Source organism: Drosophila persimilis, unplaced genomic scaffold (genome assembly GCF_003286085.1).
Source record: "Drosophila persimilis strain 14011-0111.01,24,50 unplaced genomic scaffold, DperRS2 tig00000653-arrow-arrow-pilon, whole genome shotgun sequence".
Lineage (NCBI taxonomy): Eukaryota > Metazoa > Arthropoda > Insecta > Diptera > Drosophilidae > Drosophila > Drosophila persimilis.
The window spans coordinates 1,465,849-1,588,300 of record NW_020825330.1 but is presented as its reverse complement, the minus strand read 5'-3'; the positions used below and the strand labels follow the sequence as shown (position 1 = coordinate 1,588,300).

The following is a 122,452-nucleotide window of genomic DNA, read 5'->3' as shown; positions in this document are numbered from 1 at the left end:
CGTAGCTGAAACCGCAGGTAAAATTCATACCTGCATTCTTGCAAAAAGAGAGTTTCACTTATTATTGCTCCCAAATTTCAGCAATGAAGACCACACCGCAGTGAGCCTCGAAGGCCAGGAGCGCTCACTGAGGATCTGCTCCGCATACATGGGGCATGAACAACCAGGGAAGCACTGACACAAACGAAAGGGGTACCTTTTCAGTTACTTACTGACCACTCAGATGGTCTTATTAAACCGGGGTAGTGATCCCACCTTTATTGCCTCTCATGAGATACAGCGTGACATTGTATCCTGGAGGGTCCTGAAAGAGCACTCCTTCTCGGACCACAGGTACGTGGAAACTGTCTTCTCCTTCTCAGTACCGAAGCCAGTCCGATTCCGGAACATCAGGCGGACAAACTGGACTCGGTACTCTGATTACCTCTGTCGTGTTCTCCCTGAGCCCCCATCTGAGGAGGAGTTCTCCACGGAGGCCACGACTCGTCTTCTTAAGATCTTTACCGACGCCTGCAATAAGGCGCTCGACAAAGCATGCCCCTCTGGCAAGAACAGAGGCCGGAAGAAACCTGAATGGTGGAATCCGAAACTGGGTGAACTCCGGAAAGCCTCCCGGAGACTCTTCAATAAAGCTAAGGCTGAAAACGAATACAAGGCCAGTCTGTCAACCTACAACAAAGAACTTAGAAAAGCCAAACGCGCCTCCTGGCGTAAGTTCTGCAGCGAAATCGAGAGTAACTCAGAAGCCTCACGCTTACGCAGAGTTTTCTCGAAGGCAACACCCACCCTGGCCTACTTGAAGAACACCGACCAGTCGTGGACTACGTCCAGCGATGAGTCGCTAAATCTTCTCCTAAATACCCACTTCCCTGGCTGCGATGAAAACAGACCCAACTACCTCGCGCCTCCTTCTGTCGCCTCAAATGCCATCCTGAGACTGCTAAGCCAGGAGAACATTTCCTGGGCGATCAGAAGCTTTAAACCCTACAAGTCCGCGGGGCCAGACGGCATTTTCCCTGCCCAACTGATTCACGCGGGACATAAAGCCATTAACTGGCTCAAAATAATTTACGAGGGAATCTTCTCCCACGGGTGCATTCCTGACACCTGGCTTCAGACCAAAGTCGTATTCATACCCAAGGCAGGCAAGCCCTCGCACACTGCCCCAAAAGATTTCAGACCCATAAGTCTATCGTCTTTTCTTCTAAAGGCGATGGAGCGGCTCCTGGGGCTGCATCTCACGGCGTGCATTCCGTCCAGTCTGATCTCAGACTCCCAGCATGCCTATCGGAAGGGAAGATCCACTGAAACGGCCCTACACTCGATCACATCGATCATCGAAGCGTCGCTTAACTTTAAGGAGTACACCCTAGTAGCCTTCCTCGACATAGAAGGCGCCTTTAACAACATCCTTCCGACCGCCATCACGGGCGCACTGACGGATCAGGGCGTTGACTCCAGGACGGTGAGCCTGATCGATCAGATGCTACAATGCAGGACGGAGTCCTCTCGCCCCTCTTATGGAACGTGTCAGTAAACACACTGCTGCGGGAGATAGAGGGGGGTGGCTGCCGTGTGGTGGTGTCGAAATGGGCAGACAAATGCGGGTTAGGCGTCAACCCGTCTAAAACGGAACTGGTGCTTTTCACTAGGAAGTACAAAGTTCCGGTACTGATTCCCCCAAGACTATGTGGGGAAACGCTAGTCTTCAGCAACAACGCCAAGTATCTTGGCCTAATCCTCGATAGAAAGCTCGATTGGAAATTGAGCATAGAGGATAGAGTAAAGAAGGCCACAGTGGCCCTCTATACTTGCAGGAAAGCCATCGGACTAAAATGGGGAATGACCCCCCCCCAAGTGATCTCCTCTCGACGCCCTTCCAGGTATCAATCCCACCTAGGGAGGACTGGGAGATGGGCGAACCAGGACCTGCAAATGCGGTCCACTTCTACACTGATGGCTCAAAGCTAGACGGCCGCGTGTGAGGCGGAGTCTACTGCTGCGAGCTGAACATCAGTCATTGCTTCAGGCTCCCGGATCACTTTAGTGTGTTCCAAGAGGAGGTTGAAGCCATCAAGGAGGCCATTTCGATCGTCTCCAAACTACTTCTAGATACGCACTTAGTGTGCGTCTTTTCGGACAGCCAAGCAGCTATCAAAGCTCTAGGCTCAATATCGTCGAACTCAGCGGCTGTAAATGACTGCCGCAGGTCTCTGCACGAGATCGCAGAGCAGTTAGATCTCTTCCTTATATGGGTCCCCGGCCACAGGGACATCGAGCTAGCCAGGTAGGGTACTACGATTCCTCTCCTATCGGAGAGGGAGCAAGTAGCGATGCCCTTGGCTACGTGCAGGCTCCTAACGCACGAATTGTTCGAGCAAAATGCCAATAGGAGATGGCAGCAAACCGCTTCCTGTAAAGTCTCAAGATTGATATGGCCATATCGATCGAAGAAGCGCTCAGCAGAGCTGTATAAACTCAGCAGAGCACAGTGCTCTGCAGTTACTAGAGCCATTACGGGACACTGGCAGATCGGCACTCATGCCTCTAGACTGTCAATCCCTCATAACGACTTCTGCAGGAGTTGTCGCGACGAGGAGGAGGAGGAATCGGTCCCCCACTTCTTCTGCCACTGCCCAGCCCTTGGAAATCGTCGTCTTCGTTTTCTCGGGGCCGCTTTCCTCACGGACATTTCGGACCCGTCCGAAATCAAACCAGGGACCTTTTATCAAATACATCCAAGCCACCGCAACGGACCTTTTATAGGTCCAAGTGAGCTTGGGGGCGGGAGGCTCTTATCTCCCCCCTCCCGGTTACCGCCTTAACCTAACCTAACCTAGTCTCGCCAAAGGCCTTCGGTGGCAAGGGCAAAGGCCTTTGGCGAGACTAAGATGATGTGGCCGGATTAATCATGGCGCTGTGCCTGCCTTCAGAGATTTTCGGTAGGCGGAAAACTCAGCGGGCACGTAAATATCCCCTGTCAAGGCCTTGGTAAAATAATTGAATCATCTTCGGACGAGGCAGAGATGTACTGCATCACTCCTAGACTACACACAAGATGCCCTTGCCACCGAAGGACTTTGGCGAGACTAACATGGGAAAATTATATATTGATAACTAGAATTGGTTATCCGTCCGCAATGATGAAGATGAAAAATTGGACCACGATCCGGTTATTGTCTACACGACCCGAGAGCTAATGCCGGCGGTAAAGTCTTGCTTCCGTTACCTGGCATCCGAGGCCGAAATCGACGAAGATAACCGAAAGAGTATGGTGTATGACATCTACCATTTGTTCTCCACCTTGAAGAAGAGTGTTTTAGATGTGGATGGGGTTACGAACGATCGGATCAACTTCCATATGACAAACAACTTTTTTGTCAAAGACTTTTTTGAATTTACTGAAGGGATTGCGTGCGACTACCATGAGAAAATCGATTACTTGTTTTGATGTATACGACTAAAATTCTTTTGAATGCCAAATGTTGCCACAACCACCAATCACCGGGAAATATTTAAATTCAACACGTTCCAGCGATAAATATACCGATTCGAGTAATAGCAAGTTAGATGAAATAATAAATAATAATAAAATAAGAAATCTATATATCTATTTGTAGCTTGTTCTAGCTTGAATTTTTGTAAAATATTGCATATTTTGACGCTCAGAATCTGGAATCACTGGCCCAGAGACCACAGTGTTCCGGAGGGGCCCTTAATAACGATTCAGAACTCAGCAGCCTGGGGGGCAACCGCCGCAACCACCGCCGCCTAGACTCCTAGACTACACACAAGATGCGCTTGCCACCGAAGGACTTTGGCGAGACTAACATGGGAAAATTATATATTGATAACTAGAATTGGTTATCCGTCCGCAATGATGAAGATGAAAAATTGGACCACGATCCGGTTATTGTCTACACGACCCGAGAGCTAATGCCGGCGGTAAAGTCTTGCTTCCGTTACCTGGCATCCGAGGCCGAAATCGACGAAGATAACCGAAAGAGTATGGTGTATGACATCTACCATTTGTTCTCCACCTTGAAGAAGAGTGTTTTAGATGTGGATGGGGTTACGAACGATCGGATCAACTTCCATATGACAAACAACTTTTTTGTCAAAGACTTTTTTGAATTTACTGAAGGGATTGCGTGCGACTACCATGAGAAAATCGATTACTTGTTTTGATGTATACGACTAAAATTCTTTTGAATGCCAAATGTTGCCACAACCACCAATCACCGGGAAATATTTAAATTCAACACGTTCCAGCGATAAATATACCGATTCGAGTAATAGCAAGTTAGATGAAATAATAAATAATAATAAAATAAGAAATCTATATATCTATTTGTAGCTTGTTCTAGCTTGAATTTTTGTAAAATATTGCATATTTTGACGCTCAGAATCTGGAATCACTGGCCCAGAGACCACAGTGTTCCGGAGGGGCCATTAATAACGATTCAGAACTCAGCAGCCTGGGGGGCAACCGCCGCAACCACCGCCGCCAAATAATTTTATTTCAATTTAAAGAAATACTTCCGACATGGCCTTAGCTTTCTGCTAAAGAATGCCATGTTTTTTGGTGTCGGTGTGACCCATCAATCGGCCGATCAGCGTGAATTTTGATATGATAGGTGTGTGGGAGCGCGCCAAGATTGTCAGCCAACGCGCGGACAATGTACGAAAGACTATCGAGATAGATCTCATCGATACGGGCGTAGTCCATACCGTTTACAAAAAGGACGTGAAATTTCTAATGGAACGACAAATGCCTCCCTTGAAAAATACTTATTCTCCTACTCATACTTAATCAAAAACGTACAACGGGCAAACTGAAGAAGATTCAGTTTAGTCAATAGAAATAAGAATAAGTATTAGAAAAATAACAATAAGTAAGATGAAAAGGAAGAACCGCCGCAACCGCCGCCGGAACCGCCGCCGCCGCCGGAACCGCCGCAACCGCCGCCGCCGGAACCGCCGCAACCGCAATTAGTCAATAGAAATAAGAACCAGTATTAGGAAAATAACAATAAGTAAGAGCAAAAAGAAGTGGTCCGAGCAGGTCAAAAATATGGATATAATGGACCGAGAGCGCTTGGTGCCGGCCTTTTTATAGGAAAAGCAGCAGTCGGCGACGCAGCCGCGTCAAAATGGCGGAGACTCTGCTTTGCCGTAATGTATGTATATGTGCGTGTATGGGAATGGGCTATGGGCAACACACATACATATATATGTACTAGAGATGGGCAAGGACTGAAATAGTTTGGCACGACTCATCGTGGCACTAAGTAAAAAGTTCCAGCACGCACTACCCCGCACCGTTAAAAATATTAAAAACACGGTTCAACACGTTTTTCATGATTTATTTGTACATATGTATTTACATATGTATGTCCCCTCATTATATTCATATATATGTTTTATTAAACAAAATAAGCATATGTATAAAGGATCTACAAATAAGAGAGCAGATGCTGTGATGACACCACCGTATTAGTACATTCACCATGACATCACCTTATTACTAATTTCTACACGGTCGCGACTGCGCTGTTGTCATTCCGCATTTTTCGTGGCTTCGAAAAGCACACACACATACATATGTATGTATGCATGAAAACCCACCCTTTACTGCTACGTAGAAAAGTGAGAGAGAGAGAGGGAGAGAGAAGTTGTAGCATCTACACCATGATGGAATAATACAAGCTGGTCTCGTCGGAAAAGGGCCATGCCTTAACGTATGTTAGCTATAAATGCGAGTGAAAGGCGCATAGTAGTGAGTGTGAGTGAGATGGCATATGTTGATTAACCCTTAACAGACCCGTGGTGTTTAAAATTTTAAAATAAAATGATGTTATTATATATTCATATTTAAATTTTTTGCAGGCATTAATACTTTTTCGTCAACATTTTTAGTTATATTAAAATGTATCTTTTACATAATATATAAATATTGCTTCTTATTCTATGTTATTTTTTTTATATGCTATATATACATACATATATACATATAATATACATATATATAATATAATTTGCAATATCTAATTTTGTTGTTTTCGGGACACAAGGGTTAAGGGTTAACAAAATTCGTCCATGAACAACCTTCCGCATCAACAAGCATGCATGCACTGACGATAAAGGACCACACGAAATTCTATGGAGTTGGAGAATGAGGAATTTGTGTTTGTGGGGATATCTATGTGACCGCTGAGGATCCGCGGTGGTTCCGCGCGCAACGGACCAAGTGAATGGCGATGCGACTGCGCATAATGACCAACTCTCTTGTCCTTTCCACAAGAGCTATTACAGCTTTTTCAAGGGGTCTTGTTTGATGCATACGACTAAAATTCTTTTGAAATTTAACGAATATGGATTGCGCCGTCATGCCAAATGTTGCCACAACCACCAATCACCGGGAAATATTTAAATTCAACACGTTCCAGCGATAAATATACCGATTCGAGTAATAGCGAGTTAGATGAAATAATAACACAATTAGAAATCTATATATCTATTTGTAGCTTGTTCTAGCTTGAATTTTTGTAAAATATTGCATATTTTGACGCTCAGAATCTGGAATCAGTGGCCCAGAGACCACAGTGTTCCGGAGGGGCCCTTAATAACGATGCAGAACTCAGCAGCCTGGGGGGCGGCTGCCACCGCCGCCGCAACCGCCGCAACCACCGCCGCCAAATAATTTTATTTCAATTTAAACAAATACTTCCGACATGGCCGTAGCTTTGGGATTCTGTGATGTCACTGCTACAAGTATACTTCAAAGCTTAGCCCCGCCCACTTCCGCCCCCACAAAGGACGAAGATCTGTGGCATGCACAATATTAAAGATTCGAGAAAACAAAAACGCACAAATTTGCTGTTAAAAGTGCAGCGGACCTTCTTGGATCGCGCAACGGACCAAGTGAATGGCCATGCGACTTCTTAATAGCACTATCCATAAATTATACTAATTGGTTAGTGCTAATAGTCAAATGTACAAATGGTCGTTTGTATTACACTTTATTATCTAAACTGAACAAAACTAGAACTATATCTCTATTCTGTATATGCGAACATGGGATGTTTCGGTCGTACAGTCGGTATGCCAGTTCATCCCAGTAGAATTTACAATGAAATGTAGAACGGCATGTAGATAATGGTAGACTTGCCGAATTCGCCGCCGGGTGTCGCCACCGAAGCATTTAGCGGGGCCGAAAATATTTTCTTGCTATACCCGATACCCATAAAGAGTTTAGAGGTATATTAGATTTGTGGGGAAATTGGGCTTGTAACACCCAGAAGGTTGCGTTTCCGACCGCAAAAAGTATATGTACATATATATTCTTGATCACCATCAATAGCCGAGTCGATGTAGCCATGTCTGTCGGTCCCTCGCGAGGAGCGCCGAGATCGCAGAGACTATAAGAGCTCAAGCAACCAAATTTTGTATACAGACTCCTGTGATGTCACAAGATATTACAAGTTTTTTTCCAAATTTCCCCCCGCCCCCAGAAAGGACGAAAATGTATGGCAGCGACAATCTTGAAATTGACTGTATATTGTCTAATATACAATACGGTTTTAGAGAAATTTAAACGACCATTCATACTTTTGCACGACTTTTTGTCAGTGTCGTTTTTGAAAGTGGACGCAGGCGCTCCAAAATTTTGTTTTTTAAAGCAACAAAACAGCGCTTGGAACCTGAGGCTGAGCTTTGCCTGCTTGCATGGGCTTTTTATGCCCGCGTTATTGAAAATTTATGGTCGTTACTCAGCTTACAGCTTATTACATTGTCTTTGCTGGAACCGCGAATCTTTTGCTCAGGAGAGAATTTTCTACATTGAAAAGATCGCAGACCATTGTCTGTTGGGCCTTTGTAGTTTAAATTTTAATGATACCATTGGAGATTGCTCGAAAATAAAAAATGCGAATAAATGTATATATATTTTTTTTTGACTATTTTTAATACATTTTCTTTGTTTTTTGCATGCATAAATATGTAACTCGTATAATATTGTTGTTGTTAATACACAGAGAAAGCAATTGATGTTCCGTCTTGCTGATAATTATGCCATCTATATACGTATACGATGTATACAATACAATATTTGTTGTGTAGATATTTAGGTAAATATATTTCGCGTATACGCGTATATTGATGTAGATGTTTTACTATGCATGTAAGGGAGGGTGCGTTAACGCGTTAACGCACATATGTATGTGTGTGTGATATCAAAAAAGTTACATAATTTCATTATGCTTGACTTACATACATATATCCAAAAGATATCCACCGAAAAAAAAACCAAAAAATATAATTGATTAAACGGATACATTTCGATTCGATTCGACCCTCGTTTGTTTTGTGGTTTTTCGCTTTTTGTTGTTATTTTTCTTTTTATCAGATGAATATGTTTTTATTAAACACTCATGTATATTTTTCATATAAGTATTGTATATATATATGTAAATCGTATATAAGTATTGTATATGTGTTGTATATATTTAAGATATTCCTCCTTCTGTTTTCCGTCTTCTGTTTCAGTTGTATATTATTACCAAGTGCCTTAGTTGAAAAAAATCATTTGTTTTACTTGTTTAATTTGTTTGTTGTAAACGTTTACAAATATTCGTGGACACATAGAGTTCTATAAATTGTTGCCGTTTCCGTGGTTCGTGTGCACATCCAATGCATATAAGAGTATGTGCCCCATAACCCCATAATGGTGGGGGGACAAAGATTCGACTAATTTCGTTATGAAATCGTATGAGGAAATGCCTCCGAATGTGTATGTATATTCAATTCAACAAAATTACGACACTGACGACAAGAGGACAAAAGCACGGTACACTGCGCTACACAACAATATAGAGTATTTAGTATGTGATCTAAAAAATTAACTCTTTCTGAGGCATATAAATACAAATGTATGTTTGATCCTCCTGCCAGTTCAATAATAATCAGTTCAACAAACACTTTCATCCATATATCTTATAGCACTGTTCTCTCGTTCACACAATCCGGCCAGTCCCTACTCATATGTGTCGCATATGTATATTGTATAGAAACTCTCTTCTCATTCACGCTTCCTATTTATCATTTATCATTTACTTTTTCGGTTTCATTCTGTTTCAGCTACTACCTTAACAACAAATGGTTTGTACAGACAACATTTCTCATTTCCTTTAGCTTTGTTGGCTTTGCCGCTCCCTTTTCTTAGCCTAGATCTGTAGATTATAGATATATCCATATCAATATCAATATATATATATATAGATATAAATGTATATGTATCTGTATATGTATTTGTATATTCCTTAGCACTCTATATAGTTGATATATAACATGTAGATCTTAAACGACTATCGACAAAAAAAAACACGCGTGTATATTTGGATATTCAGTTATTTACTAAATATATAAAAACTAAAAAAAAAACACATTTTCGTATGGCTACTTTAGATATTAAAAAATAAGAATAAGCGAGAAGGAAACAAATGGATAATGTAGATAATGCAGATAGTGCAGATAATGGAGTTAATGCATAATGGATCGAGTGTGGGATGGGGCTGGGATGCTGTTTTGTTCAGAACGATTCGCTATATATTGTAATAAATATATTCGATATTTTGGGGAATCCCAAAGCTTTATGGGGAAACCCTTCAAAAACTACTACACAAGTAATATGTGGCCGCGGACTTTGTGCCTTAAATATTGGCCTAAATTGTACACCAAAAGCGGTTATGTTTATCGGTTATGTTTATGGTTGTGGTTGTGGTTGTGGTTGTGGTAGTGGTTGCAGGACTCTGTCCCGTTCCATTCCATCCTGCCATTTTAAAACTCCTTCAAGCTGCCGCCCCGCTTTAGCTTCGTGAGCCGCTTCAAGCTGGAGCTCAGTATCCCTCCGGATCCACCGCCGGTGCTGGTGCTGGGAAGAAGGGCCCCGCCCTCGTTGCCGGCGCTGCGATCGCGCTGCATAAACGATCCGCGGAAGCGGACACGTGCGCGTCCCCGCCGCTGCTGCTGCAGCTGCTGTTGCTGCTGCTCTCCCATGCGGCGCCACAGCTCCGTGAGGGGCGGATGGTGCTGGTGGGGTTGCTGCTGAAGGGTGCAGCAGCACACCAACTCCTGATTTTATAATTTCTTCTCCCACACCACTATGTGCGCATCATTGGAGTTGGCCGTCAGTGACGGACTCGACGGCGAGGATCCCCCACTGCCGCCAGCATTCCCCGAGCCGCTCGGTCCGCAGCCGGAGCCAGAGGCCTCGTTTTTGCCACCACTGCCACCCTTGTGGCTGGGCGATGAGTTTGGGCTTTGCCACAAGTGGCGCCAGTAGCCGCGTCCCCCCATCAGGGTGATCACGGTGCGCGGCCCGTCGGCGCTCTGCTGCTGCTGCTGCTTGGTGTTCTGCTTCTGCTTGCGCTTCAGTGTGGCCACGGCAGCCGCTGGCTTGTCCGCCGACTGTCCAGCAGCTCCTGCACCTCCTGCTGCTGCTGCTGCTGAGGTTCCTGCTCCCAAGGTGTTCTCCGTTTTATTGGGAGTGCTGTGCTGGGTCTGGGTCTGGGTCTGCTGCTGATGATGATGGATGTCGGCGGTGGTCATGAGGCCGTTCTCGGAGATGTTGCCCAGGTCGCTGCCAGTGCCGGATGTCTTGTGGCTGGCGCTGCTGCTGTTGCGGGAGACCGATCGGCCGCCAAAGAGACGGATGCCCATGCTCTCCTCGCTGCCCGACGACGTGTATAGGCTGGAGGACTTGGAGTCCACGGACCAATTGGAGAGATCGAGGGAGCGCGGCCTAGAGGCCTTCATGCGCAGGCGCCGATCCAGGGTGCACACCTTGCCGGGTATTGCCGCCAGTTCGGGATCGGATCGACGCATTCCCTCGTACATCATGTCCATGAGATTGCCCTGCGTCCCCTCCTCGGCATCGTAGTCCTCCTTCACGAAGATCAGCTTGCCATAGAGTCCGTACACATCGCAGTAGCCCTGCTCACTGCCATGCTGGGAGCCCGAGCCTGAACCCCCTCCAGCGCTCCCAGAAGCGCCTGATGCGCCGCCTCCAGCCGCTCCACCCGTCGAGCCGTGTCCCCGTGGTAGAGTTTTGGACATTCTGGCATCCTGGGCTGCGCCCAGATCGCGGAACCGCTTGCGATGGAACGCCGGCGAATTGGCCAGCGAAGCCCGGATCTTGGCCGTGAAACTCTGGTCCAGCGATCCCTGCTTGTCCAGCTTGGAGCTGCGCGGCGAGGAAGCGGCCGAGGGAACGGCCGAGTCACCGCTGGCGGCTGGGGCCTCCGTGCTGAGGTCTCGGATCATGACGGAGCCAGAGGGAATCGAGGAGCTATCCGCCGACTTGTTTAGATCGCGGCGCAAAACAACAGAGCAATCGTCGATCTCCAGCTTTGGATCGGCGTCGATGGCCGGCAGCTGGAGGTCGTCGCCCATACTGGGTACTGTCGGTACAGTAAGCCCGGTCAGCGGCGGCTTGTAGGTGGGATAGACCTTCGGGATGAGTGGTAGCAAGAAGGTGATCGGCCCGAAGTGTGCGTGACACGACATGTTGATGCCGCCGCTGATTATGGGCACCCCCTCGAGGCGGGGCAGCGGAATGGTGACAGCGATGCCCACATTGGTGCCCACCCAGAGGAGGCCCTTGCAGGCCATCAGGGCGGTCACATAGACAGAGGTGTTGTTGAGCGGCTGCTCCTTTCGGCCATCGTGGCGCAACACGCTGGACGCAATATTGATATCCTGCAGGTGCTTGAACGTCTCTGTGTGGTAGAGACAGAGCACCGTGGAGTTCTTCAGCGAGATCCACAGGCCGATGCCCGAGTGGGCCATCAGGTTCACCTCCTGGGTGGCCCCGTGCTGCACCTCGAAGCTCCGCTGGATCTCCCCGTTGAGGGCGTTCAGCACGTACACCCGGTTCGAGCACGAGGCATAGATATTCATGTTGATCGGCAGCAGACTGGGCACGGGGAAACCCGTTTCGCCCAGCGCAATCAGCTGCGGATCGCGCATCTGCCAGACCCCGTCGAAGGCCCGCCGATAGATCAGGACGCTGGCATTCGAGAGGGCCACGTAGATGGCATCAAAATGGTAGAGGATCCGCTTCACGGCACCCGGCACAGCGTAGCTGCCGAGCTGCTCCTCCTGCTCCGGATTGCGGGCCGAAAAGATCAACAGCTTGCGGCTGTCGGTGCCCATCCAAATGAGATCGCCCAGCAGGCTCGCTGCCGGCTCCTCGCGCTGGATCTTCCACTGATCCAGTCCCTTGATAAACTCCAGTGCCGACACCTGTGTCTCCTGCAGATCGAAGCCGCCGGCCTCCCTCAAATTGCCCGCCTGCTGCGGATGCTGGGCAAAGATTGCGACGTGCGAGGAGGTACCATCGCTGCTGCACATCCACAAGTAGTTCAGCTGCTTGTGCCGCCGTCGCGCATTGCCGCTCTGCTTCGTGTCGTTGGCAATGCTGTAATAGCATCCACAGCGCACCTGCAATCAAACAAAACAAAGGATATAAGATGGGTAAAAGCAAGCTATGAGCATTCCAAGTGCATTCTTTGGGGTCTTCCGGAAATGCTTCAAAGCACCTGACCAATAGAATCTTTAAAGATGTTCTAACGAAAGGGATTGGATTGCATTGGATTGGTTTGTTATCGTTGTATCGTGTGAAGTAGTACTCATTTGAAGACTCATTTGAATTCATTTTGCTATGACGTGTGCCGCAGCAAAGACGCATCTCTGAGAGAGATACTACGAGTATGTCCATCGGCCTCTCTGCAGATCATTCAAGAAGCCCGTTGTTCGTGTTCTACAATCGTTGATGACTCACTCGTATATTGGGGTATAAATCAGGCTCATTTATTGATGCCTCAAAGAGATGGACACAAGATTAGCTTATTCTTTGAAAAAAGGAGGGACGGAGGGAGAGTGGAGAGTGGAGAGAGGACGAGTGTGCTGCCATTCTGCCTGAAAAGTCTTCCATTTCCCCACGACCCCCTTAGTGGCTCCCCGCTGGTGGCTCGTGATTCCACGAGATGTACGCACCTCGGATTGATGCTGTGACTTGAAGATGGGCATTGCCTTGACAAAGAGCGGCATCTTGCGCGACTGCTTCTGCTGTATAGCCTCCTGGAGCTGCAACTGCTCGGGTGTGTGATGCGGCACCTGGCGATCGGCGGACTGCATGGCCGGGTGGCCCGGCTGGGAGCCACTACGCTCCCAGGCGGGAGAGTTGTTCGGATCGAGGGCCAGCTGGGCCAGGCGCAGCTCCGTGATCCACTCCTTCTTCACGTGCGGACTCTGCGTCTGGAATGTGAAGGTCTCCTCCTTGCCGGACTTGTGGCGGCCGACCACCTGCAGACAGCACGAGTCCACCCAGGCCATTTCCTCGTCCTTGCGCTGAATAGAGCCCTGTATGGCATTCAGGACGGTGCGCGTCGTGTTGGCATTCAGATCCTTGTAGCTGCCCTTGAGGCTCCCCACCAGATCGTGGATGCGCGAGATCACCTCGTAGTCGTACATCAGAGTGCTCATCTCGCTGCACAGGTTGTCGGCACCGCTTGTCAAAGCCGCGGCCGGAGAGCTGCTGTCCGCTCCGCCATGGCCAGGAAGAGTGCCGTGGGCGTAGGGGCTGCCGGTGGCGTGGCCAGTGCTGCCGTTGGACTTGAGACTGCCGCCGCGATTGAGACCTGCGAGACGATGCAAGATGCAAGAGTTGAGGATTAAGGACTTCGAAAATATATATTCGATGTACGATGTATTCACCTGCTGTGAGGATTCGCGACAGCGTCGCCGATGTGCTGTTGTCCACAATCTCGACATCGTTGACGGGGAACATCCACTTGAAGGTGAGCTTCTCGGTGGCCCCAAAGTCGTGCGACTGCTTGGGAGCCACGGACACGCAGATGACCTTGTCGTTGAGCAGCAGCAGCCGTCGCTGCTTGCACTTCACCATGAGCCCGGCCTGGTTAAACTCCATGTGGGTGACATTGTCCTCGCGCAGAAGGTACCGGGGACGCGGACCGCTGCCGTCGGCGCTGACGCTGACGCTGCTGAGGGCGCGCGTGTTGAAGGTGCCCGAGATGTGGCCGAGCATCTCCTTGAAGGCCTGATACTGCTCCGCCTCGCGCTTGCTCTCGTTGAGCAGTTCGGCGAGCAGCTCCAGCTGCGAGAGGGCCAGCTGCAGGGACATGCGGTCGTGGTGGCCCTGGGGCGTGTACTTGAGCAGGTCCTGCAGGAACAGTATGAACTGGGGAAAGCGCTGCACGGGCTTCACCATCAGCCCGAAGAACGACAGACGGTCGTGGGCGCTGATCTGCTTCACCTTGAAGAAGTCAGCCAGCGCGGACTTGCGCTTCTCCTCCATCTTGGCCAACTCCATGGCCGCCGAGAAGTTGTTGATGAAGCCCGAGTAGATCTCCAGCAGCTGCGGCTTCCCAAAGGCGCTCACGAAACAGTCGCCGATCTTCTCGTCCCTGTCCCAATTGCGCACGCACTCAGCCAGCGAGATGCGGAACAGCTTGTGCGAGTGCAGGATGTCCGGCAGGCAATGGAACAGGGTGGCGATCTTCACTGGATTCAGAACGGGTGGGTTGCACTCCTCCAGGGGTTTCTTGTAATCCTAAACAGATCCAAAGGACAAAGAACAAAGAAAAAAGAACAAAGAACAGAAGAGAGATTCTCATTAGTTGCGTGTTGGGTTCCCCTTCGAGGTTCGACATTCGAGATGATGTGTTGGTTTACCAAAACAGCTACCTCCTTGGGGATTGTATCTGTTCAAGGACCTGCTCTTGGCTTGTGCTTTGATTTTCGGTTCGATTTTGTGTGTGGTATTCGGGTTATTGTCTTTTGTTTGGTTCTAATTTTGCAACTACTTTGCGTGTACGAGTACGAGTGTAGATACAGATACAGATACAGATTCAATGTGTGTGTGTGCACGTGTTGGTTAGTGTTAGGTGTTTAGTGTTTAGATTAGGATTACGATTAGTTATGAAGATTCAGCATATGGCATATGGCATATGGCATATGGCATATTTAATGCATGGGAACAGGATGGATGGCATGTAAAGAGATCAAATGATTTGACATGAGATTAATGGTTAATGGTTAATGGTTAATCACAGGCGGTTTACACTACAGGTGCTACAGAGGTTACGATAGTTACGATATATCGGTGGGGGTAGCTATGAGTAATACGGGGAAGGAGGGGGTGTCATGCATTCATGGATCTGGATCTAGAGTCTCGTTTAGCGGTGGGCAGGCCTTTGAAGCCATTCTCTTTGCCAGCATTCGCCTGTGTGTCCCGAGTCCGAGCATCAATATGCCGCGTCAAGGACATGCCCACCGCTTCCTTCCCGTAGGTCTAGGGTCTTGGAAGGCCCCTCTTAATTCGTTGAACAAGTACTCGTAAGGGCCCATAAGAGACCTGACTTTTCCCTACTTTGATTTACACTTCATTTGATACTTGATATTTCCACAACGAGTCAGATCAAGTCTGGAGTAATCAGAGCCTTACAATCAATCTCATTCTATCCCCACAACCCAAACGGATCTAAACTACATACAAGAATTGATTTGTAGATTCATTTATCATGGCTGATGTACTGGAGGAGGGTCAAGAGTCGGGCAGTTCGCTGGCAGAATCGACCCTGCCGAAAACAGAGGAGCAACTGATGGCCGAAGCCTTCGGCCAGGTCAAGGTGCTGGTGGAGGCTGGACAGAAAGAGGGGTATCTGCAGCTGCAGCCCGCGGAGGTGCACAAGTTCGTGGTGGCCAGCTACTACGATGACCTAGTCGAGGAGTTCGCTGAAGCCGACCAGCAGGAGGTCGGCAGGTGGGCCACAGCCACACCCTTGGGCCCGCTGATCAATCGGATCGAGCCGCAGGACGAGCAGCAGTTGGGGAAAATCCAAATGGATCCGATCACGGGCGAGCGCTACATGCTGGTGCCCATTGAAATCAATCTTCTTATCGACAGCGACAAAATATGCGACATGTTTGATGTGGAATTGGATGGCATGCTGCATCAGGACGTCCACAAGATTGTCAAGGAGGAGATGCTCGAGAGGGAGACAATTGTGCTCGAGGTGCTTCAGAGTGGGGATCAGCAGGAGGTTGTGGATCTGTCAGTAACCTTCAAAGCCTCTTTACAGACAACAGGGGAGAATGTAGCGGATCAGGAGGATCCCCCAATGGAGGAACCTCGAGGAGAAACACAGGAGCGGCAGCCTCAAGAAAACATCCAGAAGGAGGATCCACAAGCGAAGATCCAAAAGGAAGATCTTCAAGAGGAGAGCCAGAAGGAGGAGCACCCTCAGGTGAAGGTTCAGCAGCAGGAGCACCAAGAGAACAGCCAAAAGCAGCATCCACAGGGCGCGGTACAGAAGAAGGGCCAGAAGAATAAGCGTCGAAAGAAGAGCCAGAAAGAGAAGCCTCAAGCGAAGAGCCAGAAGGAGGAGCCCCAAGAAGAGGGCCAGAAGGAGAAGCCTCAAGAGGAGAACCAGAAGGAGGATCCTCAGGAGGAAAGCCAGAAGCATAAACCTCAAAACAAGAACCAGAAGGCGAAGTCTCAAGCGAAGACCCAGAAGGAGGAGCCCCAAGAAGAGGGCCAGAAGGAGAAGCCTCAAGAGAAGAACCAGAAGGAGGATCCTCAGGAGGAAAGCCAGAAGTATAAACCTCAAAACAAGAACCAGAAGGCGAAGCCTCAAAAGAAGAGCCAGAAGGAGGAGCCCCAAGAAGAGGGCCAGAAGGAGAAGCCTGAAGAGAAGAACCAGAAGGAGGATCCTCAGGAGGAAAGCCAGAAGCATAAACCTCAAAACAAGAACCAGAAGGCGAAGTCTCAAGCGAAGACCCAGAAGGAGGAGCCCCAAGAAGAGGGCCAGAAGGAGATGCCTGAAGAGAAGAACCAGAAGGAGGATCCTCAGGAGGAAAGCCAGAAGCATAAACCTCAAAACAAGAACCAGAAGGCGAAGCCTCAAGCGAAGAGCCAGAAGGAGGAGTCCCAAGAAGAGGGCCAGAAGGAGAAGCCTCAAGAGGAGAACCAGAAGGAGGATCCTCAGGAGGAAAGCCAGAAGTACAAACCTCAAAACAAGAACCAGAAGGCGAAGCCTCAAGCGAAGACCCAGAAGGAGGAGCCCCAAGAAGCGGGCCAGAAGGAGAAGCCTGAAGAGAAGAACCAGAAGGAGGATCCTCAGGAGGAAAGCCAGAAGCATAAACCTCAAAACAAGAACCAGAAGGCGAAGTCTCAAGCGAAGAGCCAGAAGGAGGAGTCCCAAGAAGAGGGCCAGAAGGAGAAGCCTCAAGAGAAGAACCAGAAGGAGGATCCTCAGGAGGAAAGCCAGAAGTACAAACCTCAAAACAAGAACCAGAAGGCGAAGTCTCAAGCGAAGACCCAGAAGGAGGAGCCCCAAGAAGAGGGCCAGAAGGAGAAGCCTGAAGAGAAGAACCAGAAGGAGGATCCTCAGGAGGAAAGCCAGAAGCATAAACCTCAAAACAAGAACCAGAAGGCGAAGCCTCAAGCGAAGACCCAGAAGGAGGAGCCCCAAGAAGAGGGCCAGAAGGAGAAGCCTGAAGAGAAGAACCAGAAGGAGGATCCTCAGGAGGAAAGCCAGAAGTACAAACCTCAAAACAAGAACCAGAAGGCGAAGTCTCAAGCGAAGACCCAGAAGGAGGAGCCCCAAGAAGAGGGCCAGAAGGAGAAGCCTCAAGAGAAGAACCAGAAGGAGGATCCTCAGGAGGAAAGCCAGAAGTACAAACCTCAAAACAAGAACCAGAAGGCGAAGCCTCAAGCGAAGACCCAGAAGGAGGAGCCCCAAGAAGAGGGCCAGAAGGAGAAGCCTGAAGAGAAGAACCAGAAGGAGGATCCTCAGGAGGAAAGCCAGAAGCATAAACCTCAAAACAAGAACCAGAAGGCGAAGCCTCAAGCGAAGACCCAGAAGGAGGAGCCCCAAGAAGAGGGCCAGAAGGAGAAGCCTGAAGAGAAGAACCAGAAGGAGGATCCTCAGGAGGAAAGCCAGAAGTACAAACCTCAAAACAAGAACCAGAAGGCGAAGCCTCAAGCGAAGACCCAGAAGGAGGAGCCCCAAGAAGAGGGCCAGAAGGAGAAGCCTGAAGAGAAGAACCAGAAGGAGGATCCTCAGGAGGAAAGCCAGAAGTACAAACCTCAAAACAAGAACCAGAAGGCGAAGTCTCAAGCGAAGACCCAGAAGGAGGAGCCCCAAGAAGAGGGCCAGAAGGAGAAGCCTGAAGAGAAGAACCAGAAGGAGGATCCTCAGGAGGAAAGCCAGAAGCATAAACCTCAAAACAAGAACCAGAAGGCGAAGCCTCAAAAGAAGAGCCAGAAGGAGGAGCCCCAAGAAGAGGGCCAGAAGGGGAAGCCTCAAGAGGAGAACCAAAAGGAGGATCCTCAGGAGGGAAGCCAGAAGTACAAACCTCAAAACAAGAACCAGAAGGCGAAGCCTCAAGCGAAGACCCAGAAGGAGGAGCCCCAAGAAGCGGGCCAGAAGGAGAAGCCTCAAGAGGAGAACCAAAAGGAGGATCCTCAGGAGGAAAGCCAGAAGTACAAACCTCAAAACAAGAACCAGAAGGCGAAGTCTCAAGCGAAGACCCAGAAGGAGGAGCCCCAAGAAGAGGGCCAGAAGGAGAAGCCTCAAGAGAAGAACCAGAAGGAGGATCCTCAGGAGGAAAGCCAGAAGTACAAACCTCAAAACAAGAACCAGAAGGCGAAGTCTCAAGCGAAGACCCAGAAGGAGGAGCCCCAAGAAGAGGGCCAGAAGGAGAAGCCTGAAGAGAAGAACCAGAAGGAGGATCCTCAGGAGGAAAGCCAGAAGCATAAACCTCAAAACAAGAACCAGAAGGCGAAGCCTCAAAAGAAGAGCCAGAAGGAGGAGCCCCAAGAAGAGGGCCAACAGGGGAAGCCTCAAGAGGAGAACCAAAAGGAGGATCCTCAGGAGGGAAGCCAGAAGTACAAACCTCAAAACAAGAACCAGAAGGCGAAGCCTCAAGCGAAGACCCAGAAGAAGGAGCCCCAAGAAGCGGGCCAGAAGGAGAAGCCTCAAGAGGAGAACCAAAAGGAGGATCCTCAGGAGGGAAGCCAGAAGTACAAACCTCAAAACAAGAACCAGAAGGCGAAGCCTCAAGCGAAGACTCAGAAGGAGGAGCCCCAAGAAGAGGGCCAGAAGGAGAAGCCTGAAGAGAAGAACCAGAAGGAGGATCCTCAGGAGGAAAGCCAGAAGCATAAACCTCAAAACAAGAACCAGAAGGCGAAGCCTCAAAAGAAGAGCCAGAAGGAGGAGCCCCAAGAAGAGGGCCAGAAGGGGAAGCCTCAAGAGGAGAACCAAAAGGAGGATCCTCAGGAGGGAAGCCAGAAGTACAAACCTCAAAACAAGAACCAGAAGGCGAAGCCTCAAGCGAAGACCCAGAAGGAGGAGCCCCAAGAAGCGGGCCAGAAGGAGAAGCCTCAAGAGGAGAACCAAAAGGAGGATCCTCAGGAGGGAAGCCAGAAGTACAAACCTCAAAACAAGAACCAGAAGGCGAAGCCTCAAGCGAAGACCCAGAAGGAGGAGCCCCAAGAAGCGGGCCAGAAGAAGATGCCTCAAGAAGAGAACCAGAAGGAGGATCCTCAAGGGAAGAGCCAGAAAGAGAAGCCTCAAAAGAAGACTCTAAATGAGCCTCCAAACTTCATGGAGGCGATGATCATTGTGCCCCCGATAACCTTCTCGCTCAAAGAGCGCTTCGTCCAAGGGCCACACCAGAATGCGCGGACAGCACCTTCTTCCGAGGTGTAGCAGCAGCAGCAGCCACAGGAAGAAGGATGGAAGGGTAGTCGGACGAGAGAGGACTCCGCACCACCCACTCTCAATAATTTCGGAGCCTCAACAGAAGCCAGAGGAGAGCAGAATGACCTAGAGATCGGAGCAGGACTGAGTGGAGCTCTAAGCCATTTTGTTGTCCTCTGACTTTCAACTAAAAATTACGAGTACACAGTGTTTACAGATCTTTGCTTTTTCTAAATATAAATTAGGCGATCGTTCTATCGTTATATTTGGCTGTGTCTGTGGCTGTAGCTGTAGCTGCAGCTTCCTTCCAGGGGATTCCCTTCCACATCCGTCCCCTACGGTTCCACCAGCATCATCGGACATTGCCTGGTACTCACATTGACTAGACGCTGGAGGGTAGCCACATACGAGTTCTCGCTGTGCACGATGGCTGCCACAATGTGGCGCCGCTTGAGCTGCTGCTGCGAGAGCCCGGCCGGTGCCGGGGGCAGCATCGGCACGATCAGACGTCCGTGGGCCGTTCGGGTACTCCCATTGGCGGCTCCACGACTGCCTCCCGGTGTCAGCATCATGTCCATGTCGAAGCGACTGCCGGCCACTGCAGCTGCCGCTGATGCCTCGTCATCTTCGTTCTGAAAGAGGGACAAGGCAAGGGACTCATTTAGGTGCTTTCCTTCGGATTGGGGGGACTACTTACCTCCGGTACTCCGGGCATCATCTTGCTGGCGCCCAATGTGCAGAGCTTACCGGGCGAGGCGCTGTCCTGCGCGGTTCCTGCCCCTAATTTTGACGAGGCGGTACCAGCCGCCGATGCCGATGCGGATGCCGCTGCAGCCGCATCTGGGGTGTCGAAACTGGCATTCGTCGACTGGCGGACATCGTACTGGTGCGTGGAGCCGCGACGTATCGAGAACCAGCGCGAGAGCCGTCCGCCTGGGGACTCGCCGGGTGTCGTGAGGTCCTCGCGCTGTGAGCCTGTGCCCCCACCGCCGCCAGAGGCGGGCAGAGTGCAGGCGCTAGCCCTGCGCATAATCATGCTGCTGCTGCTATCTGTGACTGCCGTTTGTCCAGAGCTATTGGAAGTGCCGGTTGCTGATGCTGCTGTGCCTGAACCGGAACCGGAAGCGGGTCCTGTGCCTGTGCCGGTGCCGGTGCCGGCCGTGCGCCATTTGTCAAAGGACAAATGCTGCTTGGCCTTGTTGAAGGTGGAACGCAATTGCGAATTGCGTTGATTGTTGGCGCTTAAAGAACTCACGCTGCTGCTGGTCTGCTCCTCTTCGGTTAATACCTCCTCGTCGGAGTGGCACGCAGTGGGGGGTGCTTCCCGTTCCCGTTCCCGTTCCCTCTCCCTCTCCCGTTCACTCTCACGACTCGGCGACTTGTTGTCCCGCTCACTGCTGGTGCTGCTGCAGGCGCCGCTGCTGCCTACGACTGCCCCAACGCCAACGCCAACACCAACGGCAGCCTGGCCACCGTTGGCGCTGAAGCTTCCGCCGGCAATTGTGGGGGCGCCGATGTCCTGGCTGGCGCTAGGACTGGCCTTCAGACAGAGATTGTTAAGGGACCTCTGCTGCTGCTGCTGCTGCTGCTGCTGCTCTCGCTGCTCCCGCTGCTCGGCAATGCGTCGACTGAAGGCGCTATGCAGCTGCGCTGTTGTGATGCTGGCGTTGTGCCCCGGATTGATCGACGACGGCGAGTGGATGAACGAGGACGTCTGCTGCTGCTGCTGCTGCTGCTGTTGCTGATCGTCCAAGGTGTCCTCCCATGAGCCGGAGTTTATTCGATGCTCATCTGAAAGATGCAAAAGAACGGCCGGAAAGAGTGTTACTTCGATGATTGATTGGAAAACGGTGTGTGGAATTGGTGTGAATGTGGATCCACACGTACCATGTATAGAGCCATTCTAGAGCCATTCAATGGCCAATTACTGTGCGCTTTGCAAGTGAGTTAATTGTGGGCAAACACACACATTGTGGCCCATATGCAGGTCTAGTTGGCCAACATTTGACCGAAAACAGGATTTGGCCATGGCCATGTCTGGTTGTGGCAGCAGTGGCTTGCCGCTTGATGCTTGCGGCGTGGGATTCGCGCTGATCAAAGTGCCAAAGCCGCCGCCGCCGCCGCCGCCAAAGTTCTGGCCAACACTCAAGCACTCACACTCATGCCAGTGCGAATGCGAATGCGATTGCGAATACGAGTGAGTGCCTGGTCTGTGCTGCTCTGGAGAGTGTGGGCCAACTGTCAAGTGGTGGCCATGGTGGCCATGGTGGCCATGGGGCAACCTCCCACACACAGACACACAACTCCGCCCGACCAGCAGCAGCAGCAGCAGCAGCAGCATTAGAATTCGAATTAGAGGCAGCTATGGGCAGAATATATTTGAATACCCTTCACCTTTCAGGAGGCAATAGCGGCACTGCGACTCGTCACGCGTTCGTTGTGCGTATTTTTTTTTGCACTCTCGGGCATTGCCTTTGTGGCGTCCTCGCTTGTGTGCCTCACGGCAATGGACCTGGACAGCCGTCTCGGTCTTCGGGCTTTGCTTTCTCTGTCCCGAAATCTGCACTGGAGGGGGGATGGGACCCTCCCCCCATCCCCCACTTAATCCATTCTCAAATATTGTGGGTTTGTGTCCCCAAAAAGAGGGAGAAAAATTGTATAAATATTTTGCGCAAGTTGTGAAAACATCTTCAGACTACGACCGAAGGGAGAGAAGGGGGATGAAATTCGCTTTTACAAAATTGAGTTTGTGTAACTTTTAGGCAGGCAAAAGCCCTGAAAGTCCTCAAAGTCCTGGGCCCCACACTTTTCACATATTGAAAAGAGCAATGGATGAGGGGAATGGGGCTCGTTCTGGTGCTGGGGCTGGTGCTGGGGCTGGTGCTGGGCATCGTTTAAGTTGATTGCCGGCAAAAACATACATCTTTTTGTGCATACACTCTGATTAACATAATCTCCAAATACACACGCGACTGCTGTGGATGGGAGTGGAGGGGAGTGGATGGGAGTGGAGGGGAGGGGGCGTCTTTATAATTAATCTTAAATAACTTTCGATGGGAGAATGAGAAAAGGCAATATGCCGATGCCAGACAGCCCCATCCTTGGCGGAGACCTTCAATTCATACACTGACCGAAAAAAATGTATCCTTTGAACTTTCTCCGTGGATTTGCGTTTAATACAAATTTTCAAGCATTTTTCATTGCCTCGTGCTGCACAAGAAATCCCTGAATGCAGCATCACGAAGAGTGATCGAACAGGTTGGGCAATGAAGACACACTCGGGGCGCCGGGGATGTTTGAACACCTGGTCAAAGGCCAGCCCTCGTATTTACTGATAGAGCAGCGAGTCCTTAAGCGGCGGATCAAGTTCCAATATAGTTCCAACTCCTTGACTTCCTTTAAGAGATATTCACTTGAAGTGAGGCTGGAATTATTATCGAACACTTCGATCTGACGCTAGATATATCTATTCCAGACATCGATCCGTCTTATAGCTAGTTACTTGCTATTTTTATGCCCAAGAAGTTCTGTGATACGATAGATAGATACGCATCAACAGACGAAGGAAGCATCCTTCGCTTTCCAAACATCTGTGGATGCTTTCCATAGGGAGATTGCCTTCTGTAGCCCTGTAGGCCCACTGGGGGGGTACTGCATATGCGGGTACACCCACGCGAGAGATTCTTTTGAGTGTTACCCCAAATACCGATCCCACTCTACGAAAACGAATGGATATCCTCTCTCTGCATAGACTTTGGTTTTCGCTTTTTGGATTATGTAACGAAACATCACGTATACGCACTGCACTGCACTGCCCTGCGTTTGTGTTTCGTGAATCGTTTTGCTCATTAATTATCATCATGGATATGGATATGGATATGGATATGGATATGTGTGTGTGCGCGTGCAACAGTTAGCGGAAACCACATGGCACGCAAAGATATCCACCGCTCCTCCGCTCCGCCACTCCTTTTTTGCATAATGGAAAATGATTTTGCGAGTCAAAAATTAATCATACGCCATACGCGAGGCAGCAGCCCGCGGGGGAGTCGCCGTCGCCGTCGCCGTCGCCATCTTCCATCTTCCATCTCTCGCGAGATTCTCTCTCATGCAATAGTTTTCGTGAGCTTTTTTGCATAACATTTGCTTTGCTGCCTATTGGTCCATCAGTCAGTCAGTCATCTAGTCATTCGGTTAGTCATTCAGTCAATCATTCACTCCATTCGATGCCATTTCAGCTGGTCTCTGCGTTTCTGCCAATTGCTGCGAGTGATTAATGAGCCACTCATTAATGCCGAATGCCGAATGCCGAATGCAGAACAACAGGCGAGAGATCTCTGCGAATGCGAATGCTAATGCTAATGCTCCCCCCTCTCTCCCCGTCTCCCCGTCTCCCTTCCCTCCTTCCTTTCCAGCGCACTTTAAATTATACAAATTATATACGAGTACTCGGTACATACGTTCTTTATTGTTTTGCCAACTCATTTCACGCCCACAGGTCGAGCAGCAAGCAGCTAAAACACACAGAGCCAAAGCCATAGACAGATCCAAAGCCGCCGCCAGAGACAAAGGCAAAGACAAAGAGAGCCACGGATCGCGGGTCTCGGGTCTCGGTTCTCGGTTCTCGGGTCCATTGCTAATTGAAATGACAAATGCAAAAAAAACCAAACGAAAAGCCATGGAGGAGGTTGAGCCCACAGACAGGCAGATTATGGAATACCCTTTTGGCTGTACGAGCATTACGCTACGCTACCCTCAAGATCTATTCGAAGTAGATCTAGCTCTTCGCGCGCGGCGGAGGAGTAGCTGTAGGTCTCAAAGGTCAGAGGTAAGATTCATTCTGAATTCCTAATCGTTCGACAGCTCTGACTTTGAACAAAAATATTTCACTCGAAAAGGCCCGCCGAATGCAGGCCAGAAGCTGGAGCTGGAGCTGGAGCTGGAGCTGGAACTAGTGGAACGACAAGTTCTTCTGGGAAATCATTCTCAATCGAGAGACAAGGTGCTGCCGCACCGCCACCTCATTTGGTACACCTTCAGCACAAACCGAGCCAGAGATTCCTTCTTCGAGGCACAGGCCCTGTTTGGGATTGGGGTTGTCCCTGTCTCTGGTGCTATCTTTGAAGCCTGAAACCCTCCCGCACTCCGCCTCCACTTGCCACATCTCTCACACGTGTGTCTGTCTCTGTAATAAGTGTGGAAATTGCTTTCCATTTGCAATTTTGATGCCGCACATCCCTACCGCCGAGTAGGTGCCAGGTGGCAGGTGCCAGGAGCCAAGAGCTGTGCTGGAGTCAAAGTCAAAGTCTAGCGCGTGCCTTTTGTCATAAACTAATTATTATAATGTAAATCACACACATGGCAGCAGCAGCAACAGCAGTAGATTCCTGAAGGGAAAAGCTAATGGCATTCCTGCTGCATATTCATGAATGCCACACCAGCAGATTGACAGGAGTCAAGTGACTGGAGGCAATCAAATCGAGAGGCACTTTGCAATGAGTTTTACTTATTCACAGAGATTCCCAGGATGTGTTCATCTAACGCTATTCGCATCGCTATTCGCGCTCATTTGAGGTGCAATAAGTATCTCAAGCAAAGGAGGACACTTTGACACCTCTTTGGGCCTCAAACTGAGTGGCAAATGGCTCACAGATGCTCACAGATGCATTCAAGCAAGCAGGAATGACACTCCATGGGGAAGGGGCTTCTTCTGATTCCCGAGAGTGAATTCTCATGACAAATGGATGCCTTTTCTCGATTCGATTGGGGATCGATCTCATCGAATATCGATCTTGCACTTGTTCGATTCTTATCGATTGCCAATCGATTGGCTGGAATCGATCGATCAACTGGCGATCCATCGTTTCTTGGCGACTGTCTGTGCTGGAAAGAAGGGAAAACAAGCCTGCGATTGAGAGACAAAGCAGGAGATCAATCCATTCCATTTCTCTCTCCCTCTCTCCCTCGCTCCATGTCCGTGAGAGTGGCTCTGAATTTTCCTACTCCCATTGCATTGCGTGTCGGAGTGAAAAAAACTGTGCCAAAAACCATGGAGAAAACCAAATTGGGGGAATGGGAATGGGAGTCTCGGCGAGATTCCGAGTCAAAATTAATGACATCGAAAATTAGGCAGAGCAAGAAAGAGAGTGGGGCACGAGAAACTCTCTCTCTCTCTCTCTCTCCCTCTCTCAAGAGTGAGAGCCTGCCTCTGTCTCTGCCTCTGTTGCAGCTGCAGTGATAAACTTTTGCAACTTTACGACTTCATTAATAAAATTGAAAACTGTTCGGCCTGTTAACGGTGATCATCGTTGGCCCCATAGAAAGAGATAGAGAGAGAGTCAGCGAGTGGGGTGCTGGGGTGCTGGGGAGCTGGGGTGCTGGGGCGGTGGTGGGGGCCAAGCAATTAAATTCTGTTCAATTTGCCAGAGAGCCAGGAAAAAAACGCCAAACAAAAATTGGGTTAAAATGCCGCAGAGTCGGTCTGTCCGTCCCGGTCGGGGCTCTCGACCGATCGGCCAAATGTTCGTTTTTGGCTAAATGATTTTTCGTTTGTTGACTCAATCAATGAGTCAATGGGGGGCTGGGTGGGGGGAGAGGTGAGTGGTTGTGCCACAGCGAACAGCAGCAGCTGCCACAGACAGTCAATTTGCCCAGAGATTTGCACTTAATTATGCCCGAAACCACCTCAAAGACAGACACACTCTCAGGGGCCAATATTCGTGTATTTCTCCGTGTATTTTGTGGTGCGAAAAGTCCGTGTTTTGTTCTTGTTTCGAATTCGATTTCGGTCTCGTGTTCTATTTATTGCGCCTTCGGGCTAGCGGGCTGGCGGGCTCCACGAGCAAATTGCTTTTTAAGTTCTCCTCCAACGAACATCGAACATCGCAAACGGCAGAAGAGATCAAACCAAAGACACATTTATATCCGAAATAAAATGGAAAACCTCGCAACTGCGGGAAAGGTGTTAATGTGAGGAAAAGCAGGAGGGTCAGAGGTGGATACACGGATGGAGGGATGGATGGGAGGGAGGGACTCTTTGCGAATGGTTTCCATGAAAACTTGACTGACTCAAAAGCGCCAGGGAAACTGTGCGAGAGGCGAGTGGCGAGTGGCGAGAGGCGAGAGGCGAGAGGCGAGGGCTCTCCGATGACCTGGAAAACACGAGCCGCAAAGAAGCTTGCAGCCAAAAAGCGGCTTACGGCGCACCAGCCTTCGGAGCAGGGGAAATAAAAAGGGGAATTAGTGAATTTTACATGGAAGCAGCTTTGCCCGTGTTCTGGGAGTTTACTCCCTTCTTGTGGCAGTACTTTGAATGGCGTTCAAGGAACTGCGCCTGAAGCTGCTGCTGTGCCACTAATGCCCTGCATCTTGAGCCATCTTTCGCTGGAATTCTGCACAAGAGGCTAACAAATCTGCGATATTTCAATGCCATGCCGTCGAGAGCTTTAAAAGGGGTTCGAAGGCCAGGTCTTCAAGCATCCAAATGGGAGGCCTTACCGAATAGATCTGGGGTTGCACTTCTGCCTTCTGGTTCCATTTGAGGAGATCCGAACCGAACCGAACCGAACCGAACCAGACGGGGAACAGGCGAACGACTGCCTGGGCCATTGGCCATTGGCTGGTGTGGAGGCAATCGGCCAAAGGGCCTTCCGCCTTCCGCCTTCCGCCTGGCGGCCCCGTTCTGTCCGTCTCCGTTCATCAATAGTTAAGGCATTTGGATTATAGATATTCGATTGCCAATTGCCCCCGGGATGACCTTGTTAATGTCAAGCGGCACGCCTCCCACATAATCCATCCGCCATTCCGATTCTGCAATCGACACTCTCCCGCTCTCCCGCTCTCCCTCTCTCTCCGTGTGTCCCCGTCTCTGTTTGTCGGTCGGGAACTAGTTTTCCCCATTTTCCAATAGCCGTAGGTGGCAGGAGAGCCGCCACAAAGTTAGTCAGTCAGCGGTACAGATATTCATTGTCCCACATGAATTATTTAAGCGGTGCAGCGCTGATTGGATACCTCGGCGTACTCGCGCCCATGTGAAAAGCGCCAGATCCAAATTAAACACAGCGCCGCAAAGTGCCACAGAGCGCCGCAAAGAGCGCCGCAAAGAGCGCGTGGCATATAATTTTTCCTCCGCCCGTGCACCCGTCCGTCCGTCCGTCCACCCGTGCACTTTTCGTTGTTCTCTCGTTTTTCTTTCTTTCAATTGCAACTTTGGCTTCGAGTGGGTCTGCGCTTTTGAGGTATGTCAGAGGAGGCATGCGGCATGCGGCATGCGGCATGGGGCACGGTGCACTGCTGTGGGCTCTCCTTCTCCTACTCGGTGCTATTCATGTGAATGAACAGCCAACCCAACCCAACCATCCAAAACCCGGGAGACGAGATGGCTCCCAGCCATGCCACGCCACGCGACGACATGGACTCGACTCCAAGTCAACTCGAAGTCAACTCGAACTCAATTGCTTGGGCCACTTGGGGCAGGGCGCTGCTGCTGGTGCTGCTGCTGCTGCTGCTGCTGCTGCTGCTGCTGCTGGTGCTCTGTGCACTTGACGGTTCTGCACTCCCTGGTCTCCCGGCTGTCCTTCGCCTTCGGGATGCCATCGTCCATGCAAAATATTCCCAGTCTCTGTCCCAGTCCCAGTCCCGTTCCCGTTCCCGTTCCCCGTGTGTGTGTGCAGCAGTCTTCACTCTTTTGTTGCCTATTTTAAGGCATTTCCTTGCAGGCCGCTTTGAAAAAGGAAACCCGTCTCGTCTCGTCTCGTCATTGTGTGATGGCTTTTTATTTTTCTCCCTCCCCCCAACCCTCCGAAAGGCACATCCCATTACTCGGTTTTTTGGGCATATCAGTGCGCAGGCAGATCTGTGTCTGATCCGAGATTGAGAGACAAGCGATACTCTTTCGCAGCATCGAGCATCAGAGTTTCGCGCCGAACAGCTGGGAGGAAGGACGAGCCCACCGCTGTCTTGGATGATTCGAGTTATTTCCCTCGATTGCTCCACTTTATTCCTCCAATCCAATTGTATCACGCGCCCTGCAGCAGCGCCTATCGGTCTTTTCACTGGGTATCCGGCGGGTTGTTTCTGTGCTTCCTGATGCACAAAACTTTCCCTCCTTAAACATAGAACGCGAGAAGAAGAGACGTTGGGGAAACATAGCCACAGATGCCGATGTCGATGCCTCGATGTGGCTGCTTGCCTGCCGTTTGCCGATGCAGATGGAGGGCACATGCCTTCGACTATTTTTAGCGGGCGCTGAGCTGAAAACAATGCTGATGCTGCTGGCGACCGACTTCAAGTGGCCCACACCCCAGTGGCACCATGAAAATGTTCTCCCAGTGGCAACAGCAACAGCATCATCATCATCATCATCATCAGGTCCCTGGCAGTGTCACTGCCAGGTCCAGGTTCCAGGTTCCAGGTTCCTGCCGCCCAGAAGAGCCGATTGCCCTTAGAGTTTAAGCCCGATTTAGTGTGTTGTCTGGCAGTCGTGGCTTAATTGCATTGGCCAATAACTGTGGGCCTCCGGAGTGCACAGAGTGTCAATGCCCAACGCCGAATCCACACGGATATTGCCCCGAACAGGAGGCAGGATCCTTTGTTGCGGCATTTGAAAAGCCCCGAGAGCGCACTCGGAAATTAAATTCTCACCCATGGATTGAACGATGGCTGTGCCAACCCGTGCGAGAGACTGTGTGGCGGAGACTGATGTGATTGTGCGGTTGCAAAGGAAACCCGATGCCCTGCCACGCGCTGCAGTTTTCTTCGTTAGTGAACTCCATGCAGCAGCTCGACAAAAAGCGAAAAACAATACAACACCCACAAATGTCGAAGAGCATGCCCCATCAGGGACATTGATTCGCTTAGTTTTGTCACTCGATTGAAGGCTCGGGGGATTGTGCCAAAATGGGTGACCCCGAATTGTGCCAAATGGTGACCCCCTCTTAACATCTTAACATGTTTCCCTTTTCTTCTTTTATTTTCTCGTTCTTCCTTCATGGTGTTCGGCATTCCTAGGCATTCGGTTCTTTCGCTTCTCATTTTGGTCAAATCCCAATGTACTTTTACCAAAGGAAACTGTTTTGGATTCTGAAGCTCGTTGACAAAGAGTAGAAACTTATCGCCATGAAGGGGATGTCTGCTCGAAGATGGATCCGATTTGGAATCGAAAGAGTAATCTCCTTTGCTTTTCCTATTTCCCTCCTCCTTTCTCTCTCTTCTTCATTCGATGCAATATTCAATGTTTTCGCTTTTCCCGCTTTTCTCGCTTTTCGTCCAATTAAATTCTGTTATAATCTCAAATTTCACAAGGATTTTTCATGCAAATTTTTTTGCTAGTTGCTACCCTTCAAACTCCGAGTCACCAGCGAATGTCGGAAGGATGTCCACGCACGATAATTAGTGGCCTCTTAATTAGTGGAACATAAAGAGGGAAGTATCCAGTGTCGTCCTTCAATTAACGGCGCAAAGGAATGGCCTCTGCCCCTCAACTTTCCCATTTATATTCTTCTTTAGAGTTAAAGAAATATGCACACAGCGCATGGGCATTTTGTGCATGGCGTTTTCCTGCGAATAGTGGATGGAACTGGAAGTCTCACCTGTCCGATTGTTAGATGTTTTGCTGTTTGCTGTCTTCTGTCTGCTGTCCGCTGTTAACTGCCAATTGTTTCTTCCTTTCATTAGAGGTCGAATACAAAATTTTAGTTAATTTCCTAAGAAATTATCCAATCATTTCGCTTAAGTTCTGCACTTGGACTGCATCAGATTCAAATTGTGTTTTCCTTCCACCTTCACCCTGTCCCTCCGCTTTCCACAGGTTTTCCTTGAATCCACGCTTTTCCTCTTCTGGAAAATTCTATTTAATTTCGTGCTGACTTCGGGGAAATTGTTGGCTCATTTTTTTGCCTGTTCTGTTCGGGAAAATTCCTGCTAACATTATTCCCATTTCCCATTGCTCTCCTGGAAGATTGTGCTTTATATTTCCATCTAAACACAGGACTCCCGGGAGGCTTGGCCATGGCCTTGGCCTTGGCCTTCGCCTTCTTGGTGTTAAATTAATTAGCTCGACTAAAAGATTTGTTGGGCTTCTCCTGCCCCCCGCACAAATGTTGCAACATCATGGCGAAATGCTAGCGAGCGCCACAGGTAAATACAGTTTCGGCTACAGTTTTTCCTCAATTTCGTTCGGTGTTTTGCCCCTTTTTCCGCTTTTATGGCGGCACTACATTTGGGACTGCTTTTATTTATTTATGATATTTACAAACGGCAAATACTACAACCAATCGTCGCCCCCTCTCCCTCCTTCCCGCTCTCTTTCAGTGGCGGCTTATCTGTATCTTTGTATCTTGTGTGTGTGACATGGTTTCACTTTCATAGGGGGGAGGGGGCCCGGGCATGAGACCCCCTTCTCTTATCAGTGGAACAAGTTTCGTGTTCCACTGGCGGCATTCGTCTGTTCGCCGACAAAGTCGCGTAAACGCAGTGGTCCCCAATCGCATGGATATATTTTTTTGGAATTTTGGTGTTGGTGCAGTCTTCAGCATTGACTCGCTCCTCGCTCCTCGCACCTCGCTCCTCGTACCTCGCTCCTCGCACCTCGCACCGCTCTCCGGCTGGCTGTGGCACCCAGTTTTCGGGATTCAGGATTCGGCAATTGCAATTTGCATAAATTGTTGTCGTTCAGCGGTCGCTTGGCAACTGTCGTCACATGCGTTCCAGGCGCCAATTTGTGGACAATTTTTGATTCGAAATATAAACATTTTGTGCACCAACACCAACGCAAGAAAACATGAAAGCAAAAAGGTGAAAGGCTAGTCGTAGGAGAGCCGAATCTTTTGATACCGTTCCAAATAGCGTTCGATACATTTCGATACTTTTCCATATGCTTGCAGAATCATTGCATACCTTCCTTGGGCTACAGTTTGTAATAGTATTTATCACCCACACCATCGATACCGTTCGATACCTTTCGATACTTTTCGATACTTTTCGATACTATTTTTAAAAGTTGCAGATTCATTGTACATCTGCCGCACTCTAATGAATCTCTAAATAAAACTTAAAAGAAATTACACGATTTTCTTGCCCCCTAGAAGCTCAAACTAATATTTGGGGCAATTGCCATGGCGTCTAGGCACACTTGTGAGATTCTTCAAAGAAATGCTGTGTTTGGATGGCAGCAAACCTCTCGACAACAGCACAATATCCACTCCATTCCAAAGTAAGGGCACAGTGCAGGTACACTGCAGTACAGATTGTAACCGTGGCTTCCATGGCTTCCATGGCTTCCATGGCGCTATAATTGCGAGTATGACCGGCGCAACAACATAATTTGGCCGATGGCAGCTGATGAGCAAACCAGACCAGAAAAATACCGAGCCAAAAGCCGAAAACACCAAAAACGCCAAACCAATATATGGCTTTAATAAAATAATAAGCAATATCGATAATTGATCGTAAACGTTGGTCCGCCGTGTGTCGCTTTGCCACAAGGAATGCCACAAGTGGCAGCTGAAAGTTGAATGCATCACATCCACATCCACATCGACATCCACGGGGCCGTCATCAATTTGCAGATGGCCATTGGCCAAGAATGCGCCACAAGTTCAGAGTGAAAGTCGTGTGGCATATACAGGTGGCCGCCATCCCCCATCAACACTCTCTCAAAAGCCACAGAAAGCGCACAAAGAAGGGCACGACCACTGGTGCTGCATAAACATTAATCTGGGATCTGTGACTCACTTCTAAGGCAATCTTCTCGCCAGCGAAAGTCACGAAAACCCGAAAGAGACCTCTAAATGGGAATGCCCTATGGTGGCACCCGTGAATGAATCCCCCTCCAAGAGCACTCGAGTATCCACACATGTAATTCTTGCATCTCATCGTCTCGTATACTTTCGTATACGTTTCCAATTGACTCGATAGACGGCAGACCTTGGGGTTCTAGCACCTCGGCTTCCACGCTGCTCGCGGCTGTACAAATGTCCCCTAAGCGAGCGGCTTAGGCGGTTCTAGATCCGCTTAGGTGCATGTTGGACTGCTTCTGTAAGCGTTTCGAATGATGTCATCGACATCCATCGCTCCACAATGCCACAAATATTACTTCCTTCATCGTTAGATTTGCATTTTGCATCTCTCTCTCTCTGTCTCTGCCTCTGATGGATTATTATGATTATTTTTATACGATTTGTTTGTTTGTTTTGTTCGCTCGTTGTCGTTGTCGTTGTCGCTGTCGCTGGTTCGGTTCAATTCAATTTGAACATCCAGCTTTGTAAGCGGACACCCATCGGAAGTTGGCTCTTTGATCTATCTTTATCTGTGTCTGTATCTGTGTCTGTATCTGTATCTGTATCTTTATTTTAGCTCTGCATTTTCTTTGGTTTTCCTTCTTTTTTTTGCACGGCGAGTGCGTGAGGGCGTCGCCTGCGACTTCCCCGTTGCTTGATTACATAATGAAACAACAAACGGATCATAAAAGCAAGGCATCATCGACGACACGATGCACACATTTCCATATCCATTGAATTTCCCTCCCATCCAGCCCATCGAAGGTGGGGTTGCTCCTCTGCGGTTAGTGCCGTCCCCTCGCCGCCACCGCGGTGGAGATCCGATGCGAGAGACACGCAGTCTGTTTGTAGCCAATGCCCTTTACCCATGGGCTTCATCGGGGCACGGTCCTCCTTGTCCTCCTTGTCCTCCTTGTCCTCCTTTCTTTTGGCCATGTCTTGCGCTTTTGACTGTTTGTTTGATTTCTGGCTAGTGGCAGAGGCAGAGACAGTGGCAGTGGCAGTGGCAGAGGCAGTGCCACTGCCAGTGCCAGTGCCAGTGCTCCCTCCGGCTCCCTTCCAGCCTGATATCATATTTCATATGCCAGCCCATGTCTTTCTGCCATCTCTGCCTCGACTTTGGCTTGAACGAACATTAGCTTAAGCTTCAACTTTGGCTTTCATTCACTTCCAATTCCCCCATTCCCCTTCCCCATTCCCTGACATTTCCATATTTACTCGTATTTCTCGCGCACTATAATTTTCTGCATTGATTTGAATTTCAATTTCCTAGCTCGAAAAGTGCGTTCCCCTCTTCCTTTTATACTCACTCGTATCTCGTATCTTGTATCTTGTATCTTGTATCTCGTATTGTTTTAATCACCAGCGACCAGCGCAGCGTAACAGCAGCTGTTTCGATCGATGCGATCAGAGGCTATGGCTGGGGCTGGGGCTGGGGCTGGGGCTTTGGCTATGGACTGCCACCTCGTTTCTCTTAATTAGCAAATCGTCGTTCTCCCTCTCTTCTGGCAGCACATTTCCGCCTCAGGGGGCGGCAGACATGACCGGGCACAAATGTCAGGCACAGAAATCTGAATCGAATACAAGCTCCACAATCGTATCGCATCGCATCGCATCGGAGCGGACGGGGGGACAGGGGACAGGGGACGGGGCTACGAATGAATGCCATAAATATTGTTCTTCCATTTATTTAATATTTATTCTTGTTATTTTTGTTTGCTTGTGTGTATTTTGGCAACAGGTTAAGCCGCAAACCCGTTTACGATCTATTAAAAGATGTCGAGTAACTGCCAAAAGAGTGAACGAACAGCCACAAAAAAAGCTATTGCTAATATTCATTAATGGCTTTGGGGGGACGGAGGGGGAGGCGACACAGTGCGACACATTTCAGATTGTCGTTAATGTTCCGCCGATGGATGGATTGTCGTACGGGGTCGACTAGGCAGAGTCCCTCACAAAAGTCGCTTGGAATTAGACAAAGAAACCCGAGGATCGTCGTTGGTATCTTTTTTAACATCTTCACAGATCTATGTCGAGAATACGCGCGGGAGAAGATGTTGGCCAGGCAGAAACGCTTAAAACCCGACCGAGGGGCACTGCCGTACGACGCGTGGCACGTGTAATTCTTAAGAATTTTGCCTCTGTCTAAATGTCACAAGCAAAGACTCCCTGGAGACCATTATCCCCTCCATCACTCCATCTAATATTCTGCGTTACAGGGTACTCCTGGAGCCCGTTCGTTTTTCTCTCCCACTGAATCCCATCTTACAGCATTTTCTGCGACATTTCCGTTTAATGACTGTGCGCGCAGAAGCTGACTTTGAAAAAAATAGAAGGAACAAGCAGCACTAAAAACAAAGTTAAATTTTTATGATTGATTCTTTGTATCTCGGGGTTTGGGGCATGTGGCGACGGCGACGGCGATGACGGCGACGGCGACATGTGGCTGCCTTTTTGCCGGCGGCGGCGACAATCAAAAGATTGCAACACGCACAAAAACCAGCTACAGATACAGATACAAATACAGGCTATGGACTACAGCGACGACGATGGTGATGGTGATGATGATGATGACTTTGTCTTTGACGATGGCACGCACAGGCGACAAACTTGACCTTAATTCGCCTATCGCCGCCCCATCGCCGCCCCATCGCCGCCCCAAGAGCAAAGAGATGCAAAGAAAGGCCACGATAGTCGAAGAAATAGAGCCGTTCGCTTATGCTAACATTCTCCCAGACCTCAGACCCAGATCTTCCACTCAAATACTGAATCCAAGGAGGTATGAAATATCTGATCCTCTCTGCAGTTTGAAGACATTGAGGGAATTGCCACATTAGTGGGCCACTCAACCTTTATGGCCTCTGCAGCGGCAACAGCAACAGACACCTGTGTGCCTCCTCCTTCGCAGGCTCCGGCTGCTTGAACTGTCAGCAAACGTCAACGCTTTTTGTCTAGAGAGACTGTTTGGCCAAAAAGACGTGTGTGTGTGTGTGTGTATGTGGGGCTGAGGAGGAGGCGGCAAGCGGACGGTGTGGGCCTAGGCACAGCGTGTGGTCAGCACTGGGGGCTGGGCCAAGAAAATGTGTAACAGCAGACAGCAGGCAGCAGACAGCAGACAGCACAACCTTGGGCGCTTTTACAGGGTGTAAAGAGACTCTTGCATAACTCTTGCAGAAGCGGTAAAGCGGGTGGGAAAGGGGCGTGGGGGTGGGGTCTCTGTCTGTGATTTATAATTTTGTAACAAGAATTTCATTTGGCGATAAAAGCATAAACAAATAGACACAAAAGCCAAGCGAGTGGCGCCACAGAAAACACACGAAAAGTGAACGAAATGAAACGCAAAATAGAGTAGGAATTCGAGTAGGGAATGAGCAACAACAATGGTATCCACGTACGGGCACAGTAGCATGTATCTAGATACATATATGTAGTGCTACATACATACATCTACAGGTGTGCGGATGGGAGAATGCTATGCTCATGGGAAAAGTACTTCTATGAAAAGGCGCAATGGGGCTGCACCTTCATTCGCTAAATATCGATCCAGCGATCCATGACCAAACAAGAAATTAATATAACAACAATTTAATGATAATTAAACACTAAATTTAGGCAAATCAAAACTAGTTCTCGACCAATCAATTGTTCAAAGAAGTCTCTCCCAGATTGCCATCTATGTATCCATCTTTTTATCCATATAGTATGCCATTCCATATGTATTGTGGGAAACAGCATGTGCACCATTCGGAGGCAGTGCCGTTCAAAAGCTCTCTTTCAAAACCCAATCAATTATGGTGTGTGGAATCACGTCTTTAAACGGTGCTTGGCTACGCACTGAACTCGTACAAAGAGGAAAAAAACAAAAAAAAATAAATAAAAAAGCCATGCGATGATCCCCAAATGTGGAGCTCGGGGACCTAGGCGATTATCCCCGGCTGCCACTGCCGCTGCCGCCGCCGGGGAGGGCAAACAACAATTCAATGCAATTACTTAACATTCATAAGCCAACTCTCTACCAAAAACCAGAGACGGTGGGAAGCGGAGAGGGAGGGAGGGGGCCACAACTAGTTGCAGCAGCAGCAGCAGCAGCAGCAACCGTTTACTTTTCTCATTTCAATCTGGTTGTTGACTTTGAAAGTTGCCGCCACTCGGGAGACGGTGGATGGGAGACCCGAGAGGTGCAGGTGAAGGTGGAGGTGCACGTTCGGGGCAAGCCATTTCACCAAACATGTCAAATGCAACAATGCAGCAGCAGCAGCATCAGAAGCAGCAGCAGCAGCAGCAGCAACAAATCGATTAACATTAATCGACTACGACTCTGCTGTCGCCGCAGGTGCGTGAGTTGATTGAACAATAAAAATCCAATTGACATTGATCACAAGTCGAATCGCATCAAATTGAATCGAATCGAATGGAGTCGAGTGAGTGAGTGAATGACTGAATGGAGTGCCTCTCCTTTCAACATCAATGGGCAGGGCAAATAGTAAATCAAGTCCCTCGGTGGTTACTCGTGTTCTCTTCGCGACGAGAGGTTGGACCGCTGCAAACGGGGGCTCAAGACTTGCCAAATGGAACGGCGAAATGTGTGAAATGTGCTCGAGGAAAACTGGAACTGGCGGGCTGTTCGAAATCCGTTTTACAGAGTGCTCCGGGCTTTTATCTTTGCTTTTCTACAAGAAATAAAGCCCCTAAAAATTCGTAGTCGTGGGACATTAGATCATACCTTCTACGAGTACTTCTCAAATGAGTATTCTTCCAGCGAGTATTCTTGAAGCGAGTGTATAGAATGCGAGTACTACACTAGCGGGAATACTCGCTCCCAACGCGTATTCTTCCAACGAGAACTATTTTGACAAGTATATCTTACACGAGTATTCTTCCAGCGAGTATTCTTCCAGCGAGTATTCTTCCAGCGAGTATTCTTCCAACGAGTACTCTTCCACCGATTACTCCTTCAATGAATATCAATCCTTCAAAGAGTATCTTTACTGCGTGAATGCCTTTGACGAGTACTCTTCATTGGAGTATTCCTTTAGCGAGTATTCTTCCAATGAGTCTACTTTCTGCCTGTATTTGCGAGTTGTCTCTTCTATTTTCCTTTCTCCCAGTGTACCTACACCCGTTTCTCCACCCTTTTGCCATCGGGGCTAATTGATTCGGCAAACGTTCGAGACTCCGCTTCGGGTCGCCGCTCCAACGGGTCTCTCTCACACACTCAGACAAGATGTTTAGCATAATTTTCCAACTTTTCTCGCAATTGGCTCGAACCACACAATCCAGGTCCGAAAAAACTTGTTGAATCGATGCGCTAAATGAGCAAACAAACTGTTTTAACGGCGGGGGGTATGGGTCGCATCTGGGGTTTCACGGGTTCCTCGGGTTTCTCGGGTTTCTCGTGGGGTCATCTGTATAGTGTGTGTGGGGGAATAGCTTCATTAGCTACTCGCATGGATCGCATGAATCGCCCGGCCGCCGCATTTGTAGGTAGGGGTTCATGAAATATGCAAATGCGACATTTTCCACATCATATCCGATCCTCCTCCTCCTCCGACGACGACCTCTATGTTTGGAAGCGATCTGCTTACATAAAAATATCATGACATAATTAACCAGAGACAGAGAAGTGCGCGTAGGAGGGGCTCCGAGTCCATTCGAACGGGGTGTGGCACGACGAGGGGCAGGCTCAACTTCAACAAGTTGTAATCATGTCAATTTCATGGCCTAAATATGTTGCTACTTCTCCCTCCCTGTGGGGGGCGCCGCCCCAGAAAATTAACATAAAATATGTAAAAGTGAGCGCATATCTCCAGAGGTTAAAGCCATGTTCCAGGTTCCAATCTTTCGACCAAAATCGAAAACAGAGCAAAACAAAAACTAAATGTTGAGCAACGGAGAACGGAGAACGGAGAGTCTCTTGAATGTCAGTGGAATGCCTTCGGACTACTTTAAGAGATGGTCGCCTAAAAATACCACCAAAAAATAAAACTAATTAGATTGGAGCCCTCAGCCACAGGCACAGGCACGGGCATGGGCGTAGCCTTTATCTTGTGCGAGGACCTTTATCCTGGGGGCCAAAGCAGTCCATAAGGACGTGGTGGAGGGACCCGTGATAGTCGATGTCAGTCAGCGTCAAAAGCAGAGCTACAGCAGGCCCAGCCCCAGCCCCAGCCCCATCCACATCCACAGGAGTCCTCCTAGCCTGCTTAGCCATGTAAATGGTATAAATATTTGAGTTCGAGTTTGAGTTTGGGACCAGGCGAGCGACTGGGATTGACACCGGTACCCACAGCCAGGCCCAGGACTAGGACCTGGACCAGGACCAGGACCAGGATTGACACCGAGAGAGACCCCCAACAGCCAGTCGTTTGACAGTCGACAAACAGCCACACGACAGCCGAAGGACGGAAGGAATCAGTAACAGATTCAGATTCAGCTTCAACTTCAGAGATTTTGGACAGGTTATGTGTCAGCGTCGGCGTCGGCGTCAGCGAATGGAATATTCTAAAAACAAAACAGACGCTTAAAGAGCGAAACGAAATGAACAACATAGATGCCGTGTGCATGACGGGAATTCGATTGCTGCACGAACGATTCCATGATGCCTCTCGCCTCCACTCCTTCTGTGAACCGATTGCCCAGTGGAGTGGCGAACCCGTTGGTCTAATTAGCCTCATTATAAGTCAATTTCTAAGCGACTTAACCCAAACTAATTTCCACTCGGGCCCGAGACAGAGACTTCCAGGGCACAGACACACGGCGATGGGGGGAGCAGGGACTGGCAGATGAAGGGGGCTCCTGCAGCCCGTAAAATGTAAAATAATTTCAAATTATGCTTAATATAGAAATCGTATCTATTTCCCCCTCCCGCCAAAAAAAAAAACAGCGAAGCAGAGGAGGCTGTTTGTAATTTTAGAAAATGTTGTTGCCGCCGCCCCCCCACCGCACACATCCCTAGGGAAAACACACACACAAAAATGTAAGAGGAAATTATTGCAGCCCAAAGGAAAAAACTCTGGCGCTAACAGGGAATCCCGTAAGCTTGGGAGGAGTTAAGTTAACCCTCCGGCCTGGCATGGGCGGAAAGGTAAATTTAGCTGCGAAATTGGATCCTCCGCCGCCCCTGCCCCTCTGGAGTCCGCGACGTCCACAACTGTCGGGCAATCAGCCCAGGTTTCTGGTAGGTTCTCTCTTGATTCTCCTCTGTTCTCTGTGTGTGTTCTCTCCTGTTGTGTCAGGCGTGGCTCGTAATTGAATTTGCCTCCTCCCTCGCAAACACATTCCTCCGCATTCCGTGCCCCATGCCCCATGCCCCATGCCACACTCCACACTCCACTCGTGACTAGCGAGCGGGGACAAGCAGCAATTAAAACATTGCGCCAAACGCACCCACCGAAAAATGTTATTCTTGGAAAATGTTCCCTCTCTCTCTCTCTCTCTCTCCCACCGACTCTGCAAGTGGACAGAGAAACACTGAAATGAACGGTAATGGAACACGGCACGTACTTTGGGAATATGGGAAAAGCCACTGGCTTCAGCCACAGATCCACTGAAATGAATGGGAAAGGAACACGGTAATGGGAATGTGGAACAGGGAGAACCACTGAAATGTGGACTGGCACTACGGATAAAAGGCAAGAGTTGACAGCTTAAGCTCGGGAGCATCCTTCTCTAAAGGATACATACCTGTAGCTGTCTCGCACTCATTTACACTCGTATATTATATCCGAACTAGTACAGCCTTTCGTCAATTTGAAGCTCAATCTTTAGAGGAATTCCGAGTTGCAAACAAAACAAAACAAAACGAACCCAAAAGCCAAATAGACCATGACAATGTTGTCTCAATGTTATAAAGGAGAAACAAGCGTTCTTTTTGCCTTCTGTTGTTGTTGTTGTTGTTGTTGCTTTTGGGTGTGTTTCATTCTATTCGAAAGCCAAAGCCAAAGCCAAAGCCAAACCGAACCCAACCCCAAGCAGAACCGAACCGAACCCCATCCCCCAGAACCAGCTCCCTACACGGATGGACAGACAGACAGACAGAAGGAAACACACACGACTTTGGGTTATAGTTAACTAAAGACCTATCCATGACTCCCGTCCCGTCCCGCACCCCTTCCCCCCATGTAAATGCGTGTAAAAAGCAGAGAGAGAGAGAGAGACAGGGGTTCTGCAGACGAAGAAGGTCTTTAATGTGTGTCACAGAGCGCGCAGAGAATGTCTGTCATGGCAACGAGCGCCAGCAGTCAGCAGAGAGGCCAGGGGTATGGGCTTCGGCTTGGGCTTCAGGTTCTTTTCGGCGACGGGGGAAATATCAGTTTTCAAATGCGCAAACATTTAAACGTGCCAAACGACAAACGAAACGTGGCCTAATGGGCGGAGGCCCATAGAAGAGACGAGACGAGACGAGTACGAGTACGGAGTGGATGGGGCAGGTGCGTGTTGCATATCTTTTTGGGGCTTGGTTGCAACAAGTGACAAGATGGACAGACAGACAGACAGACAGACAGACAGGCAGACAGGCAGGCAGACAGACTTGTTGACACACGTTGCAGTTTGGCTTAATTAAGATAACCCTCGTGTTTGCCCAACAACAATCCAATCCATTGGATTAGCGTGTGGCTGGCTGCGTGTGGCGCCAACTGTGTGGCAACTGTGGCAACGTTTGCTTAGCCGGGGATCCACGGCAATCGGGGTCCCTCAAATATTTAGCCAAGCAGAGACCAAACGGGGAAAGCGGTGGGGATGGAGAGAGAGAGGGACAGAAAGAAACAAATGAGAAGGGAACATTACAGAACAGACGCTTCAGAGGTTGGAAAAAAATGGGAATGAAACAGAGGGATCATTTCCGATCGATGATTAATCGACTAACAGATTTATATCGATCGATAACAATATTCTTACAGCTATTCCATGCACCGGCAAGTGTCCGCGAAGTGTCCTTTGTAATGGGTTCATTTTTGGAGTGTTTACTGTGTGTGTGTGTGTGTCGTAGGCCCAGCTAAAGACTATGACACTACAATAGGTACAAAGCGAGAAGGACAGGAGGACACAGACTGTGATCTACGTATTCTGCACTTGCCACACTCAAAAATGACATCCATCGTGACACTCGAGCATTTCGACCTCCTCTTCATCAACGAAGGAAGAGCAGCCCTTAGTCCAAGCTCGGGCTATCGACTAGACTGGACTGGACTGGACACGACTCGACTCACCTGCGAAAGAGAACAAAAAGAAGAGAGTAAGATTTTAATTAGTTTTACAGCGCATTCAAGATCATGTGAAAGGTTAAGCACTCGATTATCCTTCGCCCCCAAAGACGGGCAGACAGACAGACAGACTGAACCTGCCAATTATGGCTGGTGCCCCAACAGCCCAAACTGATTCGACGGCCGCCCACTGATTGATGCTGAAATCAATGAAAAGATGAAACGAAAAAACACGAAGCGAAGCGAAGCGAAACAAAACACCAAAAACTAAATGAAATGAAAGCGAAATTTGTGTCTTCTTTTGTTCGGTTTTTAGTTAATAAGATTAATTTGCAGTCGTCATCGGAGTCGAAGTCCGAGTCGTTGCCAAAGGCGCTTAAAGCTTAAATATCTTACGCTTTTCCTCAGCTCTCAGCTCTCAGGCCCAGGCCTAGGCCCAAGCGGAGGCCCCCGGAGACAGAGCAGAGACACTCGGAGACGTGGGCGACATGCAAATTGAATGAATGAATGAATGGCAAAGACGTGGATGGTCTGACGTTGTTGTGGGTCTCGAAACATATGTCATATGTCCAGATGTTTAAACAATTTTCGGGGGGATACTTTGCATATGTAGTACAGTGCGTTTCGCAATCGAAATACTCACGAATGTCTACACTCGGAGAAACAAAAGGCGCCCCTCCATCAGGGCTCTTCTCTCCGAGTGTCCCCTGCTATGACACGCACTGTACAGGGCACCCACTGAACGTCGGGTTAACACTAGGCCAGGCTATAAATAAACCATCGCCCGGCCACTAACCGGCCAAAAATTAATCACTTCTCAGCCGTGCAGCGTTGACAAATTGCATTTCGGATTGGACTTTAGTTTCGTTTTCGAACAACACTTTTTACAACTCCACTCCACTCCAGCGCCACTCCAGCGCCACTCCAGCGCCATTCGATTGTTGTTAAAAAAGCAATAATAGCAATGAATAAATAAATATTTTATTTATTTGCCGAGAGACAGACTCCCACGGATGTGAGAGGGAGTCCGAGCGTCTCAAGAACGCCGGAGACGCCCCCGACATTGACATTGAGAGTTTTTTGCTGTCATAAAATACAGATACACAGATACGAGTACAGCAGATACAGAATTAATTGCGAAACATACGGGTTAAATGATTGTAAACTTGACATTCAATGAGCAAAAGCTACTGCGATACATATCGATTGGGCCTGTTTCCCGAGCTGCAATTGAGCTCAATTTCGATGTTGATTGATCGCCGATCGGCGCTCAGTTGAGGAAATGCCTTGGCACGGCAGTGAAGTCTGGCTGTCTTTCGATCGCTCTAGATACTTTCCAGATAGAACCTCTGGGACAAGCATCTGACAGTCGTTGGGGATACCATTAGCATCTCCTCAGAGGTGATGACCAGATGTAACTGGGAGTATCTGTATCTGTACTGCAGTGTCTATGCATTTCCATATCTTTCCGGTTTCCGTACTCAAAGATGGGAACGTACCGATAAGAGGATGCAAAAAATAGTACCACCTGTCGGTGTCGTATCTCAGGAAACATCTACCCCTCGGTGGGAGATTGCTTGCTAAATAAGTATCTCATAAATGGTGGCTATTCCATTCTTTGGCGTCTATCTTTTTGTATCTTTTTCAAAGCATCTGTCGCTACAGATACACGCCTAGCTCCCTCGCAGATACAGATGCACAGATACACAGATACAGCCAGAAGTTCGGAGCATTTACAACAATTACACAACGATTCCGCGGGCCCGGGCCGCAGGGGCGTGCCAGTGCCAGTGCCAGTGCCAGACTTAACGATGCCAAAGACAATATTCAAATTAAATTCTAATTTAGTAGCTACTAAAGGTCGCCGCAGCAGCCGGGGAGGAGGAGCACCGGAGGAAGCCCCAAAGTTGAAAGTGAATTTTAAGCGTTTACGGTTTATTTCACACAGACGACAGGACAGACAGCCAAAGTCCGATGCTAGCAGCGACTACGACAGCCAATTAAACGCTCATTAGCATATTCAAAGTCAGAGAACGACGGACGGACGGATAGACGGATAGACGGATGGATGGAAGCGAAGGAGAGCCGCCGCACGCACGTATCCACAGGAAGAGGAACAAGGACGAAGGAAAAGGTGAGGGCGCGTATTTCTGGGAATAAATCTCTTTGTAGAACGAATACCCCTGCTACCAAAAGCTCCCATAAGTGAATGGACTCTTAGACCTATACATCGATATTTTATATCGGAATCGATGAAGTGCTTCTTCCACCTTACAGAAACGCATCTTGCGGGCACGCGGCACGCGGCAGAAGAAGAGGAGAGGAGAGGAGAGGAGAGGAGAGGAGAGGAGAGGAGAGGAGGGGGATTTAGGCAGGAAGTCTGTTCCGTTGACGAGGCAGAGAGGGAGAAGCAGAAGAACGAGACAAGAGAGAAGGAGTCTAGGTTGACGAGAACAAAGCATCGAAAAGCCGTTGCCGAATCCTAGCGTGCAAGCGAGATGAAGGGGGGTTTGTGGCGGTCTCGGAGGGTGGGTACAGGCGGCAAAATAAATTTAATTTGCTCCACTCTCTCTGCTCCCCAGAGTTCCTGCCGTTCCTTATGGAATCTCTCTCTCTCTCTCGACGGGATGGGCTCGAAGACAGGATGAACGGTGGAGTAGAGTACAGTAGAGCAGAGGAGGAGAACACTCTCCCTCCCCCCTCCCTCCCGCCAACTTCCACTCCAACTCCGGGTCGAGTGCTTTGCGGGCCCCATTGCGTGTCATTCAATTTACATTAATTTAGTTGATGTTACACTCGCGGCCAGCTTAAGAGGAGCGTTTGGGAGGGGGCTTTGTGGTGGGCCACAGGCTCGGGCGAGTGGGTGTGGCTGTGGCTGTGGCTGTGGAGCCTGTGGGGGATGCCAGATTGCGTCACAAGCAATTTGATTAGCCAAAGCAGGCAGACTGGCAGCTCCTCCACAGAGGGACAGAAAGACAGTTTGTCCAAAGGACAAGAGAGGCTAACACGAGCACTTGTCTCCCTTCTTTAGCTTCCTTTCATCCAATCCCAGGCCCCAGGAGCGATGGCTGAATGATCGCTTCCCCGGCGCAGCGGCAGCACCCTTTCTGCGCAGCCGAGGGTCAATGGCTGTGACCCCTGCCCCTCCCTCTCATGCTCCGTTCTTCTTCCATTATATCAGAATCAGCAAAATAAATAAATGAAAACAAAATTCTGCGAAAGCGAAAAAACGAAGGGAGAAATAACAGAACAGAACAGAAGAGAACAGGGGAATCCATAATACAAAGCGGGAGGGCCGGGGATGGTGGGGGGGGAGGTGGTGATTCGACAGAACTCCACGACTTAGTTCCACAGAATTCTGCTGGGACGAGATCGTTCGGATCGGATGGGATGGAATCCCGCGTTGATTTCGTCAATGAAATGAGTCACAGGGCAACTAACGGTTAAGCGAACGAAGAAACGAAAGTGTGGGAGAATGGAAAGAGAATGAACGACAACAGAAGAGAAGCAAGAAAGAGGAGAATTAAACAAATGGCAAATGATAACAGAAGAACGGAGAAGACTCAGAGGCAGAGAAAAACTGATTACTTTAATCACAAGATCTTCAAGTGGATCTCTGATAGATCCCCTGTCCGGCCACCGTGCCAGCATTGAATTTCGATGTTGTACCCCCTTATAGGCACGAATGGAATTGAAAAGGAGGGAAGAGAGATTGCACTGCTGGATTGGTATACTGCCTCTCTGTGGAGCCCCTGTGGGGAGTGTTCCATTCCTAGGGTTCCCAAGTGGTGGCTGCTCCCAAGGTTCCATTCTTAGTGTTCCTAAATGGGACACTTGGGCTCAGAGGCTGGCGCTAGTGGTACAGTCATACAACATGGAAACAGTAGGAATAAACCATTTAAATCCGTGACGGAAATAACCAAATCTCCTCTTATTCGAACGAATGCCACTTAAGGAGTGTAAAGTCCTACCTATGAGGGGGGAGGGTTTCCTCTACAACCAGCACCCCATCTTAAATAGTAGAACAGACTTGAACCAACTTTTCGCGAGTGTTTTCCGCACCTCGAACATCACTTGCCTCCACAGTTGCCTTTTGGTTTCTGTTTTCTGTTTTTGTTTTTGTTTTTGTTTGTTGTTAATGTTAATTTTGTTGTTTGTTGTCGTATGTTGTATTTCTTTGTCGCTTGAGAGAGCCCCGCGAATATTGTATATTTGAGTCAAGGACGTGACTTTTATAGCAAGTTTGCCCTTCGGCGGCTCGGCGACTCAGCGGCTCATGCACGCAGTTGGGGTTCAATCCGAAACAAACTTTGGCGATGGCGATGGCGATGACGATGATGATGTTGCAGATGTTTGCTTACTAAAGAGATACTCTTACGCACTTGCAGGTCCAATAATTGACACAACCGCTGGCTGGCGCGCTCTCCACCACAGATCCGATCCATTCAAGTTCAAGTCAAAGAAGAAGCCTGAAGCCAAAACTGAAATTGAAACCGAAACACCGAAACACCGTAGCCCAAAAGCGAAGCGAAACTCCAATCCATTGTCACAGTTTGTGCACCTGTGTGTGGCATGGAGTGGAGTGGAGTGGACTCCCCGTCGAGTTTCGAGATCTATTGGGGTTCGTTGATTGCAAATCAAATTTTTGTCCAAATTTTTGTTCGGGGGTTCAGTCTTCAATTGTTTTGGCGGCAAAATGCAATTTATTTCACATTCCGGACCTTTTGAGGGCAAATCTGTATGGGTGCAGCAGCCATTCATATTGGGGGCAAGGGAGTCGGTCGATTGTTTCCAAAGGGAGGGATGTGGGGTGTGGGCTGTGCTGTGTGCTGTGTGCTGTGTGGGTGAAGGTTGTGGAACGGAACTCCGCTTCAAAGGATGTTCTGGGAGCACTAACCAAGCGTGTCCACCACTCGACCCCCACCCCCACCCCCACTCTCCAGTCTCCACCCTCCACCCTCCACGCTGTACCTTTCCCCATTCGTGACCAATTATATGCAGATTTTTGCGCGCTTCGAGCCAGAAGCATTCTCAATTACACGAAACCCCAGTCCCAGGAAGCCCTTGCAGGCCCCCCAGCCAGAGAGAAAACGAGAGAGAACAGAGAGTATTTACTAATGGAAAATGTCGAGAGCAGAACTCCTCGGAGAATAAATTGAATATTCGCATCCAAAAACTGCCGCGGATCTCTCTGCCTGCCTCGGCCTGCCGGCCATTAGAGAGATACAGTTTTCCTCCTGCCGCAAGTTGTGCAACTCCGCTCTCTATCTGTGGCAGACACTAATTAGCAGAGATCTTTTGAAATGCCTCGCTCCATTCAGAAAGTCGATCAATCATTGCAGTCGAGTCGGGGGCAAAGAGAAAAGAAAAAGGCAAAAGTTTCCCAGTTGCGTTGGCCGCGGTAGAGAGTGATTTGTTAGTAGATCTAATTAAGATCTCTGGGCCATAAATATAGATGAGTTATCTAACCAAACACGGAGAAAGGGCCAGACTCCAGGCAAAAGACTCCAGAAACACTCCACGAAAAGGCTGGGCGCAACCGCAAACGCAACCAACTTCAAGCCGTACAGAAATCTGAAAAGGTGGCAGCGCCAAAGGACGCCCTCCTGGAAGGCAGGGCGGCCAAAAGATCCTCCATGTGCAGAGTCATTTAGTTACCCTGAGATTATTATGGTTTATTATTGAAAGGATCGTCACGCCTTCAGTCAACATTTAAACACTCCGCTGACCAGTACATACTCGTTTATTCAATCCAAAATATTCCCTTCATGGACATTCGAAGGTCAAGCCTCACGGCGATGATCGTTAATGGCCTTCAAGATCAACATGCCGCCAATGACTGGCCAAGGAACAAGGCACCATGGATATGCCTATTTGTGCGTTTGGGCCAAATTTTATTTGGAATTCTGGGAGATAAATCTTCGACAGACTGTGGCCCACATCGTTTCCTCATCGTAGATGCCCACCTGGAGGGATGGACCTCCTGGATCTCGTCACTTATCGATACAAAATAAGACACATATTGGATTATTTTTTAATGTGATTTTAAGGCATGCCATTCCAAATAAATAATTACAAAATAGATTCCTCTGACGAATTCGCACTGACAGAAACAGAGAGACAGTGCGAGCGAGAGAGAGAGAGAAACACATTAAATGCATACATATATTCTCTCGATGCTGATAAGACAAAACAATACCGAGTTCTGTTTCAAGTGTCGTATGCCTATAGACGCCCATAGGAAACCCACTTTTCCACATGGAATCAACAGCAATGCGGAAACAAAGGGGAACACACATGTCTGATGCGATTTTTGGGAACAATCGGTGCTTCCTTCTGTCCCAAGAGACCTTCAAGCCCGCACCTCCGATTCCTATTCCGATTGCGATTCGGAAACATTAGCCAGAGCACTCTGTCCGGCGATGAGAAAGGCCGCCGCGACATTAGGCCCTGACCAGAACGACAGACAGCCTCCTGCGTTCCCAAGAACAAAACGAAAAAGACAAATAATACGAGTAATAATGAGAAAATGTGAGCAAAAAAACACCAAATGAACGAAAGAGAAGGAAGGCAAGGCAAGAACTTAATACGCTTTAAATGAGTCGCAAAACTGTCATAAAGTCGAGTGTCAAATGGGTTATCTTCCGACCGTCGATGTGTCGATGTGTCGATGTGCCTGGGGGCGAGAGGGATCGAGCGAGAGGGAGAGCGAGAGCGAGAACGAGAACGAGAACGAGAGTTGGCGCAGGCCAACGCAGAGTTCACAGAGAGATCCCCACAGACCGGAGACCGGAGACCGGAGACCAGAGACCACAGATCGCTTCCGAGGTGCCTAGTCACCCAGCAAGAACTTAAAAAGGGAAACACACACACACACACACAGATGCACAGATACACAGATAAACAGATACGTAGATACATTTACGCGTATGTATCGCTCTGCTCTGCTCTGCTCAACGTTCAAGGTTAATTGTGCAATAATTTATGAAATTTTATGAAATGGCAAAATGCGACAAAACAAAGGGAGAGGCAGAAGCAGAGACAGAGCAGAGCCAGAGCCAGACCCAGAGACAGAGTCAGAAAAGTGAAGCAAATTAACATACAGCTGGAGCGCTTGTCCATACATAGAAGCGATTCAGAGACAGATACAGATACAGATACACATACAAATACGCAGATGTGCAGATGCAAAGATACACATCTGTAGATGATGGAAGAAATCATAGATGAAAAAGTATAAACGAGTAATTCTTGAGCATTTCGTATGGGCAACAATTTAGTCAACAGCAGAGGCAGAGCCTCTGCACAGAGCAATCGTTATTCCGACAATTTACTGCATAAAACACTTTGCCGAGTCGCACACGAGCACGCACGTACGACGGCCGTAAAAATATTACGAGCAGTGTACAGTGCGTACCAGGGGGTGTAAGGCTACCAGCTATTACACGAATGAAATGCCTACCCTTTGGAAAGCGTCACTCTCTGGGGTTCCTTAACTCTTATCGATAGTTCAATCAGTTATTGATCATTGATCATTAACGCCTGTAATCGAATCGACATCCGTTTGATGCTCTTGAAATCGAAAAATGTTACAAAAATCGATGGATTCACATGGTGGATTATCGATAACTTCGATAACTACATATTGAACTTAAAGAATTGTACGAAATAATAATAACATGATCGACAACTCGTCTCGACAAGACGATACGAGCTTTGATTATATCGATCGTTCATTAACTATTTCCAGTGATGGAATCAAAGTTTCTGCATTTATTAGAGCAGACCCCAGACTTTGTCTTTCCCTACATCTGTGTACCGCACTGTCCGGCGAAAAGAGCCAACAGCCCACGTGGGGGGCACCTCTCTCGGGGGCAAGTTCAAGCCAATTAAAGTCACTTGTCGATTGCAGCAGACACCAAATCGAAAAGCAGCGCCACGAAAATGATACGAAAAATCATGGATCGAAATTAACATAAACAATATAGAACCCCGCGAGAAAGAAACAATAACACATATGGGAATGGGAATGGGAATGGGAATGGTAATGGGAATCGGCATTCGGGGGGAGAATATTGTGCACAATATATAAACAAAATATGTGTATACGTATAATGGATAATCATCACAATTTTGCACCATTTAAAAAGCTATGAAAACGAACGAAAACCAGAGGGAGACGAAGAGGAAAAGAACATTTGGACTTCCGGGAATCGCCTAAAGACGAAGAGGCAAGAACAGAGATAGATGGCTATCTGGCGAGACGGAGAGAGAGAGCAACAAACTGCCAAATAAAAAGTATTTTTTGTGCTTAAAGGTTCAAGGCAATCCACAGAAAAAAATACAAAAAAAACGCCATAAATGTGGGGTATTTAAACGTATTTTTCTTATTTTTGTTTGCATTAAATGATATTTAATTTTCATTTACCGAAGGAGACAGGGACGGGACAGGGAAGGGGGGGAGCTGCGGCTCAGTGGGTGGCGATTTTGGGTGCTTTTTCTTCCGAGTGGATGCTGTGGCCTGTGGCGTGGGAAGCCGCCGAATGCCCAATTAAGTTTTGACGAGCAGAGAACAAGCGAGGCGACATTCGAGGCGCGAGAGTTCAAGAAACCGGCGACAGCTGACGGGCAAACGAAAATTGGTTGGCAGCCAGCCCCATATCCCCATATCCCCATAGCCCCACATCCCGATTCCGGCACAGTGGTGCCAGAAATCATCGTGGACACTTGATATTCGATTGGCACTCGAATCACTGTGACGTCTCGCTTGAGGATCTCCTCCCCTCCTCGCTCATCAGTCCTCCAAGGAGACGCCTTCTCTGAAGGTTCCATTCCTCGTTCCCCGATCCTCGTTCCTCGTTCCACTGTGCCAGTTGGCTCTTGTCCGCCACGTTTATTTGACAAATTATGAACACGTTTCGTGTGTGGCTCGTCGCCGGCTCTTCTTCGATTGTGGGGCATCGAACCATTCGTCTATTGATAAGATCGATTGACGATTGCCAAATGATCGATGGCCGATGGCCGATGGCCGATGACGACAAAGTGGGAGAGGTAGTACGAGTGCGACCTTCGGCCCGAGTGCGTTGATGGTGGATTTCTTTTTTTCTGGTGTTGGTGGTTGGCGAGGTTGAGGGTCAAAGTTGACTGAACCTCTCTGCCCCACAGAGATTGCACAATAACGAAGGAACGGGGTTCGGGATTCGGGGTTCGGGGTTCGGGGTGCGGGGTTCGAGGTTCAGGAGCAGCCGCCGCAGCAGCGGTTGACCATTGAATGGATTGGAATCGACAACCATTGTATCTCAAATGCAAAACCCAAATCAAATGATAAAAGTGAAAGGCAATCTGTGAACTAATATTCCAGCGACCGCGACAAAGAGAGAGGGAGAGGGAGAGGGAGAGAGGGTGGGGTCACCAAAATCAAACATACAAAAGATACAACAATGTTTTTCGAATCAAAAACTGTGCAAAAGGGCTATGTACGTTGCAGAGGCACAGGTCAGGGGTCCCGACAGTCAGACTCATCTCTGGGGCTGACGTCATGCAGGTTGCAGCAGAGGGGCGGCCGCTGCTGCCCCTTCTGTTGCACATCTCTAGTCAGATGGATGAGTCAGCCGCCGTCAGTGGATGAGAGAGATACATGTGTACAAATTTGTGTTGTTTTGGTATTTGCCAAGTTCTTTTCAGGCCCCTGGCGGCAATAAATGGCCAAAAGCAGCAGAAACAGAAACAGAAACAGCAGCCGCCATCTGGGGGGAGGGTGTGATCCGAACGAATGCTTGATACCCTTTCAAAACGATACTGACCGATAAATGCGACCGATAATTTATCGATATGTTTCGATAGATACGTTTTTATGCATTAAATTAAATTAAATGCTTTTAAAGATAATTTTTAGATCGATAACTGGTCATCGAAATAATATCGATGGTTCTATCGCTCAAAATTCCTCTTGAATGAAATCCAAAAACTATTATCGATATGTTTCGATTGATTTACTAGCTCGATCCGTTAGATTCGACTATCGATAAGCATATATTTTCTTCTAAAATACAAAATATTCAGTTTCCATCTGCTGATAATCCGAATATACTCTTCCAAGGGAGGAAACCCAGCGGCAAATCTCTCTTCTTTCGCATACATATGTGGATCTGTGAGTCATCTTTTTTGTGTATTCGCACTTATCGTATTGCGCAGAAGAGGGACTGCCGATTGCAGTTAGGCAAAGACGAAAAGAGAGAGAGAGAGAGATTCAGAGGTCTGTTCTACCACATCGTGAGACTGTGAGACTGTGAGACCCGTGTGACTCACACACCGTGAAGAGCCGTCCCGTCTGACAGGAGGAACACTTTCGAAGATTAATGGGGGGAGATCTCCATTGGCATCTCTCCTGCGGACACTGTGCCGGAGCTCTCTTCTTGGCGTTCTTTGCATAACCGTTAGCCCGAACACTTACCCGTGAACCCGAGATCGAAAGATCAAGATTATTGGGACGAAGGAATGGAATGGTATGGACTCCAGCAGGGGCTGCCTGGCGCACTGGCTACGGGATGGATTACTCACCTGGAATGGAACAACGAGAAGATACAAATTAGCACAAACGATAAAAATCGGAACACGACGATAAACAACAAAATAAATAACAGTCCAAGAAAAAAGTAAAAGCGCAACAAGTTGCGTGTGGGCGTGTGGGCGTGTGGGCGTGGCGGCCTTAGCAGCAGCAGCAGCGGCACGAAGGAGGAAGGGAGGGAGACGCAGAGAGAAAAGAAAAGAAAAGTGAAAAGCTCAGCAAACTATAGAGGAGGAGGGAGAAAGACACACTGAAACGGGGAGACGGAGGGGGGCAGCACAGACACAGACACAGACACAGATACAGATACAGACGTAAGGAGACTTAGGTGGAACCAAAGTTAATAACTTAGACCCAAATGAAAGTGAAAAGGCCAAATAAAAGTAAAAATAGAAATGTAAATGGGGAAATGGGAAATGTTTAACTGTGGAAATGGTTAACTGGGGAAACGGTGAAACGGCGATACGGCAGCGGGCAGGGAAATGCGGATGCGGGGCAATGGAGGGGAAATTGGTTAACGAAATGAGGCCAGGCCAGGCCAGACCGACTAAATTACAAATCAATAAACAAATACAATCCAACCCCCCATAACTGGAGGCAGAGGTGACGGAGGGGGAGGGGGAGGGGGAGAGGGAGTACTACTACAAAGACAGTGCGTTTCAGAATCGCAGTCACACATTCATGCGGAAATGATCTTATATTTCATAGGACTGTCCGATATGTTTGTGTGTTCGATATATGACGATATATTTACAACTTGAATTCTGGCTGAGTCGATAGGCAGTTCGATAAATAAATTGATAGATGATAATGTACATATACAAATGTATGCATGATCGATAAGCTTCGATTGCGAATGGAATTTCGACTGTTCTTCAGGATATCATTCATCGATATCACATTATTTATTTTTATTGATCGATTTTGATAAATGAGTGATAAGTTTTGACAAATATATCGATTACTGTAACCGAATATCAATGGCATACTCCACGACTTCCCATAAAAGTGTTTCCAATTCTGGGCTCTCCATCCTCTTGCCTAATAATTTAGTTACACACTGTCGGCAAGACCTTAGCCTATCGTAAACTTGCCCCACACTCCCCCAACCACTACGCCTGGCCGTATTCCCTTCAGCCCTCTGCTGCTGCTCTTTGCGGCTTCGATTTTGGTTTATGTGACGCAGAGACATGTAAAAATAGTTGTCAAGTTCTCGCCCACTTTGATGGACTGGCGGATGAACTTGAGAAGAGCAAAGATTTTCCTTCGTCGTGAGGCGGAGCATGCACCATGGAACTTGGAATGCGAACCAACTTCTATAGAAGGGCAAACAGAAGGCAGGGCTCCAGGAAGGATGGAGATGAAAGAATAAAAGAATATGTTGTGCCAACAATTTCCATCAGCCATGTGTCAGCCACTCATCGGCGACCGAAGTTCCCCAAGCGGATGGATGGTGATGACAATCCCAGAAGCAGAGGCAAAGCCAAGCGCCAAGGAAGTAAAGTAAAGGAAAGGAAAGGAACTCCCCCCCTCAAGCCCCACGACGACAGTCAAATGGCAAACAGAAAAACAGGCAAAAATGGCAAAATCCAAAGAGTTTTGACGCTGACAGTGCTCGCATAATAAAAATAATCATAATACAAACAGAAGGTTGGGTCCCCCCAATACGAAGGAAAAGCGACCGGGAGAGAGGCAGAGAGAGAGAGAGAGGAGAGAGGAGAGAGAGGGACAAAATGGATGGGAAGAATACGTGAATAGAATTCGTCATCATCTACCCAGTGGAGATGATGCAACGTAAATGGCATTCATTGGAACCAGTTTCGGTAACAAAAAAGCAACAAATCTTGTGGCAAAAGAATAAAGCACATGCCCCAAGGAATGCCAAAGAAAACTCGGGCTGGATAGGGAACCTCTCTATTAAAGATACGCTCAAAGGAACCAATCGAAGAGCTAGTGTCAAAGAACCAATCGAAACCGTTTCATTCCGTTCGTTCCAATTGCCAATTGACACTGCCTCGGGTCGCATCATCCCTCCGCCTGATCATCCATCAGTCGAGCAGATAGAAAGCCTGACAGACAGACGGAAGATCAACACTTAAAGCCAATTCTTGGGCGATTTCCTCAATCGAAACTTAATGAGAGATGAGAGCTCTTGTGCTGACTTTCTTGATAACAAGAAACCTAGACCCCGACCCCTTTTGTGGCACCCACAATCAAGAGTGCTGCCATCTTAGGGCCCACTTCTCTCTCTCTCTCTCTCTCTCTTCATCCCGCTCTGTGGGGCAATCGGAGATGTCGGCTAACTGTGAAGTGAACTCAACTGAAGTAAAGTGAATAACTTATCAATTTGTTAATTAATTCTTGGCATTTTCATTGCCCTCTTTTTCCACTTTTCCAAGTTGCCGACTGCCGACTGCCGGTTGCCTTTTTCTTTTTGCTGCATTGCTGCTGCTGCTGCTGCTGCTCTGGCGGTTGCTTGTGTCTCATATCAAAGGCTGCTGCACCGAGGCTTTTGTCAGATGCACAGGAAAAACCAAATGGGAAAACTGCGTTCCAGCTGCATGCGATTGATACTGGGGATCTCTCGCCGACGACAGCTGCAAGCCGGCGATTACGAGTATTTTTTGCGACGCAGCGCGAGAGTCGCCGCAGCAGGCGACACTCTCAGGGACTGCTCCTAGCGGGGTCGTACGGTTGTCAAGTGAAAACAAAAACAGCAACCCGCCACGGAAATCGCTTAATTGTCCGGCGTTTTGCATTTAACAATTTGCGTGCTCCTGCTCTTGTTTTTCGCATTTCTCTGTACAGTACTTGTGCGGCGTACATATAAAAACGCGTACAAAATCGCCACCCAAGTGGCAGCAGAAACACAGAAAACAGCACAAGAGGCCAGGCCAATTAATGAGGGCGAAGCATCTGTGAATGATTGATTGACTGACTGCCGGACTGACTGCCGGACTGACTCGAGTAGCCCTGACTGACTCCCGCAGTGAATGATGGAGCGGCAGACTTGATGGCTTCATGTACGATCCTACGTATCATTCAATGGAATTTTTATGGGATTATTCAGATATTATTCTGCGATAAGATTCTTTGCGGTATTAAGCTAGTGTTTTTAAAGAAATTTTAGTTTTTGATATTAGTCTAGTATTATTCTAGAATGTGTTTAGTTTTTTAAACTTTTCAGTATTTTTTTTGTATATTCTGGTATTTCTCGGTATTTTTCTATCGTTAGTGTCGCTCTGAATGAAGGTTTGATTCTGGTATTACACTCATATTATTCGTACAGGATTATTCTGGTATTATTCTAGTATTTTCGCAAACAGTTCAGTATTTTTCTAGTATTTTTGGGTCGCTTCTAGCAGACTGATGGACCAAATGTCGCTCTACATACAAGACGAACTGAATAACGCTCACGATGACAAATCGAATGCCTGCCCCTGGTGCACTGATCGACTGATCGACTGAGCGCCGGAATGACGGACTGCCGCTCTGGATGGATGACACAACAACAAACAGAATGACTGTCGTGTGAGCTCACAAATCGATCAATTGGCATTATTCACATGGGGGCGGGGGCCTGAGGGAAGGCAAATCTATCAGCGAATGCAATTGTCAATTAAACTGCGAGATGCAAGTAATTAGTGCCGAATGAGCAGAGTCCACCAGAGTGGGAGTGTATGCCCTGCTGTATTACGTGCACTCATTGGAAGCATAACCCCAACCACCTCGTGGCATGGCTATCTTCAATCACATAATCAATACGCAATTAGCACTTTTATGAATCTCTATCATTGGCTTTGCATTCAAAATGTAATGTTTCCTTTCGAATTCAATCACTTTCAATCCGTCCCCGGTCAAAGGATGGCTTTTGGCTAAATGTCCACAGCCACTTGTGTCCTTCTCCATTCTCCCTTCACCCGAGCATCTGTGTGGCCATCACACAATGGAGGTATCAACAGGTACAGCTGTGCGGAACACGCCAATCAAGGCGGACAAAGTGCGGTACAGTTGTGCCTGCAGCCCATCCCCAATCGGGGCCATTCTGTGTGCTGGGTCGGGAGGATGACACTGTGTCCTCTGTTGCCGCACGCCACGCATGCCACACTCTTGTTGATGTTGTCGCCTGTGTGGCATTGATAATGAAACGTGTGTGTGCACGCTTAAATTTGATAAGTGCAGGGCTCTTATCACACATCATTACAATACCATTACTGCCACAAGTGGGGCGGCACTGCCTTTTGTTGACTTTTCCACTGGAAAATCCATCTCCCTCTCTCCCTCTCTCCACTCTCCACTCTCCTCTCTTGAAAAGTTCGTTCTGCAAAAGTTTGTTCCACGTAGAAGCCGTCGAACAAAAGGGAGTGCTAGGGCACCCATCCATTCAACCATCCCTCCATCCATCCATCCGCATCTAGTATTTAGTATTTAGTATTTAGTATTTAGCATTTAGCCCCGACTTGTCGCATAGCTTAGTGCAAAAACATTGTCAATATAAATTTAGATTAAATATCTGAAAATCGCCAAGCATTTGACAGGTTCTGTTTTTGTTCTGCCTGCTGTGGGGCAGCAGCCTTTTCCTCCTTCCGTCCATCCATCCATCCATCGCACATTCGCATTGGAATTACCATTCCTACTCCCCCGTTCCCAGTCCCCATTGTTTGTTATTGCTCTGTTGATGCGTGTCAAAGCTCGTTCCACTTTTCCACACACACCACACCACACCACACAGCTCTCTCGCTCCGATTTCCCGGCATTAGCATGATAAATGATATCAGCAGCCCCGATGGGGGCCATCGGGTGCCGAACCCTCTGTTCCCGTTTCGTTTTGGGTTTCTTTTTGGTTTTATTGTACGGTTGTACTCCAATTCGAACACCTCCTCCTACTCCTACTCCGTTGTGCTCTTTGCAATGATAGGCACTACTCGCAGCAGTAGTTCTTTCTGTGCTTCCTTCAATCTGTAGAAAGAGTCTCAAGAGAGACTCCATTTCGATTCCATTCCATGGTGGGAGAGTGGCAGAGAGATTTCCCTTTCGTCATGCGGCAGCGCACATCTGTATTCCTATAGTTTTTCTCTTACAGATTGTAGGTCTCAAGAGAATGGAAGAGTGTGGGCTGCCGTAGGTACTTGGTGTTGGGTACATGGATATCCTGCTATAACGTATCGCGCATCATGCAGCGTCGCCCATCGGTTGGTTTCCCCCTGGCATTACAGTTATCGGGGTCCGGGGTGTGGGATATCTATTTCCACATATCCTTATTACCTCTCCTTTGCCCCCGCTTCAAATCCCTTCCCGCTGTATCTTGTATCTTGCCCTGTTCCACACTTCTATCTATATCTAAATCTATTCGAGCTGTTATTAATTGCGTTCCGCATTTCGATTTCGAAATTTGCTTTAATCTTTTACCGAAAAGCTTCCTAAGTAAACAATTCTCGAGAGGGCCCATGGGCTGGGCCTTAAGAGGGTTAAAGGTGCCAAACTTTGAGGTTAGCGTCGCTCTGGAGGTTATGTTTGCTTGGGTCTCGTCCGAAGTTTGGGCAAAGGTCGCATTAGGCAAATTTTTTAGTGAACGAGTATTTACCGCACATTTATGCAAATCTTTTGAGCAACGCCTCAAACAAAACGAAAAAATAGAAACCCAAAAAGTATTCAATTAGTGAGAAAATTGATTTTCCCTCTAATAAACCGAAAATTTATGTAAACGATGGAGGAAGTGTAAAAGGGAGATAAACATAAAACAGAAAACATAATGATTATGATAATAGGAGGGGCGTGGCCTGGCGTGGCGTGGGGTGGCGTGGGGTGGGGTACTGCGGTGTGCCAAAGGTCAGCCGCAAATAAATCTCCAAAGTCCAGAAGCAACTCCCATTCGAGTGCCATTCCATTCCGCTCGTTTCCATTCAATTGAATTCGTAGCAATCAACAAGAAATCAAGAAACAAATAAAGTTCAAGGGCACTTACAGTAGAAGACAAGGCGAAATAAAAGAATATCAAATGATAGACGAAAAACAACGGACAAGGCCGTCCCATCCATCCATCCATCCATCCATCCATCCACCGCCCAGACACACAAAAATCGTATAAATCAATAAAGAGATTTCGTATTAAATATTGATTGAAAAGTTTGTTTCGGAAATCGCAGCAAAGTGACACGGCCCCAAGGGGCACGCAGTTCCCGCCCGCCCGGCCAACCGAATGTGCGATAGAGTGGAGTGGAGTGGAGTGGCATAAACAACGTATCAAGAATTGATTTACACACACCTCTACATTCCCCTAATCGCGGAGCTGCGAACGGTGCACGGTGGTGCCAGCTGCGGCACATTCGTTAGCCGAATTTCCCATAAGCGAATGGATACACTGCACAGAATAATTAAGATGGATTGCCGGGTAGAGTAAGTGAAGGGTTCTCTATCTCGATGCTTGACTCCCCTCTCCATTCCGGTATCTCTCCTCGCACTTGGTCATCCCCTGGTTGAGGCGTTTCCCCTTCATGTCGTTTCGGTTGAACTTGAACTAGAGACAAATTGGGAGAAGAAAAGCGGAAGGAGCGGCAGCCAGAATGTGGTGTCGGGCGGGAAGTAGGCGTGTCAATTGAGTCGATTAGTGTCCGACTCATTTGGCAGCCAATTAGGAGGAAATCCCCCAGTTAGTCTCTGTCTCAAATGGACAATCAAGAACACGATAGAGACGAAGACCGGGGCAGAGGCAGGGGCAGAGGCTTTTAAAGCAAGGACTCGCCACCGATTGCAGCGGGTGCACCAGGTACAGCGGGGTTCCAGGAAACAGACCCTTATTGGCCTTTTGGTCTGCCGCTCCAGGAAGCACACGCTTATTGGAATTATTACTGGTCTCCGGGAAACAACGGCCGCCTTTGAGTGCAATGAAAATTCCGAGGAAACCGCACCGAGGACCCCAATATACGAGGAATGCTACTGCTGTCCTCTCCGATGCTGGGCCATAATTTCAGCACGAATTGACACGAGAATTCCACACAAGGGGCGAACCCTCAACACCGGCACCGGCTCTGGCACCAGAATCAGGGGTCCCGGGCCCTAGGTCTCTGCAATCGCATTCCCGCTTTGACATATATATTTCCAAGAACAGAACCGAGAGGCCCAGCCCAGCACAGCACAGGGTGGGATGTGGGAGGGTGTAGCCAAGCAACCTATTAGCCCCACTATATATGCCTCATCAGAATGGACCATCATTAGCATTGGGCCGGGAGTGTAATTAATGTCTTTCCATCGGCAACGCCACCGCAGCAGAACAGAGCAGGGGAGGCGCAGGGAGAGCTAACAGGTTACCAGAACAGACCTAAAATCGAATGGAACGAGCGGCAGAAACAGCAGGGAGGATGGCCGGGGAGGAGATGGATGCCCCCTAACGGTAGTAGTGCTTGGCAGTAGCTTTCTTTGTCGGCACACACACACACAAATACCGGGCGGGGGGGCACACTGGCCCCAACTAATTGGTTACATGGGAAACATGCCCCATATGCCCCACAATGATGATGCCGAAGCTGGAGGAGGCAGAGGCGGAGGCGGGGGCGGGGGCTGAGTAGCTCTAGAAGGGGATGCATTCATCACATTCGAAATTTCACACCAAATATTGTACAACATTCAAATACATTCGACGGGATTCAGCATCGATTACCCCTGATCCAAATTGCATGCCACAAATCGAGTTATATTTTCGGATTTTGATTGCAACTAAAATTCAATTGCGAAAATTTTGTGGAATGCCAGAGAGAGAGAGACAGAGAGAGGGAGGAGGAGGAGGAGGAGGCAAAACCCGTACTAGATTCTTGGCTACAATCGAAGCATCGCATTAATCGATAATCGATAATGCTGAGCATTGAGTTTTTTGGGGCTACTTTCATGCTTCGATTCCCAAAACAAATCCCGTATTTCGCCGATGAAAACATCCGATCGATGGTGAATTTTGTTCAACGCTTCATCGAACCTCTAGGGGAGTCTTCCTTCACACACATTTGTCAAACAGTACGTCAAACACTTGGCCTTTGCGCCTGCGCCGTCGACTGGGGCCAGCGAGTGCCATGATTGATGAAGCCTCCCCCGAAAAAACAGGAAGAAATACTACATACTCGTATGTGCTGTACAGCCGCCAAAGAGCAAATGAAATGAAAACCGAGAGACGAGAGACGAGACTTTCAATCTGGAGGGAGAGGGTAGGGCAGAGAAGCAGAGTGTCAACGAATTTCTGAATTTATTGTACAATATGCACGAGACATGGGACTGGCGAGTACCGTACTCGCACTCGCACTCGCTTTCGCACTCGCTTTCGCACTCGCTTTCGCACTCGTATGTGGAGTGCACTTAGCTCGTTTCCCTGTTTCCTTGTTGACTGGTGCTTTTGTTTTCTGTTATTTGCTATTGGGTTTTATTGTTCGGTCCAGTCCACCATTAACCCATCGACCAACTGACATTTAGCCGAAAAGAAGCAAAAGCACAAATCAACATCAACGAAAATAAGAACGAGATACAGGAGATATCATTCGAGTATGGGAAGGGGTGTACCCAGTAATCGATATATAATCGATAGATCATTGCATTACGATCTTCAAGTTAGGCTCTCGATACAAATCGATAGCAACAACTCACAGGGAATCACAGCTAATGCATATTTGCTTGTAACACTTTTGTTCCTACATAAATCGATAGATAATCGAAAAATGTGCTCTCACTCCCACCCAACACATATACCCCCATTGGTGAGGGGTATCTACCCCATGGAGAACTGCAAATTTGTCGTACGTACGTGTTTGCCCAGTTGGTGGGTTCCCCTGCTGGCCCCGTTGCCCCTGCTGCTGCCCCGTGGGTCTCCCCCTCGGACGACATGCAAAATCACGTAGCCAGCGAGAGCGAGCGAGAAACTGTCATAAAATCCAAGATACAAATCTTTTGAAAATACAAACCGAGTGGAGGAGAGATGGAGTTTGAGATGGCTGATGGCTGATGGCTGATGGAGCCCAGCGTCTCGTCTCTTGAGCCCGAAGCCGAATCTGTATCTGAGGGGCTCTAAGCTCTAGCCAAACGCACACATTCCGGGTAGCACTGAGAAGATTTACGTACTGTTTTGTGTGTTTTTGTGGCGGCAATAAAAAGTAGTGGAAAACAATTTATAAACAAAGTGGCGGCGCAACTTGGAAGCTGCCACCAGACCAGAGACCGGAGACCGGACCCGCACTCTTTACTTTTTATTATTTTCTTTATATTTTTTTATGTGCGAAACATGCAAAAATTTGGCTCCAGCTCCAGTAGCTCCACAGTAGCTCCACAGTAGCTCCAGCAGCAGCTCCACCAGCAGGAAGGTGGAGTGCGAGTGCGAGTCCGAGAGTGGGGTACAAAATTAAGTGAATTACATTTGAGCGGCGGCAACAGCTGGTCAAGAGTTCAACTAACTCTTGTCCTACACCTCCTCCGCCTCCGCCTCCGCCTCCCTGCCATTCGGCCATGGGAATACGAGCTGGGGAAATACCGGGGGCGGGGAGGATATGTCGACCAAATTCTCTCTCTCTCGCACTCTCTCTCTCTCTCTTTCACTCCACCTCTTTAAATGTTCGCTGACATAATGGAAATTTATGTGGGAGGTTGACTCATGGGGATGACCCCTACGAAAGGGTCAGCGGCTGTTGCTGCTTGTCTGTTCTTTTGGTTCCAGGAAGAGCTTTGGATTTTCAGTCGATTCCATCGTTAAATTATGGAGCGATAGATCCAGTTATCGAGGGATAGAGTTATCAAAGAAAATATCAAAGGAAGTATCAGTAATCGAACGAAAGATCTATCGAAGAACTATCATTTATTGAACGATAGATCCATCAAATTATTTATTAAGAAAACTCATATTTTGTTGTATCGAACTATCGAACCGACAGATTTTTATCGATAATTTATCGATGAGAATCGAAAAAAGCAACTGAAAATCTCTTCGATTTGTGCTTTTGATGGATTTTGAAGTTCCCACAGATTTTCCACACAAACACATCGTCTTTCCACAATTATTGTTCTCAGGGGGATTGACATTCTCTCTGTGGAGTGTTGTGGGTGTGTGAGGGGGAGAGGGAGGGGGAGGTGGACAGAGAGACAGACATTGTCACTTCCCCATTGTGGGATCGGAATCCCCCCGCCTCGGCTCCCATGCTATAGCCGTGGATGTGTTGTGGTGTGATGTTGATTTACGATTTAGGGTCCTGGACTCGACTCAACAGGCTGCCAAACAGCAGCAGCAGCGGCGCCACCAGGGAGGCACACAGCCACACACATTCTAATGGAGGGAACACACACACACAGTCCTGACCCTTGCCCTTGCCACACTGCCACTGCCACTGCCACTGCCAGAGTGCGGCACTACAGTGTGCAACTTGTGGAACAATTGAACGTGGGAATTGTGGAGACTTCCAGAGCTCTCTATCCCCATCATCATCATCATCATCTTTTGTGTGTGGCAGGCAGGCAGGCAGGCAGGCAGAGGCAGCATCTTCCATCGTAAATTACAATTTGTTGGCCAATTTTTGTCCGATCTGAGCCAAAAGATTTATCGGCCAAATGACATTAAATTCAAGTTTTCCTTCGAGCAGGCGGCGGCATGAGAACGCTTTTTTGTGTCTTTTCTTTCATTTAATTTGATTTTCATTAAAGCAAATATCGAACGTTTATCGGATCGGGGAACAAAACAATATTTTATTCTCCGTTTAAAAGCTCTTCGCGGCCGTAACAGTACAGTAATTGACAAGCAATTACACAACACTGGCGGGCCTTTGGCCTCACGCCTCGAGAGTCCCTGCATCTATGATTTCCCGATATTTATTTATGACCCGCATGGAAGTTTAACTTCTGCTTAAATATAGCATTAACTTAAGCATCCCCATGGATAAATTGCTAGTTTAATGAACCACAAGTGGTCGCTGGTCGCTGTGCGGGGCGGAGGGGGAGGAGGAGGAAGAACAGAAACAAAGGCCAAATTAACTAACGAATTTTGGTGTACCCTTTGGGCAGAGGGACACGATAGATGGATGGATAGATAGAGATAGAGATAGAGATAGAGATAGAGAAGAAGTATATGATCTCCCACATGAAGCGGGATTCTCCCGCCGAAGAGGTCGTTTTTCGATAGAGCCAAGCTGTCCATCAGAATGATAATACCCTTCTGAATGACTGGATGGCACAGTGGCGGGGTGTACGCGTAGAGAGTGGAGTGGTGGAGTGGCGAAGGAGTGGAACGGCGGTACAGACAACAGTAAAATCAAATAAAACTAAATTAGTTGTGAGAATAAAATTGTGTGAAGAGACCCTCCCTCTGACACCCCCTCTCCTGCTGCAACACCCGCATTCGAATTCGCATTCAAGGGTCGTGCAACACACACACACACATACAGAGGCAAGAGTACGATAAGGATAGGGATAGGAATGGGAATGGGAATAGGGAGTAACATTTCCCATCAATTAAACGTGACAGCAGCATGAGCCCATTACACGCTCATCAAAACACTTAACACACACCATCGAGAGAGAGAGAGAGAGAGAGAGAGGGACACAGAGAAAACATTATGTGGCAGAGTGGGTGGTGTGGGTGGCCTGGGTGGTGGCACGTTGCATTTACACGTTGCAGTACAGTAGTTGACCTTTTCCAAGGGATAGATGACCAGAGAGCGGCCACGTTCCGGTTCGTTTGAGTGTATTTCATCTGGTGGTTCCAATCCCTAGTTCTATTTCTAGTAGCCGTTCGCTTATGGGAACTTTTTTGCATCTTCAAATTGCACCTAGGAATCCATCCATTAACATGATTAATGGGGGGAAACCCGTTTCCCCATCGCTTTTGTCCCTGATAGTTTTGAAATCTTTACGAAATATACTTTCTTATTCCTTGCAAATCCCTTCTCTCGAGCGGAATATAATCCCCTGGACTTGAAAAGAGCTTTGTGCCCTTTGCACGCAAGCGATTAATGCGGGTAGAACCCCAGAGAGAGAGAGAGAGAGAGACTAGAGCGCTTTCCCCGCCTTTCCATGACACGCTTTTCGTAGGCTTATCTGGCACGCGCGACTGCCCCAACAAAAGTGCAGTGGTTCAAGTGGCAGCAGGCGTTCAAAGTTCTCTCCATTCGGATTCGCATTCGCGTTCCAAGGGAATGGAGGAACGGAGTGGGAACGGGGAACGGGGAAGGGGCAGGAGAATGAGTGGAATAAACCTCTGCTGGTTCAGAGCGTCATTCATCGTTGTTTAGCATTTGATTATCTTTCAATTAACAATTAACTGATTGAGAGATTAACGGCAACAGTAATTAAAAACGGTCGAAAGCCGCGAGAACTTGAACCGCGGCTGAACCTGAACTAGTTCGAAAATGAAGATTGAACAGGGGAATTATGGAACAAAAATTAAAATAATTCCGATTGTTGGAATTTTCTAGGAAATCGGCTGTGTTTATAGCCAGAACGGAACAGAAACACACTGAGAAGTGCACCTGTCGCTTTGGCTGTTTGAACACCTGGCTGCTGGCTCTCCAGCACTATTAATAGTTCCTTATAGACTGGATCCATGTACTTTTACAGAACCAAAGCAAGAAATTCGGAAAATTCCATACATTAGTAGATCTACCAATTATCTTTTCTGTCTCTCTCTTTGGGCCACAGAAATTAACTTTGAAGACAATTTTCTCGGTTAAACAACAACAACAAGAACCAGCGACAACTCCAATTTGTTGTGGGCTTGTGTCTGTGTGTGTGTGTGTGTGCGTGTGTGTGTGTGTTTTGTTAATGCATTTCTACACGCAAATGAAATCGAAACCTAAAAATCGGGTTAAAAGAGAGGCAGGGAAGCCGACAACAACAGAAATACAAAAGAAAACACACAGGGAAATAGAGAAAAGAAATGCACTGGCCTTATGGATGCTGGGGCGGGCCGTGCCGCCGCCAAAAGGGGAGCACACAGCCGCACACATGTTGCCACACACATGATTTTTGAGAAATGCGAGGGAAAATTGAAAATTGTCAAAAAGCGAAACAACCAACAACAACAGCCGAGAAAAGATGTATGTATGTAGATGAAAACAACAGGAAAAGAGCAATGAAAAGACAGGCGGCTACAGCGACGACGACAGCGACAGCGACAGCGTCGAAGACACCGAAAACAAAAACGAAACGAATTAATCAATGTTAACTGCAGCTTGCGATGGCAGGAGGAGAGGAGGAGGGGAGGAGGGGAGAAGGGAAGGGGCAGGCACCGAAGAGCAGCCCGAAGAGAGGATCGAAAGGGATCGAAGAAGTTGGAGGGGTTGGTATTTTTCTATATATTTTTAAGTATATGCCAAAATACTTTCCGATTAGCATCTATAAAACAGATTTCCCCTCTAGGGCGCTTCGGCAAAAGTATTTTCTGGGTATCCAATTAATTCCTGATTTTCCCATTCTAGGCATTTTCCGCATTGCCCCAAAGAAACCTCCCCGCCCCTCCCTTGGGTTTGCAAGTGAAAATCAACTTTCCTTTTCTAATTTTTTGTCTCAGTTAGTCGGCATTAAAGCACAGACAAGAAAGAAATAATCATTCATCTTTCTGCGTTTGCTTTGATTTCGTTTTCTTTGCTTTGTTTTTCCACAGCTTTTACGGAGAGCGCGCACGGTGGGCCACAAAAAGTGTAGCGGCAGCGTGTGCGGGGGTGGGATCGGGGCTGGGATCGGGGGTCTGTTTGCTTCACTTTCCCTAGAGGGAGGATCGGATCGATTGATTTCAAATCGTCTTTTAAATTCTCGCCAGATGACGCAACTTTCTCTCCATCTCTCGCTCTCGCTAGTGCAGTGCTTTATTTTGTTTAGGTTTTCTATTTATGTTTTCTTGTTCTTCTTCAACTGCTTCCCTTTTTTCTCTTTTTTTGGAAATAGCTCAATTTGTTGTCAAGCGCCTGTCAAACGGCGTGTGTGTGTCCCGTGTCCCGTGTCTGGGGTCTGGTGTCTTCTCTTTCGCTCTTTCGCTGCTGTCTCTATAGAGACAAAAGGAGTGCTGTGTGCAGTACGTGTGTGTCTGTGTGTGTGTGATCTCTTCCTGTTTATGCATTTCTCCTCGAACCCTACAAATGCCAAACATGTGTGGCCGATGGATGTGCGACATATTGAGCAGATTCCTCGGAAACACTGCCCCTGCTGTGTGCTGGAGGGAGGGAGGAAGGGCAGCTAGGTAGCCAGGCAGACCGTCCAGGGGCAGGGGAGGGGGGATTCGTTTAACTGCACATTTCCTGCATTTAATTTGATTAAACCTCAAAGGGAGCGAGAAGGAGCATCAAGCATAGTTCGATCGATCATGACAGTGGGCGCTACAGCTCCAGCTCCAGCCCCAGCCCAAAACCCCAGCAGCCGCAAGCCAAACTTCAACTCCAACCTCAACCTTCGAAAACGAGCATGCGCGCGCGACGCGATGCGATGCGACAACAACGAATCAAATTGCAATACAAAGAGAGCAAAGAGCAAGAGAGCAAGGGCGAAGCGGGAGCGGGAGCGGCGGAAGAGAGTGCGCGCGCGGATCAATTTGCCAGAGGCCAGAAATTGAAGGCGGCCACGGCACGAAGAGAGTCCACTTGATACGCTCTGTGGCTGTGTGGCTGAAACGGGGGTTTCGTCTGAACTTTGTTTTGTTTTGCATACATTTTTTTTGTGGATTTCTGGCCTACGGCCTTGTTTCGGTTTGCCCTTTGTCAGAAGGTGCGGGGTCAGGGCAGGGCAGAGGGTACTGAGGGGATTACAGTGGATGGCAATTGCAGTTTGATATGTGGCCCCACACACACACACAAAGAGGTTGATTTCTTTATCGCTTCGCCTTACCTTCTCTCCACTCCACTCCTCTCCTTTCATACAATTACTGCTTTTTCCGTTCTGCTTCGTTCTCGCTTCATTCTTTGAGAATAGTTCCAGGAATCGAGAGAACAAAAAAAACCAAAATGTAAATGCAACTGCGTGTTGAATTCTTAAATTTTTTTTTGATTTTTGGGTTTTTGGTGCTTTAAGGAGTGTGGGGGAGGGGAGGGGATGAGACAAACAATAAATATGCATTGCTGCGGGCGGTGGCGGCGTGCCAGCGGATCACGGGGGTAGGGCAGGGAGGGAGTTTTAAGAGCCACCAGCAGCAGGAAGCAACTCCACCCAACCCGCTCTCTTGCAATGGCTCATAAATTAAGAGAAGCGGAGATCAGGAGCAGGAGCAGAAGAGCAATTATCAATACGATGCAGAAGCAGAAGCAGAAGAAGAGACATTAATTGCTCACGCACACGCACACCAACGCCAAGCAAACTGACTGACGCACACACACACATTAGTCGGAGTTCGATCTCTAATTCCCCCTCCCGCTCCCGCTATCACACAAAGTCCGTATGACACTTAAATCATATTCTAAGCCTGTATGACACTCGCATTAGATTTGAAGCCTGTATGACACTCATCTGAAACTCAAGCCAGTATGGCAGCAGCCCCTCCCAACATACGGTAGGTGGTATTTTATCCATGAAGATGTAGCACGTAGATGCCTCAAGAATTACACTCATATGATGCATGATTACACTAACATGCTGCTTAATGCAATTGAATTTCGAAAACAAAAAACATTTTTTGGCCAGATATCGTTTATGATTACAGCTAGAAGAACTAATAATCAAAGCATATGATCGTTTCAGCTACGAATATGTAGAAGTGACCGTGTAAGATCGGGAGAATTGTGATACTGCGATTTCCCATATCTATAGGTACCTTAGACGTCTTGACAGTATACATTTAAAGATCAGTTTTGGTTTTTCTTGCAACAAAATGGGGAGTCGATGCTCCCAAGTTTTCAAATCCAACCCAAAACACACACAAAAAAACCACAGAAAAAAAGATTTGACAATCATTTAACAACACTTTTTGCCGTGAAATCAGTATTTTGTTCAGGTGTCGAGTGTGTATATTAAATGATATAAAAGTACATACAGTGATTCCGTTCAGTTATCAAGCTGTTTGATCTTCAACTGGGAACTGTGGGCTCCAACTGTGAGGATTAATGAGGATTAATCTGAAAAGCAGTAGAATATTTTTGTCCTGTGTATTCAATGTATTAGCAGAATCATTATTGGCACATTCCACTCCCTTTTGTTTTTTTCATATCCGAAATAACTTCCCAATTTGGTCCTATCTTGAGTGTCATACAGATTTAGCCCAAAAAAAAGGACAGGACAAGCAGCAGAAAAGCAGTACGCGCAGTACCTACAAACACAAGCAAGTGTTTGTTTTTTTTTGCCCTATAGGGAAGTGTTATACAGACTTAAACCACCGCTTCATCGAATGCAGCATGCGCAATTCGCTTTGTAATCGTTTACCTTCTTTTTGTTCTCTTTCCTCGTTTTACCGATGGATGATGGGTTGGTTGCTTCTTTCTGTTGTTCTTGTCGTTCTTTCGTGTTTTCTATTCTCCACTAAACACACACATTCACACAATGTTCTTATTCTTGTTCTGTCGTTTCTGTTTCTGTTTCTGTTGATCGCTTTGTGGTTTTGGAGTCACTGCACTTTTGTTTTGCTCTTTCCTTCTTTCGTTTCTTTTGCTATGACAGCTGTTGCTTCTGCCTCTGCTTTATGGCTGCACTTTAGATCTTTGCGTTTGCAGATGCAAAAAACGTATATTTCGAGAAAAGGTTCTCTGGGGCGGCACGTTTTTCAAAAAAACGAACTCTTTCGAGTTTTGGACACTTGTTTCGACACGCACGTCTCAGAATTCCGAAATGTTGATGTTCGGTTTGTTTTGTGTTTTGTGTGTGGCACTTGTTGCTTCTGCCGCCCGGCCTGGACGGGGAGGGGGACACTCACACACTCGCAGAAAGCGGCCAAAATTCTTGGCCAATATAGCACACGCGGCAACACTGTCACTGCAGTTCGCAAAACAAACAAAAAAAAGTGCAACAATTATTCACAAATTTACAGTTATCTCTCTGTTTCGGGTTGCATTTGGATCACAAAAAGAAACGGCAAACGCCAAACGATAAAAAAAAGTCAACTCTTCCACTTCCACTGGATCAACGACAAACGACGAAATTCGAAATAAATAAATTTTTTTTATAACAGGTGATATTTATTTATCAATATGGATATTTCCTACGGATAACAGCGAACTTTTTGAATTACGAAATCATCCGACACTCGGTGTTTCCTTTTCCGCGGTTCATTCGATTTTGGGGGCGGAAGGCCGTTCTGCCCAGTTTGTAAAATGTTTACATTTGCTCAATTTCGTACATGGCAACTACACGTTTGCTACAAAGACTGAGTAAGAAGAGGGTATGGACAAGAGGCGAAACGGCCAGAAAAGCCAATGCATGAAAGGTGAAATCCACCCGACTTGCTTAATATACCTTGAAGACAAAATCGGCGTAGCTCGCCACATGCTGCCAGAAACATGCTGCCGGCAAGGAAAAAAAGGTATGGCCCACTAGTAAAAATACAACGCATGCAAGCTAGATCCACCCCAACTTTACATACTATGTCATGAGAAAACTCACTCAGTAGTTTTGAGTGAGCGAGGAGCTATTTTTGAGTTAAGTCAGAGAGCGATGTTGACAATAATGTTGCGGTTGTCCGTACTCATGTTGCTGGAAACCGGTTCAAATGTAGCTAGACAGCAATTGGAGGGAATGTACAAAAAGGTATGGCGCACCGGTAAAATGCCAGCAGCATAGAATGATACTCCACCTCGTTCTCCTTGCATACCTTGTTTTTTTTTAAAACACTCTGAGAGCTCTCGCTCTCTCTCTCTTTACAGTGCATGCCTGCAATGTACGCTCTCAATGATACGGGGGATACCATATGTTGATGTATTATATATAAATATGTACATATGTATGTGCTATTTATTTGTATTAGTGTCGGCAGAAATGTGGTTCCTGCTTTGTTTTGCTCCACTGTAGCCGCCGCAGCAGCAGAGAAGCAAAGAAGAGAACCGCAACTTATGAATGAAATATTGAGCATCCGTTAAAGGGGGTGGGATAATCCCGAAGTTGCGTCAATTTTCTTATCTGCTCGCACTCTTGTATGATGCGCTGTCCGTCCTCTTTCCCACTCTCCTCAATGCACTATTTTCTGCATGACGCACCCGCATATCGCAGCAGCAGAAGCAGAAGTATTGCAACGGTCGCGTCTGCGCAAAACCACAACAGAGGGAGAGGGTAGAAGAGAGGGAGAGAGAGAGAGAGAGAATGGATGGGTAGGGAGATGGCGTTAGCTGATTGAGAACAATAGGCAGGGCGGCAGCGGCACCGGAAATTACTGCATCTGTTGTTTTGTTGTACTGTCGCTGCTTCTGTTTCTGCCTTCTCTGGCTCTTCGTCTTTTCTTCTTCATTTTCTACTTCTTCTGCTACTCCCCCGCTCTTGTTTCTGACGTTGCACTTGAATTGTTTTCAGTGCCTTTGCCTGTGCCTTGATCGCAGTTTCCCCTCCCCTCCCCTTGCTGGCTTTCGCTCTCCTTCTCTCTCTTTTCAATTGCAGCATTGCCTACGCCGGCGCAGTGCATAGAGGCGTCGACAGAGGCAGACGAAATCAAGTGCAAAGTGCAAAAGCAGCAACAGTTGCGTACGCGTACAGTCGTGTCGTTAACTGTGTGTGCGTGTGTGCGTGAGGTGGGTGGCCACTTCTGGCAAATGCTCCCACGCAAACAGTAACCGGCAGAATGATGGTCCCCCCTTCTTTCGTATGCTCTGCCGCCTGGTGCTCTTCTGCGCATGTTTGCCAAACATTTGGCCGGTGACTGGTGCCGTTAGGTGCTGCTGTCGGTGCGTTGTTGGGGCGCTGCCGGCGCGGCCGGTGCTGAGAGCCTATCAAAAGCCGGTCAGAGTTCTGTCTCCTTCTAGGGCGAAAGTTTGCCCAGTGATAACACCTGATTACAGATAGTGGGTGGCGTGGGAGGGGGGGTTGCTGCTGCCACCATGAATGCACCTGCATTGTGCCAAACAACAAGAGAAAAGACTTCGAGGCCAGGGCCCCACATCCCCAGATAAATATGTATTTAGCAAGAAGTGCAGTTCCTGCTGCTGCTGCTGTTGCTGCGAGGGGAGGCGGAGACCGACCCACCTGTTGTGAAGAGAGTGACATTGACAGAAGCAGAGCAGCAGCATCAGCAGAGATGCAAAGAGAGTGAGACAGACACGCTCTTGTCTGCTTTGTTCATTCATGTAATTCGACTTTTGTGTGCCAGAGGGAGAGAGAAGATAACGCCACTGCTGCTGCTGCTGCGACTGCTGCTGCTGCATTTCTTCTACTTTTTGTTACTGCTTGCTTAAAATTAAAGATAATTATGATTACCAACAGACAGCAGCAGTAGAAGTGGAGGGAGAAGCAGTACTTGAAACTGCCAAGCAGTAGAAATTATTCATGCAGGCATCAAACTGTATGTGTGTGCATGCAAATTAAACAACTGCGGTAGCGGATTGTGTTTTTAAAAAGTTTTTATTTTACTTCGAACTTCACTGATATAGATTTAAGTAGAGGGTCACAAAGGAATTCCGGGCCAAGGGATTGCGCGATCTTAATATTTAGCTAGACTTTGCGGTGTCGCTGCTGGATCAAGACTGATTTGAACTTTCTGATCTTTGCATCGTTGATCCCTTTCGGGAATCGTTTTTCTATAAACATTTCAATTGATTTCGCCATCCCGAGTATTAGATTTCGTCATCCAAAGAGAGAACTGTAAAAGGCCTAAAGTGCAGGATCTGCAGAAAGCCGGGAGTGAGATTGTTTATGAGAAGCCGGGTGTGGGCAAACATTGGTTTTCCATTTAGGCGAGTGTCAAAGAATGGGATTGCGGCGGGGGCGCTTGAGATTGTACATCTTAGAAATCAATTAGGCGGAGGCCCAAGATTGAAATTGTTTTCGTTTTGGAAAACCAAAGATTGTTTACAACTCGTATAAGAGCTCAATGGAATTGGGTACGTTAACTCCCCCCATTCTTAAATGTTTCGTCCCGATACATTTTGAAGTTCTGATAGAGCTCTAATTTCTTCTGACAGTATTTGAATGTTGCTTTCCACTATTTCTTCTGACGGTATTCTTATTGATTTAATAAGTACAAATTTGGTTAATTTATAGCAGAAGTAAAATAACATTAACAATATCAAAATGATTAAAAATAATGTTGTTAATGGTAAGGCCGTATTACCTAATGTTATAAGGGGATTTAAAATATTAACATTATCAAAAGAAAATTGCTTATCATTTGATTGTATATAATCAACTAATTCAAAATCGCTATATCTATGATGCGATATATATTTTAGAATTTTACCCTTATCATTTATGTGGCTTATATTATTTATTACAATTGTGTTGTTGAATATAAGGAGATACGATCCTAACAAAGTAGTATTGTCTACGATATTTTTGCCTGAAACTAATATGGCACCATCCTGAATGATGTCTATTTCTTTGTTTTTTTTTCCCTTTTTTTAGTGCAGTTGGCTTTAAAGCCATTAAGTAAATTGGTGAAACAGGTACTCTTTAAATTTATTTGTGCGTAATTGTTAAAAGTTTCACTTTTAAAATTATTCATTAAATAGTATTTCTCCTTACATTCACAAACTTTTTCACTTATAACTAACATTCCATCATTTTGTGAGATGGCTCTTGCATGGTAAAACTTGCAAATATCTTTAATTTGAGGATATTTTATGTAAATGATTATTAAATCTGCATTTCGAATTATTTTAACCGTTGCAATGTCCAACAGATCAGACAGTTCAACATTATGTTTTTCATGCTTATAAATGTCCTCTATTTCGTTTTTATTTAAAATTTTTGTATTGAAAATGTTTACTTTTAAGAGGGTTATGGTATCAACTAAATTTAGTAGGTCAAAAGTTATTAATTTTAAACGATGCTTTCTCAGTATCGTTTCTTCATTGAAGATGACATTCTTTAATGAATTTGATAGCAATTCAATTTCTTTGAAAAATTTGGAATTTATTACAAATTGTTTATTATTATTTTCAGTTAATTCATTTACTTTATTTTGTATTTTCAAAAAGTCGTCATGATCAGGGCTGCCTGCTATCCATTTCCAAATGGTACCTAATTCATTTATTCCCCTTTCTTTCCGTTTTGGAACTAATTCTGAAATCATTAATTTTAATAGACTTAAGTCCATTGATATTTCCCACTCATCGTCTGAATTAATTGATTTGTTGACATATTTGGATTCTTTATCAATTATCTCTCTATAAAAACTCAAATTAGTAATATGGAAAAGTTCAGCGTATGTTTCATAAGTGTAAACGTCTCTGTCGTCTTTGAGCAATAGATAGTCACTATGCGTATAGTCAATTACTTCCGCAGTCGTCAATATAACAAAAGTCAGTATTAGTATATTCGCATACATTTTCTGGAAAAAATATTTAATATTTGATGTTATCTTTATGTATAATTCTGTTTCTATTGTTGATTATAATTTTATTCGGTCGATTTTCCTTAACTACCTGCTTTTTGTATCGGGATTGAAGTTTATTTCTTTCCCCGAATTTCTTTTCATAGACTACTTCTCCTATTTTATAATCTTTTTCTCTTCTATCTTTGTTATGTATCTTAAGCATTTTGGTCTGAGCTTCCTTAAGTAATATTGGATTATGTTTGTGTTCTATTTTGTTATACAATATGTCATATGGCATTTGATTGGTCGTTGAATGTATCGTCAGGTTATATTTCAGTGCCGCCCTTATTATTATTTCTGAATAATCTGTTAGATTTAGTTCATCCTTGATGCACCGCGCTATTTCTGTTAGTGTGGAATGTACCCTTTCTACCTGACCATTTGAGGTGCTGTGTCTGGGATCAGCATAATAAATAGTTAAGTTACTTCTTTGTATGAATGATCTAAATTGTGCTGAAGTAAAGCTTGGTTCGTTGTCAGTCATTAATGATGTTGCTAACGGAAAGTGTTGTAAAATTTCCATTACCTTATTTTCAATGTTTAATTTACTTTGAATTTCCTTGACCACCAAGTATTTGGAATAAGAATCTATACAAGTTATGAATGTTAGGTTTTGGGCATAGTATATGTCTAAGTGTAATTGATCTCCTTCTTTTGCTGGAATGGGAGCTTCCCCAATTGGAATTTTTACAGGGTGTCTCCGATATTTGTTTTTGTTACAGATCTCACAATTTTTTATATATTCTTTTAATTTTTTGTGCAGGTTTGGCCAATAATACAGCTTAGTTATTTGTTTGTAATTTTCGTCTAGTCCTCTATGGGCTCTGCAATGTGTTTCTTCTATAATTATAGCTTTATCTTCTGAATTTACTACATCTTGGAGGAACTTTCTTGTGAAGAGAAATTTATTTATGAAGTTTTCCTTTAGCTTATTTTGGATAAGGTATAAATCTTCTAAAGTGCAGTGTATTCCTGTGGTTAAGTGAGGCTGAATAAATTCTTTTAAAATGATTAGCAGATTGTCAACCGTATCAAATTCAATAATATGTCGGGTATTTTCATAAACTCTTACTAACTCATGAACTGTGAATCTCCCTTGCGCTAATAGTAGCTGCTGTTTAAATTGGTTTAGAGGCTTGCTAGTCTCTTGAATGACGTTTTCGAAACTACTCTCTGCTGAATGCTGAGTATTTATGTCTGATTCTGATTCTGTCTGGTCGACATCACTATCTGTCATATGATTTATTTTAATCCGAGATAACGCGTCCGCTACTACGTTAGTTGAGCCTGGCTTATAAATGATTTTTGGTGTGAAACTTTCTATGAAGTAATACCAACGTTTCATTTCAACATTTGGATTTTTTTGCGACATTGCAAAGGACAAAGGTTGGTGATCTGTATGTATTTCAATTCCACTCACTCCGTATAAATAATTTCGCAAATTTTTTAATGCCCATACAATAGCTAATAATTCTTTTTTATTAGTAGCATATAATTGCTCGGTTTTACTTAAAGTTTTAGAAATAAATGTTATGGGATTCCCATCTTGCGACAAAACTGCACCTATTGCTATGTCCGATGCATCTGTGGTTAATGTGAATTTTTTATTGTAATCTGGTTGTACTAATTCAATATGTGCTATTAAACTGTCCTTTAAATTATTAAATGCTCCAATTGCTGGTTCATCCAGCTGTATTAATGCTTTCTTGGATGCCCTTCGTGAAACTTTCCCATTTACTCCGCTCAGATATTTTGTTAAAGGTTTGGCAATTGTGGCATAATTTCGGACAAATTTTCTGTAATACCCTGTTAGTCCTAAGAAGCTACGTAGCTCTCTGATATTTTTAGGAATTGGATAGTTTTGTATTGTGGAGATTTTGTCTGGATCTGTTTTAATGATATTTTGGGAAACAATGTATCCCAGAAATTTGGTTTCCAATTGAAAGAATTTAGACTTTTCAAGTGAAATTTTCATGTTAGCGTTTTGCAATATCTGAATTATATGAATTAGATCTTTATAATGTTGTTCTATAGTTTTTGAAAATATTATTATATCGTCCATATAAACGTGACAAGTTTTCCCAACTTGTTCTCTAAGTATATCGTCCATTGCCCTTTGGAAAATTCTGGGAGCGTTCGTCAATCCCATAGGCATTCTTAGAAATTCATATTTGCCGTTATTTATGGAAAAAGATGTTTTTTCAATATCTGATTCCCTCATTAAAATCTGATAGAAACCTGACTCTAAGTCAATGGCCGAGAAATATTTCGCTTTACCTAAATTGGCAAGGATTACTGAAGGATCTTGCATAGGGTATCTATCCGGTATAGTGTTTTCATTAAGTTTCTTAAAGTCTATTACTAATCTATGCTTAGGAGTTCCGTCCTCATTTACTCCCTTCTTTGGTACTACTATTACCGGTGAATTATATGGGCTTTTACTAGGTCTGATTATACCTTCATCTAACATTTTACTTATTTCGTTATTAACGAAATCGTTAACCGAATAAGCGTATGGATACTGCTTGCCATATACCGGTCTATCGTGTTCAGTGTTAATCTCTCCTTTTATATCCGTTCTGAACGGTAACTGTAAATTTATATTGGCATGGTCTTCTTCGATGATAGATACCATTTTCTCTCTGAGATTTTCTAAATTGTCCTCTTTGTAGGTTATTGTGTTATACAATTTCATTTTTTTCAATTCAGAATTTGCATAATTTTGAATGTCGGATATTTCTACGACGGCGCGTTCAGGATTTTTGCATCCCAAACTTTTAAATTGTTTATTGTCGGATAATTCAACGACGGCGTGTTCAGGATATTTTAATCCCAAACTATTAAAACTTTGGATGTCGGATAATTCAACGACGGCGGGCTCAGGATATTTGAATCCCAAACTATTGACGGATAATTCTTCGTCGGCGTGCTCAGGATTTTTTGATCCCAAGCTATATAAACTTCCTTCTACCTTTACTGAATCGCTTTTCATTTCTTTTTCTTCTTCAAAATATTTTTTTATTATATATTCCTTCAACGGAAGGATGGTTTTTCCTTCTATAAAGGTTAATTTGTTTAAAGAAAGGACCTCGTCATATATTAGTTTCTCCTCATTGTCTTTATAACTTAAAGTCCCCTTTCCTGTATCAATAACCGCTCCGATTTTCTTTAATAGGTTAAATCCTATTAGTAAATCTGCCTCCATTCCATCTATTTCATAAAACACTTGCTTTGTGTTGAAAATTGTTATATTATGGAAATATTTAATTATTGAAAACCCATTCACTGTAGCAACTTTCTTATAGATTGGTAATTCATTTTTATTGTCGTAAATTCCTTTTTTTATATAACAGGAAGTTGCTCCCGTATCTATCAAAACTTTTAATTCTCTGTTTATTTTTTTGTCTACTCTTTTTAGGTAGGGCAGACCTACTTCGGGGGCTGATCTAAAAAATGATCCTCCTCAATGTTATTTATCCTCATTGCTTTATTAGCCGGTTGTTCCGACATTTCGTTTAGTTTTCGTTTCTGCGCTGGATTGTCGTTAGACTGATTATTCGGGACTACGTTTGCCCTAAAATGCTGGGCTTGGCTATAATTGTTATTATTTCTCCTAAAATAACCGTTAGTATTCTCCCGATAATTTCTATTGTTATTATTTCCCCTGAATTGATTGCTGTTCTGTCGGTTCCGGATTTGTATAGATTCGTCTACCTCCATTGGTTCTGGGGCCTGATTTTGTTGTCTATTACCCAAGAAATAGGGTTGTCCCCAAGACATGTTATTCCTCTGCAAATCCCTTTTTTGGTCGAATGGTGAACTGTTAGTCCTAGGTTGTCGTTGGTTGAATCTTAAGGTATTAAAATTATTATTCCCTGAATTTCTGGGACCGCTGAATTGGTAGGCAAATTGGGCCCGAATGTTATTAGATTGCAATTCCTGTACCTTTGCTAAGGCATTCGGTAAATCTGGGGGATTCAATGAAAATAGGATTTCAGCAATGCCGCCGTTTAGGCCAGTGACAAAAATGCGTAAGGCATTGTCTCTAATTTTTTTATTTGATTCCTTGGTGATCTCACTGTCCTTTCCGTGAGTCATTATTGTCTTATTTATTAACAAGGTCATTTTCTTGTTAACCTCGTTATAGAAATCTATAATTGAAAGGTTCCCTTGTCGGAGAACGCTTAATTCCTGTTCTATTATGTAAATAGGTCTCTTGTCACTGTAAACAAAGTCAAGCCGTGAAAGTATGGCATCAAAATTTAGAACTGTCCCGTGGTTGGTCAGTGCGTCATGTGCTGGTCCTGTTATTTTGTTTCTCAAAATTGTTAATGCAATATAATATTGCTTACTTCCTTTCTTATATAACTTCACTGCAGTTTCTGCAGCTTCCCTCCATCCTACATATTGGTTTAATCCACCATTAAAAATTGGTAGGGATTCTATTACCTTCAATGTGGTGTCGTCTCTTATTGTCTCGTCTATTGTTTCTGCCTGATAATCCGATACCTGATCGGATTTAGTTTCTATTTGTTGTTTTAAATTTACAATTTGCTCTTGTACTTGTGAAATTTGAAGTGCTATCAATTGTTTGACCAGATCTGCTGTGAGATCGGTCCTTGCTTGAGAGTTAATCATTTTTAGTTTTTCAAAATCTAAAGTTAGCTGATCCACTTTTAATTTTTCTTATATGTTAGTTTTTATAATCTTATATATCCTAATTGAACTTATATATTTATTAATACAACTCTTGCTCACGAAATATCCGGTAGGGGTCGTCCTTCTTAGTTTGGCAGATCTTCGAACGGGTCTTCCTTCTTAAATTTCTTTGCTCAGCTGGGTCTTCTGGGGGTCTTCCTTCTTTGGCTTCGCTGATCGTTTCACTTTCTTTGTATTTTGGTTTTGTCGGTTTTGTTGGTTTTGTTTTTTTAAAAACTTTGGGTTTCTTTGGTTTTTTTTGTATTTACGAATTGCCTTGATTAGCTTTTTGTTTTATTTGTATTTTGCGTTGTATTTGTATTTGTATTTGTATTTGTATTTGTATTTGTATTTGTATTTGTTTTTGCACACCCTAAGCTCCGGTTTGTTTCCTTTTTATCTCACTTTTTTTTATCTATATCACACAGTCACTCCGCGTTTTTAATTTTGAAGGATTTATTCCATTAATTAATTGTCCTTCGGGTTTCGGCACGACGCAACACTTTTATCATTCGGTGCTTTTTAGACAACGTCGCCCCACGTTGGGCGCCAATTAAACAACTGCGGTAGCGGATTGTGTTTTTAAAAAGTTTTTATTTTACTTCGAACTTCACTGATATAGATTTAAGTAGAGGGTCACAAAGGAATTCCGGGCCAAGGGATTGCGCGATCTTAATAATTAGCTAGACTTTGCGGTGTCGCTGCTGGATCAAGACTGATTTGAACTTTCTGATCTTTGCATCGTTGATCCCTTTCGGGAATCGTTTTTCTATAAACATTTCAATTGATTTCGCCATCCCGAGTATTAGATTTCGTCATCCAAAGAGAGAACTGTAAAAGGCCTAAAGTGCAGGATCTGCAGAAAGCCGGGAGTGAGATTGTTTATGAGAAGCCGGGTGTGGGCAAACATTGGTTTTCCATTTAGGCGAGTGTCAAAGAATGGGATTGCGGCGGGGGCGCTTGAGATTGTACATCTTAGAAATCAATTAGGCGGAGGCCCAAGATTGAAATTGTTTTCGTTTTGGAAAACCAAAGATTGTTTACAACTCGTATAAGAGCTCAATGGAATTGGGTACGTTAACTTGCATGTGTGTTTGTGGTACCTTTGAGATACGCATCGGACATACGCAGCGGGCCAAAGAACAGGAACAGAGACAGCTTCAGTTCACAAATGATTATGATAAAAACACAACAAAAAACGAAAATGAAAAAAAAAAAACACAGCCACAAAGAACATCAGGGGACCAGGTAAAAAACATCCATCTCTATGTTTTTATCCCATTGTACCTTACGCACAACATAAAACAAATTGAAAATACTAAAAGGGAAAGCTTATCGACCGGGGGAATACCCTTTAAACGCAAAATAAAAATAAATAAAACCCATTTTAATCAGATCCCAAGGAATGTTAAAACCATATGTAACATTGGTAATGTAACACGACACTCTTAAGGGAGGTACATACATACGTCTATAGTGTGTATGTCTCGTGTGTTTACTTATAGGAAAAAACACAAAACATGTGCATATTGATAAATATATTTGTACTAATACCATATGTATCTCAAGTAACGTTTACGAAACATATATCTCAAGAACCATGAAACTAACTGTCCATAGAAGTCATTGAGATGGGAATAACCGCCCAAACACCTGTTTGAGTTGCATGCCATGGCCAATGTACCTGCCCTTTGCTCCTTTTAGAGGGCAACAGGCAGTCAGCAGATGAAAAGGAAGAGTGAGAGGAGAAAAGGAGGCACAGACAGGCTCTCGGCTCACATGCTGATGAACTGGCGCTGATAGCGGGACGGGGTCGGACACCCAGACGCACACACAGGATGCACTGAGAGAAAAGTAGTCCCAAAGAGATGTATTCGACATGTGCTATGTGGACTGTTCAATTTCGTTCTCCCTGTGTACTCGCACACACTCATATACTCACTCGCACACACACAGCCAGCGCCACAGGCGCAATAATGAAATTTTTCGGCTGGTGGAAGAAATTAAGACAAATCAAACAGGTTTCTCCTGGCCCTGGCCCTGGCCCTGGCCGTGGCCCTGGTAGAGCCCTTCAAAAGCAGCGCCGCCTAAACCCTAAAAAACAAAAAAGGAAACCACCAGTGGGAACGGGAGAGGAGTACGAACGTGTGGTGAAGGCCCAAGAGGTGGTACTATGACGCAGGTAGGACTCAGGCGGCGGCTCTCGTAACGAAAATGATTTCGTAATTAGAAAATTAACAAGTCATTTTCTTCATTGAGAATGGGACGAACAGAACAGAACAGAACTGAACAGAACCGAGCAGAGAGCGTGTGAAAATGCGTGAAAAATAAGAAGACGGTGGTAGGGTAGGTAGGGTAGGACAACCCCCATCGTTAGCCCTCGAAATCCCTAACGACACAACACAAAAACACTTACCCCCAGAACCCTTTTCCGTGGAAAACCGCAAGCGATGATAAATCAAGGGCAAAAACAATGACAACAATCAAAGTGACAGAACGTTGAAAATCCACTGGATAACACTCGAAATGCGTCATAATCCCACCATCCTACCATCCCCAAGGTTCCACACTGCCTAGGGACATACCATACAGAGAGAGGGAGGGAGAGAGAGAGGGAGGCAGTGGGGACAAGGCGCGTGGTAGGGACCTCCGATGTCCCTCTCTCTGTGTATGTGACAGAGAGCTCTGGCTGTCATTCGATTCAAATCACTGGCAACCATATAAACGTCCGTGTAAACAGGAAAACAGAAAAGCAAAACAATCGACAGAATGCTATATATAGTGGGATGTGCCTTGGGACTATGGGATACCTGTTGTGTCCACTAAAACTATGTATACCATCGGATGCCTTCTTCCAACTGAAAGATGAATAGAAACTTATGTTTTCCCTATTTGGTAGCTGTTTTTGTATATCAACAGAGGTCGTAAGTACGATCGAAGTGATTGCTATTTTCTATAACAGCTCTTAATTTCGATAATATACCCAGAGCCTTAGGCATTAATAGGAAATAAATTTAAATAGCACTAAAACCAATGCAATTTGAGGACAGCGACGCATGTCGTGACCCCTAGCGATGCATTGTTGTGGCACGCGACTGCCAACCTGTCAAGATTGTAGATGGAATCAAGTGTCGTTGTGGGCGGGAATTAGTTTATAGATTAAATAAAGAAATGTGTGTATCAGTATCGGGACTCTTCTCAAACTTTGGTGGACTGCACCAAGGAGAAAACTCTTATATGGTTGACCCCTTTTTGGTCGGTTGTGGGCTCTGCCATTTCTCATAAATTACTCTCGATCTTGTGAGCGAAGCAAACATCAAAGCAGAAGATTCCTTTCGGCTGTGATTAATGATCCGCACCACATCAGCTGTCAATTGGCCATCAAATGGGCCCCCAAAAACAGAAAAAAATCAAAAAACAAGAACCAGCCTACTTGTCAACCCATTTCAGTGTGGTCTCCACAGTCTCAGTCGCAGTCGCAGTCCTGTGCCATAAATATGCATTAATGTTTCGGTGCAGCAAAATGAAGAGCCAAAGACTCACGAAAACTCACGCCCAGAAATGTTCTTCTTTGGATCCACTCTGGCCCCGGGCTCCACTCTTTTGTGTACATACATAAAACATGACAAAGGGAATAAGAGTCGAGTCCAGGATGTTGCCACACACACACTCTCTGTCCTTCCCAGACAGGGCAACCGAGGCAAGACACACCAGAAGAGCCCTGAGCCCTGAGAGCGCGGTGTCCAAGGCTATGGTCAAAGGTTTATGCGGGCGCTCCGATTACGATCCAAATAAATTTCTCTCCCTTTCAACGCAGCCATCAAGTGGGCCATAAAAAATGCTTCTAGCATAAAACTTTAAATTAATTTCAGATAGAAGATGAAGGAAAACGAATGCTGGAAGGCGGTGTGGTGCGGTTCGGTTCAGTTCGGTTCAGTTCGGTTCCGCAGATGTCACCTTACATTTCGAATCGAACGCTAATTAAAAACCCATGAAAACTGTGATGGAAATGATGGGTCCACAGTCGGCAATCGGCAGTCGGCAGTCGGGAGTAGGGAGTCGGACGGGGACTGGCTCATTATTAACGCGGTCAAGCAAGAAATGATTTTCTCTCTATTTTTCGGGCTGGAAAAACGGGAGGAGGCGCCTTGTCATAATTATAGCCGCCACTTTGGTCCGAATGATTGAAGTGCTGCTGGTGTATGAGCATCTGAGCATTTGCATAATGAAGTCGTCGGGGTCACCACTTAAGCTCCACTTCACGACGCCACACACAGCAAGCGAGAGGCAGGCCCAAAAGTTCTTGGGGCTCTTCCCTATCTCTTGGCACAAAAAAATCCCCGTTCCCGTTCTTTTGGTTGATTTTCTATGCATTTTCTAGATGGATGGAGGGAGCCAGCTCTCTTTATTTTCCCCATATCTGGCCTTATTATTACCATTGTTATTACTATTACTCGTGGTATTCAAAAATACGGTTCGAGAATGTTTATGTTGGTGGTAGAATTGATTTGGTTTTATGCATTTTTAACGGGGTTTTCCAAGAAATGCTCTTCGAACTCTTTCTGTTTTTACAATCCAATAAATAAATGGTCCAGGAGTTGGGGGGTCGGTGTCGGTCGCCAATGAAAGTGTTATAAATATGTATGGCTCGATTGGGCGGGATTGGGCAATCGATTCGATGGGTAGAAGCTTTCCAAGTCGTGACGGAAAGTGAAAATCTTCGTTAATCTTTGATAATGGAGCATGGGTTTCATTTGAGACCCGAGAGAAGACCTTGGCCAACAGTCGAATTGGATCATTGATCAGTGCATACAGTGCGTTTCGGGAGTATATCGAATCGAAAGGTAGTATTCAAAGGAAGCTGCTTATCGAAAGTTATTGATTTTCTATCAAATTAACCATCGACTTTTTATCGACTCAAAACATTGGGATTCGACTATCGCAGGTTATCGATTATCAAAATTAACATGCGATTACATACCGAATCGAAAAATTGTGCGTGTTTCAAAAGTGCTGGTTACACATTTGATTATCGAAGATATTAGTTATTATTTCATTATTGATTTAGCTATTGACATAAGTCATTTTTACTGATTATAACCCCTCATCGAAGTTTATCGAACAGCCATTGACTGGCATTAGTTGTAGAATAAACTCAATGATAGTCAATAAACCAATGTTCGCTCTCCTATCGTTCATACTCCACCATCTTACAGCCTTATAGCCCTAGCACGCACTGCACATCGTTCTATAGCATATCGAACGAATGTATACAGAGATATCTGATGGTGGCAACAGGAAATTGAATGCAATTATACTCGAATGTGCATCAAAGAAGGGAAAACCCTCGCCATCCACTCGACCAAAAATGAGTTCGCATTGCACTTAACGGCATGCGGCGGCGGAGGAATGGGAACGGAGTGGAATGGAACGGAATGCGTATACCCATTCATAAGTTCTTGAAATCGAAATGCATGTTTTTTTTGTTCGTTTTTCTTAATGAAAATTTGTTTTGCTTCGTGGCTGTTGTGCCAAGGGGATGGGGAATCGCTCCACCATTTGTTTGTTTGCCCAACACTTCCCGATCCGCGCAATCCGTGGAACAGAACCGAAAACGAAACCGAACAGAGACAGCCACTGAGCGTGTGGAAAATGCAATACGAATTCCATTGGATACGGATCGCCATCTAATTCAATTAAGATCGATCCACAGACAATCGCAGAGCGTTAGCTGGCGCCGTCTATGAGGGGGGACGGGATGTGATCCCTTTTAATTACAATTAATAGAGACTCTGATGCAAGTTCAGGGCAGGGACTAATCGTTGATCGATCCACCATTAACCATTAGCTCTGTGGCACGCCATAGAAACAAGTCCACTATCCATGGAGTCCATGGTTCTTAAATGAGTAACTTTCTTATTTGTGAGGAAAAAGTTCTGAAAGCCCTGTACTCCCTGTACATGCCGGATATAAACAGTTTTCTAGATCTTATACGAGCTATGTGCTTATATGTAGTCTTCAAAGTAAATATGTTCCAGTTGATACAGAAATCTGTATCTCCCTCTCTCTCTCTGTCTCGTTGGGTTTTCCAACGTTTTCCTGTAGGTGTTAATTCTTCATGGACACAGGCCACAGCACAGTACCTTCATTAGCGACTCTGCCGCCGCCGCCGCCGCCTCCTCCTCCTCAGGCAGATTGCCTATTTTGCTGGTATTGTCCTCAACACGACTCTCTTTTCACACCTTTCCACGAGAGCCAGTCCGATCGAGAGCTAGAGAATACGAAACCCAAGAACCGGAGAACCGGAGATCCAGAGACTCGACTCGACGCAACGACAATGACAACAAATGAAATCCATACATAATCATAATACATAATACATAATAATGTGGACAAAGGAGGAGGGATAGAAGGGGGACTGGCACAGGGACTGGGCTCCATCCTCTATCCACTCACCACACTCTTTGGCTGTGTTAAGGGCATTCATATTCTAATAGGCCACTTAAGATGCATAAGCGAAAGAGAACCCAATGGCCCAGACAATGCCCCAGACAATGAGCATCAAGTACTGGGCGCAGGAGGAGGAGGTGGATGGGAATAGGGACAGGAGTGGGAGTAGGAGTGGGAGTTGGGATTGGGATTGGGATTGGGATTGGAAGTTGGCAGTTGGAGAAGAAGTCGGCTGCTTCCCAGCAGGAGAGGGAGACTGGGCTGCGGTAACCCAAATATTTTCCACATTAAGACCTAAGTAGCTTTGCTCATTAAGATAACAGAAAAAAACAACAAAAATTCAAATGAAATATAAAAGTATCGACTTTTAATTGCTTCTGGTTCGATGCACTCCCTGGATTATGCAATGCCATCAAATGTCTGTCTCGCATTACCCCTTGCCCCTACCCATCTCCTATATATACACCCCCCATTCAATCCCAAATCCCGATTGTAAGGTGTGCATTGTGATCTAATTTTTATATGGGTCACAACGCGGCTGCTGCTGGTGCTGCTGCCGCTGCTGCCGCTCCGCTGCTTCAACACACAACAAACAATGAAGACAGGGTAGCCAGGGAAGGCACGGAAGTGAGAGGGAACCGCATCTCGGAGGAGCATCTGATCAATATCAAACGAAGCCCAAAAACCATTAAAATCGATTGCGAAATCATCATTGTGCTCCAGCGGGAAGAACCGGGAATGGAATTGGAATTGGAATTGGAGTTGCAGATGCAGACGGAAAGGGTATGGGTATGGGTACGGGGCATGGGTACGGGGCATGGGTATGGGGCTTAGATGAGCGCCGCCGTCTGCTTGTGCCACTCAAAAAAAATCTTGTGCAATCTGGTAAATGATATACGAAGTGGTTACCTCAATACATAAATGGAGGTTCCTCCAAAAAAGCGAAGGGAATACTGAATAGAACGGGCATCCGAATGGAATAGAAATGTTGGGGGAACAAGGAAGGAACAAGTAGCGTATTCGAGTCGAATCAAAGTATCACAGATATTAAAAGGCCCTGTAAGCACAATAAATAGTTCAACAACCAGTAAAATGTCTTTGAAAAGTCTCCTGCTAAATGAGACTGGAAGATCTATCCTGTCTGGGTATAAAGCGGTATCCTCCGTTCTGCTGTTATTTATCTACCGATTCCATGCCAAAGGAAAGTTGTGCCATCGCCATCCATCGCCTGTCATGGCCAATCCAAGCGATTTGCCAAGTCCTTGCCACGCCATATACTTCGAGACTCCCCCATTAGCTTGGCAACCTGTTGAGGCCTGACCATTTGAATGTCAAACAGCCTTAAGCCCGTCGGCAAAGGAAGGAACACTTCTTGGGGAGGGGAGGGGGGGCGATGTTAGTTGCTAGAGGATGCAAATTTTCCATTCGATTGTTTGTGGCACGTGGCTGGGGCAAGTCTGGAGGGGGACGACCGGCAAGCGGCAAGACAGTTGAATGCGCATCGTTCACGTGCGCCTTGTGGCCCCCGGACACAAACGACAGTCGCCCCAGCAGCAGAAGCACAAGCGACTGACTCTCCAAGTAGCTCCTCCCGTTGCCTGCCACAAAGTAAACAGCTTAAGCAGGACAACGCCCACACACACACACACACACACATTCAAGGCATCCAATTATCCTTTTCTTCCTGGAAAAGACTCCGAGTAGAAGCGAATCTTCAAATACCCTAGAAGACGAAGACTCTACCAAAAAGGCATAGATAATACTATGTGCGGAATATACCAAATATACTAAATATACCGAAAATACTGAAACAACAAGCTATAGGCTCCAGAAATGCCAACGTCGAACCGAAAACCAACAAAAATAGCCACTGGAAAAAGTCGATTAAATTAAAAGCTCGTGTTTCACTTAAAGCACGCTCCCCCAGTGGGAGTCCCAGTCGAGGAGAGGCAGGGGAGTGGCAGTGGGAATGGGGGGTGGGGTTCTTGTTGCTGTGTGGCAAAGAAAGGCCTTGTGGCATAATAAGCATAGAATAAGCAAACGACAAATTGCTCTTTTACGCAATGAATCGAAGCCCGAGCAGGGACATGGATACACGTTGCAAGGACACGTTCCGTACGGCTTGTGAGTGCTGCTCCCAAAATAAGACCAAATGATGTAAGATATCCGATTATTGAGAATAATAATAGTTTCATAATTTAATTTGCAATGCAAAGCAGCAGGATACCTATCTCTGTATAGAACCTAGGCATAGAACCAGGGATCATCCAGATACAGATACTCCTTCTGTCAATGGAGGATTGCCCTGAATCGCGGAATTCACAGAATCTTCACTGTAAAACGAGGGACAGCAATATGTACTATATAGTTTGTAATGTGTTGACAGTTCCTGGGCGCAGGGATAATGCAGCAAAATCCAGCAAATCCAGCAATTGCAATTACATATGACAACTAAACAAGGGACACACAAACAAACATTAACAACATGGATTTCATGGATATATCTGTACTATATATAAAGAGTGCGAGTACCAGTACTTGTACTCGTGCATCTATCCACATGAAACTGAAACTGAAACTGCAACTGCAACGCCGGGTGTGCGAAGCTGCCTGCATTTGGCATTTGTTGCACAGTGGCACTGTCTCTGGCTCTGGCACTGGCAGTGGCACTGGCAGTGGCAGTGGCAGTGACCGACCCGCAGACCAGATTTCTTCTTTCGTTTCGTTCTTCAGAAAAGTTCAATGTGCCCCCTGACAGACTCCAACCCAGACCCCATCTCATGCCCTGCCCCTGCCCCCCACTGCACCCTTTGTGGCGGACTGGCTGTTCAGTTCCGCATAGTTATGCCTTGATTACCAATTGTATGCGCGGTGTGTGCCCCCTCGGGTATATCGGTTCGATGGAATCAATGGTTTGTAGAAAGAGGGATACTGCAATCTCAGGGAGTCTTTAGGCATCGTCTTATGGATCTATTAGAGCTTAACGAAAGCCTGTTTTCTATCCAAGAAGAAGCTTTCACTGAAGTTCTCATTTATTGAAATGATTCGACTTGGGACTACAAGGCCTAAATCCCTCCAAAAAGGAGCAATCTATAGCCTATATTTTCCCATTTTCCTTTGCTCAACCACACTGGGAAAGGGAGAGAGAGAGCCAGGCTTACCAGGCTTGAAATGCGTATTGCGGAAGCCCGCCTCAGGGCTATGCGACTGCCTGCCAAGGGGCATCTGCTAGTCGATTCCCTGCCTCACGGAATATGTGTAATTTTTGTCGTTTTGTTGCCTTGTTTGTTTGGTGTCACAGCAACAGCAACAGCAACAGCAGGTTGGCTCTTTGGCTTTCTGGCTTTCTGGCATTCTGGCTCTCTGGCGGCTTATCATCCGTCGTTGAGTTGAGTTGAGTTGAGTTGAGTTGGGGATCTGTGGTCTGGATAATTCCCTGACTTCTGATTTCTGTTGAGCAGCAGCAGCATCGGGCTCTTGCATGCCCCAGCATGGCTGACGGCTGATGGCTGATGGCTAGGGCGCTGGGGGGCGGGGGGGTTGCTAGGTAGGTGCCACATACAATTGTTGGTCGACACGCCTTGAGGTAATTATGTAAATTACCTATCAACAACCCAAGCAACAACAACAGCAAACACCACAACAACGACAACGACGACAACAACTTATCAACTTTTGTTGCTTTTTTGTGTTGGGGCCCCTGGGGGCTACCAAGGGGGCGGGGCCCAGAGAGAGGCTGCGGACAGGGAGTATCGAAAACTTAGATAAATCTCACTCTCGGGCACTGGCAAAAGCTGAAAAGCCTGGCCAACAAAATTATGACTATGCATCGTTCATGTCCGCTGTATCGAGTGTATCGGACATTCAAATCGCCAAATTGGCAAAACATTTTCTTTGCCAAAGGCAACCACAGCAGAAGAGGGGTGGACGCGGCGAGGGGTGGGGCAGGGGGCAAAGAGAAGGTCGCGGAAAATCCAAAACAGAAAATGCACAAAATGTATACAGAAATTGGGGAGGAGAGGGAGGTAGAGAGAGATAGAGCCCAAGATCTCTCATGTGCAGAAAAAACAAAAAAAAATTTACAATTTTTTTTTGTTTAAAAATGCAAATTCCTGAGATCTGGAAAATCTTCCAAAATATCTATAAATAAAATAGATACGACGTATATATTCTAATGGGCTGCAAATTGTTGTTGCCCTCACAAAATATTCATTCAAGTGGATCTCACAAAAAGAGAGGGACAGACAGGGAGGGAGAGTATGAGTATGGGAGAGAATCCATAAAATAATTGAAGAAGCCACCAAAATGTCTGTCAGACACGCGATTTCAGAGCGATCATCAACCGACGGCTGGATGGATCCATCGACCAACTTTTATCCTCCTCTGTCTATGGGCCTCCCCTTCCTTCTGTCTCCATCCATCTGGCTCTCTTTCCTCTCTGCTTTGCCACCAAACGAGGCGTGAAATTGTTCATGTTAACTAATCGATCCTGACGGTCAACGGACAGTCACACAGTCCTTTACCCTTGCCCGTACCCCGTCCATCGATCGGTTTTATCTACAGGCAAACAGTGATCGCAGCAAGTATGCAGTCCGGCATTTACATACATATACTCGTGCCTACAGTGAGTGCTCTGCCACAGATAGAAACCAAATCAACAACCAATTATTCAATATTCAATGCCAGAATTGCTAGGCCGAGGGGTGCAGCTGCATGACGCGTGATTGTGCCAAAGTTATGCGCTAAGAATTTCCATCTCCATTACCACCTTAATCTACGATCTCTCTCTCTCTCTCGTATGTCTGTCCTCTCTCTTCGGGTCTATTTTTTCATCCAATTCTCAGCATTCATGGCTTGCTTTACGGATTGATGGGTAATGCTTTCTATTTAGGATATATGTACCTAAGAACTATCCATCGTACCGCATCCCGATGTGAGAATGGAAGGTATTGCTTTAGGGGAGAGTCCATCCCATGCCATCCAGTGTTTACTCTGCGGCTTGGGCTACCAGCTGTCATATGCCATATACTCGTATAATCGTACTCTCGATATAAATTGCAGACAATTAGCGGGTGGGCTGCCGCGGAAAGGGGGACGGGGGATGGGGGATGGGGGAGGGATTTGCTTAAGCCCAAAGTAGGGCTAGATAGATAGATGCCTGTGGCAGCTGCCGCGGCAATTTGCTTGAACGATTCTGAAAATCTGTTTCTGTTTCTGTTACTGTTTTTCCACTTGTAAACAATGACATTTCTGTTTCTCTCTGCTTCGGGTCTCTGTGGCTGTGGCTGTGGCTGCAACGCCGTGCCTGCAGCGCTGTGCCTGGCGCAAGGTTAAGTTTTTGATCCACGTTTAGGGTTACGCTCCTCCTCCGATGAAGTGTTAGGTGCGGGCGGGCGGGACAACAACGAAGGTGGGAGTGGGGGATGGGGGTGCCTAACACCTTTTCGGGACCACCCGTGAACGTACGGGGCAGGCACCGAAATCGCCGTCGTGTGTGGTGTGAGGATGCCACACATTGAGGTAAGGCGCGGTGCCATCCATTCAAGTGGCACCGACAGCCAGCCAGTCCGCCGGCGTAAAAGGAGACAATTAATTTCATCGTTCGATTGAAAACAACAATCCCAACAACAACAGCAACAGCGCAACAGCGCAACAGCGCAACAGAGCAACAACAAACGTTAAGCAGGAAAACGCTTGAAACTTGAGTTTCATCTCGGGCTCAAAGAGTGTATCGATATGTGGCATATGTGGCATGTGGCAGGGGTACTTCGAAAAGAAAAACTAAAGCTTTAAATACTCCTGAGAGAGGAGCTCTGGCTCAATGATAGTATGGCACTGGCACAGTAAGTCCCTCCCCCCAAGTCTTGTTTCCTGGAATCGTTTTCATTTCCCTCCTACCATATTCTACCATAATCCCTTAAGACTATACTGGGTCCCTCCCTTTCGTTAGAGAAACCATCTATGGCTCTATCTAGCCATTAAATCCAATCTTCCGGCACCCTCCACCCCTCACACCGAAGTAAAACTCACAGATTGCCATCTCGGGGATCGTTAAGTGAATTACGGTATTATTTATGACCCATCGAGGGGTTATCGATGTTTACAGTAGTGATATCAATATTTATAAACTGTTTTTCGGGGGTGTGTATTACAACGAAACTCTAGCTTCCAGGCCATTGAGCCCATTCCGCAAACCGCAAACATTTTAACCAAGATCAACTCGTCCATCGGGCAGATGTACGTAGAGCACTCGTAGAGTTACCGATTTACCCTTTTGACTTTAGGAGAGCATCGCTCTCTCCCTCCCTCTCGCCGCAGGGAGACGCTGCCATGCAAATGCAGCCAACCCCCGTTTCGAAGTCCTGCCATAAAATAATTTCGTGTAATCCAGTGCGCGTGCTCTCAATTATTTTCAGGCGATTTTCACGAGTGTTCGAGTGTCTGTGAGTGCACACCATGGAGCCATCCATCGGTATAGGTATACGGATAGGTGTAGGGGATGGGGTGGGGATGTCCGGAGTGCTCGTGCAGTCTCTCCGTAATACGTAGTTTGTACATACCCTCTCCTCGCGGGTTCGAGTCGCATTCATTGCCTTTGTCCTGGCAGATGGTAGATTTTGGCAGCGTAGGATGTTTGATTCTTTGTTAAACTAATAAACGATTGCTGGAAATCTACCAGGGAAACCTGAACTCATGAACGTTTGGGAGAAGATACTAATCAAACAGCAGAACTTTGCAAAGTGATCGATAAAGATCTTAGGAAGGTAAAACTTTGTTTGAATTGCTATCGATTCAATTCAATTTATTGCCTATCGAAGCTGACTTCAGTTTCAAAGCCTATCGCTTTACACTGACACTTCAAGCATATGGTACTATCTTGCCTATCGTTTTCCCTTTATTGCCTATCGAAGCTTATCGCTTCTCACGACCACCTCTAGCGCCTCGACTACTGTAAAATACACTTTTCCTAGAGCTTCTCTCAATTACCGTGTGGACTTTTCGTGGAAATTGAACGCCCAAGCTTATTGTTGCGTTGCATGCCATTCAGATGCGAAAGTTTCGACATATGTACTCACACACCGAACACCGAGCACCGAGCACCGAGCACTGAAGCACAGAGAACACAATACTGTATATGTGGGTATGAACGAAAGCATTTTCGTGGCCTGGCCTGGCCTGGCCTGGGCCTGGGCCTCGGCCTGGGTCTGCACTTTGAGCCGCTTCTGTGGGGTTTGGGAAATTCTATGAACAATTTTGAATGGAAGCGCAAAAGTGAAATTTCCTGCTGTTAATTACGTTCTATTTCTGGCAAGAAACAGCGACAGCAGGCGGTGAACATCAGAACAATCAGAACAATCGGAACCATAATCCATCCTTCAGGACAAAAGCCTCTCACCTTCTCTCTCACCTTTTCCTGTGTGGGCCCTGCCCCCCATGCCCACATACCTACTTACTCTCGCTCCCCCCTTTTCTTTTGCGGAGGGGCAGAGTGTATTTTTGGGTGGAAAATGCAAATCGCATTTCATGCAAACTGATTTCGCCTTTCATCCCGCTCTTCATGGGCTCTTAAAAGTAAGTATTCTTGTGGGCAGAGACAGTGCGACAGAGGCTTTAGGTCTTAAGCCCCGGCCTCATCTGTGGTCCGTGGACTGAAGACTGCGGATGGGCTTTAAGAGCCGGTTCGAAAATTAATTTGCCTGTTTCTGTGGCGGTCTCTGTCTCTGATGCATACCGCAATTTCGTATGCCCCCCGAATTTTCGACACTTGACATGGCACCAAAAATCAGCCGAAAAGCAGCCTAAAACCCAAAGATTTGGGAGCACTCAAAAAGACAGCCATTAGTACAGTGAGCCATGGCTATGTGCAATCATGTTGGGGCGTTCAAATAAGTTTAAAGTTTGGAGTTTCCATGGAGGAAGCAGAGCCCTTTATCTACTGCAAAATGCATAACCATCTTCCCCAATGAAAGATTTCGAATGTCTGAAATTCTGAAGAGAAGTCTTGAAATCTTTGAAGAAATATGTGTCTCCGTTCTCTGCTACGAAAGAGTAACTCAATCCTGTCTGTAGCTTCAAACTTCTGGCTATGGCTACTGCCTGAAAGGGGATCTACATGGCCTAAGTAGTAGACATCATTGATTGATTGACCTTATGATTGAGCGAGGCAGCAATATGCATCGTCATGCGTCTCGCATCGTATCAAAAGATAGTCTTCTTGTGTTTTTCTCGTTGCTTATTGAAATCAATGAACGAGTGCAACTTTCTTGGGGATACACCCCATCGAAAGTGCCTCCATCTTTTATTGGAAATGCCTCAGAGCTCAAATACACTCGTATCGCGCAGATACACTGCCCCACTCACGTGCCGTAATCACTCACCAAACGACAGACGACAGACGACAGAATGCCAGACTTCTAGAGGACCAGCTGCCCGAATGGACTCTAGACTCTAGAGTGCGGGGTAGGAGCTTTCGAGAACAGCAAAAACAAAAAAATAACCACAGAAATGAACAGAACAGAACAGAAGAGAACAGAACCCTTTTCCTCAATGGCACACAACCCCCAGAGCCCCGAGGAGATTGTTTCGAGTGTTCGAAAGACGTCTCTCTCTACTCTCCACCCTTCCCCCACGGCATTCATCTCTAAAAAAAAGATCGTGTTACAGGCGTGCTTTTGACGCGTTTCAATCTCAAAATAATAAAATGTGAAAACCACAAGAAGGAAGCCAGAGCCAGGCCAGGCCAGGCCAGGCCAGAGCCAGCTCCTTCTGAGTGGGTTATGTGAATGTGAATGGAACTGGAGAACTGGAGAACTGGCGAACTGGCGAACTGGAGCCACGTTTCGAGCCGTTTCAGACATTGAGAACAAAGGAATAAATCGCACTGGATTTATGGCTATCGAAGGTTTCGCACATTCTCTGCCATAAGCAAAAGTGAACAGCAGCATCCATCTGTCAGTCATCCGCTGATCGATTTGTTTGGAAACTAATTAAAAATAAAAGCTGTACACATAAACAAAAACAAAAATCGTATTTATGGGCCTCGGGTTTCCCTTTTCTTTTTAAGGGTACGACTTTTGCGGGGCAAGAAGTAAAAGTACTGTAGATTTCCTTCCGAATGGGGCCACCAGCAAATGGAGTGTCAGGCACGTTCGCAGATTATTTCTATTTAATATTCCCCACTTGATATCCATTTGGACAGAGGTTCAAAGACCTCAGGATATTCTAGTATTGCCGATAAATATTCAACTATTCAAATTCCTAGAATTTCTGATAGATCATACAAACTGTCAGGTTTGTCTCTTGTAATATTGTTTGAATGTTCAACGTTTCGTAGGTTTTCAGTTCTTTTGTACAATTTAATTTCGATTTTAGTCGATGGTTTTTAGGCTATTCGCTCCACTTGACCCTCTCCTTTCTTCCTTCTGCTGTACAAAAAACAATCGCAAAAAACAAAGCAAAGAGCGGTAGGTCAAGGCTTACATTAGTCGAAGCATTGAGCACCCTGCAATGACCACCTTTTGCAAAAACCAATAGCGGCTCAAAGTATTCCAAGTATTCATACACTTAATGGTTTTCCTATTGTCATTCTTTACTAGAGAGTCTTAACGTCTTTGTCGAGGCACATGGGACACCAAAGAAGGTAAAGAAAGGGCTCAGAATGCATATCTTTTGCACAATTACTAAAGCTTCTCTAATGAGAGATTGCTCATGGGAATGTAGGGTCCACATGGGGTATACATATGTATATAGGTCACTATTCTGGTTATGGATAGGAAGACAAACATATGTCTAACTGAAGAACTGCTTTAATCTGCTCTGTATTCCCTGTTCTCCCTTGTCGTCTTACAAAATGGGCATGCTCTTGTTGCTCGAGAGGGTATGTGGGGAAATATTAAAGGCAACCCAATTGTGGAGGCGGCTGGCCGGACCAATGGATGCAGCTCCTGTGGCTGGCTGGCTGGCTGGCTGGCTGCTCCTCTTGTTGCTGCACTTTATGCTGCTGCTGCTGCTGCTGCTGTCGCTGCAGTTGTTAATTCATGGAAATTTATGTTTAATGACGACAAAAGCAACAAAAGCAGGAGTGGAGTTGCACCAGCGACGGCGGCGGCCTCCCTCCAGCTGCAACTTCGAGGCAAATTGTGGCTGTGGCTGTGGCTGTGGCGGTGGCGGCTACGCTTTTCGGCTTCTCATTAAAAGCGAATTTGGCTGCCACCAGAACTGACCAACTGAACCACTAGACTGTGTTAAATAAGCACCAAAGTGGGCAATGTCCCGCGTTGCCCCAGTTGCCCCACTTGCCCCACTTGGCCCCCTGTCGTTGTCGTTGTCGTTGTCGTTGTTGGACTCTGTCGCGTCGCGTCGTCTGAGAATGCGGGCGGAAGAGTGCGTGGGCACTCGACACCACCACCACCACCGAATCGTAAGCGAAACCGAAACCGAAAGTGCAACTTGCCACAAAATACAACGAACAAAAAAGAATTGGATCTCGCCCAGGCCCCACCAAAAAAAGAGTAACAGCACACACAAATTGCAAAGAGCTTTATGACACCTGGCATGCAATTACATGGACATTCCATTCTTGTCCCCCGCACAATCCGCAATCAATTATGCAATCCGAGTGCGGAACAGAGAGCATGCCACACGATAAATGGCTGAATGAATGGATTTATGTAGATGTTTTTCCCCCGATTCCCCCCGATTCCCCCCGATTACTATATTATTTTTCGGACTGATTTTGTGGGTTGCTGCCATCCGGTTGGAGTGGAAACCGACCTACAATCGATGCTCGTGTTCTTACAACCAGAGAGCAGATCAATCAGTGTTTGAGGAGCATTATATAATTATCAATAAGAGATATAGTCTGTCAGAGCGTGATCAATATATCATACCAATACTCAGCGGTTCTCTTTTAAACGAAGAGCGACTGAGAGGGTATTCGAATTGTAGCTTCGATCTTGCAATTCATCCCCAGACTTTACTCTCTACTTATTATCATAAGAAGAACAACTCGTTCTTGAATGTGAATATCATGTAGTTACATCCGAAAAAACATGAGTTCAAAATAAGTTTAAGCTTCAATTTTGTGATGCTAACTCCCATTTCTCTTATAGAACTGATCCTTTGAGAAATATTGCTTCTTCGTCTCGAAATTTGTTCAAAATAAATTCAAAAACGTATTTTATAGCTTTTTTCTGTCTCTTGTATGGTTTGCTTTGTTTACTCTGTTGGTTCATTCTGTTTTTGTGGCCAGGGACCCAGCCATCCATCCCCTGTCGATCTGCATCAGAAGCGACAACAAGCCAAAGGGTTAGATTTATTGATTAACTCACAACAAAGGGAAAAGAGTGCGAATCGCGATCGTCAGACATGGGACAATGATATGATCTTTGGGTCTCGTTTCCCTTATTATCCTCTGTTTACTCTGCTCTCAAAAGACAATGGCCAAGGGGAATATGCAAAATAGAGAGATGAATGGAGATGCAAAGAGTATCAGCAGTATCTCAATCGATTTGCTGCAGGATTAGATCATTATCCAATAGATCCCTGTCGGAGATCGGAGAGAAACCAAATGTAACGGCAAACGGAAACGGAGTTCAGTATTTATTTTGCCTCCGATGTGCAGTGCAGTCTCCTGAGATTTTTCGCGAATTTTTCTTCTCAAAATATTCCGAAAAATTCCCAGCTTTTGTGTCTTGATTTTGGGGTAAGTGAGTGATGATTCGTCCCTAATTTGACTGAAGATTTAGTGCCAGTTGGTTCTACATTCCCCCGGCACTCTCCTTTCCTCTCAGTTTGTGGAAGGAAACTCCCTTACGATTAGATCTTTGGATCCGCTTAAAGACAACGAATAGGGGTATGCTGCGGACCTTTGTTTTGGTTCTGGGCTTATTTTGAGGAACGGATCGCTGACAGGAGAGCCAGCGAGCATTCGTTTCGCCGCAACAAAGTAAGGAGCCCAAGAAGATCATCGGATGCGGAGCTTTGCAGAGACCTGAAGAGCACTTCTAAGCAGGAAATGATCATCTTTGGCTGTGGTTCTCTGCTGCTGCGGTTTCTGTTTCGGTTTCTGTTTGTGTCGCTTGTGCCCATGAGATTCTGCGGCAAATGTTGTCTGGAGCATGTCTATCATCCTCGGCTCGCGTCTGGCCAACATCGTCTGCTTCCGGCTCACAGCTCTAGGCCACGCCCAGGCTCAACACTTGGCCACATAAATCATGTTGTTGACCAACGGCCAACGGCAGCAGCAGCCCACTGTCATCGCTGGCAGCAGCCCCAGCAGTCACAGAATGCGTGCCAAAAACGTTTTGTGCCACAAAATGCTGGCCATACGCTTTTTGGTTAGAGATACTCATACGCTCTTTTTGCCATTTTTCTTTTTTGTTTATTGCAGTGCGATTTCAAGTCAATCCAGTTGCTGACAGTCGAACATAAAAACTTAATTAAGCGACAGAGCACACAGCCACAGAGACACAGAGAGTGGAGTGCAGTGGAGTGGAGTGGAGTGGAGAGGCAGTGGCAGAGGCAGGGGCACTTATAAGTGGCAGTGGCAGTGGCTGACGGGGGCATGCATTCATTCGGCAAAGTACACTTGTTTGCCCCAGATTCTGCTGCTTCGGATTCTAAATCGAATTTTCGGTTTCTGAGGCGAAAGTAATGCGGCTGGGTCAACGGTGCGTATGCGCAATGCGGCTATGGACGGATGGACGGACGGACTGACTGGCTCTCAGCCAATTAGGGGGGGAGTAGGGGGTGTAGGTGACAGATACTTGCCGTACCGCACACAATCTCAGGCTACTGATCAGTGGCATGCAATGCATTGCAACAAAAACCGTCAACCGACAGACCGACAGACCGACAGACCAGAGGGAAGACACATCGCTTGAACTTTTCTCCCTCTCTCTATCTGCATCTCTGTCTCGTATTTTGCATCACGTAAAGTGGAGCAATCCCATGACGGGGCAAAGGAACAATTGGCCAACTATTTGGTGCACTTTAATTGGCTTTTGCACAAAGATGCGATACACACGAGACACTCAAAAACAAAAACGAAAACGAAGGAAAAGAGCTGTCGCTGTAGATACTACAACTCCTTGGAGATCCATCATTCCATTTGGGGTATAGTAATGGAAGATATAGTATATGATACCATATAGGGGATACCTCGATTCGCTATGAAAATACAATATTTCGTATACAAAAACTGAAGTACATTACAATACGTGACACATCGCACTTGTGGTCGGAATACTTTTGAGGGTCGGAAGTGCTTCCTTCTCTGTGTCAGAAACGTATGTACATGTGTGTGGAAAGTGCTATCTATTCGTATGGATCAGCAAGCAGATCATCAGAGGAAGTGAACAAAACCAAAGGTTAAGGAGGAACAGCCACAACAGCCGAGGAGAGTGAGGAGGAGTGAGGACTGAAGAGCCTTTAGTTTTAGTTACATATCATTTTCATATCTTTTATGATAAATTTATGAAAAATTAAACATAGATAATCGATAAACAATCGGTTGCTCATCAGTAAAACATCGGATATTTATCGATAATAAAGAGGTTATTCATCTGTTATTAACAGACTATAAATCTATAAAAATTAGACAATTCATCGTGTATTAATCGATACAAGTGTTATTAATCGTTCATTAAATAAAAAGAATATTCTATTAATCGATAAATAGTACAAAAAACTAGTCGATAACTAATCGATCAATATTTGTAAGTACTAGCCAGTAAAACTTCGGCTGGCTTCACTGTGGAAGTACCAATACCAGTACGAGTGCTCCCGTGCAACCCATGCAACGCGAACGCCACCATGGGGCGGCCTAATGGTGTCAACACCGAAAGCCAATTGGCAAATGTAGATCTCAAGGAGTCGGCGCTGAGGCGCTGAGGCGCTGAGGCGCTCAGGCGCGCAGGCGCCCCGCCCCGGTCTTCTCTCTCTCTCAAAGGAGGCTCACAAATTTATTTATGGCTTTCAATTGGCATTGACAGCGATAATTGGCCGCGTGTGCGCCGGTTCGAACTAAGCCAAGTTAAGAGAGAGAGACAGAGAGGGAGAGAGCACCACTCGTAAAATACTGTCCACGATGTACGTATATTGTATGTATATTTCGGCCATTAATCATCTTGGCCATGGCCTACAAAAGTGATGTACAGAAACAGAAACAGAAGCAGAATCCAAGCAAAAGAACAGCAACGGCAAAAACGGTTCCACTTTCCTTTCGACGACAAGGTCTTGCAATATTTATGGATTGAAAGACAGGGAACAAGACTCTCGCACTCGCAATAAAAGCAAACACTTTTCATATGCAAATTGTACGAGTAAGTAACAATAATTGTAGTTCTATCAGTTAAATTCAATCAAGGTGGAACTGCTAATGGAGGGGAAAATACACTCTCATTTGCAGGACGCACTAAAATATTCATTGGAGAAAAACTTTTCGCAAGAAAATTGACAGCTGTGTGGGCGGGGATGAGAAATAATTCTAGGATAGCTAACAATTCGATTATAATTCGATGACAAAGAAAAGCCATTGGCAAATTGCAATTGCAGGCCACACAAAATTGAATAAAATTCTGTGGAAAAGGCAGTTCTCCTTTCGATTTGATGGGGCAACAAGCCCATTTCCATGACTCAATTTTATATGGAAATAGATTGTCGAATTATTCAGATAAAATGTTGACAATCGAAGTGCAACATATGCATGATTTGTTATCTGTTTGATTGGGCAACCGATGGGCAAAGTAATTGCATTTCGAACTGTTTTTCATAAGAAATGGCAACACTTTCGTTGGAACTATAGAACGTGAGCAAATCTGCATGGGAAATGGGTACGACACAGCTAAGAGGACAATGTATCTGATAGATATCTGAGCACAGGAAGCAAAAATCCAGCTATTCATCGCTTATGATGTTCGCTCCTCAGTAGAGCAGTCGAATAAGGACTATGAATGTTTGTCGACTGTTTGCAAGGGTATATTCAATTCGATACATGAGCAGACACAACATAAACTTTAATTGCATAAAAGTAACGGCTAGGGGAAACAGAAACCCTTCAATCCGCTCAAATAAAGGGACTTATTTTAATTAGACAGAATTTTACTATGCTGAAAATTGGAAGTTTGTTTTTGGCTTCCTTCCTCCAAACAGAGAAGAGAGACTGCCAAACGCCAGTGCTCTTGCCCTCTTGGGGGAATTTTCAGAATACTGAATACCGAATACCGAGTGCGAACTCGAAGCACAGACCGCACACAGTAAAACTTTTCCATGCAGAACAAACCCACAAAAACTGAACACGACGAGCCTGAGAGGAGAGCAGAGCCGTCTGCACTCGAAGAAACGATTCGCGGTATCGCGTCGGGCAATTAAGAAAACTTTTCGTTACACTAAGTTTCGTTACACCAAGCGAGTGCGTGGTATTAATTTGGAACACCTCTTGTGTTGACGGATGCGATAATACGATTTACGATAGTTGGTTATGTTTTCCAAAAATCATTCGAACTCAAGCTCAGAACGTTTAACGAGTCTTCAAAATTGATTCAAGAAAACCTAGCTTAAGAGAGTGATGTCCCAAAGATTTCCACGAAACTATAGTTAGATCGAAGTATTTTCCAATAAGGAACGATAGGTATACAGGTATACAAAAGTCAGAAATATAATGCAATTGGAATCTAATAGTATTTTTGGTATTTGTACAAAAGATTTATTTAAATAAAATATACCACCATTATTCGAAGAGTAAGAACGATACATTGTCATACAGAAAGTCATTGCTATTTAAAAAAAAATACCATTATTCAAGGGATATGATACGAAAGAATATTTTGAAATAAAAATAATATTATTGGAATGAAGATTTTCGAATCAGTCAGTTCTATTTTTAGATATTTAATAGGGTTCCCAGCAAGGGGCACCTCCTCGGTTGGCCCATCCAAAAACTGTACTGCCGTTAAAAATGCAAGAAATTCTTCTGTACTCTGTCTGTTCCGTTCTGTTATATTTCCCACACGTAAAACATTCACAAAGAGTGTCTGTAGCCGACCCTAAGGAAAAAACCTAATCAGCCGAAAGTGTTTCCATATCTCGATGGAAATTAACCGATGCCACTTTTTCGGGCACTTTTTTTGGGTGGTTTTTTGTTGTTGTTGTTGCAGTGAGTACAACAGTACGTATGAGCATTGTTTTGGGGGACTGTTTGTTATAATTTTAGATAAGTTTCAGATCGACGATTGTCGGTTGTTACATTGTTCGCTGGCTGCTGGCTGCTCGCTGCCCGGTGCTGTTGTGGTTTGTTATTATGCAAATTTTGGCCAACAAATGGCACAGAAAAAAAAACAGCAACAACACCAAAAAAAAAAACCACGCTGCTGTGGCTGTTCCTTCTCTTTTTTTTTGGTTTGAATTTTAATTAATGTTGCGCATACGCCGCGGTGTACACCCTGCAACTCCCATGCCCCATGCCCCATCCCCAACCATCCCATCCGATCCCATCCCGAGGTGTGTTCGATGCCGCTGCTGCTGCTGAGCAAAAAGTATGCCAAGTAAATACTGTTTTCAAAAATTAAATAATGAGCACATTTGTTTTTGCCTTTGGGTTTTTCGGCTGCTGCTGCCGCTGCTTGTTTTTAGATGCAGGCAAAGTCTAAACACTTTCACTAAGCAGCAGAGACACATAACAACAACAAAAACAACAACAACAACAAAAACCCAATCCACCAAAGGCTACACGAATTTCGTGTCGTACATGACAAACTCTCAGCTCCCTCTACGTCTCTGTCTCTGTCTCTGCCTGTGCCTCTGCCCCTGCCTCTGCCTGTGTCTGTGTCTCTGGCCTAAAGGGGGGCTAAAGAGTTGGCCTATAATGCAGGAACGTAGGGGGAGACGGAGACGCAGTGCCTGTGGAAGTGGAAGTGGAAGTGGGAGGACAACAAACTGGCTCATCTTAGCCCTGGCTAACAGCCAAAAGTACAGTGTGTACTCGAATGCCATAAAAGGGTATTTTTCCCTCCCATTTCGTAATGATTACTTCCTGAAATTCTTATAGCTTGCACCCAGTAATGGCATATGTCTTTTGCCTCTTTTCTTTATGCCCAAGGAATGATTAATGATTGTTATTGTTAATGATTATCCATTGCAGCCAATCATAATATTTCACTTAATATTTGTTCTTAAATGATCCAAATATCACGTGCTATGTGCCACTAGAGAAGCCAAAGACTGAATGGAAGGAACTTGGAGCATCCATTAAACTTTCAATCGATTAAATATTCATAATATCCGATGGTTGGAAGGTCATCGATAAAAGTGATCGAATTAGGATCGAGCTAGGATCATCTCTGAGATGGAATGAACGCTTTAAAAATATACCAATTGAACATCACTTGAGGGTAAATTGGAACCCCTTGAAATCTATTGATTCTACTTATCGATCCCCAGATGATGAAGGAGTTAGCAAACCATCGCGAGCTTTGAGAGAGTTTATTGCCTCTGGGACTGGAATTGCGGTTGGGGGACTGGCACCGAGGACTGGCCACTGGGACTCTGTGGCGACATTGATTAACGAGTGCTTAGTTAAAGCGGCACTCAGACACGCGCTGCTAATGCCACAATGCCACAATGCCACCACACAACACCAGACACATACATACATACATATTTGAAGATACACCAACGATACAACAGCACAGCCGACAGACACCCAACAATCATCAATGATGGACCACAACAGCAGCATCAAAAGTCAACAGCAATTGCGACAAAAGCGGCAAAATACTGCAATAATAATTGTCTCTCTCTCTCTCTTTATTCTCTCTACTGTTTTGCTCTTTTCTTTTGCATTTTGTATGATGAATAATTGAATGGGATTCTAGGAACTAATTTGAGGAGAAGAAAGGAGTGAAGAGGAACAGAGAGCGAGCCCCAAGAACTATTTGGCATTTATTTGGCATTATTTGTGTATTTCCATACCTTGTAATCGTTGAAAATATTTAATGATATTTAATTTCAAACTGTTCGAATATTTTTTATGGCGATGGCACTCGAAATGGGGTCCAAATGAAGATACAAAAGGGTGGGGAAACATTCAATATGTCATTGCTCTAATTGTTAATTGTGCCGCTCAATACAGGGTATCTCTTCGGCGACTACAGACTTGTTGCATGTGTTTTTGTTTTTCTGTTTTTTGGCTGTGCTCTCCAGGCATCTGTATAAATACTTTGAAGTACCTTTTTTAATTGGAAACTGAAAACCTTGCGCCACCCCCTCCTGATGATTAATTTTTGGACAGAGAGAGAGAGAGAGAGAGAGAGAAAAGCAGGGGAGAGGAGAGGTACTAGATCAACAACAATAAAGAGCTATGACAGATGTAAGTAAACGCATTTATTTCGAATTTATTTCAAGTTAGTCTGTTGCACTCCGTCGCTGCGGCTGCTCTGATCTGCTCTGCTCTCTCTCTCTCTCTCTCTCTCTCTCTCCGTCGATGATCGAGAAATGGAGAATATTCGCATACTATATAGAGACATACATATGATATACACAGATGCAACAGAATGTGCGTGTCACTGGGCATTGACCCAACTCTGGTACTAAAATGTCCCCATAGTACGGATCTCGGATCTCTGCCTGAACCAATGTCAGTGGATGTTGCTGCTGCTCTGTGATGTCTTGCTCTTGAACTCGTGCTGTGAAGTTGTTGCTTTCAATGGAGCTGCAAGTGTTGCAATTGTTGATAAATATAGTACACACTCCAACTCCACAACCTAGGCAATCCCTCCACAGAAAACAAACAAATCGTGGCAGAATACCTAAAAGAAACCAATATATGCCACGACATCTAAATACTTGTTTTAACTCCATCTAATATCTGTAAATATTTTAAATAATCTAGCCTTATAATATACATACGAGTACATTTAAATAATTCTATAGTCGAAGGCCCTGGCAGCAGCTATCTCGGTCTAGGCAAATCAAATAAATAAATAGAGCTAACTTTTTGAGGTCTTTCATGTTTTTGAGCTGCGAAAAAAGTCTTTCTTTTTGTATTAGCCAAGGCCTCAACCCCTCATATTATTTTTCTTGAAATTTATTATAATTTATTGGTCACAAATGAATTTCTTTGTGGATGTATCTTCATCTCCTGCTTTACAGGAATTCCTGAGAATTCTTTGATTGAAATTGAAGTTGGATTCCTGATGAAAGTTTCTTTGGTACTCTATCTATCTATATATTTATATATGTACATATCTCTACATCTTCTACTCCCCCTATACCACCATTGCTTCCTTAGACCCATAGCTGATGTCCAGTTATAGGAACCCGATCCACTGAGCTTTAAACGTTCGTAAATTCGTTAATTTCCTGTATTTTGCTTGCATCACCTTTGCCCTTTTTTTCTATAGATTTAATCTTAGAAAATAATATATAAATAGACTGAAATTCGTTTATTTTTGTCCCGTCTCGGGGCGTCAAGAACAACTACAAATCATACTATTAGTGAGTCATTCCAATCCAAACCAAACCAATAGCGAATTACGCACAAAAATAGCTTCAGCAACATTTGGCAACACAACAAAAATTGCGGCGACTGGCAGGGAATGGTTATGGGGGGTGATATGGGGAGGTATGTAGCGGGGGCATGGAATCATGAATCATCTGGTCAACAGCTGTCCAGCCGCATTGCAATGCCCCGATCCGTATTTAAGTCGCCATCCATCCACTTATTTTGGAAGGTTTTTTAGTAGACGTAATAGTAGTAGTAGAAGTAGTAATCGTAGAGGTGCTTTGTTTTGTTTTGGTATACGTTTACCCACATTTTAGAAGGACAACTCCTGTGGCGTGCTGATGGGGCAGACCCAGATTGCTGTGGCGCCTCAGCGATTGCTGTTGCTGCTGCTTCTGCTGCTGCGTAAGCTGCTGATCCAAAGCGGACTTAATCAATTGAAATGCCATCTCTCGCTGCTGTGATGTCTCTCTTTCTAGTCATGGATCAATGGATCATCCGCCGGACAACAATTGCATCACTTTTTCCCGCTCGTTCTGTCTCGTCTCACAGCTAATTATAGCCCGACGAAAAGACAACGCGCACACACATTAATAATTTAATAGAATTTTTAAACAAATCGGTCGCTGATTAACTCAACATTTCGGGCATCATTTGGGCATTATTTATAAATCAATACGTGAACGAGTGCGAGTGCGAGTGCGAGTACAAGTCAACGCCTCCCTCAAAGCTGAAGCTGAATTTGAATTTGAGTCTGAATCTGGATCTGAAGGAATCCACAATTACAATTTCTCTTTCTGTGTGTTCTGTGGAGTTATCAAACGCACACACGCAAAAAGATACACGCACAAACACACAGATACTCTCATATGCTTGATACTCGGACACAGGTGCCTTAACAATTAATTATTCTTTCACCCCACTTGCACTTGCACAAAAACCAAAAAAAAAAAAAAATGTTATTACAGAAAGTAAGTTTTATTTTGTTTTTTTGTGTTTTGCGTTTTTTGGAACCGGCGAGCGCGCCTCGAATCACTTGGGTAGCGGAATGGCACAGAAAAAAGCACGCGGCATGCCCGACAAGATCGATTCTACTGAAACCACATCCACATCGAGTGCGGGAACGTAAATGTGAATGGAGCAGCAGCCCCAGAGCTCGAGTCAAAGCCAGAGCTCGAGTCAGTCAGGCAGTGAGTACGCGAGCAGCGCGAAAATACAATCGAGAAACCGAACGCGAGGGTTTGTCCAAGCACTGGGCAAAAGCAAAAAGAAAAGCAAGAGCAAAACCAAAGCCAGCACCAGCACAGCCACCAGAGCATGTGCCACAAAAATCATGGATCGTTGCCTGCCTCGTTGTGTTGTGCATGCAAACAGATGCGAGTGAGCTGCTGATAAAAATAAAAGAACGCTCTACGCTGCGGCAGAGCGGGACAGCGGAGATTGAATTGGACCCGTCCGGGGGGCAGACAGGCAGGCAGCGTGCGATAAATGGGACGATGCTCCAGTACAAGTAGCTGGCGGCATCTGTGGGGAAAAGCCTGAACATAGCTGTTCGATCAAGCAGTGGCGACATCTGTGAGGCAAACAAGATACAGTTTCACGCCACCTAGCGGCAGACAGCGGAAGTTCGGGAGCGAAGCGGCCAACTTCTGCTGCTCGCCTACAAGTGGCGCTGCTGCTTAGCCTGCCACCTAGAGGGTGTTTAACCGATTGGCGGGTTTTTTTTTATATTTGAATTCCCTCAATCTTTAGTTTTCCACTCACCTTGCAGGCCCGCATCGTTGATGCTCGACGTGGATGTGGAGAATCCGGGCAGCTTGCGCCATCCCTTGCGGTTCCAGAAGCTGCGCGCCTTCGACTCCGTCGTCGTTACTGGCATCAGATGTACCCCCGTACCCGTTCCCGTTCCCGTCGCCGACACCGTTCGATGATTTAAATTTAGATGATGATTCGGCCCTGGATCCTCGGCGGCCCTTATCCGGGCGCAGCTGAGGATGCGACGACCGCAGGAGGCGCGCGTAAGGAAGGTACTGCCGCTTCCCATGCCCATGCCCATGCCCGCTTCATCGTAGACAGTGGCCGCCCGCTGGAAGGACCGACAGCTCTGTGTGGCCAACGTGGACATCGTGGAGGCGGCGGCCGTAGGCGTCTGGCGGGCGCACTTGATGTGCTGCGTCTTGGTGAGGCGCAGGCTGCCAATATAACTGGCGCCGCTGCTGCCGCTGAAGCCACTGTCCAGGTCGCATGCGGTTCCAAGGCCAGTCCCGCCCGCCCCCGTCGACGGAGCTGTCTTGAGCGTTGCCAGCAGCTGCTCCACTCCGCTGCTGCCGGGCTCGCTGCTATCACAGATGTTGTCCGCCGATGTGGAGGTCAGTCGCGCCAGCATCATTGACGGCTGTCCGCTGGCCGCCGTCACGCAGACAGTGGGCTTGGGGGGCGTGCCAGAGGCAGAGGCAGAGGCAGAGACAGAGGGAGTGCCAGTGTCGGCGAGGGGATTGCTAATAGTTTCCCCTCCGCCACTGGGCTGCTGTTGCAACACTTTGGGCGGACTCTCCGGCATGAGCATAGCCTCCACGCTAAGGTTCAGCTCGCCCAGGATCTTGTGGTGGCGACTCTGTACGCGACGCAGTTCCTCCTCGACCAGCGTCTGATTGAGGGACCCCGCCGAATGGGAGCCCACAGTGCCCCTCAGCTGCTGCTGTTGCTGCTGCTGCTGTTGCTGGTGGGTGGAGGAGGATGGCTTTGAGATGACTGTGGAGGAGGACTGGAGGGCGGCGGCGTTGATCTCCTCGTAGAAGTTTTCGCTCTGCCCCAGCCCCAGCCGGGATGCGGTGGCCAGCTTGTGGTAGCGCGTCTGGTAGGACTGCAGGGTGGCCGGGGAGACGAGCTGCTTGTTCTTCTTGCCCTTGGACAGGAGGGCGCGTATGGAGTTGGGCGGCGGAGGCTCGCCGGACGACGATGACGAGGAGCAGGAGGAGGTGGAGGTCCCAGCCGTTACAGCAGATCCTGACACTGAAGCGGCTACAGCTCCTCCTCCCTTGCTGGCTGCCGCCGCTCCCTCCGGCCGGGGCACGTTCGAGTGGCGCATGGCGGCCCCCGGCTCGTAGTAGGCGTAGGAGTAGTCGTGGTGCACATGGTGCTGCTGCAGCGGATGCTGCTGCTGCTGCTGCTGATGGTGCGAGTGCGAGTGCGTGTGCGTGTGTGTATGGGTGTGGATCCTGCCGAGAGTCTTGCTCTGGCGCGCCGCCAGCTGTTTGAGGTGATGCGGTGAGGTCTCCTGTTCGTTGCAGATCTCGATGGCATCCGGATCGGGATCGGGGTAGCGGGGCAGCAGCTGTCGTCTGCCCCCATTCCGCTCCTGCCCTCCAGTCGCCGCTAGGGAGGCTGCTGCTGCCGCTGCCGCTGCTGCTGCTGGCGGCGGGTAGTCCGGTGGCGGCGGGAACTGCAGGCAGTGCTTAGCCACACCCACACCCATACCCACTCCGTGAATCCCCTCCAGTTGTTGCTGTTGCTGTTGCTGCTGCTGTTGCTGGAGCTTCTGCTGCTGCTTGAGTCGCTGCAGCTGCGTCTGCTGCTGCGTGTAATAGTTCTGATTGGCGGGATGCTGATGCTTCATCTTCGAGTGGACCAGCACCTTGCCCAGGTGATGGCTGTGCCCTCCACCCACTACCACTCCCACTCCCACTCCCCCGCCCACTGGCACGCCCACTCCCGCACTGCTGGCAGTGGAATTCACAGGGGAAGCAGTGATGATGCCCGTCGTAGGACCTGCGCTGGAGTTGCCGCTGTTGTTGCGTCTGCTTCCCAGGCCCAGGCTCTCCATGGCACATGGTTGATGCTACTCCTCGCTCTGCTCCGACCTGCAAAAAGAACATGCAAAAACGTGTTTGGTACTCATTAGATGTGGAATTTAAACTGTCATCAGAAGTATTCAAACATCTGACACCTCCTTAAAGTTATGTATATTCAATTATTCTGCGCCCTTCATTGCGAAGTTTGTGGCGGATCTGTACAAGACACATCCTTCTACGAGTATTCCAAATAATGGACGGACCTTGCTGGCGAATCGGACCTTCTTTCTCTACCAGAGATTTGTTAATATTAATCGCAGCTAAAATAATGATAGTACCTCTGATTCATCGACTTCCAGCAGGAATCCAGGGAATTCTTATAGACATAGTTGTGTACACCTGCATGAATGCCATCTCTCTCTTTCTCTCTCTCTCTCTCTCTCTTCAAACAAATAGGAGCAACAACTGGCACAGCGCCCAGTCGGTGGATGAGGACGGATGGGAGGTTGATTCCCGGAACTTTGACCGTTTGGCGGCACGCTCGAGTGCGGCAAGTAAATGCCGCATTCAGAGCTTCGGCTTTCAGCATGCCACATTCCAGCCTACCCATCCACACATGTCGCCGTGATTAATTGCCACTAATTCAACAAAGTCCCTGACTTTGACTCTGACACTGCCACCGCGGACCACAGCCAAAAGGGTTTTTCCTCTGCTTGCTCTGGTTGGTTTTCCTCGGTTTTTTTGGCTCACTCTTCAAAGGTTTAGCCGAGCATTAATTGAAAAGAGTAGAGCAGAACCAAGAAAGGCGTCTGGCTGATCCGAAGATGCAGGGCAGGAGAGCAGAGTATTCCCCCCCCGGTAGCCTTTGCTGATGGATGAACAGCTGTCAGAAATAGTACTCTTACCAGTAAAGAAGTATACCCAAGACTTGGATCGATTTCATAGACTCTATTGGTTAGGAACTAGTATATCTATGTATATTGAAAATAATCACTTTATCAAGAGCCGTGTGCATCGTGAGAGCGAGCGCTGTTAAAGAGTGTTTACATTACAGTTCGCTGTAACAGGGAACGGCCACTGGCTGTTAACGATAGCGGTAACAGGCTGTTAACCAGGGCTCTGTTACAGCACTGCCCCGAACAAATGGAAGCGTTTGGAGCGACGCACTTGCCGCAACTCTATGATACAAATAATATCTTAAAGTTTATATAACCTATAAAATATATTCCTGCACTCCGAGTAGTGCTCTTTGAGTACTGGCTTTAATCAGGTATCCCCGACGGGCTATAATCTGATCACATTTTCCGCTTTAAGAGCTTTCCTCCAGGAATGTGTTAGCCGCTTTTGTACGAGCCTATTCTCATCATAATTTCAGCTATTTTACTACCGTCTAAGCCTCTCGCCGAAGTCTGGCTGCTGGCCTGGACAGAGATGATTATGTCAGTGGTTTGGCAAGATTATTATGCAGATAAAGGACAGTGGAGGGGGGCAGAAAGCAGACGAGGGCGAGGGCGAGGAAGGAACATAATAAAGTTGACGATGATAATGCCACCGAAGTTATGGCTCTCTCTCTCTTCCGAGTGAACCCAGGGATCCTTCCAGCAACAGCCGAAAGACAGACGAAAAAATTCAGCTGGTAATTTGAGTAGATGTCTGTCGGTCCGTCCAACCGTCTATCCGTCGGTTCTGTTTCGATTCGGGCATGTCTGTGCTGGGCGGGTGGAAGGAGGGGGGAGGCGTAACCCGAGATGAGGCTGAGAACTGGGGAACTGGACACGAACGATCACGTCGGCACACACACAGCAGGTCCCCAAATTAGCGTCTAAATTTAGCTACTCAACAAATCTCTCTCTCTCTGTCGCTCTTTCGCTTCGCTTCTCTGTCTCTCTCTCTCTCTCTTTCTCGCACTGAGCTTCTTTCTGCTTCTGGAATTTTTAAAGCTCTGCGTGCACTTGAATCTCCAGGAGGCAGGGTATCTGTGTTTGAAGGGGAGATTAGGGTTTGGGAACGCTGGGGAAACATCAAAAACCCCTAACGCATGGCATTGTCAACAGAGAGATACAACAAGGGGCGCAGCCAGAAAGAAGTGGAGTGGAGTGGAGTAGAGCTGGGAGCCGGTAGCAAGGGTACAGCAGAAGATGGAGCTGGGAGCAAGAGTACTGGAATGGATGGGGGAGCAGGGACCCAACGAAAAGCGAATGAAAAGACCAGGGAGAGCGTAGCACCCGTAACCCTGGGCACAGGACTCTTGGGGGCTCCCTGGACTTCCCTTGGGCGTGGGGACGGAACGGGACGGCACCCTCTTGAGCTACCTACAAGTCCTAGGGTAAACTTTTCGCTCTGCTCTGCTCTGCTTCGTTCTGTTTGCTGCCTTAAACAACATCCATCCCGTACCATAGCTCTTCGTACATATGTGCGTAAGCTTCCCCTTGCGTTAGTTAGTTTGCTTGCATTTGTTGTGTCTCCTCTCCTTCTGGTTTTCTCTACTGTTTGATAATTTTAAGATCTACCCATTAGTGGCCGATGGGGCATAGGGTATGTCGGTTTGTGTCCCAGGGTTGCCACCCCCTCGATGTGCAATGATGCCACAGTCCAGGGAGCACCGAGGTGTGCGTCTGCATGACGCGATAGACTTAAAGCCCGCCTTATAGCTAGGACAGTCGATTGATATAAGATCCCTCGGGATCTTAGGGATTGCGATTCATGAGAGGGCCTACTCTTGGAAATACAATTACTGTTGCAGTCAGGCCTGCATTTAAGTGTTTTTGATGTTTTCTGAATATTAAGGGGCATCTTTAAGTCGAGGTTTTTTTGTGTGGGCCTGAAAGCCGATTGTATTTGTCTCTGTTTTTTCATAATTTTCCCTGCAGCCCCCCGGGGCACATTTTCCATCCATGGTGCACTCCGCAGTGTGCTGAAAGGAAAGTGAAGTGAAGTTGCCACATGGGGAGGATGGGGAGGATGGGGAGGATGGTGAGGACGGTGACGATGTGAGGCAATGGGGAAGCAATGGGGATGCAATGAGGAAGAGTGGAAAATCCATCAAGCATCTTCCCTGACGATGCGATGCGTGGCGGAAGTCTTTGCTTCCTTTCTCAATCTCAAGTTCCTGCATTCTCCTCCTCTCTCTCCTTATCTCCTGCTCGACTTCTCTGTTTGTTTTTTTCTCTCACTCTCTCTCAAGTGACTTTCGCTGATTGATTGGGTGGTGGCTGTGGCTATGGCTGTTGCGGTGGCGGTGGCGGTGCCGGTGCCGGTGGTGACCCCGATGGGGCACTTAATTAGAGACACACGCACGAACCGCAGAACACATATGTAGAGAGGACAAGCCACTGCAAAAATGTTGCAGCTGCAGCAGAACTTTAATGGGGTAAACAGAAGGAAGGCCATTCCTGCACTCCACTCCACTCCACTTCACTCCACTCCCAGTCTCCACTCCCCGTTCCCAGCCCCGAGTGTCGAGTGGCTGCATGGCTGCGTGGCTGCTTGGCGCGTGTGCTCTCTGCAAGCACGGGGCATGCAACAGAAGCTGCAGCAGCAGCAGCAGCAGCAGTAGCAACAACAGAAATGCATTGCGATAATTATATGCTGAAATGCTGGGGCGTGGAGGCAGTAACAACCCCAGGCAGAAAGACAGCAAGGCAGGCAGCAAAAAGTGTTGCATGTTCTTCTATCATATTTACAATTTATGTGTCGCCAATTCACTCAGCCTCCGAGACAACCCATTCCCGACTCCATTTCCAGTCGGAGATCGCAGTCAGTCCCCCCTCCCATCCATACATCCATACATCCATCCATTCTTCCGTCCATCCATCCATTGGATGAGGCACGAGTGCGAACAAGTAATTAGAAAACATATCTCGAATTTAGTGCTCGCCTTCCGTTTGTGCAACTCCAAAGAGCGGCTGCTGCAGCTGCTGCAGTTCTTTCCTTCATTTCGAGATTCCTTGGGAATCTGAGATGCTTTCTCAGAATTTCCTTGATCGAAGTTCCCTCAGAGTTCTTTCAGAGTTTGCTACAAGCTGCCTGGGAGATCCTCTAGTTGCTTCTAGGCAGAGTGTTTACTCCAGAGCTCTCAGAGCGGTAGCTGGACGTCCAAACATTGAGAGCTTGACCAATTAGGGACTCTGTGCCAGTGTTTCTACCCCCAAAAAGCAGCATCTCCTCCTCCTCACAAAAAGGCAGCAACCCTTCAGCGAATGTGTTTGTTCCCCATGTTTTTTTTTTTATGGATTCTACTCTGAGTCTGGTTCTGGGGTTCCCTTGTTGTCACTCGCTTTCGTTGATTGTGTCGGATGGGTGCATTGACTTGGCAGTGTCCTGGCCCTGTCGCACAAGTGCCCCGCACTCCTTCGCATTGTCAACAAGTGCGAGTGAAACGAGGAAAAGCGGGAAAAGCGTTCCAAAGTGAAAGGAAGCCAAAATGCAGCAACGTGCACTCAAGAGTGTGTGGAGCGACAGAGAGACAGAGACACAGAGGGAGAGATGGAGGCTAGTTTCCCCACTGCCACCCCCTCCTAAGTTGCATCTTTACATCCTTCAACATGATTTGCCTGCATTTTCCACATTTTCCACATTTTTCTCATTTTTGTTTCATTTTTTGCCAGCAAGAAAGTAAAATGAAAACATCAGGAGCATCAGGGTGGAGTGGGTGCCGCAGCAGGGATAAAGGTGAAGCCGTAATGTGCGCTATCTCTCGCATCCCATGCTGCATATCCTCTTCCATTCAGCCAGCCGCCCCCTCTCCTCTCTCCCCGCTCTCGTGATAAGCTTCATTGGATGTGGATGTGCATGTGCAATGCTGCAATCCCTAATAGCGGCTTCTTTTAGGCCTTTCTGGTCTCTGGTCTCCGGATCCTGGGTCCCTGCAGCTGGGATGGAGCAATTCTGTTTCTGGGTGCATGCTAAAGTGTCGTTTTCATTTGTGAACATCTTTTCAATTGCTTCGCTTTCACTTTTCACACACACACACACACACACTTTTCCCCCCTGGAGTTGGCTTTGTCTTTGGCGTTCGATTTTCAAGCATTCACTCATTTGTATTTTTAGAAACAAAATTTAAAGCCGAAGCCCCATCCAAATTGTAGGATAAGTCGTGGGATTGTTAACACCCATTTGGAAGGCCCAAGTCTCACGAATCTAAGTTGCATTCCGCCCCATCCGCCTAGAATCAATCATGGCAGTGAGAGCTAAACACATTATTCGACTTTTTCGGTTGACTTTCGGCAGTCTCCTCAAGTTGTTTCGTCGTGGAGCTCGTCGTGGATCCAAGCCGCATCATTATGTTTCATTCAAGATGCAGGATGACGAGGAGAGCTGCGACGGGATCGATATAGAACACTACAGTGTCATCAGTACCCAAACACAGAATCCGCTCTAGGCGGAGAATAAATTACTGTGCATACATAGGATATGCGTTGATCTGACAAAAGTGTTGGCTTTAATTGGAAATCAATGGGGTTGGAGATTGGGGATTGGGGATTGGGTCTTTCCGAGCGACAACGAATCCCCACGATCTGTGGGAATAGCCGATTGAAGATTTTAATTTAGCTCATGCTTTATCCCGAAACTCAAGGCGTCTTCTCCTTCACGAACGTAAAGAACATCGTATCATATGTTAGTCCTTATAGGATTCCTTGGAATCCCAAGCTCACTCACTTATTCATAAGTTTTCCGATTTATTAAATATGAATTTAGTTTAATTTGCGTATTTGGCTGTCCATGAACAAGATTGTTCACAGTGTATGGTCCTCTGCTTTCTATCCACCATTTGGCTGTCCGTTATTCTTGTCGTTTTTGCCCATTCTATTGCAAAGAGAGACCGATCATAGAAGCCGTGCGACTAAAAGAGAAATGTATGTATGGCCCTGAAAATCATTGTTGGGAATATGTGGCATAGAAAGATGGGGTCTTTTGCAAGACTTGAGAGTCAGTATCTATGGAGTGTCGATTGCCTGGCTCTATGTGATTATGATGAGTGGATTGTGGGGGAAACCTTGCAATTATTAATCGAAAACCCGACACGTACTCTTCCATTTAATGAGGCTCTTAAGGATCTTAAGGATCTTTGGGCTGTAGGTTGAGGCTCCCTTTTGCAAAAGGTCATAGATCTCTCTGTCTATTTATCATGTTTTCTCCAACTCTCGAATGTATTTACACTTGACAGCAAATTATGCAAAAAAATCCCAAAGTCACCCCAAGAGAATCTCCGCGCCCGGAGCAGGACTTCAAGATGCCGGATTTCTGCCCGTTCGTGCTTCTCCCCCATGATTTTGTGAAAAGCAAACTACATCCAGGACACATGCTCCACATAATTACATGGATGGATGGATGAGTGGAGGGGTCGGTGTTGGTGTCGGTCCGTTGGGGCACCCAGGGATCAGGAGACGGCATTCCAGGTCCATTGTTTCGTCTCCCCTCAGCTGCTGCTACTGCTGCTGCTGCTGCTGCTGCTGCTGTTGCAAATAGAACAATGCCACATGCCTCATTCATCTAGCATTGGGCATGGGTCACCTTTCTCCTTCATCATCGTCATCATCAAGAGCTGCAGAGCCGGGCGGCTCGGTTCGGCTCGACTCGGCTCCATCTTCTTTATTTTGTTCACTCAAGCGCCTTTTACTTTGTGCATAATTTCTTAAGCCTCTCCCCCATGCATGGGGAGTGCTCCCGTGTTCCAGGAGGTCGTATCTGGCGTGGAGGGTGAGTCACAAGGTCACTGCCCTTGCCGCATTGTGGCGGGGCAAGCGAGCGCCAGTAGCCTTGGAGTCACATATCATTCAAAAGATGATCCATCCACTGGTCAATGCAATGCAATTCATTAACATTTTTCCCATTCCCTAATTGTCATTAGAGCCAAGGAAATGAAAGATTGATTCCCGTCCCACAGACAACCCCTCGTCCGTCCAGCCATCCATCCTCGAGGATTCTCTCCAGTGGAGCAGATGGAGAAATCCTTTCCCTCGCAAGTACGTGTATCTTCCAGCGCCTCCCTGCCTCCCTCCTGCCCTGTTGTGTGTTCCATTAAGAGTAGCTCTTGGGCATGAATGAATGTCATCATCATCGTCATCCAACCCCCCGTCGTCCCGTCCGCGCATCTCCATGGGGACAAGTGGCGGGGCGGCTCACATGGGAGATCCCAATCCCAATCCCAGGCCCAGAGAGTGGAGGAGGCTAGGGTGAAAGTAAAAATTACACTTGCAACGCGCGCCCCACCCACAGATTCATTTTGTTGGGTTTTTGTTGCATGAAGCAAACGTCAAAGGCAAAACAACAACAACAGCAACAGCAACAGCAAGAGAGAGATAGATAGAGAGAATGAGAGAAACGTTGACGTTTGTGGTCCTCATATCCCGGGGTCCTGGTCCTGGTCCTGGTCCTGGTTCTCGTCCAGGCTAGCAGCTTGACTGACAGGGGAGATTCCCGCCAGAGCGAGGGAGAGAGAGAGTTCGTTAAACCTTTAAGCATCGAAGTTTTCATTTCTTCACACAAAATGCAGCAGCAACCCAGCGCCCAGCGCCCAGCACCCAGAAGGAACTAAAACCGGAATGGAAAGGGAAATTCGGGTACGGGCTTGAAGCGCGCGAATCCTTCCATGGCCCCTGCCCGGGGCAGGTCGCGACTCTCTCTCTCGCTCTCTCGCTCCCGCTCTGTGGCAGATACTTTGATGCCAAGTGCGACTCCATAGGCAGCTCCTGGGTTACACTCCAAAACTTAGTGGCGCTGACAAAGCTCACACGAATACTCCAACTCCAACTCCAACTCCAAACTCCATTCCATGGGGCGTTGACAAAAGTCAATGACTGTTTGGCGGATTGTCGCATGGGGTTCCAGGGGTTCTTGGGGTTCTAGAGGGGTCGAGGCGGGTGTAGGGGTGAATCAACCCAAAAGTGCGTTGCGTTAAAATTTAATTAACAAGCGTCACATCACATCACGACACGTCACTTCACGCACTTTTCTATGAGGCCCTGAACACTTGACACCTTGAACCACCAATTGATATTCCAACTGAGATTATTTCGAGGAGGAGGAAGCCTTAGGCTTTAGCTTTCCATTTCCATAGCCGCCGAAGGTTTAAAGATTCTTCCCTCCTTTGTTGTCTGGGGAGTGTGCAGTTCTTTCCACTGATTTCCTATCTCGGATCACACACGATCCCAAGGTTACGTTTTCCTTAACTGATCCGATCTGATCCTCCCCCCCTTGCCAACAATCTTCTGCCAATCTTCTCTGCTGTGCTGTGCTGCTAATTGAGGCTTGTAAGAGTGTTTTGCTACACAGCAGAAAAAGGTTAGATTGCCACCGCTGACAGCGACACCTTTCCAAGCGATGCCACAATCTTCTTGCCTCAGAGATCACACGCGATCGATCTCTGCCACGAAAGGTGCTGCCTTCCCTGGAAGGTGCCTCTCTGGATTTACGGAAGCCGGAGAGTAACTGGGAAGCTTGACGGCTTTACTTTCTCGCTCGCTCTCTCTCTCTCTCTCTATCTCTCGGACATGCGATCGTGAACCCCAAAGGGATTTAAAGAGAGCTCTATGTATTTCTCAGAGAAGTGATCTTCACTCGTTTTACAGGATCGGATCTTTCAGCATCACACATCACTATCCCCGATTCACTGATGCCATTGGTGGTTGTCTGGGAATGTTGGGGCTCCCCTTCACTTGACACCTCTTCAATGATCGAGATCAGGATGGGATCGCCAGCGAGGAATTCGTCGGAGGAGGAGCCCTCCTTGAAATCATCTGCGGACATTGTCCGCTAATTGATTTTGCCGCTTAAGTTTACAACGCGTAAATTTCTTGCTGAAATGCAACCGAAACTGAAACCGCATCCACTGTACGTGTATCAGAGGCTCCAGCAGTGTTTGTGCGACTGTGCGACTGTCCGGCTGTTCGACTGCTGATGTGCCTGACCTCGAATGTCCTCTGTCCTCCGTCCCACTGTCCACTGTCCGCGGGTTGATGGTAATCGGCTTATGACTGCCTGGTTTCATTGTGGTTTACCCACTGTTTGGGTTTGGGGCTTGGGGCTTGGAGATTGGGGTTTTGTTTTTGTAAATGATATGCGTGTCCAGCGGCAAAAGTGACAGCGCTAATGGGCAGAGATGCAGTGATGCAGAGGCTAAGGCGGAGGCTATGGCAAAGCCCCCCATGCCATGCCATGCCACGCCATGCCACGCATAGCTAAGCTCCATCTGTTCCAGCCCCCGTGGATGATGATGAGGCTGAAGCAGAAGCTGCAGATGACGATGACGATGATGATGACGATGATGATGCGCTCAATCAGATGCGCTCAATAAACTTTGTAGCTACTTGGCATTGTTCGAATGCCAAACTGCAGTCTGGGGAGTTGCTGGGAGTGCTCAAAGGTGGGAAGCTTGGGAGCTCCGGAATCCCTCACTAAGTGGCCAAAGTGTGTCGTCGTCGTCGTCGTCGTCGTCGGGAGTCGGGAGTCGGAGTCCTCTCGCTGCACGTCCCACAAGTTGTTTGTCGGTTGATTGCTGTTATGTGCTGGTATGCAACGCTTAACACGCCAAGTCAATTAAATGTTCGCTTCCGCAACTCTTGGCCTGAAAGGAAAGTGTAGCAGCAGGAGTTGTTGAAACTGATGCGGCTCCGATGATGCCTCTCCTCGTCCCTCCTCCCTCGCCTCGCCTCTCCTCTCCTCTCCTCTGTAGGAGGAGCAGTGGCATGGCCACTGGCACTGGCCACCAGCCAGCCAACAATAAGCTCTGTTTGCAGCTCATGTTTGATGTATCGCACACACTGGGACGCAGACGCAGACGTGGACGTGGACGTGGACTCGGACTCGGACTTGGAACGTGGAGCCGTGGACGTAGGACGTAGCATATGGCCTGGGGTTGGGGTTAGGGCTGGGGTTGGGGCTTGCGGTGGCTACGGATAAAACTGGGCCTTTGGACGGACACTGGGCAAAGTGTCGATGAAGTGTTTATGGCAAAACAGCAAACATCACAAGAGATTCCACGAGGGACACGTTGAGGGGAAAGCCGCTCGGGCAGATGGGTCCCTTTATTATTCAGTCCATTGTTTTTCTTGTCTTTAATAAAACTCTAGAATCCTTTTAAAAATGTGTGCAAGTGGATCTGTTTTGCTTTGGAGAAAGTGAGTTCCAACAGACGATACTTCTTTACAACAATTTTAAGTGGTTTTTGAATGGTTCTTTCTTTGTTTTATTCCATGGGAAAGGGACAATTTAGTCACACTTACGATCTTTAGATCAATAGGTTTAGAAAATACATCCCTATCTCGAACTCAATTCCACAAAAATACTGGAGAAATGCCTTAAAAAACCCAACAAAATATTGAATATAAACTCAGTCGAATTCATTCGCATTCGCATTCGAAAACACTCATTCATTTTGCGAGAAGGAAAGCTTGTTTCAATGCTCCAGCTCCTATGTACATCAATGAAGATACAGAGCTTATTCAGAACATATTCTTCCATGAAATAATTGCGCCGCACCTCACCGCTTTCAAAACTCTTTTTGTGAGACATGTACTCTCTGACCCAAACGCGTAGCTCTCTAGGACCTGTGGCATTTAAATAATGCGTGATCAATCGTCTACGAACTGCCACATAACTGACAGAGCGGTACACATAAATTTTCTCTATTTTGTTTGGGGATACTGTAGGCTCTAAAGGGACTCTAAAAGAGTCGTTTTTTGCATGCCAACTCGATTTTCAGTCAACTTTTTATAGTTATTTGGGCTATATGCAATTGTGAGAGTGCATGAAACTCTTTCATATATCCATTCACGTATTCATACGTTCCTTCAATCGAATGCCCCTTCTTTGGGGCAAAGCCCCACCGAAAATGTTTGATGATAAATGACGCAACTTGGAACATCAGCCATAGATGAAATTGCGGCCATTTTCGTAATCTATTTGTGATTTGAAGCTAATGCTTCTGGTCGCTGCTCACCCTCGTCCCCCTCAGGCTCCATCTCCATGGAGAGGCATCCCCCAGATGGGGCAATGACTCGACAATTGCCGCACTGCATTGGGGCAGGCATCATTCAATTCGCGCCGCGTCATCGTTTGCATCCATTTGTGCGCGCGGAGGCTGCCGTTAGATGCAGTTGCAGTTGCAGTTGCAGTTGAAGCTCAAGCGGCAGCCGGAGCCGTAGTCGTAGCCGAAGTTGAAGTCATTGCTGTGGCATTAACAATTAATGTGCCACAGCGCTACTGCGCTGCTCCACTTTGGCATGCCATGCCACGCCACCCAATCTGTCCCGTGGCTCTCCTCCTGCTCTGCGGCCAAGACGTTCATTAAAAACGTTTAAGGCGGCGGGTAAATTAAAGTAATTGCGCATACGCCGTGTTAGACGAGGGAATGACAATGGCAAATTGTTTGGCATATGACAAAATGAGGCACGGCCCCCCCCCTCCCAACGTCAGACATCAAGCATCAAGCATCAGCCATCTCTCGCATCTCCCGGGAGTTCGTTCTTAGAAGAAGCAAAAGAAAAAGAAGAAACATCTTTCCATCATCGCAGCCGTCATTGTGTCGTGGGGGGGGGGGGGGGGGGGGGGAAAAGAATGCCGGAGATTGGTCGAACAAATTCTGACAGTTCTCGGGGAAGTCGGAAGAGCCTAAGGAGTGGAAAGAAGGAGCAGATCGCTGTACGTATAGAGATGAAGTATTCAAAGAGGTTGAGGGAACATTCCAGCAAGCAAGATCGATCAAATCAGATAGCGATATCTATAGGGAATAAGCCGAATCAGAGAGAGTAGTCACCTCCCAGCAGCAGTTGGGAGGCGAGACCAGAAGACAGTAGGAATGTCCTTCGGTAGGAAAGAGCCTTTTAGGAGAAAACGCCAAGCAATGGAAGCACTGAATGGAAGGAAAGTCAATGAATTTTCTCAAGTCTCAAGTCAGTTGCTGCCCCAAAAGATGCCATAAAAAATCGTACGCCACTCCCCCTGCGATGCAACATTACTTTCCCACAATACAATTTACACACAAAATAAAATCCCTTATTTATTTGCAACAAATACTCGCACTCGTACGAGTGTGCACTCCCCCTGTGGCATACATAAATTAGCCGGCACTAAAGCGAGTCAATTTCGTTGCACATTATGGCTCAAATTATCAATGCCCATAAAGTATTTCCTCTCCCCCTCTCCCCCTCTCCCTCTCACCGTCTGTCCCTATCTGTCTCTCTGGAGAGCGGGGGGGCATGCAGCAAGCGCTAGAGAGCCATGGCCGTGCCGTGGTTCCTCCACACAAAATGCGTTCATCACGACGTTTCCTCTTTTGCTTTTCTCCGCCGTTTAGTACGATATAAATTTCGCGAAAATTTCACAGAGAGAGACAGGGACAGAGCTAGCGAAGAGTGGGAGTGGAAGTGGAAGTGGAAGAGGAAGAGGAAGAGGAGGAGGATGCTGAGACGCCCACAAATGCTAACAAGAGCAAGCGAGAGGGAGAGGGAGAGAGAGAGGCAGCATCTCTTGAGAGATTTTGTTTCGCTCGCTTCACGCTTCGAACTTTCCACCAAAAACGAAACAAAAAACTTTGCGGCAGAGCCTCTCTTTCCCCACTTTCTGTGGCAAGATCTCTTCTGGTCGCCTCTCATCTCTAGCCTGGCCTGGCCTGGCCTGGTCTGGTCCATTACACCGTTATAAATAAATGCACGTATTGCCATTACATTTCATTGTTCAACAGCCAACAGCTGCCAGCGTGCCCCAAGCCTCATCCTCATCCCCATTCCCATCCCCATCCCCATCCTCAATCTCTCTCTACTCCTCCTCCTCTCTGAGTGCTCCTCCTCCTCGATGTGGCATCCCCATCCTGCTGCCTAAATGGCGTTAAATATGGCATTGATGATCATTATCAGTGAACCGAACGAATCCGCATCCCGTTTTTCTCTCTACCTTTCATACCCTTTCCGTTGGGGTGTTCGCGTTTTTACCGCACTCACACCCAAAACCGAGGGACGCTGCCGCATGACGCGCGATCTTTCGTAAACGAGATTCTGTACATGAAAGAAGATTATAACTGTTAGGTGTCTGCCAAGTGGCCTGGCATCGTCGTGCGGCAGCACCCCTCGGTTCTTCCAGGGTATTCGATGCTTCGATTCGCCGCAGTCTAAGCCCCATCTCCTGTTTCGCTTATGTTTTCCGTCGGTTTCCGTCTTGTTTCTTGTTTCTTGTGTCTTTTGCTTTTGCTTTTCTTCTCTTTTTTTGTTTTGGTGTAATCCAATAGCCCCATCACGTCCCTGCTCCACGTTGAGGTGTTAAAAATGTTTCTCTCTTTTTTTTGGGATCTTTTCTTTCCTTTTTGTCTCTGGCTTGTGGGGCACAGAGGCACAGAGGCGCTAATGAAGTGAGGAGGCGGCGGAAGCACCGGTAAAAGCACAATTCAAATCTGACCGAAAGGCGAGAGGAGAAACCGAAAAGAAAAAAATATTAAAGAACGATTCTCGTCACGAATTAATATTTGCCATTCCTGCCGCACCCACCAGCACCTACCTCCTTCGCACTGTGCCACATGCTCCTCCTGCGCCTCCTCGTTGCGGTTGCAGTCGTCTAATGAATGCCTCCAACGCCTGCCTGGTTGCCTGCCTGGTTGCCTGCCTGCTGTTGCGGCTGCTGCTTCATTCGCGATATCGGCAACGCCTACCCCAAGACTCATTTATAATTTTACGCGAATTGCCAAAGAGAGATCCCCATGGCACATCCTCATACTGCCATTGCGGTTGCAGTTGCAAGTTCTTCGACTTTGGATCCCTCGCCAGTTCATGATCGTGCTGCACGTTTTGTGGCATTATTTACGGATATACACACACACACACACACACACACACACTCAGTCCCTGCCCCCCCATACCCCCAATCCACAATTGACTAACAAGTTGCCGATTGGCCTGCTCCTGCTCCGGCTCCTGCTCCTGTTCCCCAGTCGTTCCCTCCCATCGCATCCCCTCCCCTCCCCTCCCATTCCATCCCGTCCAACCATCCATCCAATTCCATGCCCATTTCATTGCTGGTTGTTCTTGCACATTAACTCCTTTGCCAATAATCATAATAATTTACGACCACCCAACAGCGACCGCGCTCTGGCTCTCTGATCTGCGGGAGAGCTCTGGAGCATCTGGAGTGGAGGATCGGAGGATCGCAGATCCCAAGGTGAAACATTTTGTAAGCGTTTTGTTGCAGGCTGCTGGGGCGTGGCTCATCTGCATCTACATGGAGGAGCAGACGCAGACACATCTATAAATGAA

General features: G+C 46.8%; 1 protein-coding gene across 1 annotated transcript; it reads right to left on the bottom strand.

Annotated features, from left to right (window-relative positions):
• Positions 1-10,120: 10,120 nt before the first annotated feature.
• On the bottom strand, positions 10,121-104,899 carry LOC6597782 (rho guanine nucleotide exchange factor 10). The gene is made up of 6 exons (XM_026991107.1): positions 104,732-104,899; positions 20,485-21,578; positions 20,165-20,419; positions 13,777-14,632; positions 13,057-13,700; positions 10,121-12,501 (listed from the first exon to the last, which is right to left on the bottom strand). Exons 1-6 carry the CDS (start codon positions 104,868-104,870, stop codon positions 10,138-10,140), a joined length of 5,352 nt encoding a protein of 1,783 aa, XP_026846908.1. The 5' UTR covers positions 104,871-104,899; the 3' UTR covers positions 10,121-10,137.
• Positions 104,900-122,452: the final 17,553 nt, after the last annotated feature.

Coding starts and splice junctions, on each gene's coding strand:
- LOC6597782 (XM_026991107.1), bottom strand. CDS start 104,870: ATGGCATTTCAATTGATTAAGTCCGCTTTGGATCAGCAGCTTACGCAG. Junction 14,633..20,164: donor CCCTCCAGCGTCTAGTCAAT/GTGAGTACCAGG, acceptor GGATCTGTTTAG/GATTACAAGAAACCCCTGGA. Junction 12,502..13,056: donor AGTCACAGCATCAATCCGAG/GTGCGTACATCT, acceptor GTTTGATTGCAG/GTGCGCTGTGGATGCTATTA.